General features: G+C 46.7%; 5 protein-coding genes, 1 long non-coding RNA gene and 2 pseudogenes across 7 annotated transcripts; 6 read left to right on the forward strand and 2 right to left on the reverse strand.

Moving 5' to 3' along the window:
• Window positions 1–13772: 13772 nt before the first annotated feature.
• On the forward strand, window positions 13773–15463 carry LOC120674937 (protein FAR1-RELATED SEQUENCE 5-like). Its single transcript, XM_039956034.1, has 4 exons — window positions 13773–13909; window positions 14016–14401; window positions 14533–14996; window positions 15161–15463. The coding sequence occupies exons 1-4, from the start codon at window positions 13773–13775 to the stop codon at window positions 15461–15463; spliced, it is 1290 nt and encodes a 429-aa protein (XP_039811968.1).
• A 25923-nt stretch (window positions 15464–41386) lies between these two features.
• LOC120675436 lies at window positions 41387–44204 on the forward strand. The gene is made up of 2 exons (XR_005675341.1): window positions 41387–43270; window positions 43898–44204. It is a non-coding gene; the product is annotated as an uncharacterized LOC120675436 (long non-coding RNA).
• Window positions 44205–45920: 1716 nt separating this feature from the next.
• On the reverse strand, window positions 45921–49235 carry LOC120675380. 2 transcript variants are annotated; one of them, XR_005675306.1, is made up of 10 exons: window positions 48873–49235; window positions 48683–48750; window positions 48315–48462; window positions 48144–48224; window positions 47449–47535; window positions 47182–47267; window positions 46943–47063; window positions 46587–46683; window positions 46291–46342; window positions 45983–46214 (listed from the first exon to the last, which is right to left on the reverse strand). XR_005675306.1 is itself a non-coding variant. In XM_039956592.1 (9 exons), exons 1-8 carry the CDS (start codon window positions 49128–49130, stop codon window positions 46609–46611), a joined length of 924 nt encoding a protein of 307 aa, XP_039812526.1. In that variant the 5' UTR covers window positions 49131–49235; the 3' UTR covers window positions 45921–46214; window positions 46587–46608. The 2 variants fall into 2 exon arrangements, 1 of the variants encoding a protein (XP_039812526.1); XM_039956592.1 differs by lacking the exon at window positions 46291–46342 and having other exon boundaries at window positions 45921–46214.
• Window positions 49236–51172: 1937 nt separating this feature from the next.
• LOC120675378 (cytidine deaminase 1-like) lies at window positions 51173–52561 on the reverse strand. Its single transcript, XM_039956590.1, has one exon. The coding sequence runs from the start codon at window positions 52405–52407 to the stop codon at window positions 51466–51468; it is 942 nt and encodes a 313-aa protein (XP_039812524.1). The 5' UTR covers window positions 52408–52561; the 3' UTR covers window positions 51173–51465.
• A 6873-nt stretch (window positions 52562–59434) lies between these two features.
• LOC120675366 lies at window positions 59435–61292 on the forward strand (annotated as a pseudogene).
• A 3550-nt stretch (window positions 61293–64842) lies between these two features.
• Window positions 64843–68330, forward strand: LOC120675393 (B3 domain-containing protein LFL1-like). The gene is made up of 7 exons (XM_039956604.1): window positions 64843–64989; window positions 66473–66514; window positions 66624–66710; window positions 66826–66926; window positions 67416–67462; window positions 67717–67793; window positions 67886–68330. Exons 1-7 carry the CDS (start codon window positions 64843–64845, stop codon window positions 68261–68263), a joined length of 879 nt encoding a protein of 292 aa, XP_039812538.1. The 3' UTR covers window positions 68264–68330.
• A 5196-nt stretch (window positions 68331–73526) lies between these two features.
• On the forward strand, window positions 73527–96999 carry LOC120674938 (annotated as a pseudogene).
• Window positions 97000–98007: 1008 nt separating this feature from the next.
• Window positions 98008–103743, forward strand: LOC120675350 (KRR1 small subunit processome component-like). The gene is made up of 12 exons (XM_039956550.1): window positions 98008–98395; window positions 98526–98602; window positions 98703–98813; window positions 99077–99145; window positions 101792–101848; window positions 101948–101986; window positions 102085–102195; window positions 102293–102375; window positions 102460–102541; window positions 102864–103007; window positions 103091–103171; window positions 103271–103743. Exons 1-12 carry the CDS (start codon window positions 98182–98184, stop codon window positions 103385–103387), a joined length of 1185 nt encoding a protein of 394 aa, XP_039812484.1. The 5' UTR covers window positions 98008–98181; the 3' UTR covers window positions 103388–103743.
• The last annotated feature ends 7055 nt before the right edge of the window (window positions 103744–110798 follow it).

Consider the following 110798-nt stretch of genomic DNA (forward strand, 5'->3'; position numbering starts at 1 on the left):
GAGACTGGACAGTGATCACATGTGTCAACGGATCAACATGGAACCCACGCTGCAGCCACTTACATATGGAACCAAAACTCCTTTCCAGAGGTTTATCTATGCCGCTAGATGTGCGCTTAAAGGCAGAAAGATCTACTCCATTTGGCCCATACATAACATTGTATTCACCATAAAATACTTGAAACTGCATCTTGCTCGACATATCTGTATATCACATAATACTTATCGAGTTATACTCTTTACTTCACTACCTTATTCAATAATCCGTAAAAACTAAGTATGAAATTCAATTACAACGTATAAGTATTCATAACTACGTGATGACACTCAAATTCTATACTGCATAAATGGTTCTACTAATTTTCTAAACTAATTTACTACTACGTAACTACAAACTAAAGTATCATTGAACTCCTACTTAAATGGTTTTACTATAGCACTAATTAAATCAAATTATTCATATTAAAATACGTAGTACTTAAATATAACAATATTTAAACTAAATGTACTAACCTGCAGATCACAAGTGCTGAATCCGGCAGGGCTTCGCCGCTTTACTTCTCCTCACTCCTCTCTTTTTTTCTGGATTTTTGGTGGAATTTTCGGGCTCAAATGAGGAGGGAAAGGGAGGGCTTGAGCTTATATAGGGGGGCACCCCCGGTCGCCCGCGGGGGGGGGGGGGGGGAGGGCGACAGGCCCCCTGCCGCGCCCGTGGGCTGGGCCCAGCGGCGGTCGCCCGTGGGCTGGGCGACAGGCCCCTGTCGCCCCCCCAACGGGCTACATGTTTTTTTATATATTTCCAGGGACCTTATTGCGAATTTGAAAAAAAAAATTCACTTAAGGCCTGTCGCCCTATGGGGGGGGCGACCGGGGGGTATTTTTGAAATATTTCAAAACGGACATATATTTTTGAAATTTTAATTTTTAAAAAATATAAAAATGAAAAAATGTCTCGTTTGGAAGCGGGGCGCAGGGGACTAAGGCCCAGCCAGGCGATGGGCTGCATCCTCTAGGCTCTAGGGCTCTGGCGCAGTTTTAGGCTGCTCTCTCTCTCCATCCTGAGCCCGCACCACATACTCAAGACCTCAGGACCGTATGTCTTCTATATATATATATATATATATATATATATATATATATATATATATATATATATATATATGATACTAGTACTAAAAAAAGACTCGTTGGTTCGAAATTCAAATTCAAAATCACGAGTTACTATTAACTACACTATTCAAATCCAGTAGTTACTATTCAAATTCTTCTGACACTATTCAAATTCGTGGCACTATTAAAAATACAAGGTACTATTCAAATTCGGAATATGAATAGTGCATGAGCACTCACCAGAGAGTGGCTCAGGCACCCAAACTTCCTACTATTCAAGGCACTAACTATTGGATGAAAGCGACTTGCGTGGGTAGTGGATATGAGTGCGTGATTGTTATGCGGGTAATTAGCAGAGTAATATTTCACAGCTAATATTCAAGCACCGACTATTGAACGATAGCGACCTCTTGTGGATGGTGGACGGGTGTGTGGTTATTTGCGCGTGATTAGTGATTATGCAGAGTATGGGTATGCGTGCTTCTCAGGATCTTGGCAGGTTGGCGAAATCAAAAATTCAGCCGGTCGTGCAACTATGCTTGTGTAAATCCTACTCGGTACTCACCGCATGCATCGCTAGCTTGCTTCAGAACCAGGCCTACCCGGTCTTCTCCCGAACTAACCCCGGCCACGCGCACACAGGACTCGGGCTCTACCGTCTCCACAGGCAGTTCCACCCGAAGGGAACACTTCTCTGAGGACACAGTCTCTCTCAGACGCCTCTCTATGGCCTAAACGAGAGCAACTCAACGCAGAGGTTTCTCCTCTAGGGTCCCTACCGTAGAGACATCGCCCCATATGAACGAGCTCAAAGGAAAGCAGGGAAATTCACAGAAAAGCTTAATCCATTTCCACAGAGTAAATTTACATACGGCTTTCCCTTTCGGGAAGCCCCAAGCACTTACACAACCTTGGATTACCTTACTGGCGAAGGGCGATTACAACAGCTCCCTTATTTCTATATTACAATGGGAGTGAGATGGCTACTAATTAGGTGGAGTGGTGGTGGATGCGCTCTGAGTATTAGGCTCGGTGTCTTCTCTCCTCTTCTTGGTCCGGCTGGTGTCGAATGCGTGTGTCTGGCTTCTCCTTTTATAGACGGGAGGAGCCTTCAGCCTTAAGGAAGCTCCCGGACACCCATTGTTTTCAATTATCTTCCTTTACTGTTGCCTGGACAGCTGGACGATAACGCTGGCTTCAATAATTGTCTTGGCTACAGTAGAACTCACTGTTCAAATTACTATTTATTCCTTTTGCCTTGTCCACTTCCGCACAACTTTCTTCACGTGATATTCCCTGGATATATTCGGGGGTATATTCTTCCACGCCCGAATGATTGATGTCACAGACATCAAGCAAACACTCTGGCATGTTTATCCTACGGCGAAATTGTTGATAACACCTTATCAACATTCTAGAAGCATTAATATTAATTTTGCTGATATTCTTCTTGTAATATTTCTTCCTCTTCATTATCAACATCTTATGGCTGCCACATTTCATACCATGCCAACAATTCTCGATATTTTTTCTTAGTTCACATTATGTACCATAATTAGGCTTTATCAGTCTTCCCACTTCTCTTTGTTTGATACTATTTTTGCCATAATATTCTCGTAGGAATATTTTTATTATCTTATTTTGATACATCATATAATATTCAGGATCAAATTTTGTATTTCCTTCTATTTCTCTTGCTTCAGTAAATATCCTCCACTTGTCATGATTTGCATTATTGGCGAATAACTCTTCAAAATTCTGCCATATATCAAAAGACCAAGTAGTAGGAAATTTATATGATCCTTTTGTAATATAAATATCATGGCTTGTTGGTCTTATAGGTTGTGTAAATTTTGGTGGATTAGAGCAGGATCTAATTCTATATCTTCCTTGGACACAAGCTAATTTTTTAGCTGCTTCTTTAATAGCCATTCCAAGGTCTGATTGACATATTTCTCCAAGTGTTCCATATATATCATGAGCTAAACCATGGTCTATAATAGTTTGTAAAGAGATATCATTACCAGTATTTCTTTGTATACTTCTGAAGTATTTTAAATTTATATCAGCCTTGAATATTTTAAATTTATGACGAGGCTTGACAATTAATTTATCATCAATATGGAGTAAAGGAAAGATATTTGATTTGGCAATTATTCCTAGTTGCCTTTCTTTTCCTTGATATAATTTTATAAAATAATTTTGTATATCAAGAAAGGTTTTGTATTGTCTTTCAGCATATTTGCTCCATATTAGATCTATAATATCCTGCGTGAAACATGACAGGATTTGCTCAGTCTTAAAACTTATTCTAGGAACTAGAAACTCTTGTGGAGTTTTGCCTAAATATTTATTCTCCTTCTTATCTTTCTCTAAACTAACTTGTTCTACTAGTTTTATTTTATTTTCTACTTTCTCATTATTTTTCTGTTCTAGACATGCCTTACAGGCTTGCCTTAAACAGAGAGTACATGTTGCTCTTTCTTCTGGGTCTTGGTAATATATGTAATAAACACATTTTATACTAGACTCACCTTCTTTATAATTCCATTTATGTTTGCTAATTACTTGATCCATCATTTATATTTTTAGTCCAGCTAGCTCATCAATTAAATCTAATTCTTCCTCACTTGATTCATTTTCTTCATCATATTCTACTTCATCTGTCTCTATTATAGAATATATTGACTCATCGTCCATTATATCATCATCACAAACTAAGATATTCTCATTCACACTATCTATTATTAACACCTTTTCTTGTTCTTCTTGCTTACTAGAATACCTTTTTTATCTTTATTAGGGCAAGTTTTACTTAAATGATCTGGTGAGTTACATATAAAACACCTACATGTGCAATCATAATTCTTTCTAGGATTATATCTTCGTACATTTCTTTTATGAAGGAAAGGAGCTCTATTATCTGATCTCCTCAGAAAATATCTCTTCTTTGTTTTTACATTTCCCTTCTTGTAATTCTTTGGATATCTTTTATTTCTAGATCTCTCTTCTCCATATGTCAATGGTATTTGAACTATCTTGTTGCAAAAATTATAATCTGATTGTTTCATTGACCTTTGGGCTTGTATATTTGTGCATATCTTTCTAAGCTGCTTAAAAACAAATGTTATAGCTTGAGAAATATTATATTCTTTGCATTCCTTTTTATATTCTTGGAATATCATGGACCCTAAAGGGTTTGGCAACTTATTAAAGTATCTTTCGACGATTCCTTTATTATATCCTTGCTTAGCAGTTGTAGCATTATACAAATAGTGCTAAGGGAATTCTTTTATTCCTTTCCAGTTTGTTAAAGTTAGCTTTTCTATTTCTTTTAATCTTTCATTCTGCAAGGTAGTATATCCTAATTCAGGATCTTCTCCTATAACAATGCTTGAAATAATATTTGCAAAATTATATGGATTACTACCAGCTCTTTTTAACTCTTCATAGTAATTAGGAAAGGCTTCTATCCATTGTTCCCATAAAACCTTAGCTGATTCTCCTAAAAATGTTTCTAAATATGTAAGCATATCTTCTACTCTATTTCCAATATTATGCTGATTTTGGATGTATTTTTGCACTATCAATCTTTTCCATATATTGATTATATTCGGCCAATCTATAGGGTCATGTGCTGCTAAGTTTAATATAGCACCATCACTTTTATAATTTTGAAATTGAAATGTCTTTTCAAATTGTCTTCCTTTTGAACCCATATATTTATATTGTCCAGGTATATAGCTATATGCAGGTTCTTCTTTTTCTGGTGGCCAAGTTCCTGACATTCTAGAAGGTCTTTCTTTTTCTCCTTCAGTTTTTATTTTTGGACCTCGTCTTCTTTTAGATGAACTAGAGTCAAGGTCCTTTGCTTCTATAGCATTATCTTTGTCTTGTAAAGACATATGTATTTCTAAATCTTTGCTATATGACTCATTTATATCTTCATCCTTTTCCTCATTACTTTCTAATAAATACTTATTATTAATTTCCCACTGTTCCTCTTCACTAATAATATCCTCTTCTGTATTCTCTATCTTTACTTCATTTTCCTTTTGAAACTTTAATTCTTTATTATCTAAATTATCTTGTAGTTTCAGCTCATTTTTATTTTGTTTTATTGGTGAATAAGCCTTTCTACTATTTAATTCTCTTTCCTTTTTAATTTTGTTAAGCCTATAAATTTCTCGTCTAAAGTAAATTTCGTTTTCTCTTATAGCAGACCATTCACATAGCATAGAAGTATTATATTCATCAGGAATTTTACTTAGTTTAAACTCGTACTGCTTAATTTCATTTTCTAAAGCTTCCATTTTAAACTCAACTAAGATATTCTACTAATTCTTGTATTCTAAAATATATCACAAATTCCCCTGAAATTCAAATTTTAATAACCACGGCTCTGACACCAGTACACACAAAAAGACTCGGGGATTCAAAATTCAAATTCAAAATCACGAGTTACTATTCAAATTCTTCTGACACTATTCAAATTTGTGGCACTATTAAAAATACAAGGTACTATTCAAATTCGTGATATGAATAGTGCACGAGCACTCACCAGAGAGTGGCTCAGGCACCCAAACTTCCTACTATTCAAGGCACTAATTATTGGATGAAAGCGACTTGCGTGGGTAGTGGATATGAGTGCGTGATTGTTATACCCCCGAATATCTCCAGAGAATATCACGTGAAGAAAGTGGACAAGGCAAAAGGAATAAACAGTAATTTTAACAGTGAGTCCTACTGTAGGCAGGACAATTATTGAAGCCAGTACCGCCGTCCAGAATAGTGAGTTCCACCGCAGCCAGGACAATTATTGAAGGCAACACCACCGTCCAGCCGTCCAGGCAACAGTAAAGGAGAATAATTGAAGACGCCGGGTGTCCAGGCGCTTCCTTAAGCCAGAAGGTTTCTCCCGTCTATAAAAGGAGAAGCCAGACGCACGCATTCGACACTAGCCGGACCAAGAAGAGGAGAGAAGACACCGAGCCTAACACCCAGAGCGCATCCACCACCACTCCACCTAATTAGTAGCCATCTCACTCCCATTGTATTATAGAAATAAGGGAGCTGTTGTAATCGCCCTTCGCCTGTAAGGTAATCCAAGGTTTGTAAGTTCTTGGGGGTTCCCGAAAGGGAAAGCCGTATGTAAGTTTGCTCTGTGGAAATGGATTAAGCCTTCTTGTGAATTTCCCTACTTTCCTTTGAGCTCGTTCATACGGGGCAATGTCTCTACGCTAGGGACCCTAGAGGAGAAACCTCTGCGTTGAGTTGCTCTCGTTAAGGCCATAGAGAGGCATCTGAGAGAGACTGTGTCCTCAGAGAAGTGTTCCCTTCGGGTGGAACTGCCTGTGGAGACGGTAGAGCCTGAGTCCTGTGTGCGCGTGGCCGGGGTTAGTTCGGGAGAAGACCGGGTAGGCCTGGTTCTGAAGCAAGCTAGCGATGCATGCGGTGAGTACCGAGTAGGATTTACACAAGCATAGTTGCACGACCGGCTGAATTTTCGATTTCGCCAATCTGCCAAGATCCTGAGAAGCACGCATACCCATACTCTGCATAATCACTAATCACGCGCAAATAACCACACACCCGTCCACCATCCACAAGAGGTCGCTATCGTTCAATAGTCGGTGCTTGAATATTAGCTGTGAAATATTACTCTGCTAATTACCCGCATAACAATCACGCACTCATATCCACTACCCACGCAAGTCGCTTTCATCCAATAGTTAGTGCCCTGAATAGTAGGAAGTTTGGGTGCCTGAGCCACTCTCTGGTGAGTGCTCATGCACTATTCATATTACGAATTTGAATAGTAACTGCTGAATTTGAATAGTGTAGTGAATAGTAACTCGTGATTTTGAATTTGAATTTTGAATCCCCGATTCTTTTGGTGAGTACTGGTATCAGAGCCGTGGTTATTAAAATTTGATTTTAAGGGAATTCGTGATATATTTTAGAATACAAGAATTACTGGAATATCTCAATTGTGCTTAAAATGGAAGCTCTAGATGATGAAATTAAGCAGTACGAATTTAAACTAAGTAAAATTCCTGATAAATATAATACTTATATGTTTTGTGAATGGTCTGCTATTAGAGAAAAAGAAATTTATTTCATTAGAAAGATAGCCTATTTAAAAAAGATATCTAAAGAAAGAGAGCTAAATGATAAGAAATATAAAGCGTCAGTTGTGATAAAGAAGTGGGAAGATGAGTCAAACCCAAAAGATGTGCAGAATCATAAAGCCAAAAGGGATTCAGACACTCATTAAAGGTAATATTATGATAGATAATGTGTTAAAAGAGGTCAAACAACCAGAGTCTATGAATAAGCTTTTAGAAAGTTATGTAGACGAAGAAAATAATGCCCGACAATACAGAGACTTTATAGACTCTCTAGATCACGATAGTTTATATAATCTAGATAATGCTATGGATGCATTAGAGATAAACAGTGAGAGAATTAATACCTTAGAGGATGTGAAAACTAAATTAATGGATCAAGGAAATTGTGATCATGGTTGGATACAAAGAAGAGGTGACTATAATATTAAATGTGCTTTATGCATTTATTATCCTAGTCAAGAAAATAGATTTACTTGTAGTATATGCTTAAAGCAAGCATGTGCTTCATGCTTAAAGTCTGGAAATCAAAGATGGAGACAGGAAGTAGAATTAGAAGAAGAAGATAAATTATTAACAAGAAGAGTTAGAAATTTAGAAAATAGAATAAATAGTTTAGAAGTTGAACTAGAAGAGCTAAGAAGCAAGATAGAACTCAGTGAGGTACAAAAGGCTGAAGAAAAGGCTGGTAAGAATATTGAGTTAAAGGATCAGACGATAATAAGCAACAAGGATAATAGTGTAATACAGTCAAACAACAAAGATAATAGTGCCATACAGTTAAAGGATGCTATAATAAATTTTGGTAGCAAATATATAGTCAAATTGCCATTTAAAGAAATTGTAGGAATAAGAATTCCTGTGAAAGTAAAATTAACACCTACTATCACTTACAAAATATTAGCATTAGTTGATACTGGCTGTACCAAAAATATTATGCATGATAAATATTTTGCAAGATGTCCAGAAATAGTTCATACAATAGATCAAGAAAAGGCAGATATATCCACTGATATGTCTAGAATAAGGAAGCTTCATAATCAGTTAGCCTACAATATTGAGGTACAACTCAATAATACTAAATATATTATGGATGAGATTACAATAAGAGACCTATCTATGATACATGATGATATGATCTTAGGACTAAGGTTTTTACAATTCTCGTTACAAACAACTATCATACATGAGCAAGGAATTACATTTATTCCTTATCAAGATAATATTCCATACATAACAGAAGTGCGTAAAACTATAAGTTCCAATACCGGAAAGTCCAATTTAGAACTCCAAGGAGCTGATGATAATGACACTGTTGGTTATACAGACGAGGAGTTAGGAGAAAATATAGAAGAATTTCATATGTCAAATTCATGTATAGAATGTTTTAGTCTACAATCTTTTGCACCCAATTGGTATAGAGATATAAAATCTAAAAGAGATATAGATAAAATTGAGCAAAGATTAGAAGATATTCAAATAATTGGAGAAATACCAATGAAGTATTGGGATAAGAATGATATTGTGTGTAAAATTAATATAATAAATCCTAACTATATAATTAAGACAAGTCCTATCGAAACCACACCTAAAGACATAGAAGAGTTCAAGATGCATATAGAAGAATTATTAAAATTAGGTGGCATAAGAGAAAGTAGAAGTCCTCATAGGTCAGCTGCATTTATAGTAAGAAATCATGCAGAAATAGTTAGAGAAAAATCAAGAATGGTCATTAATTATAAAAGATTGAATGATAACACTATAGATGATGGTTATAACATCCCAAATAAGCAAGAATGGATCAATAGAATACAAGGAAGTAAATATTTCTCAAAGTTTGATTTAAAAGCTGGGTTTTGGCAAGTAAAGATGGCAAAAGAATCAATAGAGTGGACAGCTTTTACGTGTCCTCAAGGCCATTTTGAGTGGCTAGTAATGCCTTTAGGATTAAAGAATGCCCCTGCTTTATTTCAAAGAAAGATGCAGAATATTTTTAATGAAAACTAAGAATTTATATTGGTTTATATTGATGATTTGTTAATCTTTTTAAAATTCTATAAAGAACATATAGCTCATTTAGAAACCTTTTTTAGAAAGGTAGAGCAGCATGGATTAATACTTTCTAAAAAGAAAATGGAAATATGCAAAGAAAAGATAAATTTTTAGGTCATGAAATTGGGGAAGGAAAAATTTATTTACAAGATCATATTGCAAAGAAAATTTTACAGTTTCCTGATGTTATGAATGATAAGAAAACATTGCAGAAATTTTTAGGAATGGTAAATTATGCTAGAAATTATATTAAAAACTTAGCCAAGTTGGCTGGACCATTGTATGCAAAGTTAAGAAAAAATGGGCAGAAGCATTTTAATTCTGAATATATAAGATTAGTAAGAGTTATAAAAGAAAAGGTCAAAGAACTAAAACCTTTAGAATTACCTTTAGATGATTATTATTTTATTATAGAGACAGATGCATCTGAAATAGGACGGGGAGCTATTTTAAAACAAAAGCCGAACAAGTATTCTCCAAAAACAGAAGAAAAAATATGTAGGTACGCTTCAGGGAAATATAAGTTAAAGGCTATAAATAACACTGATAGAGAAATATTAGCCGTAATAAATGCAATAAATGCTTTTAGATTATATTTAGGATTCAAAGAGTTCACAGTAAGAACAGACTGTGAAGCTATATGTAAATATTATAATAAAGTCAATAGTAAGAAAAGTTCAACTAGGAGATGTGTTTTATTTGAAGATATCATTACAGGAAATGGTTATAAAGTAATCTTCGAGCAAATAAAAGGTAATGATAATACCTTGCCTGATATATTTTCACGGTCATCTATTTTGCAGGAATGAAGAGAGGAATAAGCCCCAGTGGCAATGAAAGCTTCAGCTTTGGAACTGAAAATAGATTAAGAATCTTTCCGCCAAATACATATAAATTTAAGCCTAAAGACCATATTGTCTTAGATGAAATACAAGAATGCATTTTAGATAATTTTTTGTTCCAATATAATAATAAGAGAGATGATAGAGGTTATATGCTTGCAATATTAAATAGTTTAGCTGAATATTTTCATATGATCAATGGGAAGATACAGCCAAAAGATCTATCGAGCAATATAGAAAAGAAACCCATATATGTCATATATAGGGGAAATACGCCTGGAATATATGTAACATTTGAAGAAGTTATAGCTCAGCAAATAGAAAGAGAAAAAGATGGAGGAATATCATGGAAAAAATATCTAGATATTGATCAAGCCCTATCATATGCAAGAAATATTTTGGGAATAAATTATTTCCTAGAGCCTGCAGCAAAAGAATATATTCAAAAATATAGAAAGGCAAATGATGTGAAGACAAATTTGCCTGGAATAAATATAAGAGAAGATGGACCTTCTAAAATACCTACATATAAAGATGCTGTAAAAAAAGAAGCATCAAATGAAGAATATGTTGATAAGAAGATCAAAGAAAGACTTGATTCAATAATTCCTCAGCTGAAAAAAGATATAAAAGAAGAAGTATGACAAGAAGTGAAGCATGAAATAAAGGAAAATTTTGATGCCATAAAGAAAGACTATGAAGAAAATATAAAGAAGGATTATGAATGAAAAATGAATATGCCATTATCTGATGATGATATGCTGGATATTCATGGTCATGGGCAAGAACAAGAATATTAAGAATTATATATTATGAAAATTAAATATGTGTGTGACAAGAGTGATAAGCATGCCAGAGTGTTTGCTTGATGTCTGCGACATCAATCATTCGGGCGTGGAAGACTATACCCGCGAATATATCCAGGGAATATCACGTGAAGAAAGTTGTGCGGAAGTGGACAAGGCAAAATGAATAAACAGTAATTTGAACAGTGAGTTCTACTATAGCCAGGACAATTATTGAAGCTAGCGTTATTGTCCAGCTATTCAGGCAGCAGTAAAGGAAGATAATTGAAGACGACGGGTGTCCGGGAGCTTCCTTAAGCCTGAAGGCTCCTCCCGTCTATAAAAGGAGAAGCCAGACGCACGCATTCGACACCAGCCGGACCAAGAAGAGGAGAGAAGACACCGAGCCTAATACTCAGAGCGCATCCACCACCACTCTACCTAATTAGTAGCCATCTCACTCCCATTGTAATATAGAAATAAGGGAGCTGTTGTAATCGCCCTTCGCCTGTAAGGTAATCCAAGGTTGTGTAAGTGCTTGGGGTTTCCCGAAAGGGAAAGCCGTATGTAAGTTTGCTCCGTGGAAATGGATTAAGCTTTCCTGTGAATTTCCCTGCTTTCCTTTGAGCTCGTTCATATGGGGTAATGTCTTTACGCTAGGGACCCTAGAGGAGAAACCTTTGCGTTGAGTTGCTCTCGTTTAGCCCATGGAGAGGCGTCTGAGAGAGCCTGTGTCCGCAGAGAAGTATTCCCTTCGGGTGGAACTGCCTGGGGAGACGGTAGAGCCTGAGTCCTGTGTGCGCGTGGTCGGGGTTAGTTCGGGAGATGACCGGGTAGGCCTGGTTCTGAAGCAAGCTAGCAATGCATGCGGCGAGTACCAAGTAGGATTTACATAAGCATAAGACACTCCATCGGCTGAATTTTTGGTTTCGCCAACCTGCCAAAGATCCTGAGAATCGCACGCACACCATAACCTACCTGCATATTAGATACTAATCGAGCACATATCCACATACGTCGCTATCATCCTATAGCCAGTAGCCTTGAATTTTTACTCATAATATTCGCTAATCACCCGCATAATAATCATGCACTCGTTCACCATCCACGAAGGTCGCTATCGTTGAATAGTATCGCACACCCATACTGCATCAACTCATCATAATCAAGTACTATATAATTTGCATAATCACAAGAAGTGCTCTACATAGTGCATCGAATAGTAACTGAATTTGGGTGCCTGAGCCAATCAGTTGAAGTGCTCGAGCGCTATTCATATTCTGAATTTGAATAGTACCTGATATTTTAAATAGTGCCACGAATTTGAATAGTAGCTGTTGAATTTGAATAGTGCAATGAATAGTAACTCGTGATTTTGAATTTGCGAGTTTGAAAATTCGTTTTCTTGCGCGGATTTCCCTATACAATAATTTACCTATACTGGTATATATATACACACACACGGCGAGGCTAAAATGCACCTTGTTGAGCTACAGCAAATGCACAGACCCCCTCCCGGCCTGCCCCCCCCCCCCCCCGCCCCAGCGCGCCTCCGCGCGCGCGCCCCGGTCCGACACGGCCCACCCGCCCGCACGTGGGCCAAACCCGAGCCCCCCACCCCGCTCCCCAGCATATGGGTCCGTCTGGCGTGGCCCACCATGATTGATCGACAAATTGCAATATTTTGTGTTACCAGTTCCACTGATTACAGTTATCCAATTGCAACCTTGAGCATTGACTTCGAAAAAGAGGCGTCCGGACAAAATAAATGAGGGGGGGTGAGTTTTTTGAATAGATCGAGGAATATCCAAATCGCCCAGGTGGGGGGACCGCCGCCGCTGCCGCCACCGCCACCTCCAACAAGGGCGGCTCCCGATCTGGTTGTGCGGGAGAGGGTGAGGATCCACGTAGGGGCATGGCGCCGCCATCGCTGATCCAGCCTCCATCGGCGGCCCCAGCGCCCCACCGCGATTCCCAGGCACTTTTTGCACTTGGGGATTATACGGCGGCGTTCAGAACTCGATGCTCCTCGGATGGGGAAGCAAATGCGCCGTTGTCAATGGTGTCGTTGTCCACTGTTGCCGCCCCAACGACAACCCCTGCTGCTGCACAAGCTCCTGCGCAAAACTCTAAAGCTGAATCTTCTAATCCGCTTCATCATATGACGACGCTGACGCCACCCGCCGCCCTGCCTCCAGGATTGCTGCAGACTCCGGACACTACGCAGGTTGTCTACCCGGTAAGCACTCTGTAAATAAAAAAAAGCTATGCTGGCCCGTGCAAAGTTGAGACAAAAAAAGGTGTGATTCGAGTTGCAAGTTTAGATACTGGGTAATTGCAACTTAGGTTCTATGGATTGCGAACTCAATTTTTGTCTGTAAAAAAAATGTGATTCGAGTTGCATAATGTGATTTAGTTTTGTCTGGTATTGTGATACTAGGTAATTGCAACTTAGATTGACATGGATTGCAAACTCAATTTTGTGCCCCCCGCAGGATCCAAATATAGCCCCTGTGTTTGTGCCAATAGTGAGGCAGGTGTTCTCTACAAAAGACGATGCTTACATGTTTTATAGGGACTATGCGAGGCTAGCTGGGTTCAGTCTAAGGACAGCGAGGACAAATAAAGAGACCAATCATTGGGTGTGTTCCAGGGAAGGGTGGCATGAAGGCAAGAGGGGGGAGGAGCCCAACAAAACTGAAAAGGGATCGAAAAGATGAGGATGCCCTGCATATGTCAAGGTGAAGCATGACAAGAAGCGGGGGATGTGGTACTTTGATCATGTACAGCAAGCCCACAACCACAAACTGGAACCGTCCCCTAGGATGACCAGATACATGCATGCGCACAAGAACATGGAAGAAGGCATGTGTGACATATTCAATATAATGACAAGAAATGGTGTTCCGAATCAAGCAGCATTAAATGTGATGGCGGATCTGTATGATGGTAGGCATATGTGGGGTTTTACAGAGAAGGTCATAAAAAACATGTAGGTGGTACTGGTTTTTTTCCCACCATATCTGAATTGCAAACATTCCCGTGCTGGATTTTTTTTTACATTACTGAGGCTTTTTTTTTGAAAAAAATGCTTGCAGGAAGGCGGAGAAGGTTAGAGAAGAAAGAGACGATGATCTTAACAAGCTTCTCCAATTTTTTAGGGAGTGTAAGGAGAACAATGAGCACTTCTACTGGGATGTGGATGTAGATCCAAAAACTGGGGTGGTGAGGAACATATTCTGGAGTCATGCAAGTCAAAGAGCTGAGTACAGAGACTTTGGAGATGTCATTACATTTGACACAACTCACAAAACAAACAGTAGGCACATGCCACTAGCCATGTTTGTTGGGGCCAACAATAACTTGAAGAATGTGACATTCGGGCAAGCGCTGATTGGTGATGAGTCAACTGGATTATTCAGGTGGTTGTTTGAGACCTTCAAGAGCTGCATGGGTGGTCGGCAGCCCCATGTAATCCTAACAGGTGTGCCATATTTCTTATCCAATACAATGATTGCAAACTTCATTCTATCTGGTTGCAATATTAGTTCCTTCTGGATTGCAAACTGCATGTGTCTAACACTGTCTCTCCCCTGGTTTACTATGTACTGCCAGATGAAGATCCAGCTATGAGGCAAGCGATAAAAGTGGTGTTTGACAAGACACATCACAGAAACTGTAGCTGGCACATCCTAAGGCCATGGGAGTTTGAGTTGGACCAGCTCTACACCCAACACAAGGATATGAAACTGAAAGAAAAATTGGAATCTTTGATAAATTATCCACTTGGGCCAACGCAATTCGAAGTCGAATGGAATAGGCTAGTTGATGAATGTGGCATTGCTGAACACCCTGCAATAAAAGCTCTGTGGGAAAAAAGGGAGAGGTGGATTTCAGCTTACTTCAAGGGGATGTACTGTGGCAGAATGACATCAACACAAATATCAGAAAGCCAGAACAGGGTGCTCAAAGATGGCTATGTTAATAAAAGTACAAGCCTGCACATATTTGCTAAAAGGATGCTAGACTCACTTCAGCACGCAGACCACATGGATGCCGGGGAGACACACTACGCCCAGGTGAGTGCAAAAAAAAAAGAAACTAAGATTAGCTTAAAAATATGATAATTGCAAATATTACTACTTCACAGTTGGTGCTCTGTCCATATACTGACTGCAAAATAAAAACATGGGTGGTGCAGGCTGAAGTGGTGCGAGCATGAAAAACAAAGTTTGATGAGCAGCTGAGCAGGGTGTACACGAGGGCCGTGTACCAAGAGTACAAGAAGCAGTACAATAACAGCACAGCGTTTGTGATTGAACCCGATCCAGATCCAACGGTGAAAAATAGATGGTTGGTGAAGCATGGAAATGTTGAGGGCAGCTTCTGCTGGGCCCAACATGCATTCAGGGTGGTTGCGGATAAAGATGCTGGTGAATATAGCTGCGAGTGCAAACAATGGGAACATACAGGTATGGTGGTGCTGCTGCTCCTGCTGCTGCTGCTATTGATATTGCTCAATAATACAACTCTGATTGATGGATAAAAGAATGCATAAACTCTGGTAGATCAAATAAAAAATTGCAAAAAACTCTGGTAGTCCACAAAATTGCAACCCTAGTAGTCCATTGCAACCTCCAGTAGTCCACAATTGCAAACTATGGGTAGTCTACAATTGCAATCCTTAGTAGTCTACAATTGCAACCCTTAGTAGTCCACAATTACAAACTATGGTAATCCACAATTGCAAACTTAGTAGTCCGCAATTACAAACTCTGGTAGACTACAGTTGCAAAAAAACTGATTGACTTCACTATCAATTGCAGATCTGTTCTGCATGCACATAATTAGAGCTTTCATACACCTTCAAGTGAGGAGAATCCCGGAGAGATACATATTGAAGAAATATACTCATGATGCAAAAGAAGAAGTTACATGGGATAGAAACGACAGTGTGCGAATCGGTGCGCAAGCAAGCAAAAAGCAGTGCAGGATGTCGAAGCTGCTGCCTAAGTTGATGAGGCTTGGAAGAGCTGGAAATAAATCAGACCATGCCTTTGAGGAAGCAAATAGGCAGCTGGACAGGATTACTCCAGGCATTGAATTGTTCCCGAGAAGTGTCGGGTACCACGATTAGGGACACCCTAATCGGGGTACTACGACCGCTTTAAAAACGCAAACACCTGTTAAGGCAGCTGGGCCCACGAAGGCCCATGGCCTCCTTCCAGCCTGGAAGAAAGCAAAGGACTCAAAGAAGCCCAGCGTGCGGCCCATTCGCATCCCCCTCGAACCCGCGGAACGATCTCCGCCTCGCTCGAGGGTCCCTCTCGGGCCCGCTGAACAATCTTCGCCTCGCTCGAGGGTGGTGGATCTACCCTCGAGCGGGTGACTCATCTCCGCCTCCCTCGAGGGCTCCCCTCGGGACCCTCGACCGCGCAACATATCTCCGCCTCGCTCGAGGGTAGCGATCCTACCCTCGAGGGAGTAACTCATTTCTGCTTCGCTCGAGGCCACACCTCGTCACAAAGGACAAACGGACCCGCCGCCCAACCGCTCGCCGTACGAAGGCATTAAAAGCCAGCCACTCCACCACGGCACCCAGGACAGGCGGCGTTAGGCCGCCATTCCCACAGTGGATGTGACCGGGGTCCCATCCGCTGACTCCGGTCACCGCTCCGCCATCCCGGATGCTGTAGCAGCACTTTGGGACCTGCGACGCGGGACAAGACAGGCTCGGCACTGCTCCCGTTACTTTTCTGCCTACACCGACCATCCGGACCTGCCTCCCACTGGGGAAGGGGTTCGGCAACGTCACGTGTCCTTCCGAGAGGGGCGCTCAGAACACACGGACAGAGTCCCAGACCTCCCCCCTTTAGGAGTCCGGGACCTCCACGTGTCCCCCGGACCTTCTAGTGTGCACGCCCGCACTCCGACCAGGGGTCCGGGGCCGTCGCGCGCCACCACAACCGCCAGTGCATGCAGGACCCTAGTTCGCAGGGCCCACTGAACGCCACCGCACCGTATATAGAGGACCATGCACCAGCAACGACCACGCCGACTGCAAGGGCTAGCACGGCGACCGGCACAATCTTCACAGGACCAAGGACGATATCCAGGACGACTGCAACGCCCGCTGCCTTCCCACAGTGTACTTCCCACAGTGTACTTCCTACAGTGTACTTCCATGCCCTACCACTCATGTACGCCGCCCCTCCTTGTGACTATAAAAGGAGGAGGCGGGCTCCCTTTAGGCTCTCTGGTCTCTCTGGCTTCTCTCTTCCAAGAGGACATTCAGGGACTACTGAGCACTCATCTCAACCGACTCCACTTCTAGCAAAGACTTGGGAGCCTTCCTCCCTCTCTCGCCTCGCTTGTATCCCCTACAACAAGCACTACGGGTGTAAGATAATACAGTGCCCTCGCACACTCCCTTTGCTGGACGTACGGCCCCGCGGGCGGAACCAGGATAAACCGTGCGTTACTGTGTTGCCTCTTGCATCATCATCTGGGACGAGGAAACACGCAACATTTACTGGTTGGGATCCGGGCCCTCGGGTCGGGACACCGACAGTTGATGCGCCATGTAGGGGACCTGCGTGACATTTTCTTTTTTTTTCCATTTGATCTCCAGGGATGGCGAGCAGATCCAACCCATACCCTATGGGTGTTTCGGATCCGCTCCTGGCGGGACATAGGATCCGGTTCGGGAGTCTCGAGTTTAGAGCAACCGGCAACGGTTACCTCATGCAGCTCCTCTCACCCGGACGCAACCCCGTCACCCTGACTTCACCAGCCCGGCGCAACAGGCGCTCGGGCCTATGTTCGCGACAGGCACGGGCGGAGCGGCGTCGCGCGGCACGCCACAACTCCCCCACGTGGGTCGAGGCTGGCATGTCGCGACTCAGCATCATGACTAGCGGGGCCACCGCTTCGTCATCACGTGCCTCGGCGTCATCTGCGCCGGCATCGTCACCAGCTGCAGCACTAGTGCCTCCCAGGAGGGGCTCGACTTCGGCGTCGCCCTTCCCCTTCAGGATGCGCAACATTGCCACCCACGCCTCGTCAACCAGCGCTAACTTCATCGAGCATGAGGATCTGCCGGGTCATCATCTTCTGTCGATCCGCAACCTCATCGCATCGTCTCCTGACGAATCCTACCCCGAGACGGCGAGCTCGATCGCCGACGACGTCAACTTCTTCATGAACAACTTCATGGCCGAGGAGGCCGAGGACTACTCCGGGGTTCGCGACCCCGACGCACTTCGCTCGTTCCAACTGGCGACGGCTTACTGCCTCACCTACTCCGAAGACTCCAGTGAGGAGGATTTCGATCCTTCCCGAGAGTGCTTCATGGCGGACCTTGCGGATGAGCAAAATGACAACGCCCCGAGCAACGGCGGGGACGGCGGGGCGGATGCGCAGGCAAACCAACTGGTGGTCCCGCCTGCAGCCCCTTCCTCATCAAGCTCGGCGGCGCGACAAGCTCAGCTGGCGCAACTCAATGAGCTTCAAGCCAAGCTCGACGAGCAGCGTCAACAAACCCAGGAGCTGCGCGCCGCACTCGAGCAGCAGCGTACCGTGCATGGTACACACGCCCAGGCGGCGGGACGTGTTGCCCGGGAGCGCATCCTAGCCGACGACAACGTCGACAAATCTCCGGAACTAAAGACGGCCGGCGAAAAACTCGTCGCTGTGGCCTATCTACTCCAAGCCATGCCCGAGCCATCGACGCCTTCAGGTCGCAACCTGCGCCACGAGGCACAGGAGCTCATCGAGCAAGCTGCCGTGCAACAGGCCGAGAGTTCTGCGTCTCGTATGCGCTCGAAAGCCTCGGAGCAGCCTGGTGGGACAGCGCACTAGGACCGCGAGGTATCTGTGCACACACCACCAGCAGGGAAGGGCAAGACAGCCGTAGCGCCCGGCGCGAAGGCACCCTCGATGCACGAGCGCATCGGGAGAGTTCCCGTAAGGGAGCGAATCCGTGACATGCGTGGCCATGCCGGCGACGGCGACGCCCGCTGCATCATCGACGGCAGGAGGTACACCCCTCGACGGGGTGGACGCTTCGACCCCGAGCACGACAGGGGTGAGTCCCCGGAGCCCCCGGGCACCCGGGTGTTTAGCCGGGAGATCCGAACTGCATCTTTTCCCCCGCGCTTTCGACAACCCAACACCCTCGTCAAATACTCGGGCGAGACTGATCCTGTAGTCTGGCTCAACGACTACCGCCTAGTGTGCCAGCTAGGCGGTGCCACGGAGGACACGGTCATCATCTGCAACCTTCCTCTTCATCTTGCTGACGCCACACGAACGTGGCTCGACCACCTGCCTGCGGATCAGATCCACAACTGGGCCGACTTGGTCCATATCTTCGTGGGCAATTTCCAGGGCACGTACGTGCGCCCTGGGAACTCCTGGGACCTCAAAGGGTGTCGCCAGAAGCCCCGCGAGTCCCTGCGTGACTACGTGCGATGCTTCTCCAAGCAATGCACCGAGCTCCCCAGCGTCACCCATGTCGAAGTCATCAACGCTTTCCTCGAGGGTATGACGTGCAGGAACCTGGTGCATGAGCTCGCGAGAAGCCGACCCGTCAACACCAATGAGTTGTTCGACGCTGCCACCAACTACGCCGCTGGTGAGGAGGCCGTTGGTGCCATCTTCGATGACAAATCGAGCAAGCGCAAGGACGATGTGCCCGCGGATGGCAGCAACGTCAAGCCCAACGCCCCCGCCAAGAAACTGAAGCGGGGGAGGAAGGGAAAGAAGCCGGTCCCACCGATCCAGCGCAGGTCGGGACAGGCAGAGGACTCCGAGGAGGCCTTCGCTGCCGCCCCAGACCGCAAAGGACCTCGAGGCCCCCTCGAGGTGGTGGTGGCCAATTCGACGACATGCTTAAGAAGCCGTGCCCTTACCACAAGGGCCCGGTCAATCATACTCTCGAGCAGTGCAAAATGCTCAAGAAATACTACAACCGTGTCGCGCATCGCGATGAAGACAAGAAGAAGGATGCTGACGACAAAGGTGGAGATGACGAGTTCTCCCCAGTGGAGAACGCCTTCTTCATCTTTGGAGGAGCAACAATGAACATGACTTCTCGGCAGCGCAAGCGTGAGCGCCGGGAAGTTTTCTCCGTTACCAAAGCCACGCCATCCTACCTCGATTGGTCGAAGGATACCATCACCTTTGGCCGCGAGGACCACCCCGACTACGTCCCACATCCGGGACGGTATCCGATCGTTGTCGACCCCATCATCGGCAACACCCGCTTCTCCAAGGTACTCATGGACGGAGGCAGCAGCCTCAACATCATGTACGCCTACACCTTGGAGCTCATGGGGATCGGACTGGACAAGCTCCGCCCCAGCAAGTCGCCATTCCATGGCGTTGTGCCGGGGAGGCGAGTCCAACCCCTCGGCCAGATCGACCTGCCTGTCTGCTTTGGCACGACGGCTAACTTCCGCAAGGAGGTGCTCACTTTTGAGGTGGTGGGGTTTCGAGGATCCTATCATGCCATCCTTGGTCGTCCTTGCTATGCCAAGTTCATGGCCGTCCCCAACTACACCTACCTCAAGCTCAAGATGCCGGGTCCAAAGGGCGTCATCACCATCGGCTCTTCGTTCGAGCACGCCTACGAGTGCGACGTTGAGTGCGTTGAGCGTGCGGAAGCTCAAGCGGAGGACGAGGCCCTCGCAGCCACCCTCAACAAAATGGTAAGCGAGGCCTTGGACTCCACGCACCGACACGCCGGGAGCTTCGAACCCGCCGAGGGTATCAAGAAGGTGCCCCTCAATCCGAGCCACTCCGACGACAAGGCGTTGCAGATCAGCGCCACCCTCGACGGCAAATAGGAAGTGGTGCTCGTTGATTTCCTCCGCGCCAACACAAACATCTTTGCGTGGAGCCCCTCGGACATGCCTGGCATACCGAGGGAGGTCGCCGAGCACTCCCTTGATGTCCGACCCAACTCCAAGCCGGTGAGGCAGCGCCTATGACGCTTCGACGAGCTCAAGCGCCGGGCGATCGGCGAGGAGTTGCGGAAACTTCTGGCGGCCGGATTCATCAAAGAGGTATTCCATCCCGAGTGGCTAGCTAATCCAGTATTAGTGAAGAAAAAGAGTGGAAACTGGAGGATGTGTGTAGATTACACTAGTTTAAATAAGACATGTCCGAAGGTTCCCTTTCCTTTGCCACGAATTGATCAGATTGTAGATTCTACTGCGGGGTGTGAGCTTTTATCCTTTCTTGATGCTTACTCCGGTTACCACCAAATCAAGATGAAAGAGTCTGACCAGCTCGCGACTTCTTTTATCACACCTTTCGGCATGTACTGCTACGTTACGATGCCCTTCGGCCTCAGAAATGCTGGAGCTACCTATCAACGGTGCATGCTCCACGTTTTCGGAGACCATCTCAGGCGCAGCGTAGAGGCATATGTCGACGATATCGTTGTAAAATCCAGGAAGGCGGATGACCTGGTTGCCAATCTCAGGATCGCATTCGATTGACTACGGGCCAAAGGGGTGAAACTCAACCCCGAGAAGTGCGTGTTCGGGGTGCCTCGAGGCATGCTCTTGGGCTTCATTGTCTCCCAGCGGGGCATCGAACCCAACCCTGAAAAAGTCTCGGCCATCACTCGGATGGGACCGATCCGAGACCTAAAGGGGGTACAGAGGATCATGGGGTGCCTAGCGTCCCTTAGCCGGTTCATCTCGCGTCTCGGCGAGAAAGGCTAACCCCTGTATCGACTCTTGAGGAAAACCGAACGCTTCACATGGACCCCCGAAGCTCAAGAAGCCCTCGAAAGGCTGAAGGTGTCACTCACTCGCACCCCCATTCTCACGCCACCCACGGACGGCGAGCCCCTCTATCTGTACGTAGCTGCAACGACCCAAGTGGTCAGCGCGGTGATCGTGGTTAAAAGACAAGAGGAGGGCCATGCTCTGCCCGTCCAACGGCCGGTGTACTACATCAGCGAGGTGTTGTCTGAAACTAAGACACGCTATCCGCAGATTCAGAAGCTGCTCTACGCAGTGGTTTTGGCTCGGCGCAAGCTGCGCCACTACATCGAGGCCCACTCCGTCACCGTGGTCTCGTCTTTCCCTTTGGGAGAGATAGCCCGCAACCGGGAAGCCGAGGGTAGAATTGCCAAATGGTCTGTGGAGCTGATGGGAGAGACACTCACCTACGCCCCCCGCAAAGCGATCAAGTCCCAAATCTTTTCCGACTTCGTGGCTGAATGGACGGACATTCAGCTACCTTTGCCACAAATCCAGAGCGAATGCTGGACTATGTACTTCGACGGGTCGGTGATGAAAACCGGCGCCGGTGCTGGCCTCCTCTTCATCTCACCCCTCGGAGAACACATGCAGTACGTGATACGCTTGCATTTCCCTGCTTTGAACAACATGGCGGAGTACGAGGCCCTCCTCGGTGGCCTCCGCATCGCCATCGAACTCAGCGTCAAGCGCCTCGACGTACGCGGGGACTCTCAACTCGTCGTCGATCAAGTAAAGAAGGAGTCTAGCTGTCACGACCCGAAGATGGAGGCGTACTGCAATGTAGTGCGCCGCCTCGAAGACAAGTTCGACGGCCTAGAGCTCAATCATGTCCCGCGCAAGTACAACGACGACGCCGACGAATTAGCCAAGATCGCGTCGGGGCGGACAAACCGTCCCCCCCCCCCCGAACATCTTCGCTCGCGACATCACCAATCCCTCCGCCGAATTCAAGGATCCGGCGGAGCCGGGGCCCTCGTCCACCGGGTCCCCCGGCGGACGGGGTCGAGCCCATGAACATTGACTTCGAGACCACCTCCGTGGACGAGGCCGAAGCAATGGAAGTCGACGAGGCCCCCACTTCGCGAGACTAGCACATCCAGTACCTTGACTGGATGATTCGAGGGGCCCTGCCCTCGAACCGCGCTCAGGCGCGGCGCCTCGCTAGGCGGGCCAAGTCCTTCATCCTAATCGACGACGTGCTATACAAGCGTAGTCCCTCGGGCGTTATGCAGCGATGCATCCCCGTCCCTGAGGGCAAGGAGCTGATCCGCGACATCCATGCCGGCATCTGCGGCCATCACGCCGCGCCGCGCACCCTCGTGGGTAACGCGTTTCGGCAAGGTTTTTACTGGCCCACCGCGGTCGCCGACACCACCGACGTTGTGTGGACCTGCGAGGGTTGCCAGTTCTATGCGCGAAAAACACACCTCCCGGCCCATGCTCTGCAGACCATCCCCATCACATGGCCGTTTGCCGTGTGGGGACTAGACCTCGTCGGTCCGTTGAAGAAGGCGCCCGGGGGCTTCACCCACTTGCTGGTGGCGGTCGACAAATTCTCCAAGTGGATCGAGGCTCGACCCATCGGCAAGATCAAGTCCGAGCAAGCAGTTCTATTTTTCACCGACATCGTCTTCAGGTTCGGGGTCCTGAACTCGATCATCACCAACAACGGCACCCAGTTCACAGGCAAGAAGTTCTTGGCGTTCTGTGATAGTTTCCACATACGTGTGGATTGGTCAGCTGTGCCACACCCACAGACGAACGGGCAAGTGGAGCGTGCCAATAGCATGATCCTCCAAGGACTGAAGCCGAGAATCTTCAACAAGCTGAACAAGTTTGGCCGGAGATGGATCACGGAGCTACCCTCGGTCATTTGGAGCCTGAGGACGACCCCAAGCAGAGCCATGGGATTTTCCCCGTTCTTCCTCGTCTATGGCGCCGAGGCCATTCTCCCCACTGACTTGGAGTACGGGTTGCCAAGGCTCAAGGCATACAAGGAGCAAAAAAACCAGCGAGATCGCGAAGACTCGCTGGATCAAGTGGAAGAGGCTCGAGACATGGCACTCCTACACTCTGCGCACTACCAGCAATCCTTGTGAAGGTATCAAGCGCAGAGGGTCCGGCGCCGAGACCTCAATGAAGGAGACTTGGTGCTGAGGCTTCGACAGGACAACAGGGGCCGCCACAAGCTCTCACCACCATGGGAAGGACCGTACATAATCGCCGAGGTGCTCAAACCCGGCACGTACAAGCTGGCAAACGAAAAAGGCAAAGTCCTCACCAATGCTTGGAACATACAACAGCTGCGTCGCTTCTATCCTTAAAATTTCAAGCTATTTGTACATCGTTTGTACTCACATTTTTAATTTCCCGAAATAATAAAGAAGTACGATTTACTTGTTTATTTTTGGGAACCATCCGGGACCTCGAAGGCTAGGATGCGCACTAACACTGAGGTATGCTCGGCTTTACCCTTGGCAAAGCCGAGCCTCCCTCGGGGGCTACAACGGGGAAACCCCCGAACGTCCCCAAAAAGTCGCCAATGTTTTTCGAAATATTTCCGTCTCGACCCTAAGCTTCTCGTATCCTTGGAAAAAGCGGACGCGAGGTGTAAGCAACTACGGTACGGGGTCGGCCGAGTCGTGGGGCCGCCTACGCCTCCGGGATACGGCACCCCCCTCACCACCCTATGCCTACGTTGCTTATGAACGCGAACTTCCTCGCAGATGTTTATCTAAGTCGCATACGAAGAACACGTAAATAAAGTAAAGAAACATAGGCTCGAACGCACAAGGCCTCGATGGGCCACACATTCAAATTACGAAAATAAATCTCTTATATTCATAGGATGCGATTACAAAGCGCGACTATGATATATTCACTAATCTATTACATGGGCTTCGAGGCCCCGTTTTCCTACAGGCTACCATCCCCCCTTGCGGGCCCTCAAGGGCGTCGAATTCGGCGATGGGAGGGATGTCTGCTTCGAGCTTCTCGGCGAGGACAGAGGCGAACTCCTCCGCGGCTGCGTCGGCTTCATCCATGATGGCCGACGCAGCATCCGCATCAGCATCATCGGGAACGACGTACCCCGACGACACCCTCTGGAGATCCATGAGGTAATGTGTCAAGGCCACGGCGAGAGCCCGCAGGACACCGAGGCGGAAGGTGCTCTTGGCGTGTTCGGCAATCCGACCGCCTAGCGCGCGCAGGCGGCTGATCACCGAACTGCCCGAGACGGCACCCTCCCCCTCGAGCTCTTGACACACGCTCACGGCGGTTTGCTCCAGCTCAGCAAACTCCATCTGCGCCGCCGTGAGCGCGGTGTGGACCGCTTCCTTCGCCGCGGTCTCATCCCCCACCTTCTGCCTCAGCTCTGAGCCAAGGAAATCAACGTCAGCTACGAAAAGAAACAAATCGACGAAAACTCGAAGGTACTCACCCGTGATGTTCCTCAGCACCTCCTCCCTCTGGGCTCGAGCGGCCTCTTCGAGCGAGGACAAGGAGGCTTCCTTCTCCTTAAGGGTAGCCCCCATGTTCTGGAGGGCCACCTCCTTCTCCTCGAGGACCTCGCCCTGTTCCCGGAGGGTCCCGGTGAGCGCAACCACGGCCACCTCCTTGTGGAGGAGCTCGGCCTTCTGCTACTCGAGCGATGTCCCGAGATGTTGCAGCTCGGCACTCTGCGCCTCGGCCTCCCGAGCCTTCTCCTCGAGTGTTGCCCGGAGGCGCTGCAGCTCGGCAGTCTGCGTCTCGGCCTCCCGAGCCTTCTGCTCTGCCGCGGCCCTCTGGACGTCCCGCTCACCGGTAACCCGCGCCAGCTCCTCCTCTAGCACCTACGGACGCGCTCCCAGATCCGCCATTTTCGTGTTGGCTTCGATGTTCTTGAGCACCAGCTCGGCGTTGTGCTGCCCAAGCTGGCTCATCTGGGAGTACAGCCGGGTCATCTCGGCGCCCTTTTCGCGCGAGATTTCCCTCAGCTGCTGCAAAGGGGAGGGCGTGGGTAAAGACACGTTAAAGTTAAACCGAATCCGAGCAATTTTCGGGGGGAAGTATTTACCTGGCCGGCCTCCACGGCGTCGGCGTCCTGAGCGGCTGCTTCGGCACCGCTCTGGCCAGCGTCGCCCTCCTCCTGAGCCCGAGCTTGCTGCGCCGCCTGGGCCCCTCAAGCTATGGCCTCCCGTAGCTTCGCGGCCGCCCCCTCGAGATCCACAGCAGGCAGGGGCTGCGGCGCTGTGTGCGGCGTGCTGCGCGCCCCGGTCTTGAGGGCCTTAGCCAGGGCGAGCTGCACCGCATCCTTGGGGACGGCCCCGGGGCTAGAAATCAAGGAACACAAGTTGAGGACAACAGGATCGAGAAATCCACCAAACACGCAACAAAAACGAAACCCAAGTTCACTTACCCGGATCGAGCGCTCATGCTCCGCTTCCTCGTGGCGCTTCTTCGAGCCCTAGGCACCGTGCTGCCCCTCGAAGACTGCCCCGAGGGTGCCCCCCTCGTGTCGGCCTGGTGACTCGAGGCTGGCAGCGCGGACGACTCCGCGCCCGCCGCAGCCTCGTCGCCACGGATCGACACCTGGGGCGCGGGCGTCTCCTCACCGGCTGCCGGAGGCGACGACTCCCGCTCAGCCCCCTCGAGGGATGGGTGCGCCGAGGCCACGACCCTTGTCTCTTCCGGCGCCGCCGGCTCCCCCTCGTCATCGTCCCACAGGTAGAACGGCGGGGGGCTCGCGCCCGCACCTTCCCCATCACCCCTCGGAGCGTGGTCCTCGGCATCCGAGGCCTCCTCCTCCTCCTCGTCCGAGGATTTAGGAGTGGCAGGCCGCGGCTTCCCCTCCGCACGAGCAAGCTTGCGCGCTTTGTCGTGCTCCGCCTTCCTCTTCCTCTTCCTCTCGACCTTTGCCTCCGCCGCGTCCTTTCGCCTTTTCATCTTCTCCGCGTGGAGGTAGTTGATCAGGCGTTGTTCCGGGACCGGGGGCTTCGAGATGCCGCTCCTCAACCCCTGCAAAGCACGCCCGAGATGGAGTCAGGAAAAGAGGGCTACACAACGCACGCCGGATTCAAAGTCAAAACTTACCAGAAAAATGTACCCCGGCTCGGGGCGCATCTTGATCCTCCAAAGATCCTCGGGATTTTAGGGGAACTCCGCCACCGCATACTTTGCCCTCCGGGCGGCGGTGGTGCGGGAGAGCAGCTTGTTCGACATCCTCGAGCCTTCCACCTGGCTCCTGGGGATAAGCTGGAAGATCGGCAGGGCCCTTTCCACGAGGGGAATCACCCACTGCCGATGGAAGTTCGCGATGACGGCTGCCGCCGTCAACCCCTTCTTCGCCAGATGTGCCAGCGCGTCGGTGAGGCCCTCGAGCTTGGCTTGTTGCGCTAGGGGCGACACCCCCCAGTCCCACTTTGGCGGTCGCTCCCGGAGAAATCTATTAGTGAACACTGAGAGTGCGCCCCTGTAGTTCCGAAGGTAGAACCACCCTCGACTCCACCCGGCATTGTTCGTCGTCATCTTGCTCGAGATGTAAAAATTCCTCCGGGTCGGGCGGACGTGGAGCGTCAGGCCACCGGTGCGCGCAAACCGCCTCGGTTGGCCCCGCGCGTTCTCGACGAAGAGTTCGCCACGGAACAGATGGATCCAGAGGTCCTAGTGGGCTTCGATGCTGAGGTACCCCTCGCAGACAGCGACGAAGACCGCCGCCTGCGAGATAGAGTTGGGGCTGAAGTTGTGCAGCTCCACTCCATTGTACTCACACAAAGCCCTCATAAACCTGCTGACGGGGACGCCGAAACCTCGCTCGTGAAGACGCACAAAGCTCACAACGTAGCCTTGCGGGGGCTTTGGCTCGGTCTCGGCCGGATGCGGGGAAATCCATGCCGGCGCCCCCGAGTCGGTGTTCCACGGCAGCAGCCGATCGGCGACCAGCTGCTCCAGAACTGCCACGGTGGCGGAGGACTTGCCCCCACGGCAAAGGCTCCTGGATGTCCGACATCTCTACGAGTCGAGGGGGGATGTGGGAGTGAAGGCTCCAAAATGGCTAAGGTGCTCTCTCCCTCTCTCTCTTTCTCCTTCTTCTTCCTCCTGTTCGCTCTTGGCTACTGGTTCAGGATGCAACGGAGGTGGAGAAGGAGAAGTGGGATGAAGGCAAATGGCCAGGTGAGCCCAAACAACCCCCCTTCTCTTCGTTTTTATTCACCACGACGGGCGGACTTTTCGCCATGACCCAAATCCACTGCATTGAATGCGGTAGAGTTCGCTGTCGCTGACGGCTGGGCCCCACGACCGCGGAGTCTCCCACGCGCGCACGCAGCAATAACTGTGGCACGGTAACCGGCGGGCGCGGCGCGACTGTCGCACCATCCCATCCGTCAGCCGCCGCCCACGCCGCTTCGTCTGCCCGAGGCTGTCGCCTGAAAAGGCATGCCCACACCGCACCGCACGAATCCGGCCACGTCGCCCACCACCAGCGGAAGACCTGCGCACGTGACTCGCGACCTTGCGTCGTTTTCGGATCAAGACGGAATATTCCTTCGGGGGTCTCTTTACCCTCGAAGAAATCGCATTCCGAGGCCTTACTGATCAGGGGTTCGAAGCCTGGCCCTTCAGGGGGTTCGACAGGCGCCCCAGATCACCAGAGTCAGGGATTGCAGGGATGTGTCGTACAAGCTACCCTCGAACGCGGAGTTCGAGACATCCTACGCAGTGTTCAAGGCCAGTCGAGGGTGCCTAGAAGGGGGACCCCATCGAGGGAGAGCATCGATCCCTCGAACCCTACCGAATGGGTCCGAGCCCCGCCTAGCGAACCCTCGCGAGCGCTTTATGACACGTGTCCATGGACCACGAGCCGACCCCTATCGAACGGGGCACGGACGTCCGCTTGAACAACCCGCTAATTGCTCACTGAAGCAGCCATAGCTCACGGCCCGGGCATGGGTAGCATGGTGCGCTTCACCCCTCCTCCCTGCGGAAGGGCGACGAGGGTTGTAATCGAAGTCGAGGTTTCCCCTAAACGCCTTCACACGGGCCTAGGCTCAGGGGCTCCTTGCACACCACGGTTCCGATCGCACCCTCGAATAAGTCGACGACTCCCGACTACGAAGCTCCACGTGTGTAACCAAATCCTCCGCTATTTACGTGCGCTCTCCCGACGGTTATGCTAAACGCCGGGTCGTCGTTCCAGCACTGAGAATGCCGAGGCCGGCTGAAAGAGTGCCGATGCCGGCTGAAAAAGACGCTGGACGACCACCCCAGTAAGGCTACCTAGTGGGACAACGTTTATAGCCCTTGGACGAGCACAAACTCTCCTCCAAGGCCTCGGGGGCTACACCCGCGGGTGCGCTGACGCGCCCCCGCGGAGGAGACTTCACACATATTCGAGGCCTGTAACCCTCTGTATGCTCCTATACCCTCGATCACACTCCCCGTAAAAAAGAAAGGGGGATTTTTTTGCTCAATGCAAATAAAGATTACAAAGGGTCACCGGCGCGTGGCCGTCGAAAGATACAAACACGTTGCCACCTATGTGGCAATTTTCCCTATCTTGGGGAGGAGCGAGCAACGAAGAAAGGCAACGAGCCCCTGGTTGACACAACAGCGAGGCTGCTAGGGATGCGAGGAGCAGCCCCCAGGCCGCACGGGTCCAGTGGGAGGCTCTCCTCGCAAGCCTTCTCCTAGCATCTCTTCCACCAAAGACCACGCGGGGGGGGGGGGTCGAACTGGCGGACAGCGCCCTCCGCACCGTCTCCCCAAGAGCAACATTGTCGCCGGGGGGGGGGACGATGCGAAAAACAGCCGACAGACCTAGCGCCAGCGCCATGGTCAGGCGTCTCCATCCCCCTTCAGGCTAGGGGACATCGCAGGAGCAGGACCCTACGTTCCCAATGCTCTTCTGCTGATCCCACTTAAGCTGAGGGATGGAGCGCACGCCCACTCCGGTCTTCCCCCACCGCTCGCAAGCATTCTTCTAGCGCCAAAAGCCTAAAAAAGCCAGGCCACCCCATCTGGGGGCCGGTCACAAAAAGGCAAAGGAAACATTACAAGAGTTGGGCAATGCTGGAAGAAAGAGCTGGGAGGTTGGAGAGGAAAGGGAACCCCACGACCCCTATTTATAGCTGCGCCGGGCACAAAGCTTGAAGCTTGTTGAAGAGCGGATGCTTGTAACGCCCGTGATGATGCGGCACTCCATGAGCAAAGGATGCCCTCGGTCACCGCGCCGAGATGCGACTGAATGAAATAAAGCGAAGCTGAGCCCCTGGACGCTAGATGGCACAGCGTCAGCTCAGGCCGACCGCCCTCGAACGGCGCGCCGCAAGGCAACCAGGGAAGGCAGGGCCAAGGCCCTGAGTGCGAGACAGTGCGACAAAAGCGCCAGCTGCCGAGCAGCGGGCACCATCGTCACCCTGCCCCCTCCCCCCCTCAGCGCGCGGACACGTCTTGTCCTTTAAACAAACAAACAAAGAGGCGCGCACCTAAAAGTACTCTCCCCGCGGGCGTACTACCCCGACCGGCGCGTTGTCACATCCGCCAGGCTGACGATCAGGCGCGTCTGGCAGGTGCGCGGCATTGACTAATCACATCAAAGGGGAAAATTGCTGAATCACCCTTTGGCCGAATCCCCTGACTCGACCAAAGCCTCGGGGGCTACTGTCGGGTACCACGATTAGGGACACCCTAATCGGGGTACTAAGACCGCTTTAAAAACACAAACACCTGTTAAGGCAGCTGGGCCCATGAAGGCCCACGGCCTCCTTCCAGCCTGGAAGAAAGCAAAGGACTCAAAGAAGCCCAGCGTGCGGCTCATTCGCATCCCCCTCGAACCCGCGGAACGATCTCCACCTCGCTCGAGGGTCCCTCTCGGGCCCGCTAGACAATCTCCGCCTCACTCGAGGGTGGTGGATCTACCCTCAAGCGGGTGACTCATGTCCGCCTCCCTCGAGGGCTCCCCTCGGGACCCTCGATCATGCAACATATCTCCGCCTCGCTCGAGGGTAGCGAACCTACCCTTGAGGGAGTAACTCATTTCCGCTTCTCTCGAGGCCACCCCTCGGCACAAAGGACGAACGGCCCCGCCGCCCAACCGCTCGCCGTACGAAGGCATTAAAAGCCAGCCACTCCGCCACGGCACCCAAGACAGGCGGCGTCAGGCCGCCAGTCCCACAGTGGATGTGACCGGGGTCCCATCCGCTGACTCTGGTCACCACTCCGCCATCCCGGATGCTGTAGCAGCACTTTGGGACCTGCGACGCGGGACAAGACATGCTCGGCACTGCTCCCGTTACTTTTCTGCCTACACCGACCATCCGGACCCGCCTCCCACTGGGGAAGGGGTCCGGCGACGTCACGTGTCCTTCCGAGAGGGGCGCTCAGCACACACGGACGGAGTCCCGGACCTCCCCCCTTTAGGAGTCCGGGACCTCCACGTGTCCCCCGGACCTTCTAGTGTGCACGCCCGTACTCCGACCAGGGGGTCCGGGGCCATCGCGCGCCACCACTACCGCTGGTGCATGTAGGACCCTAGTCCGCAGGGCCCACTGAATGCCACCGCGCCATATATAGAGGACCATGCACCAGCAACGACCACGCCGACTGCAGGGGCTGGCACGGCGACCGGCACAATCTTCACAGGACCGAGGACGATATCCAGGACGACTGCAACGCCCGCCGCCTTCCCACAGTGTACTTCCTACAGTATCCGACCACTGTACCCCCGTGATTCAGGGGGAAATGACGACTTCCACGCCCCTACCACTCATGTACGCCGCCCCTCCTTGTGACTATAAAAGGAGGAGGCGGGCTCCCTTTAGGCTCTCTGGTCTCTCTGGCTTCTCTCTTCCAAGAGGACGTTCAGGGACTACTGAGCACTCATCTCAACCGACTCCACTTCTAGCAGAGACTTGGGAGCCTTCCTCCCTCTCTCGCCTCGCTTGTATCCCCTACAACAAGCACTCCGGGTGCAAGATGATACAGTGCCCTCGCACACTCCCTTTGCTGGACGTACGGCCCGCGGGCGGAACCAGGATAAACCGTGCGTTACTGTGTTGCCTCTTGCATCATCATCTGGGACGAGGAAACACGCAGCATTTACTGGTTGGGATACGGGCCCCCAGGTCGGGACACCGACAAGAAGTGCAGACGATGAATCATCAGGTCCTGCCCCACCAGCTAGTGGATCGATTGAGCAATCTGGTAGTGCTGGCACTAATTTAGCACCATCTTCAACTCCGATGCATGCTGGGATGGTGCTAATTGAGCCGCCAATGTCACGCACAAAGGGCCGGGGGCCTGGGAAACAAAAGAAAAATGATGTTCAGGCTCCGCTTAATGGCACCTCGCTGAGCACATACAAAAGGGTGAACTATGGTGACAGACAATGCAGCATATGTGGAATACGAGGTACACATTACAGCACAACATGCCCGATGAACCATGATCAAAGCAAATCAGCAGAGATGCATGCAGCTAGGAAAAATACCAAAAAGAATGATGGGCCTCCAAGGAAAAGAGGCCGGCCAAAGATCGTAAAGGATCTGTATGATGAAAGTGATCTGAGTCAGGATGAACTGAGTGAAGATGAGCTGCCCGTGATGCTGGCTCGCAGCGCTGCAACTAATGGGCGTGTGGGACAAGTAGGCACAGAAAACAGTGGCCGTCGGCGGAGAGCTAAGTGTGTAAAATACCAGGAGTAAAGTGATTGCATTGGGCAAAAAACACAAAAGTAGTGATTTATTCAGTCCTTGTGTGTGTTATCTTGGACTGTAAAAAAAATATGTTGCAACTATGATCAATAAAAACATTGTTATGTTTCTTAATTACAACTGTCACGCACTGCTAGATAGTTTGTGGTGTGCAGTATTGTTCTGTGCAGTATGAGATGAGCAACTATGATCAAATAAAAAATGGTGCCTTAAAACATGTTTTAACCAAATTGCAAACAATGTGTACACCGGATTGCAACCATGTATGTATACCGGTTGCAACTTTGACGACAAACCAATATAAAAATGGGCGCAAACATTATAGCTGCTTTGATTACATCTAAAGTGTACTTATAGCTACTCATAGAATTGCGAAGCATGTGTGTACACCGATTTCAAAAAAATATGTATAAAATGCAGATTGCAACATCAGTTCGGGGTGATTGCAAAATATGTATAGATGCCGGTTGCAAAAAAATCAGTGATGACGACCAGATCACAGATATTGCGAAGAAAAGATGAATAATATGAGCATAAACTAGAAAGTGGATGAATATCTTGTTAGATATATTTACATATCACGATTTGCGACACTGCTGTGTAACAGTTGCATAGTCGGGGGTGTGCACAGTTGCTACTACATAACAAACAGATACTTTGGTCCAGTTGCGTGAAAAAAGAAAAAAAGGATAGAGAGTATCTACAGCGAGAGGTTTTTTGTACAGCTGATACTACGTCATGGCACGCAACACAATTCCAGAGAAAGACAAAGAAAGAGAGGAGTCATCAATGGGGCCCGCTCCAGTCAATCTTCCTCCCGCCAAGTCTGTAGACATTCAGTTCATTGGGCAGGTCGGCTTGGTTCAGGGGATGGAAAATGATGTAGTGCATCAGCTCAACCCTGTATATCATCCCCTTGAACTACAAACACAAAAAAAAATACAAAAAAGAAAATGAGAAACACACACATGGCTAGAGGCCGAAAAAAAAGACAGAAAGAAAGGGCTCACCGGATTGATTGCAATGTTGAGGCGCTCGCCGTCCCAATATTCCATGTATTTCCAAAGGAAGAACATGCAATCGCAGGGGCCAGCTTGGTTGGGCGGATCGATCATCGGCCTGCTCCAGTGCTCAAAACAAGGGAATTTGTTATTGGTGACCCTCTAGAATGCAGCACTTATGATTGGTATCTTATTGTAGACCGGACGGTGGCGAGTTTCAAGAGAGGTGTTGCCCCAAATGTAATCAATTGAGTCCAGAATATTAATACAATTGTGTATGAGATTGATGCAGTACACAAAGTAGTATTTCCCTGAGCATGCAGGCATGAATACCTGTATGAAAAAAAAGAGACTAAGCCCCCAATTGCAAATAACTTACAGAACAGTTGCAAAAGCATAGTGAAAAAGCAACAGCAAAAAAGTGGTGGCTCACAAATCACTTGCAATGTGGGGGGCTGATGTGAATTTGAAAAATAGTTGACCAATTGCAAAGTAAGCTGGCAGCAGTTGCAAGTGAATAGTTGGCCAAGTGCAAGTAAACTGACGGCAGTTGCAAGTAATAGTTAACCAATTGCAAAGTAAACTGACAGTAGTTGCAAGTGGATATTTAAACAAATGCAAAAGTAAACTAACCAGCTTTCTCTTCAATATGTCCTCATAATGCTCAATTTCTGATTCCAGGCACTGCCACAATGTCTTGAAGTCGTCGGTCTCGGTTACTTTATCGTCCATGTAGATGCTCTGAACGGACATTGCTTGACACTAGGATATATAATTTGAATCACAATGGGAAGAGAGAGAAAAAAGACAAGTGAGATAAAAAAAAGAGGTTAAAACAGTAGGTGAAAAAATGTTGTATAATCAGGGGGCTGGGTGTGGGACTCACAAAGAACCCGGTTGTCAAAAACACCTTGTATCCCATCGAGTCTTCCTTGTGGACAATGTCATCGAGGCGAAGGCAATGCACAGTAAAGTCAAGTACGGAAGAGTCTTCATCTTTGTCATCAGCAAAACTGGTCAGTAGATCATTCCCATCAAAAGAGCAAAAAATGCTGAAGTCAATCAAAACTTTCCTGAAAAACACAAAAGCAAAAAAAAATGTATTAGCAACTGTATGTGCAGGATTGTACTGCTGCTTGCAGGCAAAAAAAAGAAAAAAATGCCACTTGATTTGTGTTTATGTTTACTCCTTCAACGCTGGATCAGCAGCAATCTTGTTCCGCAATGCAAGTGCCTTAGTCAATGGAACATTCGGGCGACATCCTGGCAGTTTGAAGGGCGATATGTATTTCTTTGGCCTCTTCTTCAACCTCTGGTCAATTTGCTTGTAGATCATCCTCTGTAACTGGTTGAAATCCTGTGAACTTTGTTCCATTTGCTCTTGAGACAGCCGAACAGGTGGAGTCTGGGAGTTAATTTCGTCAATTGGATCCTCTGGGAACCCTAGAGCACCTGTGGCACTGGGGCCTGCCTCTGCATCAACTACACTGCTCTTCAACCTTTGAATTTCTTCATCAGCGTGCTGGCGCAACAAGATCAACTTTTCTCGTTTTCATCGCGTAAAGCTTGGTTATCTTTTGCTAGCTGGGCCTTCGCCCTCTTGTTCTTTATAGCCTCTTTTGCTCTTTGTTGTTTCAGCTTCCTGGTTTCCTCCATCTTGTTCTTTTCAGCCTCAGTCTCAGCGATCTTTTTTGCTGCATCATCACCTTCCTTGTTTTGAGCTTCGCTAGTGGAGCACACGCTTATTCTGTTGTATGCTATTGGACCGGTGTGAATGTTTCCTGCAAACTGAATGCCATATATTGAAGAAAAAAAGGAAGGATTAGCTGCATCAAAAATTACAAAAATGAAACTTGTCAGTTGCAGACAACAAAAAAAAAGAATAGTGTGTGATGGGGGGGGGCAAAAGTAACTTACGTCTGAAGTGCCACCACTTGCAGATCTCTGGGCTTTGGATGCATCTTGGGGGGTGCGTTTATCTGCCATCTTGTTATGGGATGACTCCTCCTCATTCTCATTTGTTTTCACCTGTAGACACACAGATTGCAACACTGTAAGTCACAAAAATGCAAACACGTCCACTGCGAATTGCTACAAATGTGAAAAGGGGCCCAAGTTGTGTTACTTCAGATGTGGCCCCAAGTACAGAACTCTGGGGTTGGGTGCATGCTGGGGGGCATTTGAGTCTGCACCCTTGTTATGGAGTGCCTCCTCTTCAGTGTCATCTCTTTTCTCCTATACACGTATAGATAAATTGCAAACACTATAAGTCATGAATTGCAAAAAAAATCCATCATGTGTGAATTGCTGGAAAAGGGTGTGTGAAAAAAACACGATGCTATGCTGTAAAAAACATGGAAACATGCACATTTCATCCTATTTTGAAAGAAAAAAATGTCTAATGTGAAAAAAATAAAAAACATAATACTTACAGCATGGTCCCTCTCCTCGTCGTTGCCATCTTTGTGGATGCGTGTATCGCTGAAACCATCTCCATCTGGCACTTGTGTTCCATCACTGAATTCGTGATTTTGATTTTGCAAACACAAATTGCAACTCATTATGTATAGGAATTGCAAATGTATGGTAGACAGATTGCAAAATAAGCTGTCAGAGTATTACATTTGATTTTGGACTATCATCAAGGAAGTGAGTCCTCAATTGTGGGGGGTTCTGGGGGGAGGGGTGCGTTGAAGAAAAAAGTCACAAAAAATAGTGCGTGGGAAGAAAAAAAAAGAAATAACTGTTGCATTAATGCGTACTAGGGCATCCGGGGCAATAAGCAGTGAGCTGTAAAACATGTCACATGTATTATCCATATCATACATAATGTCTCTGTCTTCGGCATCATCATTTCCGTGGCTGGGCGCTGGAGAGCTGTGATAAGAATCCTCTGACGGTGATTCCAGAACTTCATCTTCTGGATCTTCACGTTCCAGCAGGATCTCGTCCAGGGGGCGATCACGTCCATCGCTAGTTTTTGAATCATCATCGTCTGCTGCGCTGTCATCATCTGATTGTGCCCCCTGCTTCTGGCTCTTCGCTCCTTGGTCTAGCCCCCTCCTAGCCTTATTGAAAGAAGCCTTATCGGCATGGGCATCAACAAGTAGCTTCTGCATGGAGGTGAAGCACTCGTGGTGGGCTTTTGCCATGAGCTCATTTGCCCTTGATGTATACTCGACAGCCTTCTGCATGAAATCCTGGACCTGCCTGGTGCTGTCATCAAATGCCTTCAAGATCCTAAGCGCATCTGACTTCCTGTTTCTTCCAACTACATCAATAATGCTTTGGCCGAAAGAACTGCTGAAACTAGGGTACCGGTACATGGGTGGAGGCTCCGCGTTGGCAGCGGCATGACCGCCAAGGGCATCAGAGGTGCCAGCCCCCCTGCTGGGAGCAACTGGTGCTGGCCGGGAAGAAGCTGCCAATGTCGCAACAGAGGGACACTGTAGCATGTGTCAGGCAAGCTCCTCAGCTGCCAAAAATTTTTTTTGTAAAAAATAATATAAAAGTTAACCAACTGGTGAATGGATGGGTAACAAATTACAATGATGTATGTAAACAAATAACAACTTTGCCTTCAATGCAGTTGCTAAAAAGAAAGCTGAAAAAAGAAAAAAAAGAAAAGGGATGTGTGCCAAGAGGGTGTGAGTCCGTACCATAAGTTTACCAAACTCAACAGTCTCACTAGAAACATCTCGCCTGCGATCCATGTTCGCTATAGAATCAATGATACTCGTGTCGAGGAAGACACATCGAGGCAGCGAGGATGGGTTTGTATTTAATCCATCCTGCAGGTTGTCAACATATAGCATCTGCAAAAAAAAATAGAAACAAAAAAGTTAGAAAAAAAAGTACTGGCTATCATTGAAGAAAAGCATGAGGAAAAAATGTGTGCAAGTTGCAAACTAAAAAGGTGACAGCAGTTGCAATATGATAGCTGCTCTAGTTGCAAACACATGCATTATGGGAAGTTAAAATGAAGCACAAAACATGATAGCTACTCTGGTTGCAACATGATAGCTACTCGGTTTGCAACATGATAGCTACTCTAATTGCAAACACAGACATTATAGAAGGCTAAATGGGCACAAAACATTATAGCTACTCTAGTTGCAACATCATATCTACTGTGGTTGCAACATGATAGATACTCTGATTTCAACATTATAAGTAAATGGACACAGTTACACAAAAAACAGAAAAAAAAAGAGAGAAGAAAAAGTATGGGGGAAACACTAACCATTAGGAAGATTCCATAGCTACTTATCGGTGTCATAATACCTTTCTCCGGGAAATCCTTTCTATACAAACGAGCAGCTTTCTGAAGATGATCAACTACTGCTTTGCACTAGTTCCTATTGCCAATGTTCTCCAAATCTCCGGTGTACTTTACATCCTCCAGCCAGATGTAGGCGTCAGTGTTGGAGAATAGCAGCGACTGGAATGCGCACATGAAAAACGCTCTAAGCCCCAAACTTACTCTGAGCGTATTTTTGTTCAAACCATCCAAAATGTCTCTAGCACTGAACCCCGCCTTGGGTTATACGCATTACCACAAATTTGCAATCCCAACTCCCTCCGAATAATACGAGCTTCATCGTTCGTCATATGGGGTGGGTCACTTCCAGCATTGGGGATCTGGAACACACACCATACACTGTGCTCGGTGATTGCAATCTCTTTTCCACCACCAATCTCTTATTTCATTGTTTCTGGGTTCAGCTTCCGCATAAGCCAGCTAAGCAAATGCCTATCAAGTTCATGAGGCTTGAACTGCAGCAGACCCCCGAATTTTTTTGCCACAACTTGACCTTTCAAAGTATCGCTGAGAGCTGCGACAATTTCTTTGAATTTCATGAGGGAGCATCGAATGGAAACAGGCCTCCTCTTCGTCACGTCTTGCCCACCAACAACACCGCGAGGGGCTGCAGCGGCGTCAGCGGGGGCGTGACAGCGAGCCTGTTTGCGACGCCTCTTCCTATTATTGCCCTCTGCTGCAATGCCAGCCTGGACAGGAGAGGATGGCACATAATCCGAGTCGTGTCCATCACTCTCATCACTGTCTCCGTTGGGTGGAGCAGGAATGTTCAGCCTTAATACTTTCTTCCTATTCTTGAACTTCATTCTATCATTGCTCTTATCTGTACCACGATCTTCACCATGATTACCGCTGCGCTGATGATCCGAATCTGCGTCCATTTGTAAACACTGCAACAGAAAAACACAAAAAAAAGCCATGAGAAATCTTTGGATAGACAAATTGCAACCAGTGCTTAGGTATAAAATGCAGCACATCGTTAGCTAAAAATATAGCACATGCTGATTTCTGAATTCTGATGACACAAAAGCCAATCAAAGATATTATTCTTGCACAAAAAAAGATATCCCAAAAATAAACGAACACAGACATGTTTGCTGTTCTCTAGACTGGTTAACTAGGCCAAAAATGCAAGTCAAACTGGAAATATTCTACACTTTTTAATACTCTGCTCACAGTGTTGCAACCATTTAATCTCCTATAGATATATAACCAGACATAGGACAGCACAAACTAACCAAGACGAAAAGAAAAGCACAAACATTCATAGGCCAGACAAAAATTGCAACCAGCACTTAACTTTAATTGCAACAAAAAGTTGGCTAAAAAAAGAGATGCAAAACTAGTTGATAACACAAAAGCCTTCAGAGAAACAAATTGCAACCATTGCTAACTGCAAAATGCAACACATCATGGACTAAAATTGTAAAAAAGTTTAAAAACAATAGCTGATAATTATTATTGCATGGATGGCATTCCCACCCTCAATGTATCATACTGCATTGTAAAAAAATCTGAAAAAAAGTGCATCAAGGGGTAAACCCGTCTGCCTAGTTGCAGAGTTGCAACCCCACTCCCCCCCCCCCCCCCCGCGCCCCGTTGGCCAAATTGTATCGTTAGCTAACAAATTGCAAAGGTGGGCGTAGAGCAATTGCAAAAATGTACGACCCCCATCGTATAATCCATCAATAAACCGCAACACAAAAAACTCCCCATGCGCGCGGCATCACTGGGGCCCATCCCCCCTCCCCTCCCTCCCCCTATAAATTACGCGAGATTTGTGTGATTTTTGGGTGTGGAATGTGCAATGAAAATGTGGGGGCGCAGCAAATGCGGAGGAGGAGGGGGGAGATATAGAGGGGTAGGATGGTGTTCAAATCACTTACCACGCCGGAAATGGAGGGCGCAGCACACGAAATCCTGTGTCTCGATGCAGTACGCATGATTGTGAGCCCAAATGTGGTTGAGGGTCGAGGTGAGGGGGGCATTGGAGCAGTGGAAGGCGAATTAATTTTAAGCGCATGTGTGGTGGAGGATCGGGGTGAGGGGGGATGGGAGCGCAAGAATTACCACGCCGGCGAATCCTCGGCAAGCGCGGACCGGCGAATGAAGCAAAATGCGGTGAGGGGCAACGCGCGGAATCCCCCCCCCCCCCCCTCGCTGCAATGCTTCCTCCACCCCCTGCTTGCTCCGCTCCTGCTTGCTCCGCCCCACGGAATCAGTAGCGCGGGGAAGCACTCGGCAGTGCTTCGACGCCGGCGGACAAAATGGCGCGGCGATGCGTAGGCACTGCGGAATCAACGAGGGGCGAGGCGGCGGTGCGGCGGAGCGGAGGAAGCAAAAAGAAACGGTGCTTTCGAAAAATATGGAAATGTGGGGTGCAGTTAATTGGGGAGGGGGGGAGGGGGTGGGGGTGCGGTTAATCGGACCAGGTGGGCGTGCGGGGTGGTTCCGGCTCGGACCAGATGGGCGCGCGGGGGTGGTTCTCGCTCAGACCAGGCGTGCCAATTGGCCTGGATGCATTTTATGTGTAGAATACACCCAAGTGTAATATAAATATATAATATATATATAATAACTCTATTTAGCACCCTAGGTACGGAATAAGCTATTCCATACCCGAGCCACCCTCTACCTCCACCGACCTGGCGTCCCTCGGGCCCGACTACTCCTGGGATTGGATTTGGAAAAAATCCAAGATCCAATTGGATTTTACACTTGGATTCAACAGGATTTGGATATAGTTGGATATGGACATCCATATATTCTAGATCCAATATCGTTGGATTCAATTGGACTAAAAAAAAAGTAGGATAATCCAATGTCAATTGGACTTGTCTGTAGACATGCACGATAGCTAGCAACCACCAAGCTTGGCGGTGGGATTGTGTGCAGCGGCCATGGGCATCCCGTCTCCACCTCAATATTGAGCATCCCTGGATGATGGCGTACAGCGGGACAGGTCCTTGCTTGAGGTTGGATGCGCTGGCGCACAGCACCGCCTGCAGCTCCCGCCATGCCCCGGCGTCGGCGAGCCGGCTTCACCCGCTAGAGGTTCCGCATGGGGCCCACACCTCGGCCTCGGCCTCCTCGCTGGACTGCTCCGGCAGCGTGATGCACAGGTCGAACATGCCGGCTGCGGCGCTGCTCACCGCGGGCGCCAGCAGTCGGGACGCCAGGAGCGCCGCCGCCACCGTCGCTAACCTCCAGCTGGTGGTGGTCAACTTCTGTTTCTGGGGCCGCTGCACTATGTTGCTCAACGGCGGCTTGGGGCCAGGGGATACATTCCCGGCCCGTCGGCCGTGGTTCTAGGGTGGTCATAGAGCGATGCCAGCGAGCGAGGCTAGCTTGAGAGCAGGATGCACGAGACGGCGGGAGTGCATGGAGCTTGCCACTGCTGAAGAGGAGGCGGACTACGTGATCTGCTTGAATGTTGGATTATATTGGATGGATTTGGATTTATGGGGAGTTGGATTGGACTGGATTTAGATTTCAGACTAATTGCTAGGATTGGACTGGATGGGAGCATGCTTTTAGTCCAACTTTAATTGGATACTTTTGAATTGGATTTGGATGTCTATCCAATCCCAGGTCTAGGCCCGACCCACCCCGCGCTCGTTTCATTTTTTTTCTTTGGTCGCCGCCCACGATCTCCCATTAATCCTTCTGTCTGTTTCGCGTTCAGCTTCTCCCGTCACCGTCCCCGTCCTGCGACCCGCTGTTGCCGCCGCCCGCCCGTCCTGCGACCCGCCGCCGCCGCCCGCTAGTCAGATCCGATGACAGGTGCCGCCCGCAGCCAGGCCAACACTGCGCATCCTCGCATTCAAGGTGACCTAGCTTCAGATCGGGATGTGGGTGGTGGTTCCTTCGATTTGGTCACCAGGATGGAGTGCTCCTTCTTTCGACCCGCTACCTCCTGCGGGATGGGGCAAGGACGCAACGACGACGGCGACCTGCAGGAGCTCAACTTCCTCACCGTCTCCTCAAGCTTGCATTTCTTCAGAGGTTTTATCCCCTGTGTGCAAAGTGCCCTCTCATCGCCTCCACCCTATTCCCATGGTTTTGCTTTATTTCACACGTATGTGATGATTATTTGTGTCGTTAGTAGCTGTTAGTAATCCCCGTGAGCCAAAGGGGACATGCATATCTTCTTGATTCGTCATCTACCTTGTGGCGACGAGTTGCCATTTTGGATCTGGCCAAATCTCCTTTGGTTGCCCATTCAATCAAGGCTCCGTAGCTTCTTCTCCACATAGTGAACTTTGTGAATTTTGGATTCCTCATATAATTTTGTTGTTAAATGTTGATGTGCCCAATCTGAACTGCTGATCATTTGAGTTTCTTCATGAGATATCCTGCTGCCGACGCACGTCCCTTACCAACGAGCTAGGGGCAATGAGCGTCCCCAGCCTTAACTGCCTCCAATCTGAATACAGCCTGTAGAACACCCTCCGTCGAGCAGCTGATCGCCAACACCATCCTTTCAACCCCCGATCATTTTGTTTTTACTCTTGCATGAGATGTGTTCAGCGAACTGCTCTGTGGTGGGAATTATTTTTTAAATTTAATACTACTTCAAGTTATGCAGTAAAGGTGGATTAGATTGTTGATCTCATGGCTTTGGTAACTGAACTAGACTTTGTTTAGCTTTCTGAAATCCTGCTGTCAGTTTCTCTCTTCTTAATTTACATACATTGAACTTTAGGCTTAGGTACTTTTCTCTGCAGATTTGTGCACCTGATGATAGTGCTAGATTAGCCATATGTTTTGATGGATTAATATCACGGCTTGTTCGGCTGGAGGTAATTAGTGGAATGGAATGGAAGTTTAAATGTGAGAGCATAAAAAAATCATGTTTGTTTGGTGGGAATACAAGTTTTAGCGGGATGGGGAATGGAAGCTTAAAAATCCCTTTCACATCGTGTGCCAAACACGTTGTTAGTGCACAAATTGATCAAAAAGCTTCAGTTTTCAGTTATTTGGAGATACAACAATTATCTTGCCATGTTCGTTCTAGTTCCGTTAAATAATTTGTGTCCTTTGCTTTCCAATTTTAGACTAGACTCTTCAGTTGACATGCTAGAAAAGAAAATTAAAACTGGTATTATAGGTGGTCTGATATATTGCACGAATAGTCCGCACCAATTTTGTTTCTGCTGCATAGTTCTAGGAAGTTAGCTTGGCAATGACATGTGAATTAATTATTCCTTGGGATTAATATTTTTCTTACTTATTACTAGTAGTTCACAGTGTTGATTCCATGGTTTGCCATCTGAACTACTAAGTGAGATGCAGCTTGGTGAGCCTTATCCATGTTTTGTATCTGCCTATATAAGATTTGAGTGCATTAGTAAACTATATAAGCAGTAATTTAATATGTGAGGCATATCCACATTTCGTTTCTTTCCAAAATACCATAAATGGTTTCCCTGTTGTCAGTTTATCTCCCTCACTTGTGGGTAGTCTGAGGACACAAGGAGCATATTCTGTTGCACCTCCTGTTCACAACTTCAGATGCTCATGGTGCACGCCCCTTCAGCAGCTCAGTTTCAAGCATGAGAGGTGAGCTCTCACCTCTCAGTTGTTGATGATTGGTCGCTTTATGAATACTTGATCTTTCCTGAGACATAGGCATGCTTAACCTGTTTAATTGATTTACACTTTCAGTAGTTTCATATTAAAAAATTCTTTATCAGTAGAAAGATTGCATAGTAGCTGGATTTGTTGGCCTCTTGTGTGGTTCATGAAGGAGTTTTTCAGGTTAGGTTTGTCACTATATTCTAGTCAACCTACTTCATAATTCATTCTTTGTATGTCTTATATGGAGAAGAATGTGCATAATTGAAGCACTTCCTTTGTGCTGTTCATAGCCTTTTACTTAGTGTAGTCAGTCCTTTCCTTTGCCATTAAATTAAGAAATTTCTGGTACATGTAAATTCTTTTTTACATTTGCTAGCTACCTAGCTCTGCTCTTAGAACCTGGTCCCAGACTAGTCCAGTTATCGCTCAAGTTCTAATACTTCAACATGACTATGCATTTTGAAAATTCTGAAGTACATCAAAATTGATATCAATTCTTATCAGGTTTCAACACAGTTATCCTAAAATCAGCTCCACATTTCTACTATTTGGATTTTTTTTTCTCTTTCTGAGCTATCCATTATACTAATTATATAAGATTGTGTTCAGGGATCTTATTTACAAGTGGGTGTTCTGATCAAGCTGTGCTGAAGATCTTTCGCCTCAGAATAAACTATGGCGGCAGATGATGCCAGATGATCATAACTGCACATGCCACATGCAAAAGACCCTCGGATGCAGTTATGCATATATGGGGATTCAAGATTTTGTACTGAACTTTTACAGTAAAAAATTTCAAGTGCAACTGTCCAGTATTGGACTATAGAAGTAGTTTAATGTTCATAATGTGTAAAAACATTACTTAAAAACCTACTCGGATGACTTGTCAATGTTGTGCAAATGTTAAGCTGTTTCAGAGCACGTGTGTAAAACCTCAATATTCAATATTTGTAGTTTGGTGACTCTGTTTTTGTTAAACTTTGCTATATGCCTAGTTGTATGCCTAATTGGCTACTGGTGTATTGAACTATTGATGGCCACGGTTGAGAAACAATACAAGTGACACGCCGTCAGTTTTATCAGCCACGTCAGGCCCGTCATACGTGCTGGCAAAAAACAAAACTGCATGCCTACCCAGCTTATGTTCGCACTTTGGAAAAAAAAAAACGGACACCACGCTCCCACCTACACGGTGAAACTGGACAGGCAGAGCGGGCGAAGAAAAACTTAATGGAAACCATGACAGCCACTATGCGGTGAAACCGGATAGGCACAGCGAAGAATAAAAACGGAGCCGGATGGGAGGTGAGCGGACGCGCGAGCGCAGCGTGGGAGGTGGGCTCGGGTATGGAATAACTATTCCATACCCACCCAGGGTACTGAATAGCGGTGTCCTATATATATATATCGGAAGATTATACATCTCTGTGTTGCTAATAAATCTCAAAATAGCAGGCAGTCCAAGGTTGGTACATTAATCCAGTGGAAATTGTGATACTAATGGAAGTTTTTTGGAACATAAATCACAGTCAAATTCAACTAATCTCAGAAAATCAAACAAAAATTGGTGCGCAAACTGGACCTTCATTCACTACAAATTAACACCCTCAACTCCTAATAGAATTGGAGCAAAGTGGAGCTTCTTTTAAAAAGTGAGGGTAAAATCGTACAAGACAAAAAGAAGAGGTAAAATCCATTGGCACTCAAAACAGCAGAAAGAACACCAGAGCTCCTAATGTTTATTGACTATCACTAACGATGTGATGTGGCCATCACAAGTTACTAGTATATTCCCTCCGATCCAAAATCTAGGACATTTTAGCTATTCTATATTCATAGAATATAATAATAACATATATTTATGTGCACAGCAAAATTAATAATTTTAGAAAAGTTAAAACGACCAACAATTTAAAATAGAAGCTGTACATCGCGGTTAGAATCATACTAGCATCCAGTTAGGAGCAAAATCGGATGCCCAAACCTTTGACCTGAACACCGAGCACGGTGTCGCGTTCGAGGGCTCTGCTCTGCCGCCGCCCGTCGCCACCTTGCACCACATCCATGTCGGTTCGGCGCCGGAGACATCGCGCTCCGCGAACAACTTCACAACGACCTCGAGTTCCACCGTGCCCGACGCACGCCGCTCTGCCGCCATGCGGTCGCGGACCGGCATGGGCAGCCCGACGCCGTCCGCCCACGCCACGACCGGCACGTCCCGGCTGCCCCCGGCGCCGACGCAGAAGGTCCGCGTCCGGCCCCACGCGAGGGTGAACCCGGCGTAACGCACCGCCGCCTCGCCGTGCCGGTAGCATGCGGCGAACCTGCCGCGCTTGTTGCTGGCGTGCAGGGTTATGTTGAAGACGGTGGTGAGGGGCGCCGCCGGGGCCGCCGTGTCCAGGCCCTGGATGCCGGTGAGCTGCGCGGAGAACTTGGGAGGCAGGCTCGCCCAGAGGTAGAATACAAGCGGCGACAGAGCCACAGCGAGCAGCGCGTACAGGATCGTCCGTATTTCACTCGGGGCGATCTTCATGTTGTGCGAAAGTAAGTTCTTGATGGCGGCGACCTCTGTGCCACAGCTGATACGTACTTCGACGAGAACCTAGATACGTTCTCCTTGGTAACCGACCTCTCCGGAAGTATACAGATCAGGGCTCGGCTTTATTTTTGACTCTGCATCTGTATTTGCACATGTTTAATTAATATATTTCTCTGATTCGGCCCCGTACCTGGATTAGTATATTCTTCCGTTTGGGACTCCCATGAACCTGCCATGGGAGACATTGTACAGATTACACACCGTGTTGTTTTTAGTCGATGCATCGGTCTATTAGAGTTTCTCCGGCAGATCCCTAACTTCCAATAATGTGTCCGCATTGACAGAGTCCTAATGTCATGATGCCTTTTAAGTTTGGGTACCTGTCACCTGAAATTAGATTCTGTTAAGCATGCACCTCAACTATCCCCAAAGTTAATTATTATCAGCATATTAACATCTTTACCTCTAACTTGGCATGTTACCATGATTTACATCTAATTGAGCAAACCCTTTTTCTGAAAAGTGTTCAGAACATTTGCCCTGTCAACTACTGTACTTTTTATTTCCAATCAAGATGGTACGTATAAAAATAGCAGTTAAATTTTCAAAAATATAGAACGACTGATAGGATTATATACAGTATCCACAGAAGTTCTTGAACAAATTGGTATGACATATTTTAGGATCCACCGGGTATAAGAATCATCATACTTTCCTGATAAACTTCAAGAATCAACAGAGATGAAAGTAGTTACAAACCTTGCAAAATACATTATTTGGTTTACGCTGTTTTCTTTCTGGAGTATACAACGTACATTGGGTCAGTTCGTCCTGGATTAGGAGATATATCAACTGCCTGCAGGAATTAAAAAAAGAGAATATGTGTTTCATGGGATTGATTTGAGCACGTTAATAATAGTATATATTTCGATTCCATCGTGTTGCACGTCTAGAAGTCCATTAAATTCTCGATAGCTAGGGACATGTTCATGCAAAGGAGAAAAATAAATAAAAGCGTCATTTCTGGAAGCTGCTAATTCTTCTTTACAAATTTTGGGAACGCCGCCAAATATATATATATTCACTAGAGGACAACTGCACAACAAATTACATACCTGAGGAGGTTCAAAGCCTCCAGCATAATGGAAGTAAGCACCCACTATCCAAGCATGATCAGCATCACCAGTTGATGTCCATATAGATATAGCTTTTGTCCAAAAGCACCGATTTGAAAAGCTATATCCAAAGTTAGAACTAGAATTTAGGGTCATGACCACTCAAAAGATGGTAAATGCTACAATTATCCGGAAGTAGTTCTCATAAATGGCATGTGTCATTCTGGACAGCATGTTACCTCATTATGGCTAGGCCGGCTGGCTTGAGTATTCGCCGCATCTCCTTGAAAACATCTATGGGTTTTGTCAAGTAGTCTACACTAACCTACTAGCAAAGAAGCGCTACTATCAGATAGAGTAAACAATCTTAGGCCTTCAATTCACAATATTAATACTTATATATATATATATATATATATATATATATATATATATATATATATATATATATATATATATATATAATTGCTTCTTTTAACAAGACTATGATATAGAGGACACAGTACCACATTGGTGATGACATCGAAAGTGTTATCTTCAAAAGGAAGCTTTGGGTTCACATTGAGGTCTTGCACAACATACTCGGTCAATACCTATTGCCATGATTAAACAACAAAAAAAAACTATGTCAAAATAGCAAAGTAACAAAAGGAATAACCACTTGCTGACACATATTACTACAAAAGGTGCATGCCGCATATCTATAATCATTTAACCTGATCCCAATGTAACGATTCTGAGTTCCAACTAAACTCCAATATTACTGCATCTAAGATACGTTTTTATGGTGTGTAAAATAAAACCATAGATTCTAGAACTCATATTTAACTTAAACATGTGTAAGCCGAAACTATCATCGAAGAAATAGTAATTTTGCGTTCAAACTGTACTTCATAGAGCTCTATTTTCACATGTAGAGACTGATCTGTCAACAGCTCTTTCTTCTCCTTTCTAGGAGCAACTAAGGACTGACTTGCAGAACTAGAGTGCTACCACCTCTTCTCGAGCAACACAAGTAAATTGGGAAACTTAATTGAATAAAATGAGTGTGACACATTGAACTAATGTGCTAAAAAAACTGGGAAACTTAAGTGAATAAAATCGAGTGTGACATATTGAACTATAATATAGGAAGCTATGCATATGAAGCACTACAAACATTAAATTTACTAAATGTAAGAATTTAGTCAAAGCATAATACCGAGTTCCTTTTCAGTTCATCTTCATTCATACCCATCCCCACAATCTTCTCCTGTTTGTAACTGGGAGGATAATGGCTCACCTTCATAATGTGGACAATGTAAGAGATTTCATAGTGTAAGAGATTGGAAGTGGTGACTTACAAATTTTTTTAAAGAAAAAGAAATCCTACCCAGCTGCTGCACATGTCCAGAATGGCCACCCCAGGAGTATTACTTTGAGGAAGAACTTCAGAGTAGTACTCTGTGAGAGCTCGGATTGCTTCATCATCAATGTGAGTGACAAAACGGGGAACTGAGTAGAACAGAGTATCTGATGATCTGCCCAGGTAATCAAAATGTATCATTCAATTCACTAATAATTAAATGCATTTTCAGGTTTTTAAGCTAAAAGCATGCAGTGCTGAATTATCCAACAGGTTAGTGTCAGATATAGTGACTACTAAAATAGCAACAACAAGGCCTGCTGCCAGCGGGCTAACCGAATCCAGGAAAAGTCTGCGCATGAACTAACAGAATGCTCTAAAGGGCTGAAGCTTACTCGTCGAAGCGGCTGAAGTCCTCAGGCTTGAAAGGGAACTCATCGGGCCACTCCACATTCTTCAAAATCTTCAGTAGATTCCCATGAATCAGGTTCGAGAACCAAAATTAGCATAGCATTATAGCAATATTTTCGAAAAGGAAAAGGAGGAAAACGAAACAGAGCAAGGGACACCAGCGCCTAAAATAACCTGCTCGACTGGGGAAACCCCTTGCCTCGGCCGCGCTCCGGCAACGAAAGAGCGGGACGAGGTGCCGCCGGAGGCCACGCGGGCGACCTGGTCGATGACGGTGGCGCCAAGGCCGAGGAAGACGCGCCGTGGCCGCGCGGCCTGCGGTGGCACGGGGGCGCGGCGAGCGCAGGGGGCGGCGGCGCAGGCGCGGAGCCTTCTAGGCTGCGGCCTTCTCAGGGCGAGGAGAAGACGGGGCCGTGGCGCGAGGGTGGCCATGGATGGACTCCTGTCGAGACGAACGGCGGCCGTGGCGCGGTGGGTAGGTGCGCCAGGAGCGTAGCGCGACGCGAGGCCGTCGAGAGCGTCATGTCCGCGCGCCCCAGGCGGCCAGGGCCCAGGCCACGGGGCGTCGTGGCGCCACGCGCGTCGCAGGAACGCAGACACATCTCGGATGATTTGCCCGGATTGGGGTCGGGTTGGTCGTTCGGTGTCCGTCGCTCGCTGTCATGCGGGTCCACGAATTCAGTGACGGCACGAGAAAATCGTCCTCCGCTTGTACTTCCGTCGGGTCCGTAAGATGAATTTCAAATGCCAAAACGGCTGCCGATGTTCTTCCCGCTCCTCCTAATCTTCTGCGTAAACTCCGTTTAGCTTAGATGGTGTCACTCTTTTTAAAAGGAAGATTAAATGTATATATTCAGAAATTTGGCTGGGGCTGTGGAATCTGCTCATGCTACCTAGCACTAGCAGGCTAGCACAAACTTGATTAACCATCAACATTGGGATTGCAGTCAGTTCGAACTGTATAATCGTGAATCATCCAGTCTGGACATATCGAACGAAAGAGTAAGCTACTGTGCTCCCTAAGTGAAATTAGGTATTTTGTTTCATCTACTCCCTCCAGCTAAAAATTTACTATGATGGTTTCTAAAAAAGAATGTACTTAATTGATCATATTATCTGAAGTTCCATATTGAAAATATAGCATTTAAAATAAAGATAACCTAACATTATAAAAGTACTTTTCAGTATAAATCTTGCAAAGTACCTCTTATATAGTTAATCTGCACAAATCTTTTGCACGGAGAGGGAAAAATACTTGCAACCTTTACACATGTGTCATCTTCTTTTAGGAAATTTAAATCTACAAATTAGACCCTTAAACTTGGTAAATGTGTCATCATGTCCAACATGGCCAAAATACCCCTATGTTTTTTTATTTTTCAATGAGAATCTCCATGCTGGCCCGTGACATGAGCGGATGATGTGTCATGGCAGCGGACTTTGGGCAAATTAGACCTAGATGATACATTTAAAGAACCCCAATTTGCACCTTCAACAATTATTAGACTTGGATGACGCTCCATGACAAGTTTAAAACCATTCATGCATTTTACTCTATATTTTAAGCTAATGTGCGCTTGATTGCGCGTCTGGCAGTCAAAACACACATTAACAAAGCCCATTTGAGTTGGTTGTAGAGTCTGATCAGGCAGCATAACCAGCAAAGTTCAGAAAGCAATCAGTACCAACCAGCAACAGCAACCATGCACAGGCTCACGGTCAACATTTTACTGCTGCAATTTTCTAAGATGGGTCAATGTGGCTAACTTGTTTTACTCCCTCATACTTTGCGGGTAGACTAACTTGTTACTCCCTTCGCCCTAGTCCCTCATGGGGCATATCGTTTTCTATGTCCATTTGTTGTTTTTCCTCATGATACTTTCTTTATTCTAACTAGAACAATAAGAAGATGACAGTTTGATTGTAGCTTGCCGCTCAAAAAAAAAAGGATTTCTCTGGAAATTAATGAAATAACTGCAAGTGCGGAGTATATTATTAACAAGACCACAATCGCACTGTTCCGTTGGGTTTTTTTTCCCGTTGTTTGTAGCACCTACTAGCTGAGAAAGGGACTTTAGCCATCGCATTTTTTTAGTGGACTTTAGCCATCGCTTTTATCTAATCAAGAACAGGTTAATGCCCACCATTGTTTCATTCCGTGGCCAAGTAACTACGCCCATTCGGCCCCACCAAGAGAAGTTCATAAAAGCGATCGGTCATGTGTTTGAGGCTTGCAAGGAAGAGGAACCCCCCGTGCATGATTGGATGACCAATGCCGTGACCATACAGGTCCCATACTCGCCCATGATACGTGCTGCTGCAGCAGCTACATTAGTGTACTGATTACCGATTTCTCAGTCATAAGCCACTATCTGGAGTGCAAAATCATGCAAAGTTCAAACACGTAACAGTAGGACTTACACAAGGGAGAACGTGAAGCAAAAGGGATGCATAGCTTGCAAGGCAAGTATAGATTTGCATCATGTAAATACATATATTATTTATTTAATACAACTATTTCATCTTCCATTTCATTGTTTATTTTTTTTCAATAACACACATGACAACAGAAGAAAACTAATCACTCTGAGCAAGTAGGCCCCAGCTCCCAGGCTGGCTTGCTACTGCTAGTCAATAGCCCAGCGCCATGTGGAAGTAACAGCTCACCCAACTGCACAGGATTTGTTTTCTCAGTTTATTCTTAAATCATTTTTTTATGAACATTATCTCGATCCCATCTACCGCCACAAGGTCCCGACGGGGCTCCTCACGCATCGGACGGCCTGTAGTTGTACACGTGGAGGCTAGCATGTGGGGCCACGGAGCCCAGGAAGATCCTGGCCGTCGTCTCCTGCGCCACCGCGGCCCGCTCCTTCTCCACGAGGGCCGCCGCCACCACGTCCCCGGCGGGGCCTCCTCCGGCTGCCACCATCGCAATGATGGCCGCCTGGATGGGGCCCAGCGTCGGGTTGTAGGCCGCGGACTCCAGGCAGCCGCCGGCGTAGATCCTGCCGTCGCCGTCCGCCACCGCGAACCCCGACGGGCACTCGCTGTACGGCGCGTGCGACGCCCGCGCGGCCGCCTCCGCGGCCTCCCTCAGGCGCGCCTCCAGGTCGCCGGCGGCGAAGCCATTGGCGACCGCGGGGACGGGGTCGCCCAGGGGGTTGTCGTGCGGCTCGAGGACGAGGGGCACGTCCTCGGGGAGGAGGTCGTGGGGCCCGAAGGGGCGGAGGAGGAGGGACGCCACCGTGCGCCACTCGGGCGCGCAGCCTTCCTCGGCGTCGGTGGTCACGAGGATCTGGATGCCGGAGGCGCCGCGGATCTCCTGCAGGAACTGGCGGCAGTGGCCGCAGGGCATGTGGGAGACGGCGACGGCGCGCAGCGCGGACTCCCCCGCGGCGGCCGCGTTGGCGACGAGGAACTGCTCCGCGTGGACGGAGTGGCACAGCGGGAGGCCGCGGAACTCGAGGTTGACCCCGACGTAGACGCGGCCGCTGGCGCCCAGCCCCACGGCGCCGACGGGGAACCGCGAGATCGGGACGACCGCCCGCTTCATCGCGGACGGCACCAGCAGCGGCAGCAGGTCCTGCACGGTGGCCACGCCGGCCGCCGCCGCGGCGCGCTCGGCCTCCTCGGCGCTCATGACGAACCCCGTCAGCTCCGGCGCCGCCGCGGCCTCCGGCCTCGTCGCCACCTGCTCCTCCCCCATTGCTCAGATCCGACTCTAACTAGGCTATCAGTAAACGATTCGCTACCTCCTAATCGCGTTTAGCCTCCTAATGAGGAACTGCTTGGACGTTTCCTCGAAGTGTGGAGGAGAGGAGAGGAGAGAAGGGGGAGCTTTACTGGCTCTGGGGCGAGGCTATTTATAAAGGACGCAGCAAGTGTCCCGTTTATTTCTTTTTCGACTCTTTTTTTCTTCTTCTCTCTTCTGCGCTCTGCTTTGGAAACGAGAGCGATGGACACTGACAAATGGCCACCGCAAGGTTGCGTTCGACGTGTCACAGTGCAATCTGATAACTCTGCCACGTTGGTAGCCGAGATGATATGGTTGCGAGATGACGATAAACAGGTGCTTGAGATGAGTTGGGGGAAAATCACCACATGCCACCAAAATTCAATTGGTTTATAAACCCGTCCAGCAATCCAAGTTTGATTGATCTGAACCCATCCATTCCTGACAGCAGCGGAATACAACTACAGCTACTCTCTCGGACCTCTCGGTAGTGCATACAAAAATGTTTCCAATTATTGGTCAGTTTTGACCGATGACATTATGTTTATCATATGATAATACGATACGATCCAAACGGCGATCCATCTCGCTACCGCCCACACAGCCTGCGCCCCACGAGAAACGCACGGCTCTACTTGGCGACGTCGCCTTCGCGGCCCTTTCCCTTTGTGAACGAACGAGTGCGCTGCTATTGGGCGCGCGGGCGACGTCGATGGAGCGGGGTTTTGGCACGTACCGGCTGCCGGTCTCAATTATGCACTTTGTTAATGGTGTCTCGTGTTTTCCCGGTGCGCCGCCGTCTGGGTCGGCCTGCGCGCCTCGTGTGATTCACGTTCCGGTGACTACATAAATTATTGCTCGTTTGCCGCGACGATAACGCAGGCCATCGTGCAGACTTGCGAGGCCACCGTCCGTCGCGTCCAGACCCCGATCAGATCCGATCGCGGTGCCGTCTCGCCGTCGCGTGCGAGATCCGGCCGGCCAGTTCCTCGGCGGCGAAAACGATGCCGCCGAGGCGGACGAGTCGGTTGCCGCCCGCGCTGCTCCGTCCGGCTCACTGCTAGCTAGTACGACCGGAACGATTAATGGTGGGAGCGTTGTCCGGCTGGCCGACACGCTACGCCGCTAGTGGATCGGGGCTTGTGGTCAGACGGTGTGCTCCGAGTTAGGCCGTGGGCGTTGAACTCGAGAGCTCCTCATCTTCGTGGCGATCGTGCCTTCGCCGGGAGCAGGACGTATTCCGCTCGGCGCCGCTTTCCAGCAAAGGCGACGGCGACAGGGACCCCTCAGGCGCCTCTGCTCCTCGGCACATAGTATTAGAGAAGAGAAAAGGCCAGTGAGGCGTGCAACGGACTCGCACTGAGCTGACGGGGGAGAAAAGGCCCCGCCCGGAGCAAGCAAGCGTGCACGTAGCGGGGCGTGGATTTGCGGCACGGGTTGCTTAGCCCGGCGCGCAAAGGGAGCGCACCGAAGCAGTGGCCGGCGGCGACCCGGTGCTTGGAGACGGCTGGTGCGTGCTGCCACTGTGGTTTAAGTGGCCAGTACGGCAGCAGAGCAATGCATCTGGGCTCGGGAGTTTCTGATCATCATGACAATGCCAGAACGAGCCTGGATTTAGGCCGTGTTTAGTTCCCGTGAGATGTAAACACAAAAAAAAATTTGCGACGGAATCTTGCTAATTTGAAGTATTAAATGAAGTTTATTTATAAAATTTTTTGCACAGATGTGTTGTAAATCGCGAGACGAATCTAATGATGCTAATTAATCTATGATTAATCAATAATTAGCGGATGGTTACTGTAGCATCACTGTTACAAAATATGGATTAAGTAGACTCATTAGATTCGTCTCGCGATTTACAGTCCATCTATGCAAAAAGTTTTGTAAATATACATTATTTAGTATTTCAAATTAGTAAGATTCCTTCGCAAAATTTTGTGTTTTTGCATTTTTGCGTTTACGGGGTGGAAACTAAACAGGGCCTTAGATGGGTTGGTGGGTGCACAGCTGACAGCTGTACTGGCTGCTTTTGTTTTGGACTTTGGATTGGAGTTGAACTTGGCTGCTTCCGACCTTCCATAGGTGTGAGCTGTGACCTGTCTGGGGATCACAAGAGCGAGAGCTGACGCTCCTTTTTTCAGAGTAGCTACTCCTGTAGCTGTCTTCTACTTCCTCAGTCGCAAAATAAATGTGAGTACACAAACTAATACTAGTTGTAAAATTACAAAAAATACTTTGTCTTTTATGATGAGTGAATACGGTATTAGTTGTCTTTTACGAGAATTTTTTTGAAATTGTCTTGTCATTTGTGGTAGGTGGGTCAAAATTAGCAATTTTATGGAATAAATTTTAAACTTTATGGTTGCAATTATTTTGGGACGGAGAGAGTACTCCGTAGAGTTTTTTTTTCCCTCCAATGGTATGATCTTTTTTTTAGGCACCAATGGTATGATGTTGGGACAGTATTGTTGTGATAGACTGAGGTCGACTTCGGGACAACTGAATACTCTATTAAAAAAAGATTGAATCCAATAAACACCGATCTTGGTACAATTTTTAGATAGTATGATGATAGATTGAGATCGACTTGGGGCCAACTGAATAATGGTTTTGATATGAAGTATTTCTTTAATAGCCAATACAAAATAAATAAAAAGCCCTTTCTCTTGAAAAAGATTAAGAATTGTTCGTGATAGCTATCAAAAGTTGTTGGGGTCAAGTTCAATCAATCATTTCTAAGAAAATGGCCACTGAACTGGTGGGGAGAAGGAGGAGATAAATAAAGCTAGAGTGGAAAGTGTGTGGAAGAGCAACGTGGGGTTTAACATATAATCCCAAACAAGTTTGATCAGCGGACAAGTCATTTCAGAAGGCGATACCCAAATCCGACCTTCAGCTCCATAGCTGTCAATGACAGCGCTAATTTCATTTTAGTTTCCTCCATGGGTCGGTTGTCACGCAGTGATGCAGCAATTCCCAGCAAGAATCCTCGCCCGTGCTACGTCACGATTAGCAGCAGCTTACCATGAGTTGGACGTCAGTTAAACTGGCCAGAAACCACCTTTGACCTTCTACTTGGAGTAATAGTATGGTAGCGAAGGTGTGGTGTGGTTTCACTCACCAAGTTTCAAATAAGAGCACCCACAAAATGGTCTGCAGACATACAATAGGAGACTGGACACACATGTATCGTGGTGTTCGTGCATATGAATATCCTTGTTGTTGAAGAGAAATATCAAATTGGTTACGCGGATAGAGCAAAATATCCTCTTTCACTAGAGGAAAATTCTTGAGCCTAATTTCTGCGGAGCATTTGGTGTCCCATCCGTCATCCGAAGGTTGGTCTGTCTGTGCAGAAAGGCATGTGCTCCTTGTATCAGAATCACAACTTGATGGCCACACGATTCCTTCGCTAGCTTTTCTTAACGCTTTTCCCTCCCGCGGACATCGGATCCTGCCTGATTCCTGAGTGACCTGAGGCCCTGAGCCAAGACCCAAGAGGCCAGAGTAGCGAGTGGTAATCAGGGTTTTAAAATCCGACCGGACCGGCCTAACCGCCGTCCTCCGGTACCGGTTTACCGGACCGATTAGGCCGGTAACCGGTGGAAACCGGTTGAATTCAAATCTAAATTCAAATAAATTCAAAAACTCCCATGCAACCGGTTCCGACCGGTTTACCGGCCGGTTTTACCGGTTTACCGGTCGGTTTGACCGGTTTGAAATTCAAAAGCTCCCGTGCAACCGGTTTACCGGCCGGTTTGACCGGTTTACCGGCCGGTTTGACCGGTTTGATCGGTGGGCCTTCATGGGCCGTCCCATTTTTTTCCTTTTTCTTTTTTGATTTAACTTTAAATTCCCACAAACTATACTAAATGAATGAATTTTTGAGAAAATTTGACACCATTAGATTCATCACACCTTGAAGTATTTTTAGGAATTTTTGGGAATTTTTTATTTTTTGAATTCAAATTTAAAATTTGAATTTTGGACGGTTGGGTACCGGCCGAAACCGGAACCGGACCGGACCGGTTTGACTGGTAACCGGTCAAACCGGACCGGTTCCCACCGGTTAGGTTAACCTTGGTGGCAATAGGTACTCGAAATCCGAAATTCGATGGATTTTTACTTTATTAAGGTACGGTTTAGATTAATTTTTAGATCCGTGGGTTTATTAATGGGCACAAAATCTTACCCGTTGGGTTTATGGACACGGGTTTATTCCTACAATACTTGAACCCGTGAACCTATGGGTTTTTTAAACCCGATCCAACATATAGCAATTGTCATTTTATTTAGTGAGTTTATAACAAATTCAACATTTGTTTCCTTCAATTCTTATTTTGGTGAATTTTAAATGGTGGGTATGGGTATTGTCACTTTGCAGTTGTCGTGTTTGGATATGCATATGATGGATTTGTGACTTTGCATGGTGTTATAATTATTTAAATATAGAGCTTGTTATTTATATTTTTATTTTCTTTTGTAATTTTTAGTGAACATAGATTTCTTACTCATAATACACTACAATGATATTTACTATATTAAATTTATTGATCATAATAAAAAAATATAATAAAGTGTAGACCCACGGGTGACTCGTGGGTACCCGTTAACTCGATGAGTTTGGATTTGGGCGAAATTCTAAACCCGTCATGGGTTTGGATTTTTTAATGAGTTTAAATATTTTTCATGGATTTGGATTTGGGATGGTATATGGATTTAGATCCGTTGCCATCGCTAGTGGACTAGTCCTGGAGACGTGCTTTGCGTCATGCATCGAGCATGCAGAGAGAGAAGACGAGATCGCACAAAATATTCATGCTTATCTCCGCTGAGGGAGAAGAGCCGTTCCCCTCGCTGCGCTGGATAAGTTCTTGCTCTCAACTTGATTCTATCCTCTTTCCCTCTCTCTTTCCCTGCTTGATCTTGGATTTCATGCTAAAGATTCGCCGATCGACCGGACCACGCCGCGTTCCGGCCTGCCGCACCCTCGCCGTGTTTGCCGTGTTGCCGTGTCTCGCATAAACTCGGCAGGACCGCCCGCGGCCGCGCGAGTTGCCGGCTGCGATTCGACTCGAGACAGCGCGCAGCGCGGACGTCACGCGCGCGGAGGAACGGGGACGCGGTGGATTTGCGAATGCTTGACGCCGCCACGCGACGCGGTTACCGTCAGCATAGGGGTAGATACCCATCCGATCCCGCCGGCTAGCTTGCCACCGCCGCCCACCGCCCGTCCTGCCCCGCTCGGCCGGGGGTGCTGTCGCACCCCTCGCCCACCGCCGCCGGACGAACCGCCGCCGCCGCCGCCGCCAAGCCGCCGCCGCCGCCGAATCCTCTAACACCGGTGGACCTCGGCACCCCCGGAAAACCCGAATCCCTAAGGCCCGCCGCCGCCGGCCACCACGCCGGCCGCCGGCGACCACGCCGGCGACCGCCCCCACCCACCAACCACCCCGGACGGCGCCGAGGACGTCGAGGACGCCGGGTGGGTACCTGCCCCTATGCTGACGACAACATTTGCGCGCCGCCCCGCCGGGGTGACGGCCGACGCTGCGCCTCTCGCGCGACGGCATCTCGTATCAAACACTGATCCATCAGAAAAAAAGAAATCTTTGAAGTCCCGTATCGACCAGCTGCTGCTGCTGCACGTATCTTATCCGTTGGCCGCCGGCAAATCATGTTCTGATGCGGCTCCTCTCGGGCCAAGAAGATCGAACCCGCCGTTCGCCTCGCACGGTAGGAGGCTCCGCCGCCAGGACCACGCCGACCACCGGCCGGGTGCCGGAGTATCTGGAATTGTGGCGCAGCACGCCTGCAGATCGGATCCCCGTCACTTCGATCGCGCGCCGCTTTCTATCCGGACGAACAAGAGCATTGAGCACAAGCACATGATCGGTTCTCACTGGTTCTGGGTTCGCGATTGCTAGCCCTCTGCCGGAACTTTTTTTTTAGACCAACTGCGGTGGACTAAAGGAATTGAGCAATTTACATAGCTGGGTTTCGGTGGGACTTATCTAAAAGAACCCAACTGCACTTTTTTAGAAAAAAAAAATCGCATTTTTCCTACTCGGCTATATTAGAGTCATGATATTTTCCCCTGCCAACTGCTCAAGATGCTTGGCATCTTACACATTGGTATCTTTAAATTGATTTTAGTCGAACTGCTCGCTGATTGGCAGCAAATACACAGGTCCGATGGTATCACATTTCTTGCCTCTTGTTCGAGTACCATTTCTTTATGCCATTCTCGAAGCAGAATAAAAATGAGTCAGCAGCCATTAGATGTATAGTGCCGTGGAAGTGGTAACTTTTTCGGTATACCACTAGTCCTGCATCCTCCAAAAAAATAACTCCCCTAACCTTGGCCATCCCGGCACTGGCAGCCCTCCCGGACACAAAAGAAAAACTCCCCGGCGCCATGTGAACATACACAAGGCCAACTGAATGAAATCAAGATTTCAGTGAACTGACACATAGAAATCTGCTTAATTTTCGATTGGTTTTCTGGAGTTTACGTGGTTGCTAGTACAACACAGACATAATATTTTCACCAAAAAAACAGACATAATCTTCAAGAAAACACACCGCACAGGTTTTTTTTTTAGAATCACACAGTATAACAAAGACGCCCACAACACGCACGCACACTCACACCCTATGAATACACGTACGCAAACACTACCCCTATGAGCACCTACGAAGGACTGAGCATCGGCAGATCTGAAGATTCACGAAGTCACCACTGGCGCACCGGTAAATTCTAAGAAAATCCCAAAAAAACACACCGGACAGGTGGTTTCCTATTCTCAATCAGGTTCTGGGCTGTACAAACAACGTGGAAGAGATGCTCGAAGCGCAATAGCCAAGGTGAGCATTCCCCCGGGCCTCGGCAAACGGCCCATTAAGATACTTCCCGCGTCATTTTAAAATCCTCTCACTTGGCATACCCCCAACGACCTGAGAAATATACCATCGTCACTCGTCATCAGTACAAGAAGAGATGTTAGGACCTCTCGCGGGGGGAGCGATCTGCTTGCTTGCCCTCTCGATCGTCCTGTGCACCGGCGATCTCCGTTCCAACGCCACCAGGTCCGCCGCCGTGCTCTCGCTTGACGACTACGAGGAGGACAACGGCGCCGACTCGTCCTCCTTCTCCTTCACCTTCCCGGAGACGCGGCCGCGCGGGCTGGTGTTCGGGTTCTACGACGCGACGTGCCCCGACGCTGAGGAGATCGTGTCGTCCACGGTGCGCAGGCTTTACCACGATGTAACGAGCATGTCACCATTTATGCCATTTCGAGTAATTTTGGTGATCGAATGACAACATAATCAATGAGACTAATATAATTGTTAAGATGACCATTATCAGGCTTTTAGGTTCAAGTGATGACAAAGACAAAAAAAAAGATAGCCAAAGTTAGGCCCGAAGGGCCGCCCATACGGAGGTTCCGCTACCCGGTTAGCGGACGGGGGTCGAGGGGGAGCCGTCCCTCGCGAGTCTCAGGGCAGCGCCCTGAAAGCTCTTCGGTCAGTAGCACCGGAAGAACCGACGCATGAGCATCGGTGCATCCGATGGTTGTCGGAAGAACCGACGCCATGGTATTTTGGTGCAGAAGGAAATCGAAACCAAGTCAGTTTATAGGCACCGGATGAACCATGGTTCAAAAAGGGAGCATCGGTGCATTGGGCGTACTGTGTTCCAGAGACGATGCAAGTCGCGCAAGAGCCAAGTCTTCAGCATCGTTTGAACCGCCGCGCTCGTCCGCCTCTTCTTTCACGACTGCGCAGGCTTTACCACGAGGACTCCAACGTCGCCGCCGCGCTCGTCCGCTTCTTCTTTCACGACTGCTTCATCCACGTACGTCCGAACAAACCCCGGTGCCCTGTGCCCGGCTTCCTCGTCGTGTTGCCGTTTCTGTTACCCGCGACGCTCACGCACGCACACGCCAAGATGCCGTCTCCTCCTGGACGGTGCGTGCAGGGCTGCGACGCCTCGGTGCTCCTGGACCGCGTCGGCGGCTGCAGGTCGGAGCGGGACGCCAGCCCGAACCTGTCGCTGCGAGGTTTCGGCGCCGTCGAGGCGATCAAGCAGAGGGTGGAGGCGGCGTGCCCCGGGACAGTCTCCTTCCCGGACATCCTGGCCCTCGCCGCGCGGGACAGCCTCGTCCTGGTGGGCGGGCCTGCCTACCCGGTGCTCACCGGCCGCCGCGACAGCGCCGAGAGCTTCTACTACGAAGCGGCGGCCGGGAACATCCCGGCCCCGAACGCCACCTACGCCATGACGCTCGACGCGTTCGCGCACCGCGGCTTCACCGAGCGCGAGACCGTCGCGCTCTTAGGTCTATCTGCAGTCTGCACGGCACCATGTCTGCCAATTTGAGCTCCCTGATCTGAAGTAGTCTCTTGCGCTGACGCGCGCCTTTTGCCCTCGCAGGAGCTCACAGCATCGGGAAGGTGCGGTGCAGGTTCTTCACGGACAGGATCTAAAACTTCGCAGGGACCGGCGCGCCGGACGACTCCATCGACCCGGACATGGTCGGCGAGATGAGGGCGGTGTGCGGCCGCGACGGCGGCGCACCGATGGAGATGGGGTACTACCGGCAGGGTCGGGAGGTGGGCTTCGGCGCCCACTACTACGCGGAGCTGCTGGAGGGGCGAGGCATCCTGCGCGCGGACCAGCAGCTCACGGCCGGGAGCACCGTGCGTTGGGTGCGTGTGTACGCGTCCGGGGCGCGCGGCGAGGACGTGATCGCGAGGACTTCGCGCACGCCATGGTCAAGCTGTCGGCGATCGCGCCGCTGACCGGGTCGGACGGGCAGGTGCGGATCCGTTGCTCGAAGCCTGTCGAGGACAGTTGAACAGCTTGCCACGTGTGCTGGTAATCTTTTTCCGAAGGAAAATGTATTGATCTTAGCGTATTACACCGGCTCTTTTACAAATAGGATAAAAAAAATTAAAAAAAATCCAAAACTCCTGTTCATCTTCCTCGAAGCCTTCAGAGATCCGTTCGTCACCGCCGCCGAAGCCGCTTCCCAATCGTCGTCGGGCACCAGAGCCAATCTCCACAAGGTGGAGGCCGCAGAGGAGGGCTTACTTCTAGGCGAATCAGCCGAGTACACTGCCTCCCAGGCGCATCGGCCAACTCCTGTACCCACGACGCATCCTTCGATTCTACCGCCGGCAATCCGAGCAAAGCTCAGATTTTCACCAAAGATCATCTTTCTCGAGATTAACAGGGTCAACAACATCATCACCTGAAGAAGACGACGATGCGCCGGCCCTCGACTCTTGTACAGGTCTCCACAGCCTCTCCGTTGACGTCGGAGTAGATCGCCATCGGAGAACGGAAGAGGCTGGGAGAAATTATTCCGCTACGCCGCCGTCGCTTCCGCATCGCCGGCGTCGCCAGGAAAAGTAAGCCGCAGAGGAGCCACACTCCTCCGACAAAACCTAACTTCACCGCCGAACATCGACGACGAGCAAATTCTAGACCTAGGTGGACTCAATTAAGACCTTATAAAAACAAACGATCTGTTAAAGAGACGGACCCCCGCTCCTCGTCACCACCGGCAGCGAGGCCGGAGGCGAGAGAACGGGGGACGCAAACGGTGGCGGCGGCGGGGTCGCCCCTCCGCTTCTTTCTTTCGCGAGAGAAAAGAATAAAGTTGGATATCGTTTACCAGGCGGAGTGGTTGTGGCACTAGCCAACTGCTCTTCTTTAATCGCTGGCAATCATTGAACAGTATCATCGTGACTGGTGTGTTCCGACAGAAATAAAAAAAATCATTTCTACCCCCCCTCCCCCCCCAAAAAACAGAATATTTTCATTTCAGAAAAATGTTATTGCCGTTTAAAAAACGTGAAACTTCTGAACTTCTATGTACAGAGCAAGAGCAAGTCTGACTTTTTTCTGAGGGAACAGAGCAGGTCTGATTTTTTTTCTCTCTCTCTCTTTTTGAGGGAACAGAGCAAGTCTGATTTTTCTTTTTTTGAGGGAACAAGTCTGTTGGGCTGACGAGAGGGCCATTTGTTGCATGTGGCCTGTGACCCAGTTAAGGCGTGGGTTGGGCCGAGCTTTATCTTTTACCTGCACACCTGCACATAGGAAACCGGCAAACCTATAAATGTTCCAGAAGTTAGTTTGCAACGAAACTTGCATTTAGGCTCAGTGGGAGTGTCATCGACACAGTTACCAAGATTGGAAACTTAAAAACTGTGCCAGTGGAGTGTCATGGTGATGACACTCCTCTCACATTTCATGACACTCCTCTTTTCTTTCTTCTCATACTATTAGTATATATTAGTAAATTTAATGTCCATGACACTTCTATGACACTCCCACTAAAATTGACCTTATATAATTCGTGCAGAACGTAATTTCCTGCTGACGGGAGGGACTGAGGGAGGAGTGGACTGCTTGCATTGAACAGTGAGGCGACATGCGGTCGCGGCAGGGTTGGTCAAGCTGGTGGGCCAGAGTTTAAATTTTAAAATGCATTTTCTCTTAACCCATGAGTCTTTCTTCGATTCCATTTGAACCTGTTTAGAATTAATACAATAAAGTGAAATCTCATATGTAAATTTTTTATTATTTTTTAAAAATTCAACATTTGAAATATATACGTTCAGCATTTTTTTATATACATCTTCAACATTTCAACCTAAAAAATTGAACTAGTTTTTTTTGCAAAAAATGTTATTGAACTAATTTATTGGAATTTTTGAACTAAATCTGGATAAAGCTTGAATCTTGTATATTAAAATATTTAGTGTATTAATATAATATTCTGAATATAGTAGATCGCAAGATATTTACAAAAAATAAGAAATTATTGGTATGGATTAAAATAAAAATAAAAAAAGACAGCATACACATACTTCGCTACGTTGTGCTGTCCGTGCATGGGCTGCTGCGCCCTCCTCGGTCCTTCTCCGCTGAGTTGTCAGTTTTCACAGACTGACGTGAGCCGTGTGACATGCATGCTGCTTAACCATTTTCCGTGAGACATGTAGGGATGCCCATACGAAACACTGCAGTTCGCTTATTACCAACATCCGAGACAGGTGATTGCTCCCACCGAATGCCTTCGTTTCACATGACAAAACAATGGGACATTCTCCCTCCGTCCTGAAATATAAGTCATTCTGGTATTTTACTAGATTCATTAAACATTCTCTGAATTTAGACAAATTGTATGTCCAGATTCATTGAACATTCTATGAATCTGGACATAGTAAAATACTTCGAGGATATCTTACATTTAAGAACGGAGGAAGTACATACATGTATATGTTTCCTCCAGAAGTCCAGAGAGATACGTCTAACGGAGCACAATTGCATCTCGCTCCGTAGCCCCCGAGAATCCACTCTCCAGAATACTTTCCGTACGTGGAAACAAGGATGCACACGTACGCTTTGCGCTGACGAAACAATGGATGGCTCGGCTTTTGCGGTTCGGCAGTCCATGATGTGTTGATGACTTTGGTGTAGAAGAGGAAACGGACAAGCGTATTGCAGCAGCATGACTTGGCTATTCGAGTCATCTTTTTTTCCTCTCTCTCTCTCTCTCTACAAAATAGCCCTCATGTATTCATTGCGAGCGCTGTGCACACGGCAGCACTACTCTTGTCAAGTATCTTGTGCTCGAGCGCAATGCTGTGCCACTGCCAGTGCTAGAGAGACAGTACTGAGACACAATTTACTTTCTTCATCCCCTCTCGAATCCGAGCGGACGCTCCTGGACACTCCAGTTCCTTGTACAACTCGCAAGTCCCAAGTTAGCAGGGCTGCAGGAAGAGAGCTGCTATTTTTGGCGAGCACACCCCATGTTTCAAGCTTCACCGCAGCCTCACCAGCCAGTGAACGCCCAGAACGCGCGCGGCGCCGGGCAGCGCGCCAGTGAGCCGAAGCAGCCGAACCCCGGCCAAGGCCACTGGCCGCCCAACGCGAAGGCAGCAGAGCGGCGACGCATCACGCATGCATCAGCGCCCCGGTCAGCCCCGGAAAACCAGGGTGCGGGCAGCGAGTCCCCCGGGTTGAGTTCAAAACAGCCGGGCCGTTTGTCCCGGCGCCCGCAGGGAATCCCGATGCGCGGAGCGGGAGGGTGGAACGCATGGCATGCCAGCCCGCGCCTCCCACCCCGCGCTTGCCACCTCGCGCCCGCGCGGTTGGCCGCGCCTGCGCGCCCGCGGCCTCGCCCCGCGACGGGGAGTTGGCCTCCCCCACCCCCTGCGCCCATTTTCAGAGCCCGCCCGCCACTTGTCACCGCGTGCCCCCGCCTCCGCGTCTCCGCCGCCCGCCCCATCCGGCTATAAAAGCCCCGCCCGCCCCAACCCTAGGCGCCGCCGCCGCCGCCGCCTCCTCCTTCCAGCGTAGCCTTCTTCTCCGTCTCCGCCCGTCCCACCGGTATGGCCGGAATCAGCAAACGCCGCACCTCCCCGGCCTCCACCTCCTCCTCCTCCGGTGACGGCATACCGCGGCGGATCACCCGGAAGCCGAGGTCCGTACGCCGCGGGCCCCGCGGCCCCGCCCGGAGGCCACCGGCGCCTCGACCAGTGAGTGCCTCGGAATTCACGGTCTCCTCCTACTGTGCGGGTATATATGCGTCGGGCGCGAGGAGATGGTGGTGGGCCGGCGTGGTGCGGAGGTGCGGTGGGCTGGAGGCCCAGAGGGGAGGAAACTTGCGATCCCCCCTGTCCTCCCCATTGTGGCCGGAATTTAGAATATTTGTGGGCGATCTGGGGTCTGATCCGTACGATATTTCTGATTTGATTAGTAAATCGTTGTCCTCTAGCAGTTGCTTGCAGGCTTGGTCCGAATTCCACGATCAATTTGGGCGATCTACTGTACGGATGCGTGCTTTGCATTGGTTACCATGGCGTATTATGTGTGATCAATTGGCGATGTACGTTGCAAATGTTGGGTTAATGGATGGTAGGTTGAGGAATGTGGATTGTGGAGAGGCATAATGCTGTTGCTTATCTGTCGATTTTGTGGTAGTGATGCCTCATTACAGTGTAGTTTCAGCGGTAGTAATGCCTAATTACCCATGTTTTTGGGGTCAATTTGGAATAGTGCAATTTTGGCATTGTGAAGTTTGATCGCTTACTGCTGTCACACGTGGCACAAGGCTAGAAGATGCCATGTACATCTCATATTGCCTTTTCAGGGGTTCGGAGCATTTTGACAAGTGCAAAGTTTGGTAGATTGCCAGTGTACATGTGTGTGTTATAATTAGGAGTGCGGCCCAAATAAAATTGGTCGGAACTGGCTGTGTATAGTGTGCATCATCCTTGGTTGCCACTGAGTCACTGACACTAGCCAGAAGCTAGTAGTTATTGTAGTGTTTGTACTATACATCTTTTTTTGTAGGGATACATAAATCCTGTTTGAATCATGCAAGTGACTGATATATGTCATGGACCAGTATTCTTATTGGCAGCACTGGCCCACTATATGGAGTATAAATAATGAAACAGTGTCTCATTGTTGGGCTCTGGCGTTCTTGACCCGCAGTGGTCAAGGAGCCTTTTATTTAATTAACCAAAAGAGAATAGATCTCTTGATCTAAAGTGCTAGTTTTTTCCCCCATATTTGATATAAACATTTAGATAGTGTGAAATCTCCTCTTTAATGTGGAAACTGGAGTTTTCTGCTGTGTTCCTGAAAAGGATTACGAAGATGAGGGAACTATGTGCAAATTAGCAGAAAATTTTGTTTTTGGTTGTACGGTTTCTATTACTGGTGATGAATTGCATAAGCACGAGTCTGTTATGCATGAACAGTAGTAGAATAATATAGGTATAGTATAATACTTGTCTACAATTTGGTCGTTTGGAAATGTCATTATTCTGATTATCTGCATTGGAAGGTAGAGTAGTGAACCAGTTTTCTAACGCATAGTAGCTCTTCTGCTATTCCTTTTGTATAAACTGTTGATTTTTTGGCCTCAAGCCCTTTTCCCAGATTATATCAAGTCCATGAAAGTATATGTATGCCATATGATTGGTCTCTGAATCCATCTATCATTTGATGCAGGTACATGCTCTGGACTTGAATACGGCTGCTCTTGATCCAGATGTAAGGTTTATACAAACAATTTAGAGTAATTATTCCTTTTTGCAAAGAAAGAGTTAACAGGTTACAGTTCACTCTTCTGGGTTAATAGATTCTATAATGTTTTGTGTAGCATTATGCTACAGGATTGAGAGTTCTTCTGCAGAAGGAGCTCCGAAATAGCGATGTAAACCAACTTGGAAGAATTGTTCTCCCAAAGGTCAGTTATCAATGCAATTAATTTTCTCTTCAGAATTATTTCTCTTTTCCACTTATTCAATACACACATTTCTCTCTAACTATTGATACTGGTTGCTGATGAATGAATTCCACAGAAGGAGGCAGAGTCTTACCTTCCCATTCTGTTATCAAAGGACGGAAAAAGTTTATGTATGTATGATTTGCTAAATGCACGACTGTGGACCTTCAAGTACAGGTGGGATCTTGTGAATTATTTGGATCTAATGCTTGTTACACTGAGTAAACTGAACCCTGCACTTTGCTAAGCTTAATTTAGAAGAATAAAATATTATGCTGCGGAGCAGCTTAAGAACAATTTGTGGATTTAAAATTAATGAGATGCAACACATTAATTCTTTCCATCCTTTGTTCCCATTGTGAATTTGTGATCCTAGCCTGAGTTGAATACTACCAAAATTGTAAGTTTATCTGAAAGAAGCAAACTGCAGATAAGATTGTGGCCATCTTATGATATTGTGCTTGTATCTTTTTTTTTTTGAGGGGTAATCTACATCCAATGAATCCCATTTTGGAATGTTACATTTGGCGAGTGATGTTGAGCTTTTTATTTAATGTGGATTCTTCCTGTGAATATGAAGAAATGTGGTTTCATTCTGCTGTTATTTTTATTAAGGTTTTGCTAATCCACTAGCTAGAGTGATAGATTCCATCATCTCTTATGCAGATATTGGCCCAACAATAAAAGCAGGATGTATGTACTTGAAAATACTGGTGAGTACGTACTTTCCTTTTACCCTTGTCCTATATTATACCCCCTCTCCACTTCTGTGAGGCGTATTTTGATTTGAAAAATCAAACTTCAAAAGTTCTATCAAACAATTAGTCGAACTATATGAAGTTAAAATATTATTTTGAAAACTCATTTTTTTCATACAAACAACAATAGATGGCGGTGGTAATGGACTACTGGGGTATTATTTTAGGTCAATGCTCTTACACTTTCTAGACATCTTTAAACATTCCAGGAGACTATATAAAAGCTCATGAGCTTCAGCAAGGAGACTTCATTGTGATATACAAAGATGACGGGAACGACCGCTTTGTACTCACTTTTCCTCATGAGCATTTAACTAACTTGCTCCGCCATCCATATATATACAGTTGCTTACAGTGTGCTGTATGTATTTCATGAAGGTCATAGGAGCAAAGAAGGCGGGATATGAACAGACTGCCACTGTTCCGCAAATCCATGAGCACATGCACATCACTGCCGCCACATTGCCAGCTCCACAAGTGTTCCATGACTATGCAGCCCCCGTTGCACCAGAAGCTGACATGCTCGCACTTGTGCCCCAAGCCGACGAGATATTCGACGGGATACTCAACTCCCTGCCAGAGATACCAGTAGCCAACGTGAGGTACTCCGACTTCTTCGACCCGTTTGGTGACTCTATGGACATGGCAAATCCCCTGGGCTCCAACCACTCCGTCAACCTGGCTACGCATTTCCACGACGAGAAGGCTGGGAGCTCTTCGTTTCCCTACTACCCAAAGTCTGGGCCTCTGATGTGAGATCCATGCAGAAAGAACTGCTGGATCGGATCAGGCAACACCCTGCGTGAAGTTCAGGAAAAAAATTTCCTCGCTGACGCCATTGCTGTACATCCCAATAATTGGTGTCCTCATTTTGTATGTTGTTTTGTAGTATATGATGATTGACCAGCGGCTGCTGTGTTTATGTGTAAAAGAGTAACTCTGCAAGAACTGAACACCGCATCAGATGCAAACGCTAGGCTCTGATGTTTCTCCTGCACCTCGTGAATGTGCAGGTACATAATCGAAAGTCAGCCTGTGCATTTACCTTGGCCAAGAACCTGGTGCTGCTGGTTTGAGTAACCTCCCATTCTCACGTGGTTCTTGGGCACAGGCTCCTCATCGGAGCGTTATAGATGCCAACCCTTTTTCTGTTTAGTTTCAGCCACTTGCTTGTCCCCACAAGACGTCCGGAACTGGTTCTTGCATGTAACACCCCTAAAACTAATCTGAGCATAATCATGTCATCATATGAATCATCATTTAAATTTGAAACTGCAATTAAGTCGATTTCCGAAATGTCCGGATTTTAATCCGGAATATCCGGGTTAGGGCATACCCGGAGTATCCGAACTGAAACCCGGAGTATCCGGGATTACTGTAGCGGGCACGTGTCACCCTCACATCATTTGTTTGCAACCTCACCTCCCCGGCCCCACGTGTCATCCCCAGCCTCTCCCATGCACCAGCACACCTCCCCACCCTCTTCCTACTCACTCTCACTCTCTCCAACCCTCTCCCTCTCCTCTTGGCCATGGGAGAGCTCCCCCTCCCCTTTCACCATTGAAGCCACCCCCTACCTCGCCGGAGCTTCGCCGGAGGATCGCCGGAGCATGACGCCGGCGAGCTGCACCATCTCCATCTCATCTCCTTGGAGCTTCTCCAACAAGCTTCTTCCTCATCTCCATCCCCTTCTTCAAGCTCCAAGCAAGAGGACGAGCTCGAGCTTCACCAAGCCCTCCCCACCATCTTCAAGGACCTACTGGTGTTGCACTTGTCGCCGGTAAGCTCATCCCCATCCCCGATCCATGCCCATTGCCCTAGGTTGGAGCCATTAGAGCCTCTCTCACCATTGATGACCTAGAGCTCTCAAACCCCAATGCATGTTGGTTTTAGCTACCAAAATAGACTCCCCACGTTCCTACGAATCTTTAGAAATAAACCTCACCCCAAACCGAGGTCAGAATCGCCGGGAACGGACATTTCAATGTTCATACGTCGAGCTGCCGGATAGTCCGGAGTTACTGTAGAAAAGTTCGGGGCCCAGACTATTCGGGGCTGAAACGCGGACTATCCGGGGTTGCTTGTCCGGAGTGTCCGGGAACCCCTATAAAATGGTCCTTTGATAGTTATTTAATCCCATTGCTTTTAGTTATACTTGATCCTCATATGTAGTATATATTTAGCCTCTTTTATCATGGTTTGCACTAATTAATCATACTTTCTCATATCATATCCATCTCATTGCAATCATTCATAGCATGTATATTTATTTAGCATCATTGCATCCGTGTAGAGACCGAGACGCCGGATCAAGAGGCGGGTGAGCACGAGCCGGAGCTCGTGGGTGATGACGCTTCCTTTGAAACTCAAGGCAGGCACCTAAGCATTCTCTTACCCCATATTTTGGATCAATGAAGTATATATATGTGTCTTGATTGTGCATGAGTTACTATCTGTGTATATATATCAATGCTTGCTTAGAACCTACTTGATGCATTACCAACCTTGCCTAGGATAACCCCTCCTAGTTAAGTATGCTTGTTAGGCATCACGAATTATATGCTTAGTGAAAGTGCATCTCGGCCCCTAGTGTGTTTTGGTGGATTGATTGACACCATGATTAAAGGACTAACTATCTTGTTGAGTATATGAGCAGGAATTGATTATCATAATTGTAATCTATGTGATGAAATGAATCAAGATTCAAAGACATATGCTCATATGACAAGATGAATGACATGTTCTAGTATGAGAATATTAACAAGCAACAGCTACCATGGAAATTGGGATATGTATCAACGATAAAGAATTTATTCGTATATCCAAATGAAACTTGTTGATGTAAGTGGAATTCAAAATGACAAGCCAAGGTATTGTGAATGAGATAAAGGTGTATGCTTAGGCATAGTCTTACAATTGGAGAAACTTGTCATAAGGAATGTATGAGATAGTTGATGATCAAGCAAGCATGAAAGAAATGATGTTCAATGTAATGACAAAATCAATGTGAGTTCAAGAGGGCTCTTGAGGATAAATGGATGGGATCGAAAGGCGTGTTTCTAGAGGCTATGTAAGCAAAGACTTGGCATGAGCAAAGAAACCGATAATGATCAAGTCCAAGAATTCTAAGAGACATGGAGAATTTCATATTGACAAGTGTCATTCATTAGAGAAGAAAAATTGCTTGTGAATCAAAATGGATTTCATTGTGAGTTAAATGTGATACAAGCCTATGTGAAGCTATATATGATGTAAGGATGAAGAGTTGGAATTCGAGAATGGGTTTCTAGAAACTAAGCTTGGAGAAGGACAATTGTGGTTGTGCCGAGGAACCAATGCTAGGGTGATGAAACATTCTTTGGGTTCAACTTGAAGAATCTTGGTCATGTATGGTGTTCATGTTAGCAAGTATCAATCTTTCTAGAATCTTATTGTGAAGACGGTGACTTGAACTAGAAGTGGATTTCATTCAAGGATAAAGGTTCAAGGCCACTAGCTCAAGGAAGATGTGCTCAAAGTAAAGAAGCCAAGTTGGATGCACACCTCAGATTGTGATTGATCAACACACGGCATAGGATGAAAAAGAGAAGCTCAAGAAGTTGAAATGTAGTTTATCTTTGATCTTGAGTTTAGGTATGTCGTACTATCAAGAGGGATGCATCACAATGATCTTTGGTTTAGTCTCAGTACTCAAGTAACCCATGTGAGTTGAGAGAGACACAAAAGCCTCACGTACACATTTTAACATTGCTGCCAGGGCAAATCCGGAAGTTCCGGATTTGGCACACGTGGCACTAACGGCTAGTTGGTTTGAAAACCCGGAGGTTCCGAGTTGTAGAATCCGGAAGTTCCGGGTTCTAACTGTCACATAACGGCTAGTTTTGTTGGGACCGGCTATTTATACCCCCTTAGCCCCCTCCTTGGTGGGCTGCTGTTTCAGACTTTATTCTGTTCATTGCTAGTCATCCCAAGAATCTTGGTAGCCATAGTTGAGATCTCCCCAACCTCTCTTTGTGAGATTGTGTGATTAGTGTATATCCTTGAGTTGGGTTGAGAAAGTGAATGCTTGAGAGCACTAGAGAGCACAGCAAACCTTGAGCACTTGAGCTTAGCCGAGATTTGTGTGATTCGCTTTTATTACTCTTGGAGGTGAAGCCCCCTAAACGGCTAGGCGTCGCCGGTTAGCTCCCAAGGATTGTGGTGAGCAGCGACAAGTTTGTTACAGCACCGATCTTGTGCCACGAGGGCGCATGGTCATATAGTGGAAGGAGGAAATAGCTTGACCTTGGGGTCGATATAATCTTCCTCAACGGAGACTAGGATTCACACGTGGGTGCACGGGGTGAATCTGAACTTCGGTAAAACAAATCCTTGTGTTCATTGCATTTATATTTTTTTTGTGGATTTGAAGAGCTCTCCATTAGACACTTGTGTCTTGGAGATATTGTTGTTTCGTATGTGCAGGATCTGCGTGAACCTGCTCAAGGAACTTCTCTGAGCAGACTCTACAATTGGGGTTTGAATTTACATTCATTTATTAGAACTACTCTTATTGTGTTCACTCTGTTCTGAGTGAACTCGGAAATTCCAGATTGACAAACCCGGAAGTTCCGAGTTCACATATTGTCTAGCCCAAATCCGGAAGTTCCAGATTTGAAACCCGGAAGTTCCGGATTTGGCAGATAGTGAATTTAATCCGCTGCATTTGAGTGAAAATTTATAGGTGCGCCTATTCACCCCCCTCTAGGCGACATCACGGTCCTTTCACTTAGCCTTGCATAGTTACGGTAGAAGACGAGAGGTGGAAAGGGCACCACCACTCGCGAGTTATAGGATGTTTGATTAATTCTACATTCCTAGTTATTGATGAATAAAATATGAGCAACTATGAATGATGATTCGGACTTGAGCAAGAATGGTAGGGCCATGATGGAAAGGAGTCCAAATAGTTAGTCTTGCTTGAGTTGGTTAAGGACCGTCTCTTTGGTCGCCGGTCTCTTGATCATTTTTCCGTACAAACCACTTGCTTAATAATGGGACGGTAAGCCAATTAGCATGAGTCACACCTTGCCTTGATCGGATTCGGTGCGAGTCGTGATGGAGTGTGATCGGCGGTTCCGGTGCACTTGTCCTTCCCGACCGTTCGCTCATAGCCGATTGTGTTTATGTGAAAGGTTGGGGGCATGAATTAACACCTATCCTTGGTCGTGGGTATGGTCGTTGGTGTAACACCCCTGTGCTAATCGTGATGCTAATTATGTGCTTAACCCGCGAATTATGGACTTAAGCTCATCATTAGCGTTAATAGAGTTCGCGTGGTAAACATCAATTTAGCTGTGTTCGAGCTTGTTTTTCTCAATGATCCGAGCTTCAAATCAACTTTCACCCAAAAGCAAAGTTGTAGATCTTCTCTTCCTCTACAACTTTTATTTTGGCCAAATTTCATATTCCCATACGAAATTTGGAGTTTTGGATGGTCAAAGTTGGGTAAAAATTCATAGAAACTCCACTGTGCTTCCTCTGTTCCTTCACTGTGCGCTCACCGCGCCCATACCGGCGTTTGGCCGCCGACGAGCCCCTCCACGCGTCGCGTCGACGAACCTCACCCGTCGTGCTCACACGTCCGTCCTTATCCACATGGAGTCATGTCCGTTTTCGCCATCCCCTTCCTTCCACGCGCTCATGCCGAGCCAAGCTCGAGCTCAGTGCCACCGCCGGCGTCCTCGCTGGCCATCCTCACCACCCCCGCTCGATTCTCCGCGCCCCAAGCCGCACAACGTCGCCCTCCACCTCCTCCGCCCCATCCCGTGCCCGTTCGTGCAGTTTCCCCGGGCCGAATCGGCCCTGCGCCACCGGCCGCCATTGCCGTCTCCGTCAAAGCTTCGCCCTCGCCGTCGACGACCCCCTTCCGGCCCTCCTCCGCTCAAATCAAGCCTTTGGTGAGCTTACCCGCGCCGCTCTCATACTTCCCGACCCCGTCCCCCTCCTCCTCCTGCGCGGGCGCCGCCGGAACGCGGCCATGCCGCCGCCGGCCGGCTCGCCTATCGCCACCGCCATCGCGGGCCGCGCTCAAGCGGCCCTGCGCCGCGCCACCACGCGTGTCGGGTCCGCCCGCCCCCACTGGCCGTCGCGCCGCCCCGCTCCGCTGCCACCTAGCCCAACGGCCGCCAGGTTGCTGCACCACCGCCGTGGCCGCCATGGGCGCTGCTGCACCGCCCTGAGCTGCCCCGCATGCCCCTACGCCTCCCCGCGGGCGCCCCCGCTCCGCTGGTCCGCTCTGACCGCGGTCCAGCCAGGCCGCGCCCTGACTGGCCGCCGCCGGCGGGAGGGAGCCGCGCGGCCGCCGAGCCTAGCCACGGCCATGGCCTTGGCGCGCGTGCGAGGCAGAGCAGGGGAGCCCCCCTCTCTCTCTCTTTATTTCGCTGACGGGTGGGGCCCACTGCTCCAATTAGTGGTAGTGTTGTTTTTCTTTTTGTTTGTTTGAGTGGAAGTTTGGTAATTTGTAGAAAAATACAGAAAAATCATAAAAATACAAACTAAATTTTGTTAGTTTTCTTAAATCAAGATCTTCAGAGGAAAAATACTCATGCTTGGGAAATATCACTTTTGCCCCTGCTAAAATTTCAAGTTGTGTTTAAGATATTTTAATTAATACCAGTTGATCTATTGCTCTAAAAATTTTAAAATTTGCGCAGTGGCTTACTCCTTGCATGTGTAATCCACTGTAGAAATTTCATGTACTGGTGTTGTTGTAAGGATCACCGGGGTGTCCGACTCTAGAGGGAGAGGGGGTGAATAGGGTCGCTAATCGCTTTTTGTCCTAGGGCTCAAACTACTTGCATAAGATAAACCTAACACGTCCTACACATGCTAGTTATGACTAAGGTTTATCTATGCTACTCTCAACTTACCACTAAAAACTTGCAACCTATAGCCAATCCTAATCAAACTAACTAGGAAAGTAAAGGCATGCAAGATAGAGTAAATGCGGAAGCGTAATATGATAAGTAAAGAGGTAAGTGCAAGAGGGATGCAAACTCCCGAGTAGACACGGTCATGTAACGTGGTTCGGCACAAACGCCTACGTCCACGGGACACCGAGGCTCTTCCGATCACGTCTTGCACTACGCCACCAAGGCGATGCCGGCAAGCAAAGGCAAGTGCCCACAAGACACTAAGTCTCGTGCACCGCCACCGTCTCTCTCGGTCACCCGGCCGAAATCCACTACGGAACTTCTCCACCAAGGAGGGGGCCTCCTTCTCCCCCGCACAAAGTGTCGTTGCCACTCCACACCAAGACGGAGGGTCACACGATGGATCACAAGTTGCTTGCCACAGCAAGGCTTCTCTCAAGGGAGCTCTCGCAAGAACTAATCCCTATTACAAGCACTAAGCACTCTCACAAGTGTGCTTAAGCCTATATGATGTACAATGAAGCTCTAGGATGGTTGGAGATGATCTTTTACTCTTGTATGCTTGTATGGTCTCCAGCACTCTCAAATGAGCCGTGGGGTGGCATATATATAGCCTACACACCCCAAACTAGCCGTTGGAAAAAGGCTGACAAAAACTGCTATCATCGGTTAAACCGATGCTCCCATTTTTGTCATCATCGGTTTAACCGGTGAGTGCATTTTCCAACTATCTGTTATACTTCAACGGCTACTTCAATCGACCGACGTAATCAACATGTGAATGTAATATAAACATCGGTTTAACCGGTGAGTGTAGTTGCTGAAAAACTAACTCTCTGGACAACTGCACCGACGTTCACCAATATCTAATCGTCGGTTTAACCGGTGTATAGAATTTCCTCTGTCTTCATTTGTCAATGCACCGACGTATGCAATTTCTTTAGCATCGGTTAATCCGGTGTAAAACCCTAGCCCGCAGACCTTCTCTGTGATTGCACCGGTGAGTTCATTTTGCCCTACGTCGGTTTAACCAATGATAGCGGAACCCCCGTAGGGGCGGCCCTTCGGGCCTTGCTACGCCTCTCTTCTCTTTGTCATCACTTGAACCTAAAAGCCTGAGAATAGTCATCTTAACAATCACATTAGTCCAAGTGTTATGTGTGTCATCAATCGCCAAAACATTATATTGAAATATGGCATGAGAGGCCATTTTCGCTACAATCTCCCCCTTTTTGGTGATTGATGACAACACAACCAAAGCAAGGAAGATGAATTGCAAGGATATGACTTGGTCTTCTTCTTCCCTTGTCCAATCTTTCTTGATCAATTGATACCAAATGTAGGGTTAATTGCAATGTGCATCATCTTGATATCAAAGGATTGAGTGTATTACCAAATGAACTAAGGGGGTGTGACTACAACAAATAGCACTTGTAAAGCATGTTAGTCAAAAAAACACAAGCTATAGAGTTAGCTCCCCCTAAATGTGTGCATTAGTGTTTGAATCACTTTAAACAAATGTATGCATTTGTAATTCACATAATGGGGATCAATCTCTACAACTTGAAAACATGACACAAAATGAATACCAAAAAAAAAATTGGATTGATACCGATTGTAGACTTTGGTATCTTCTTTCTAAAATATGTGTCATGGAGAAGCAACGGTTTTTCACCCATGTAGGTTGCACTAGATAAGAAGTTAGTACCAAAACAACCTACCATATGATATTTCTTGCTCATTACCTCATATGTAGGGGCGGGGAATTTGGGTCACTAATCTTTAATCCACAACTTGGCTTTAATTCAAAAACTTTGCATGATGCATCCCTACTCATGCATCCAAACCTTGTCAAGCCTCCAAATTCCCCGTGACTTGGATGCTTACCACCATCCAATGATGGCTTGGCCTCCCCCTAAAACCATGATTCCCTCTTTGATTCTCCCTCATGACTTGGTTCACTTAGGTATTTCTCCCCCTTTGGGATATGCTTCCTCTCCTTGAGAAAATACCTTGCTTTGATCCACATTTCTCCCTCTTTGGAATCAAATCACTTAAAAGGTCTTGCTCCTAAAGAGGTCTTGCAAAACAATATAGCTCAAAAGAAGATTAGTGGCCTAGGGAGTTAGTTTCATGACTCATGATCCAATTGTATGATATCAATGAAGATACCAATTGAGAATTTACTATGGTGGATCACAAAATCACGAAACTAGCATGACATGAGCTAAGCTTTCCACAAGTATGTGCACAAAATGATAATATGAAAATCAAGTGCACAACTAGATGTTATAACTAGGAAGCTTAGTTCATATCATGCATGGAAGTAGCTCTAAAAAGGATAAGAAATTGACAATTATACCAATTTGAATGAGTTTAGAACCTAGCATACCTCCGGGGGAACAACTTAGTTTACCATGCATGTACCAATTGAAAGTGACTTGCAACCAATTTGAAAGTCTTTGAAAGAAGAGTACTTGGTACACCAAGGTTACGCAAATGTATGAGCACATAGCCTTATGAACTTAGATATGAGCATTTTAAGTTCAATAAAGCATGGCTCAAAATGCATGAAAGTACAAATTATCTAATCACTCTTATAGAGTTATTTGTTCACATTGATCGTGAATAACATTCTCTTAGAGTGTTAACTCCACGTGAGACTACAAAAGATAAACTAGCAAACACATTAGTCTCAAAATCACAAGCTATAAAGTGAACTCCCCCTAAATGTGTGCATTTAGTGTTTGAATCACCAAGCAAATGTATGCATATTGATTTTGACACAATTAGGAAGTTTACCCTATAGCTTGTGTTCATGGTACATATATGAAATACATACCTCATGAAGTCCGTGTACCATTAAAGGTAACCTTGTGTAGCTTTCTACACACTTATCAAACCATGTAGGTTGCTCATGGGTTAGAGTCATGGCACAAGCAACCCATCATATATGACACTAGGAGATGCAAAACAAGCAAACATTCTAGCAAAAGCAATGGAGCTACATGATGCTTGAATTGAAATCTAGCTACCATTACCTTATGAGGGACTTGGGTAACAAATGTCCAAGTTGTGAGCTTAGCTTGTTTTGGCTTGAACCTTCACTTTAACTTGTAAGCTAAGCATCCAAATCCCCCGTTGCACTTGTTTGGTGCTTAAGTCTTAGGAACCCAAACCTTTTGAGAGCCATCCATGGTATGAATAATATCCTTGGGCACCCAAATAGGTCGGTTCCATCCATATGTTCTCCACCCCTTGACATGAGCCACCACCTTGCCATTCTTCTTCTTTTCAAGTATGTAGTGGTTGCTCTTTTGCTTGTTCTTGTGGGTGGGCTTGGTGTACATGTAGGACGCCTTCAAGTATGGAGATGTGTTTTTCTTGATCTCCTTAGCCTTCTTGTTCTTGTTCAAGTTCTTGGGCTTGCTATTTTCTTTGCCCTCTTTCTCCTTGCATTGGTAGGACTTGTGGCCTTCTTTGTGACACTTGAAGCAAGTCACGGTTTCTCCCTTCTCAAGCTTCTTCACGCACGCGGAGGTGTTATCTTGAGAAGGTTGGACTTGCTCTTGAGTGTACTTTCCTTTGAGCCGCCTCAAGTCCGTCATTAGCATTTCTACCTCTTGTTTAAGCTCATCATTTTCCTTAGCAATGAGATCATCACATGTTTCTACAATCACATTCTCATTGCAAGGGGTTAGATCACAAGAGGTAGACGCATCTACCTTGTCAAAAGAGATAGCACAAGGAATATTGCAAGGAAATGATTTATCCGATGATGATTAACTTTTAGACTCAAGACTCTCATATTTCATTTTAAGTTCTTTATGCTCATTGTCTAACAAATTGAATTTGTTTAGCCAGTTCTCATATCTTGAGACAAATGAAGCATGAAGTTTTTCTTTACTCTTGAGAGCTTTGATTTCTTCATTTTGTTTAGTGAGATATTCTTGTTGATTATGGAGGAGTGTCATCATCTCACAAATTTCATTGGTTTCAACATCGGATTCATCATTGGAGGAGTCATCACTTACATCGTTATTACCTAGTGCCATAAGACACATGGGAGGTGGTGATAATCTCCGAGGACGATGGGTGGTGGAGCTCTTGGAATTTTTCTTGTGACTTGAGCTTTCACCACTTTTCTTGGGCTTGTGGATGGCGGAGAGAGCTTGGGCTCTTGACTCGTTCTTTTTCTTCGCCATCTTCTCCATCCCAACCGCACTTCCTCTAATGAGTGTTTTGTACCCAAGCTCATAGAGCTTATGTACATGCTCGGCAATCTTGCAGTGATGGTATAGCACGATCCTTGGATATTCTTCATCACTTGAACTTGATTCATCATCACTATCTTCCTCATCCTCTTCTTCTTGTTCACTTGAGCTTGATGAGTCTTGTCGCCTTGGTTGGTGCTTGCATGAGTGCTTGGCGGCGAGACTCTTTTTGCTTGAAGAGGAGGTGGACTCTTGCTCTTTCTTCTTTGTCATCCGCATACTATATTCATGGGCAATGATTTGATTGATGACTTGGTTGGGTGTAAGCTTGACCAAGTCTTCCTTTTGCAAGAGTGTGTTGATGATGTCATAATCGGGCTTGCGAAGGCTTCAGAGAATCTTGCGATTGATTTCTTCATCTTTCACTTGATTGAGACCTAAGGCATTAATTTCATTGACAAGAGTATTTAATCGTGAGTACATATCATGAGCATTTTCATTTGGAAGTTGCTTAAAGCTACTAAGCTCATCGCCGAGAATATGATATTTTTGATTGGCAACATCCTTTGTGCCCTCATGATTCTCGACAATTTGCTTCCATAGCTTATGAGCATTTTCATTAGCAAAAACACGATTAAACACACTATCACATAGAGAAGACAATAGAATTGATTTTGCAATGGCATCATATTGTCTCTCGGCCTTATTCTCATTTTTCATGCCTACTTCGGTGACACGCCAAACATCAAGCCCACGGGCTTGGAGATGTGCTTGCATAAGCACTTTCCATCATGGAAAACCCGTGCCATCGAAAAACGGAGCCCTATCGGTACTCATCCCTTCCCCGGACATAATACTCACTCGACGGTGAAGTCGACGGGTCTCTTACGAGCTTTCTCACAAATTTACCAATAGAATTGGCTAATCCTCGTAAGAGGTGTGAGACCAAGCTCTGATACCAATTGTAAGGATCACCGGGGTGTCCGACCCTAGAGGGGGAGGGGGTGAATAGGGTCGCTAATCGCTTTTTGTCCTAGGGCTCAAACTACTTGCATAAGATAAACCTAACACGTCCTACACATGCTAGTTATGACTAAGGTTTATCTATGCTACTTTCTACTTACCACTAAAAACTTGCAACATATAGCCAATCCTAATCAAACTAACTAGGAAAGTAAAGACATGCAAGATAGAGTAAATGCAGAAGCGTAATACGATAAGTAAAGAGGTAAGTGCAAGAGGGATGCAAACTCCCGAGTAGATACGGTCATGTAACGTGGTTCGGCACAAACGCCTACGTCCACGGGACACCGAGGCTCTTCCGATCACGTCTTGCACTACGCCACCAAGGCGATGCCGGCAAGCAAAGGCAAGTGCCCACAAGACACTAAGTCTCGTGCACCGCCACCGTCTCTCTCAGTCACCCGGCCGAAATCCACTACGGAGCTTCTCCACCAAGGAGGGGGCCTCCTTTTCCCCCGCACAAAGTGTCGTTGCCACTCCACACCAAGACGGAGGGTCACACGACGGATCACAAGTTGCTTGCCACAGCAAGGCTTCTCTCAAGGGAGCTCTCGCAAGAACTAATCCCTATTACAAGCACTAAGCACTCTCACAAGTGTGCTTAAGCCTATGTGATGTACAATGAAGCTCTAGGATGGTTGGAGATGATCTTTTACTCTTGTATGCTTGTATGGTCTCCAGCACTCTCAAATGAGCCGTGGGGTGGCATATATATAGCCTACACACCCCAAACTAGCCGTTGGAAAAAGGCTGACAAAAACTGCTATCATCGGTTAAACCGATGCTCCCATTTTTGTCATCATCGGTTTAACCGGTGAGTGCATTTTCCAACTATCTGTTATACTTCAACGGCTACTTCAATCGACTGACGTAATCAACCGGTGAATGTAATATAAACGTCGGTTTAACCGGTGAGTGTAGTTGCTGAAAAACTAACTCTCTGGACAACTGCACCGACGTTCACCAATATCTAATCGTCGGTTTAACCGGTGTATAGAATTTCCTTTGTCTTCATCTGTCAATGCACCGACGTATGCAATTTCTTTAGCGTCGGTTAATCCGGTGTAAAACCCTAGCCCGCAGACCTTCTCTGTGATTGCACCGGTGAGTTCATTTTGCCCTACGTTGGTTTAACCAATGATAGCGGAACCGCCGTAGGGGCGGCCCTTCGGGCCTTGCTACGCCGCTCTTCTCTTTGTCATCACTTGAACCTAAAAGCCTGAGAATAGTCATCTTAACAATCACATTAGTCCAAGTGTTGTGTGTGTCATCAATCGCCAAAACATTATATTGAAATATGGCATGAGAGGCCATTTTCGCTACAGTTGTACACTTTTGTGTAAATCTATTTAAGTTTTGTTTACCTTGCTAGAGTTAAATAAATATTTTCAGTCATCAATAAATGTTGGAGAATTTATGTGGCATGCTTTATCAAAATCATGTTATGCTGATAAATTCTTGTGGCTTGATCATATCTGCAAGTTAGGTGCTTGCTTTTTAATTTGTTCCTAGCTAGGCTCTTTTCTTTTATAATTGTTGTAATTAATTCTTTCATGCATGTGTTCTTGTAACAAAACAAGCCCCTGGTTAATTTGATCCATGTTGTTCTAGGGTTGTAATTAATACTTCGAAGCAAGTTTAGTAACTTTTGCTTGATAGGAAACACTTCAGGCTAAAATACTTTTGGACCAGGAATTCATCTCAGCACTGAACCATCCCTTTTGAACCATAGTTAGGACTGTTGTTATCCGTTTTATCCATGCATTCTTGTATGTTTACTGCATTGCCTTGCATCATTTCATGAGTCTCATGCATGGCATATTTTAATCGTATAGACGTGGAAACTGAAGTCGCATATGAGCTGATTGCCGAGCCGGTCCAGGAGCCTTCCGCAGAAGAACCGCAACTAGGAGAAGTCGTTGATCAAGCTCCCAAAGAAGCCACTAACCCTGCTGACCTGCAAGGCAAGCCCCGGAGCATATCCCTTATTTTAATTACTCCATGTTATATTTAAAGTATTGTGCATTTACGTTCAAGGAATTGATTGGAACCATAGATGCATAATCTTGAATACCCAGTGTCTTTACTAGTGCAGTTATCGCTAGCACCGCTATGCTTAAGTAAACTCGGTAGAAGGCGGGTGATTTCCTGTCACCCGCGAGATATAGGGTTGTTACTTCAGGCAGTGTTATGAGAAATAATGCATGAGAAGGGAATTGGAGACCGGGCGGAGGGAAAGTGGGACATGATTATGGATTAAAAGAGAGTTGAGTCTCCGCCTGTGTCGATTGAGGACCGTTCCGTTGTTGGCCCTTTGACTGAGGATTGAACAGTACTAACCACGTGCCGGAAGTAGGAGTTAGTCGAAACCGGTAAGCTAATTACCTAAATTGCGTCGGAATCTGAGTCTCGACCTGCGGTGCTGGGTAGGGTTGACGGATGGTGAAGTGGCCCACGGGTTCACCGGGTGTTCGCACGTGCGGGGCTCATCATCCGGGTGTTTGCGGGCTTGATTCAGACTTCGGGGTAATTATGGGAACAGTTGCGTGATGTGACTCGACGGGGTCGCTCTGGGCGTGTGAGTTAGGTCCACCTTGCAAGATTAAATTGGATCGATTCGCCGTGACTCGCGGATATGAGAGCCTTGGTCAATGCGTCGCATCGTAGTAAGGATTGAAAGAACAGAAAGATGAAAGGTGGATGTATGGTTATGTTCTGGAAAAGATAATATGAACAACCATGTGTGTATTAGCTGTTCAGGCAAATCTAGTGTTACTTATCAAACTAATTGGAGCTAAAATATTGACAGTAAGGATCCAGTACTAGTGGCTTTTCAGCAAAAGAACTCCAGAGCCAAAAGCCGTGCATATTTAGGAGTCGGCTAAGTATATACCAATAGTCGGGTAAGCCTTGCTGAGTATTAGAGTACTCAGGGTTTGGTTGTAACCTTTCTGAGCAGGCTGTATGCCAGAAGACTTCGAGGAAATCGGTGCGTCCTGGATTGGTCAGCCTCTTCCTCCAGGTTGGACGGTCGAGTGGGTTCCGCCTTCTCCGTGAAGTGCAGGCAGGTGAGCCTCACATCAGTGGGCAAGATGTGAAGCTCTTCTTTGTGATCGACGTTATCTACCATACTGTATTTTGAAGTTTGTTTCAAACTGATCATATTTTCCGCTGCGTTTGAACTCTGTATACGAAATGTAACCCTGGCTTGTAAAACTTTATTGTAAATTAATTTGGAGACCTTTTGTTTAATTCTGGTTGTAAGTTAAGTTTGAAAACTTTTGTTGCTTGTAATCACCTGTGCTCGTCTTTTGGCGAGAGTTCCCGTGTAATCGATCCTGGTTATAGCATGCAGTCTGGGTGTACTGGTGAAGTGCAGTATCAGAGGATTAAGTTAAATGGTTATTTAGTGCACTTGATCGGTATTATTTGGACTGTTTTGTGACAGTTGGTCTTGCCCTCGTGTGGGAAAAGTTGTACACCCCTGCAGGGTCTTTAATCTATTGCAATAGCCGCGCTCTCGGACAGTGAGCATGCTTTTTGAGGTTCACCCCCATTGTAGAGTTTCGTGATGGAGTTCATGGAAGATTGATCTCAAGTTATATATGATCACTTTACTTATGCAATTGTATTGACGAATGACATAGAGATTATAGATGCTTTGTCTTTTGCTTATTATAACTTGATCAAAGTTCAATGCTTTTATGCAAAAATTGTAACTCTTGACCTATTCTTGCTACTAACCAAATGCATTCTCCTTGAGGTTGGGCTATATACCCATGTCGGATAAGTCCTACGAGTACCCTTTGTACTCATGGTGCTATCGTTAAAGTTGTTGCAGGTGATACGCAGCCGAAGGCTGTGTTTGGCTATTTCTACCCCGCGGACGGAGGTGCGGGTGATGAGTAGATGGCCGGTGGCTACGAGAAGGGCACTATCGGCATATAGTGTTACCTTCTATTTTGCGTATGCATGGAGTGCGTGTAGTAGAACATTTCCGCCGCAAACTCTGAAAACTTAATGAAATGTACTTTGAACCTCTTTGTAATATAGACTTGTGTGTGGATATGCTTATGTAATGGTATTATTGTTGTGCTAGTGGAGTGTGTTTAAATTCTGGGCGGTGCTCATGACACATTCCAAGAACTACCTGGATTAGTTCTTTCTAGTTGGGATTAACTTGGGCCAGGGGCGAAGCCACGTTCATGGTGCCTGGTGAACTGGCACCAGGGTAAAAACGATTTTTCCACTGTTACCACTAGATTTTTCTAATGCTTAGAATATAATGCTAAGCAGTGCACCAGGGTTGTTTGAGCTCTAGCTTCGCCCTTGACTTGGGCTGGTTCCTCACGTTGCACCGGCTAGCCAGGTTTCTTTGAAATGCGCCAGGTCAGGTTTCTTCGAAAGCTAAACCCCGCTATGCTGCGCCAGGTCAGGTTTCTTTGAAAGCTTAACGGAAACAGATCGAACCATGGATTGTTCTGTTCGGATGCATGGCTAGTCCTGCTGCTAGCTGCCCTGCCACTGAAGTAGCATGAGGGATAGCCACCGCGCACGAAAGCACAGGCGCGTGCACCCCACGCATGAGACCCTGAGCAGACTAGCCGTCGTCCCAGCTTGCTGGCATCTCATCGAAGGAGGCTCAGATGCTGCAGTTCGATTGGCGTGTCCTAGTCATCACCCAAGAAGGGAAACGCTGTAACCGATCGCCTCTGTGCATGTTTGGTCCGTAACCTCGGCTTATAAGCAGCTTGAAGTGGCAAAATCTGTTGCTCGATCTGAGGTCACGGCGAACATGTGCGTGCAGAACGAATGTGGAGTTCGTGGACTGTGTGTGGCCACGTCAGAACGACACGGATAGATAACCACTTGAGGTCTTGAGCAAGCACGCCTGACCTGAGGCAAGCTCGCCACCATGAACGTCCCAGGACGCAGGAGCTCGGGGACAGAGTAGAAGTACTTGTTTGTACGCAACCAATGCGCTAACCACTTTGCCCCCAGTTGATGACAGGCCAGGAGGGGAGGAGCAGCGCTGATGTTGGGCCCCTCTGAGTCGTGCGTTTTGGTTGGGTACTTAGTTAAGGGTGTGTGTCGTTGTTTTCTGTCTATGGCTCACCTGGGTGAAACAATGGCTCTCTTCACTCAAATTTCTCAGCCATCTATTATCTTATTATTTGGCCAACAAACGGAGTCTCCACATTTGCTCTCAAGACCTAGAAATTCCCACGTTAATCGGAGAAAAATAGAAAAATAAAAATTACCCACCACTGCCATTACGATAAAAGTAGACTAAAATACCCCTATGCCTAATTAAAAATCACTCACCAATGTCATTATGAAAAATTAAATATAAAATATCAATTAGCTATATATCAGTTACAAACATATACTATTAATAAAAACTAAAGCTAACAATAATCAATCAAAATAAAATAAAAATAAGAATAATTATTTGCATAATATTATTAAAGCTCAACAAATCAAATTATTATTACAGAAGATCATATTTGAATTATTTTAACCAATAATAAGACATAATTTACGATAATGAACAGGTGATGAATGGTAAAAAAATAGTATAATCTTTAAGTAAGGATACAACGACATGCGATTTTTTGAATTTTCAATACTAGCCGCGCAAATGCGCGGGCTGTACGCCTAGTTAGACCTAAATGGAGGTTTCAGATTCATCCACCTTCTCTTCACCTTATCACTTCCACCTTCTTCTTCCCCTGGCTCCTTGCGTCGGCCCGCCCCTTGCTCGCCGCTATCGCCCAGCCCCGCTGCCACCCCTCCGGCGCGAGCGGGCTAGGGTTCCTACTGCCGCCACTTCCCGCCGCCGTCGCCCCCGCCCAACCATCGTCCTCCACCACCGGGGCTGGCCTGCCGCCGCAAGGCCCTCCATTTAATTAAGACCGGCGGTGAGCAGCATCCCCCCTAGCAACCCCAAACTCTAATCCTAACCCGAACCCTAGCCTCGCCAGGGTTGGAGAAGAAGGTGTAGATGAGGAAGAAGAAAATTCGAGTGAGGAGAGCCTCCAAATCACTGGGGTGAGTTTAGTTTTCCCTTTTATGTTTCCTGATGATGTGTGTCTTAGGGTCTATTTGGGAGCACTTCACTCCACTTTTTAGTTCTACTCCATAAAGAAATGTCCAAACAGATCTAGATGCTCCACTCCACTCTATAAAAAACTAGCTCCATTCCGCCATTGAGGTGCTTCACCGATTCTTGGAGCTCGAGAGAAGTTGGTGGAGTTAAAAAAATTACCCACCATGTCACCAATTATAAAAGAAAACATTTTGTTGCTTCTTCCCCGCCGCGGTCAACTCCTCGGGGTTCCCCATGGCCACGCCGCCCCCAGCCGGACTCGCGCTGAGCCGCCGCCAACCTCGGGTCGCGCGCCACCGCCATCGTCGGGATTGCGCCACTGCCCGTCACGAGATCTTGCTGCCTCCCCGCCGCTCATGGCCCCACCACTCCCTTAGTCGGGATCCCGTCGCCGCCATCGCCACCCAGAGTCGCGCCGCCGCCATCCTCGGGTCGCGCTGCCCATCGGCCTCGCCCCCCGTCTTCCTCCTTGTGAGCCAATACGGCGCGGCGGTATGGGTGGAGGAGAAAGAAGACTTCCTCCCTTGCCACTCTATGACAGTATGGGCCCCAAGGGTTGGTGGCAGTGCAGTGGAGCCAAATAGGATGGGGAAAAAATGATGGAGTGGAGCTAGAAGGTTGAGTGGATTTTCTGGAGTGGAAGACTTTTTTTAGGTGGAGTGCTGTTAGGCCCTTAACTGAATTTAGGGTCTATTTGGATGCATTAAAATAGGAATGCTAAAGTTTAGCTCTAGATGTGCTAATAGGACTAAACTTAGGCTAATGAGAGTTAATCTCGAGATAATGGACTCTAACAATCAATTACTATCAATTAGAGTAGCAATTAGCTCATGTTTATTTCTCCTATTTGGCATGCAAATAAGTGGGCTAAAGTTTAGCATCTTAATTTGATCCAAAGATCCCCGTTAGCCCTAATATTGTTTGGTCTGATTGTGCTAGTGGCCTGACCGACTGAGGCATAGGGCCCTTGATGTTGAATTCTAAAAAGAATTTCCTGCCCATTTAGCAGTTCCTCAATAACCAATTCCAACACCAACACTACCCTATAACCATTTCAGCCTATAAGGAAGCACTCCAGCAGCTCAAAGCTGCTAATACAATCTATTCTAAACTCCATTTCAACATCGTAATAATTCAAACTTTTGCAATTCAACCGCGCACAAATCAACAGCATTTCAAATACATAATTCAAATTCCAAGCACAACATGCTCCAAATGCACTAAATAATCCTAAACATGAAGAAACATTGCGAAATCAAATTACCTATACAATGAAGATTGGGAAAAATTTATCATATCAGATTAGTGCCAACATCTTTTGAGCGTAATAGGATAGAATCGCTGTTGTTCGATCAAGAAGAAAAGGAGTTTAAAATACGGTTAGCAACAGCGTCAGGAGTCAGGACCTCGTCATCGTTACATGACATAAAACCAGTCCAACAGCTGGACACAAAAGAAGCTATGCATGATTATTTTCCAACATCAGGTTTGGTTAGTTTGTCGCCTCATTGCGTGTGGTGCCTAATCTTTCCGTCATTTTTTTTTGTGTTCATCCACCGTGACAGGCTGACCGGGCAAACATCACACACATTGCGTGAGTTGTGTACTTGTGTTTGTGCCTCTATATATAACAAGGCCGTGACGCCCCCTCACCACACGTCCACACGATCCTGAATCCCGACTCCCGAGAACCCCCCCTGTTCGACGCGCCGGCCCCACCCGCTCCAGCACGGCCACGTCCCCACCTCAAAACCGGACCACGCCCTGCCCGTGTACACCTGTCCCCTTCCCTTCTCCCGCCACGGCTCGCCGTCGTGATGGCGACGCCGCGCCTACTGGATAACGTGAAGCTGACGGCGGGCCCCGCCCCGGCTCCGGGAGCCGCGGCAAGCGGAGGAGCGCGTACCTCGTGGAGTACGCGCCGGCGTGGGGCTCCGCCGCGACGCGCGGCCGCCGCGCGGCGATGGAGGACGCGAGGGCCGCCGTGCCGCGCTTCGCCGAGGTGCCGGTGCGGATGCTCGCCGGCGCGCGGGAGCTGGACGCGCACGGGATCGGCGCCGGCGCCGGTGCTGCCCTTGCACCTGTTCGGCGTGTACGACGGGCACGGCGGCTCCGAGGTCGGTCGGTCGGGCGTCGCCATGCATTCTTAACTCGAGCGGAGGCAACGGCAACCTTTTTTTTTTTTCTCCCACTCTATTCATCACCTCACCGGCCGTCATGCTCCGGCGTTGTTCGTGCATGTGGCGAACTACTGCCGGGACAGGATGCACGTCGTGTTGAAGGAGGCGCTGGGCCGAGCCGCGTGGGCCGCCGGGCTAGAGGAATCGGGGGACCTGCTGGACATCGCGGAGCTCTGGGAGAAGGTTTTCAGCGGTTGCTTCCAGAGGGTAGACGACGAGGTGTCGGGGCAGGCCAGCAGGTTCTCCAGCGGCGTCGGTAGCGAGGCCCAGTGCAAGCCTGTTGCCGCCGGCGACGTCGGCTCCACCGCCGCCGTGGCGGTCGTCTGCTCCTCTCATATCATCGTCGCCAACTGCGGAGACTCGCGCGTGGTGCTCAGCCGCGGGAAGGAGCCCGTGGCTCTGTCCGACGATCACAAAGTACAGTCGACACCCAGTGTGTTCAGTCAGGCCGCGTTCAGTAATGGCGAACCCTGTCTTACATGCTTTGATTTTTTTTTTTGGAAATAAGGAGCTTACAAGCTTTGTTGGTTCGTTCAGCCCGACAGGGAAGATGAGCGCGCAAGGATTGAGGCTGCAGGAGGGAGGGTCATCGACTGGAATGGTCATCGAGTCTCCGGTGTACTTGCAATGTCACGGTCAGTCAGCGCGCAAGGTGAGTCAGTAAAAACCACTTTCCGTCGTCTTCTTTATATAATAACCTGTACTGCTATTGACATGTGCACATATATTTGAATTAAACCTCTGTCACATTTCGTGATCATGGTTCTTTTCCTTTTCCTGTTGCAACTAGTGTTATACTATTAGGATCGACTAGAACATAGACAAGTGAGGATCTCTTTCTCTTTTCTTGATCTGAGTACGAGAAGTTTCTAGATCTACATAAGTACACAGAGAGATAGAGGACCTTCAGTGCCTACAGAGGAGCTTGAGCTGGCCATCTCGGGTTCGTTGATAGAGATCCGCTCAAAGGCGGTGACGAGTGACGCAGCGAGGTCGATGCCGGCGCGACGGCGTCGAGGACGGTGGCAGCGACGGCGGGACGGAGCTGGCGGCGGCGATGGTGGAACTTCCCGCTGATCTAGCGCCCCCTAGTAGATCGGCTTAGGGTTTCTGTGGGTGAGGGTGTAGGCGGCGTGGTGAACCTTGTACCGAGTGCCCCGGCCCCTCACCCCCTTTTATTTTGCGCTGTACAGCGGGGCCCACCAACCATTAAGGGTTGGGCGCCCCCGATCAGGGCGCGGATTAAGGGCCTAATAGGCCGTTGGGCCTATTAGGAAGGAGATCAATCCAACATTCTCCCCCTTGATCTCACTTTTTACTTTAATTTTATACTTTAACTTGAAACTTTTTCCTTTAGTTGTTCCATCACAAATTAATGAATAGAGCATGCTTTATCGTCACGGTCCAAGACCGATAGACTCAACAGCTATCACACACATCACTGTTTTGAAACAAATTCTTTATCTTTTGGGCCCTTTTATTCTCCAGAAATCACAGGCTTTCCCTTAAACCCATGCCGGCTATGTGTTCCATGAACACATTGGGTGGTAAGCCTTTAGTGAGCGGATCCGCAAGCATTTTCTTTGTGCTTATATGCTCGAGTGTAATAGAGTGATTCTGGATTTTCTCCTTCACAACATAAAACTTTATGTCAATGTGTTTGGCAGCACCACTTGACTTATTGTTATGAGCATAAAACACTACTGGTTCATTGTCGCAGTACATTCTGAGTGGTCTTTGAATGCTGTCTACCACTCTTAAACCGGGTATAAATTTCTTTAACCATTCAACTTGCCCCGAAGCCTCATAACATGCCACAAATTCAGCGTACATCGTTGATGATGCAGTGACGCTTTGTTTGGAGCTTTTCCACGATATAGCTCCCCCTACGAGTGTGAACACATAACCGGACGTGGACTTTCGGTCATCGATGTCCTCCGCAAAATCCGCATCTGAGTACCCTTCTATCTCTAGGGAATCGGATTTTCTGTATGTTAGCATGAGGCCTTTTGTGCCTTGCACATAACGTAAAACTTTCTTTACCATGATCCAGTGTGCCTGTCCTGGATTACTTTGATATCTGCCAAGTATCCCGGTAACAAATTGTAAGTCAGGGCGTGTACAAACTTGAGCATATTGTAGGCTTCCGACAGCTGAAGCATATGGAACCACTTTCATTTGATCGATCTCATACTGGTTCCTGGGACATTGAAATTTCCCAAATCTATCGCCCTTGACTATTGGAGCAGGTGAAGGCTTGCACATATGCATACTGTACTTCTTTAGAACCTTTTCTAAGTATGCCTTTTGTGATAGTCCTAATACCCCCTTTGTTCTATCTCGGTGAATTTCAATTCCCAAAACAAATGAAGCTTCACCGAGATCTTTCATATCAAAGTTTGAAGACAAGAATTTCTTTGTCTCCAGTAGCAGACCAACATCGCTACTAGCAAGTAGAATGTCATTCACATACAGGATTAGAAAAATAAATTTTCCACTTCTGAACTTTGCATAAATGCAATTGTCCTCCTCATTTTCTTTAAACCAGAATTTCCTTATGGTTTCATCAAATTTTAAATACCACTGTCTAGAGGCTTGCTTTAATCCATAAATGGATTTCTTTAAGCGACATCCCATATGTTCTTTTCATTTCACAACAAAACCTTTCGGTTGTGCCATGTAAACATTTTCATACAGTTCCCCGTTAAGGAATGCCGTCTTTACATCCATCTGATGTAACTCTAAGTCATAATGTGCCACCAATGCCATTATAATCCTGAAGGAATCTTTACACGAAACCGGAGAAAAGGTTTCGTTATAGTCTATCCCTTCCCTTTGCGTAAACCTTTTTGCCACAAGTCGTGCTTTGAACCTTTCTACACTCCCTTTGGAGTCATGTTTTATCTTGTAGACCCATTTACAGCCTACTGTTTTGGCTCCTTTAGGAATTTCCTCTAAGTCCCAAACACCATTGGAACTCATTGATTTCATCTCATCCTTCATAGCTTCCAGCCATTTAGATGAGTGAACACTTCTCATGGCTTCTTCATATGAAGTGGGATCACCCTCCATATAAACCTCTTCTGTATTATAAACTTCATAGTCGCTAGAAATGGCCGACCTTCTTTCTCTTTGTGACCTTCTAAGGGCTACTGCTTGTGGCACATTCTGTGCCTCAACTTCTGGCACATTTTTCATAGGGGGCTGTAGCTCCTCATCCTCATGTCCAACCGCGGGTTCAGGCGGTTCCTGGATGACAAGCTCCAAACCTTCGCTCACTGTAGGTATGGGTGGAGTTGCGACAGATGTTGACACCGTAATATTTGGAATAGTTGGCGCAGCAACAACCGAAGAAGGTACTGGCATCACTATTTCAGGAACTTTTGGTGCAGCATCAACAGGTAGTGAGAAAAATGGCTCTTGAATCATAGGAGTAGGCACATACACCCGCTTTTTCTCAAGGTCAATTTCTCTAGGTACCATTCTCCCCTTGATCATTTCATTTTCTAGAAAGACAACATGTCTCGTTTCTACAAACTTTGTATGTCTGTCTGGACAGTAGAAAAGAAAACCTTTCGACTTTTCAGGATAACCGATAAAATGGCAGCTTACAGTTTTGGGATCCAATTTTCCAATACTTTGATTAAACACTTTAGCCTCAGCTGGGCTCCCCCAGACCCGAAGGTGAGTCAGTGAGGGTTGTCTTCCTGTCCATAGCTCATACAGTGTTTTGGGCACCGATTTGCTTGGCACTCTGTTGAGAATATAGATGGCGGTTTTTAACGCCTCCATCCACAGACTCAATGGCAGTGTGGAATAACTCATCATACTACGCACCATATCCATCAGTGTACGGTTGCGCCTTTCAGCTACTCCATCTTGCTGAGGCTCCCCTGGTGTGGAATATTGGGCAACTATTCCATTTTCCTGTAAAAATCTTGTAAAAGGTCCAGGAACTTGACCATTAGGGGTATGTCGACCGTAGTACTCCCTTCCACGGTCTGATCTTACTATTTTAATTCTTTTGTCAAGCTGATTTTCAACCTCAGCTTTGAATATTTTAAATTTATCGAATGTCTTAGATCTTTCTTTAATTGGATAAATGTAACCATAGCGGGAGTAATCGTCTGTGAATGTTATGAACGAATCATAGCCATCTACACTTTTCACAGGAAACGGGCCACATATATCAGTGTGGATTATTTCTAATGTTCCTGCACTTCGTTTGGCACCCTTTTTAATTTGATTTACAAATTTTCCTTTAATGCATTCAACGTATTGTTCAAGATCAGAGAACTCTAGCTGAGGAAGAATTTCACTCTTCACTAATCTTTCAATTCTCCCCCTCGAAATATGGCCTAAACGACAGTGCCATAATTTCGATGAAGTATTTTGAGTTCTCTTTCTTTTCTTTGTTTCTTTCTCTGACAAGGATTCATTTACATTCACATCACATACAGAATGCACTTTATCACGCATAGATAATAAATAAAGATCATTGTAAAGGAAAGCATCACCAATACAATTATTATCAAACCATAGTTCACATTTGCCATTCGCAAAATGACAACCAAAACCATATGTGTCTAAGCGTGATACACTGATCAAGTTTCTTTGAAGCGAAAGAACAAATAAAACATCTTTTAATACAAGCATGAAACCATTAACTATCTCGAGGGAGACATCGCTAACAGCTTCCACATCTGCTTGTACTCCGTTCGCGACTTTAATGTGTCTTTCGCTTCTTAGCGTAGTCCTTGTCGAACGGAATCCCTGTAAAGAATTTGCAACATGCACAGTTGCACTAGAATCAATCCACCAAGTAGATTTAGAAAACTGTATATACAGGGATTCATTAACAAATGAAATTACATTCTCACCATTCTTTGTCATTATCATCTTTAAGTAGCCAGGACAATCTGCTTTACGATGCCCCTTGTCATGGCAGTGGAAGCACTCATCTTGAGCTGGAGGGCGTTGTTGCTGATACTTCTGTAGCATTGGGGCTTTTGTCTTTGGACCTCGGGGAAGAAGCAGCATGGAAGGGCCTTTTCTTGTTATTATGCACAAAATTGATAGACCCACCATTCTGTTTCTTGAGTCTATCTTCCTCTTGCGCACACATGCCAATTGCCTTTTCCATATACCATTTCTCTGGCTGTGAGTTATAGTTTACAACGAACGCTGCAAACTCTTTTGGCAGAGAGGCGAACACCAGGTGCACCATAAACTCTTCCTTGAGATCCAAGTTCATTGTTTTGAGATTGGAGTTCAAGGAGCACATCCCCATGATATGATCTCTTATAGTACCGTTATTGCCATAGTACCTCTTTGTTACCAACTGCTCTATGATCTATGTGGCATAAGTCTTTGAAGAACCAGTAAACTGGTTCTTGATCTTTTCAAGGTACTCTGCAGCTGAATCACACTCTCCAATTGAACCCAAAATGTTAGGATCAATTGTGTTCTTTATCACTGTCACACATTTCTTGTTGGCATTATTCCACTTTATCTTTTGGAGATCATAAGCCATCTTCAAAGGAGCATAGTCCCTTTCCTTTTCCTACCACTCAGCATTAGTGTCAGATTCCCCTCTCACTGGAGCCGGTGGCTCAGTGGGCTTTGGAGTGGTGATTATCTCATCCACCTCTTCACAGACGAAAGCAAGATCAACCTTCTTGATCCATTCGCCATAGTTGTCTCCTTTTAGAGTTGGGATGTGATTGATGAATCCCATCAAGTTCTTCCCCGCTGAAAATTTCAAAAAATAGTGAGAACATAATAACAACAATTGCATGTAATAATTCCAACGTTGGTCAAAATAGAACATACAACTGTTTATGCAATTAAATCTATATCACCGTTGGGCAGAAATAGAAATAAATGCACAAGAACTATACCAAAAATTATAATACTGCTATTAACAACATTGGTCAGAAAATAACAATATCATAATTCACTTCTCAAGAAAACTCTTTAAACATGCTCTTAAATTTAATTCTCGTTGGTTCGAATTAAATTAAAGAGCAATAAATTCAATCTTTGCAGCGGAAACATGTAAAACACATTTATTCAGAAACAATATGACTGTACAACTTTACTTTTCTCTAAACAAATTATCTCGTTGGTTCAAATTTGAATAGAGATCAAAACTATTCACAAAATAATAAGAAAATGCTTCTGAATAAAGATGAAATTCGTAAGGTAATCGTGACTGTGCTCGCGGCCCAAACGGCCTTTCGGCCCGGATCTGGGCGATCCGCGCCCGTCTAGGCCCGCGGCCCAACAGCCGACGGACGGGCTGCCAATTCAGCCCGCCGCGGCGCACGCCCTTCGCCCTCTTGGGCCGAAAGCCGGCCCAATCCGCACTGGGGCGATCTCAGCCGTCCACGCCGATCGGACGGCTGGACGGTGTTCTCGGAGGAGCAAAACCGGCTGGCGGCCGGTTCCCCAACCAAACCCTAATCAGTTTTCTCTCCTCCCCCGTTTATTTTGCGCACGGCCGGCGGCTCTCTGGGCGGAGGAGGAAATGACCGGCGCCGCCGTCACCCCCTTCGCCGGCGCGCGCGCTCTCCCGTGCGGGAGCGCGCCGCCGTCGAGCGGGTTGGCGGTGGAGCCCTTTCCGGAGCACCCGCACGCGCGGAGTCCGGCTCTGTGCCGCTCGCCGACGAGCGGCGGAGCGGGTCCATCCCATGCGCCGGCGTACAGGCGTCGCGGGTGCCCTTGATGTGCTGGCGACTAGAGCCTAGGTAAGCCTCGCCATCTCTGTTCTTTGACTAGGGTTAGGGTTTATCACTTTTTCGATCCATGACCGATTTGCCATTTCTGTTCTTGGTTTCTTTCGATTCGTCTTTGAATCATGCTTTCCCCTACTGGATCTATGCGCTAGCAAGGCAACTGATACCATTGTTATACTATTAGGATCGACTAGAACATAGATCAGTGAGGATTATTTCTAATGTTCCTGCACTTCGTTTGGCACCTTTTTTAATTTGCTTTACAAATTTTCTTTTAATGCATTCAACGCATTGTTCAAGATCAGAGAACTCTAGCTGAGGAAGAATTTCACTCTTCACTAATCCTAATAGTATAACAACTAGGTCATAGCTTTTTTTTTCTTGGAAAAATCCAATTTTCACCATCGAACTATCGCAACATAGGCCATCAAACTGTCAAAACCGGTCAAATTTGACCCTTAGGGTGGTTTTAAAGGTGGTTTTGTATTTTCTAAAAAAATTAAATAAATCTAATTAGATTTAAAAAAAATCAAAACTAATTCACTTTAAATCAGAAAAATATGAAACTAGTGCCAAAATTTTTCTATAAATGTAACCTATATATTATTGCTCTATTTGAATCTTAGTTATTAAAAATAATAGGCATAACTGTAAGTAGCCAAATATTATGAACATAAAAAAATTAGATCCGAATAGCTCACAAGTGATGTGACAATAGATAGGTTACATTTTTAGAAAACTTTTGATACCCATTTCATAATTTTTTGACTTAAAATGAATTACTTATAAATTTTTTAGTGTAAAACTGAATATTTTTAATTCTCACAAAATGGAAAACCACCTTCAAAACCATCATAAGGCCCAAATTTGACCGGTTTTGGTAGTTGGATGGCCTATGTTGTCCGGTTTCGTAGTTGAAAGTTGAAAATCGGACTTTTGCGATAGTTGGAGGGTGTAAACCGAACTTTTCCTTTTTTTCTCTCTCTCTTTAAACTATTTGTTGTGTATACCAGTTCACTTGAGTTGTGCGGAGAATAATTACGTGACATGGCTATTTGGCAATATGCACTTGTCATTCCTAATCAAGTCTTGGATGCTAATCTTAGCCATTTTTTCACTTAATCTGCTTTCCTCCGTCATGTTCTGCAGGTTCCCATCCTACTCTCCTAGAGATACGGATACGGATACGAGGCTTCTAGTGAACTTACTTTTTCTTGGGTTTGCTTTGGTAAATTGCTTTCGACAAAAAAAAAAGTGAAACTGAAAGCAATGCAGTTAATATTAGGGTGGAGCTTCACCTAAAAAATATTAGGGGTTGAGCGAATCAAAATGAAAATAAAAAAGTTAAATAAAAGATTTTATCCCCATCGAATTTTTAATCCTACATTAGTATCGAGTATTGACATGGCTTATACTGGTTTTTAGTTGTATTTGTTGACACATCTGGCTCCAATGGAACATTTCCACTACTATAATTTTGGCAGTTTTTTTTTTTCTTCAGTTCAACCATGGAAATTTTGTTATTGTCCTCTTTAGTTCAGCAAATTTTCTCTGGGCACTGGATAACATTATTTGTCTACCATCCATTACTAGTAACATCAACCGGATATTTTCGTCGCCTTGCAGGGGATGGATATGGAAAACCATTTCTCATTCCAACGCCAGAAGTCTAAGTTATCCCTCGGGCGAAAGACGATGACTGCCTCATTATAGCAAGCGATGGGCTGTGGGATGTCATCTCAAATGCGGAAGCATGCAGAGTTGCTCGCCTACAGATCCTTCGGTGGCACAGGAAAAAGAATGGTGTATGTTCTGACGAAGGCGGTGCGCCAACAATAAGCCATCCAGCTGCGCAAGCAGCTGCGGATTATCTTGTGAAGCTGGCTCTTATGAAAGGGAGCGCGGACAACATCACTGTCACTGTGATCGACCTGAAACTGCGGAAGAAGACCAAGGACAAGTCCATATGCTTCGTTTGATCAGCTGACCGTAATCTGACATTGGAGCCTCGGTTGCTAGTCTACAAGTGACAACTGTTGGAAGACAACTTTTCTGTTATTGGAGTGCCTCTGCTGCTTACTAGTCTACAATCATTACAAGACAACTTTCCTTTTATGGCTTTAAATAACTGTATCTACATATGTTTTCTTTTTCTAAAGGACGGCAAAAACGTTGCCGAATTGCCATAGTTTTATTAGAAGAAAAGATGAAACAGACCAGTTTTAAAGGGAAAACCACCAAAACCTTGCAACAATGAGGGATGGAAACTACTCAAACAAAACAAACCACAGACAACCAGCTCAATGGTTTGGTTAGTTGTCTATACGCTTTATACATGTAATTCCATTGGTTTGGCTATTCTTCTGTAGTTTCAGCCTTTCAGGCGGTTCAAATATTGTGATTCGCTTCATTATCTTAAAAAAATATTGTGATTCGCTTAAGGTTCAGAAACAGCCTTGTGAATGCAGTTGTTCACTCAAACTTGCATGTGTACGGTGCACCGGTAGAATTGTCTCCTAGTAATGTGTGCTCCACGACCATCAGGTCAACTTCGAGTCCGTTCGGGAGGGCTCCTGCTCCCAGCAAAAAGGATGGAGCCGGAGCTAGAACTAAGTGGAGCTGAGTTTTCTGGCTCCACCTACTCCACCTTCTTGCAGGCAAAAATTGATTTCACGGCTCTCACAATCTACGGGACGGGGTTGCTCCACTTCAGATCGTTTGGTAGAGCTCCAGCAGGAGCTGCCGAGGGAGCATAGCTGGAGCCTACCAAAAAGACCCTTTTTTTTTCTCTATTGACATGATGAAGGGCCATCAAAAGACCTTTGTCGGAAGTGTTGATTAGGAGAATATATCTAGTGCAAACCATAACTTCGTGAAAACCCATGCAAACTATGGCAAAAAAATCATCTAAATTCACCAAAAAAACACACATGTAGATGGTATGATGATACGCAACCTTGTAAAATATCTTGTCCAAACTCGACTTCATCTGTGAGATATAAAAATAATAAATTTCTAACAAATCATCTGGACAACTTCCTGGCTTGAAATTTGTTTTTTTTATATCTCACAGACGAAGTCGAGTTTGGACAAGATATTTTACAAAGTTGTGTATCATAATATCATCTAGATGTGTGATTTTTTTGTGAATTTAAATGACTTTTGTATCGTAGTTTGCACGGATTTTCACAAAGTTATAGTTTGCACTAGATACGTTTCCGTTGATTAGACCCTGAATTTAAGCATGGTTGTTATTAAAGTTAGAAGGCCGTGGTCTTCTCACAGTGATCATCGTAGCACCGCAAAAGCCCAAAAGCCCACGCGAACCCAAAACCCCCAAACCCTCTTCCCGCATTCCATTTCCATCCCCATCCTCTTCGTCCCCGCCGGCGGCAACCAAAGCAACCAACCCTAATCTGCACGGCGACCGACCACGCCGCATCCTACTGCTCCGTTCCTCGAGGCCCCACGGAACTCTAGCCCTCTTCAGTTCAGCCATGGCGTCGGAGGACGAAGCTAACGCCGCGGCGGCGGCGGCGGAGGCGCCGGAGGGGAAGAACTGGCGGCGGAAGGGGAAGCACGACAAGCCCAAGCCGTGGGACGAGGACCCAAACATCGACCACTGGAAGATCGAGAAGTTCGACCCGTCCTGGAACGAGGGAGGCATGCTCGAAGTCAGCTCCTTCTCTACCCTCTTCCCCCAGTACCGAGGCAAGCGCTCATCCTACTCTCGTCCTCCCTTCTGCGATTCCTTCGGAATGTGACGCGAATTCGTTCTTAGTCGGACACATTTTGAGTTAGTTGGAGGGGAATTGGTAAGGTGTTGCTTGTTTGGGTGCAGAGAAGTACCTGCAGGAGTCATGGCCGATCGTTAAGGGCGCATTGAAGGAGCACGGGATCTCGTGCGAGCTTAATTTGGTACCTGATTAGCGTATTTTCCGGTTGCTATTAGGTGGCGTGATCGTTATGTGGTATTCTATTGATTTGAGACCTCTTTTGGCTCATGCTGTGTGTGTAGGTGGAGGGATCCATGACTGTTTCGACCACCAGGAAGACCAGGGACCCCTACATTATTGTCAAGGCCAGAGAACTGATAAAGCTATTGTCCAGGAGTGTCCCTGCACCTCAGGTATGACTCCTTGTGCATCAGATGTCAGAATCTGCGCATCATGTGCAGAGCTTGTAGTTCAACTTTTGAAATCATACTTGCTTATCTTAGCAGGTTTTAGTTTAGTTTGCTATCTTTTTTGAGTATACTACTATAGTATGCCATCTATATGTTGCATGATCTACTCCTGCAGGCTGATTGGCTAATTTTTGAGAATTTCATTTGTTTGGGATAGCTGTATGGATTATGGAACTTATCTGATATTGCTCTTGCTATTTTTGCAGGCGATCAAAATTCTTGATGATGAGATGAACTGTGACATTATAAAGATTGGTGGCCTTGTAAGAAATAAGGTAAGCATCTTTTTCGTCATTCAACTTTAAGTCTATATGTCCCTAGATATTATCCTTAATTAACTCAGTGTCATGAGGTGCTTCTCTGTGTGCTATGAAATATGTACCCCCTGGAAGAACAATGTAAAGATCATTCTTATATAAAGTTAAATGATGTACTTATTTGACGAGAATACTAAATAACCTTTTTAAACTGTCATAACATGGTCAACTGCATTCTGTTGTTGCCAAATTACTTGATTCTCCATTGTCATTTGTTATTTTCGAGGTGGTGTTAACATTTGGTGTTCATTTTTTTTTGTTTTATCCATTTTTTAATGACACTACATAGTTGGTAATGTTTTTTTAGACGGACAGGCAAAAACGCCCTGCCCCATTTCCATTGAAATGAAGCAACATGAAACACGATTCAGTTCAGGTTTTCAACAGGGAAAGCAAAGGGGGGGGGGACCTGAAGCTTGCCTACAGCAAGTTCAGCCCCAACAGGCAGATATATCCCCAAAACAAACCAACACAGTTCAGATACAGGGGACCAGAGCAACATCCATGGAGGGTCAACAACCAGTAGCCTCAGTTCCCCAGCCAGCTCCAATCGAACTCCCCATGCTTGAGCTTCTTCACGAAGCCATTGTCACCGAAGGGGTCGCGATCAGAACCTCCAAGCAGTTGCACCAGCGGTCCACATCTTGCACCATGCTCTGCTTGAACATCGCCCTCCATAGCTGCATGCACCTCCAGATTCTTCGGAACACCTGTTTGATATCCATCCAAAGCTGTGAATGAAAAACCAAATCATTCCTTGTTAGGTAGATACACCATAAAACGCCTGCAGAGATGGTGTTAGCACGCTCAATTTTTATGCAATCTAGCCATCTACCCGCTACATCTGCATAACAAGACACAGAGAGGCCAAAAAAATCTGAAAACGTGTTCCACAGGATTTTCGCAACAGCACAGTCACAAAAAAATGGCAGATTGATTCTTCTAAGCAAAACATACACTCTTTAGGTTTTTCTATCCCTCTCTTCAAGAGGTTGTCTTTGGTCATTAGCTTATTGTGGGAAAGGAGCTAGAGAAAGATTTGGATCCTAGGAGGAACATTAACCTTCCACACACAGCTGGGATGTAAACTGGCTGCACCCCTCTAAAATTAATGACAGCATAGAGAGATTGAGCAGAATAAGTTCCATTGCTCTCATAAGCCCACACTAAGGCATCACACTCTTGGTCATAGACCACACTAGAAACTATCTCCTTCAACTCTTACCACCTCTCGAGCATCTTACTATCAAAATTCCTTTTGAAGGTCAGCTTTACCTCCTGTCCATCCCAAATTTTATCCAAGGTCACACCTATTTGATTATTAATGCAGTACAAGTCCCAGAACTGAACTGGCATAGGAGCATTACCAAACCAAGTATCTTCCCAAAACCTAATGTTTTTACCCCCCGCCCCCCCACCTTCCACCTATACCCAAACTTGAGGGCATTAGCTGCCCAGATTACACCTTTCCAAAATGTTGAAGGGGAAGGGCAACTGGGGAGGCAGAAAATGTTAGGCGCTCTTCTAACATATTTTTGTTTAACTATTTTTTGCCACAACTTATCCTCATTTTTTTTATGAATCTCTTGACCCATGACCCCAACAGGGCCAAGTTTAGGTCCCGAGGTCCCGCAAATCAGGGACCCCAAGACCAGCATGTTCTTTTCTCATACTAACAAGTTGCCAATTGGCAAGATGAATTTTTCCATGTCCCTCAAAGTAATTTCAAAGAAAGTTTGCCATGTGAGAGTTTATGAGTTGCAAGGCCCATTTTGGAAACTTAAAGGAGAGGAGGTAAATAGGAATGCTTGCCAAGCAAGTTTTGATTAGTATTAATCTACCAGCATAAGAGAGTAGTTCCCCTCCCCAGTCCCCACCCCACAATTCTTCTAAGAATTTTGTCAATTAGGGGTTGCAGGTCCTTTCTTCTAAGTTTCTGATGATGCAGAGGAATCCATAGATCTTTAATTGGGAAAGTCCCCTCAGGACACCTAAAAACTTCCGAAATCCTCTGTTTCTTATGCTCCTCAAGGTTCATAGGGATCAATTCACTTTTGTGGTAATTTGTGCACATCCCAGACATTTTTTCAAAATGTGTTAGAATCCATCTCATGTTATAAGCCATTTCTGTATCACTTGCTAGAAAGAGAACCGTATTATCTTTGCCAGATTCGGTAGAAAGCTAGTAAGATATTTACATAGTTGGTAATGTCTTGTATAAAAACAATGTTTGGTTGTTCACTCATTCTATAATGCTAATTTCTCATGTTTGCTAGGTTCATGCTTTCTACCTAATCTGTGAATTTTCTGTTCTGTTCATATAATCACAAATGGGGAAGCCTTTTTGTAATATAGTCATCTGCATAACACTTACTCTGTTGCTTACTTGTCTTAAAAGAATTTCTCAAATCTAACTATCTAAGCCTACAGATACTGATTTAGTAGCCTGTTTCATAAGTTTCTTCAGATGGCGTTCTGTTACTTAAGAATCACTGGAGTGACCTTATGATAATGTGCTAATATAATTAGAGATTTAGTGTGCTCGCTCACAATTTGTTGGTTCTATTGAACTTAATTCCAGTACACTTATAATGTTATCTACAGGAACGATTTGTTAAAAGGAGAGAACGCCTTTTAGGCCCTAATTTATCTACGCTTAAGGTAAAAAATGTTCTCATTCCCACGGGTGCCTCATTTAATGTCAAAATTAGAATAATCATAATTCCTTTTGTTGCTTACACATTGTTTTGTGATATACAGGCCATTGAGATTTTGACTGGCTGCTACATCTTAGTGCAGGTTTTTCGTATTTTCTTATCTTATGTCTACACTTTGAATTTCCTCCCTTTGATGCAATTTGTAAATGTTATTTCTTCTGTTGCCATTCCCAATGAAAGGGAAACACGGTTGCAGCCATGGGTTCCTATACGGGAAGGGGACTGAAACAAGTTAGAAGGATTGTAGAGGATTGCATGAAGAATATCAAGCATCCAGTGTACCACATCAAGGTGACTGGTTTCTCCCTTCTGAGATGTTATTATTATGTAGGGATGTTAACAAGAAAACGATTTATTGTTGCTTATTGGTTACTATTAAACTATACAGGAACTCCTAATCAAACGCGAGCTAGCCAAAAATCCTGCTCTAGCCACTGAAAACTGGGATAGGTTTCTACCGAAGTTCAAGAAGTAAGTAACATCATAATTCTGTTAGAGGTTCAATATCAAATATACTGTATGTATCTGATTCCCTGCCACCAATTTATTTTTTAGGAAGAATGTCAAACAGAAGAAACCTCAAACTAAGGAGAAGAAACCATACACACCCTTTCCGCCACCTCAACAGCCTAGCAAGGTAAGCAAGTGACTTTCTTTTGTGTCTTATTATTACTTAAGTCTGTACCTCTTTATATTCAACCTTCGTGACCAGTGGGCTAGTGATGATTAGGGTAAGGTGCCCTGTCCTAGAACTTACGCTTATGTCAACTGTCCATGCACACATAAAATTATATCATGCCATTTTCTTTATAAGTTAGTGCTATTCCTAGTATGCTACTTGGATTTGGAGTGCAACTTCCTTTTTCTGCTGTACTTTGTGGGCTTAGCAGTTCTAGTTGAAGGTGCTTCATTTTTTTTTATATATTCTCATTTCACACATTGTGCTCCTTGATTTGTAGATCGATGCTCAACTTGAAACTGGTGAGTATTTCATGAGTGAGAAAAAGAAATCAGCAAAGAAATGGCAAGAGAAGCTGGAGAAGCAATCAGGGAAAGCTGAAGAAAACAAAAGAAAGAGAGAGGCTGCATTTGTTCCCCCAAAGGTTAGAATATTTTCCCTCTTTAGGTATTGTTTTTATGATCCTCTTGCATTGATGATTAAAACATACCTTATAATTTGTTGCAGGAGAACACTGCAGGTCCATCTGAATCTGTCAAGACTGCCAATGACAATAGTGAGATAGCTGATATAGCCAAGTCATTAAAGGTACATAGCTGTAACTATTGACCGTTTTTGTTAAATTTTTCAGGAATATTGGGAAACTTTCAATTAATATATCATCCTGAATTTGTTCTCTATTTACAGGAAAAGGCAAAGGAATTCAGAAAGAACAAGACCCAAGAGAATGTCAGAGTTGAATCGTATCTTGCAAGTAATGAAGAATCACGCCCAAAAAAGAAGAAATCAACCAACTCCAAGTAATCATAATTCGTTTGCATCAGACAGTGAGAATCGAGAATGATTACACAAGCCATCCCTATAATTAGTTCATTCATGCCCGCATCACTTTAGAGTGCATGAGTTGCAATTGAAGATGATGGAACAAAAATTAAAACCTACTGAAGGTCTGTTCTTGATGCAATAGTTGCTCTGCATGGTTTGTTGGTCTGTCATCAGATCAGACCAAGGAACAGAACAGATTCGAGTCTTTCTGGCTCCTCGCATAAGTCATCGCTTGGTCCCATATACCCTTGAATGTTTTTGCGTGAACCTACTGCTTGGATGATTTGGTTGATTTGCGCAATGAGGAAATGGATGAATCTACCTTTTCTTCAGCATCGACAGCCCTGCATCTGTTTGACTAGCCCGTCGTGCGAGCATGCCTCTGCTCTAGATTTGAGTCTCGATGGTTTTTGGGAACATCTCAAACTGTATTACTGGAGTCCCTGCCGACCTGCCCGGGAGTCCAGCGGTATGCCTATTCTGTTGTGTTTGTGTGGCTGCACGCTGTGGTGCACCAGTGTTGGAAACTATGTTTCAGTGGCTGCACCGCAGTGGTACACGCCAATCTGTAAACTAGAAGGCATGGGATGTGAAAAAAGTGAAGTACCGATGTCTCTAGAAGTCGTTATCTACTTTTTATAATGCCACTGCACTGCAACTGCGTCTAGGTACGTCCAAGTTCTAACTGTCTAAGTACCGGAGCCACTACATTTTCCTTAATAGAACTTGCATAAAAAATTTTATTAGCATTTATCAAATACAATGTTGACTTGTGAGTCAAATCGCCCAAGAAAACCGAAATTCTTATTCGGCGCTGGTGCGCCGCTAGCGGAAGCGGCGAACGGGCATCCTCAACCCGTCGTCTTCAACCTCGCGTCGCGGCCGCAAGCTAGGGTTTGGGGGGAGGGGGGAAGGGGAGGGTGGGAGTGGGCGGAGCGGCCGCCGGCGAGGTTGCCGGCGGCCGGGTGGTGGCGGGAGGCGGCGGCCTTAGAGTCCGGGTTGTTGGGGGTAGGGGACGGCTCGCCGGCTCCCATGGCCGCCGGCCATAGAGGAAGGGGCCGGGGGTGGCGGCGGCCCGGTGGTGGAGGCGGGTTGTCCGGCGGAGGGCGCGGCGGCGCGGGAGCGCCGTCGGCCGGGCGGTGCCGGACAACCGGTGGGTGGTGGCCGGTGGCGGGGGCGACGGGACGGCGCGACAGCGGCGCGGTAGCGTGCTCGGTTAGTGCGGCGGCGGTGGAGGGCGGTGGCGGAGGCGGCGGTCAGCAGCATGGGCGTCGGGAGGAAGAAGGAGGAACGGGAGGAAGAAGAACAGTGCGTACCTGTTTGCTGGCGACCCACGCCCGTCGACCAGCGTCCCCCCAAGAAAACCGTTGCCCTTTAATCACCGAGTAAATAATTCACATCTTGCTACTATTCTACCAATTTCTCTTAGCTTGTCCTTTATCGTTACTGCATCCGTTTCTAAGTAACACGCAAAAATTTGATCTTCAAATCACGCTGAACACAATTGCAACACAAACGAGTAGAGTAAGGCAACACAGCGTGATTTTGGTGAAAGAAAGAGAAAAAGAGACGAAAGTGACTTGGGTCATTGGGTGTTCGTCCGCCGACCGCGCGCATGGAGGCAGTTTGTGCTCCACTATAGTTGGCCATGCAACCCGAGCCCGTTAGCCCGGCACGGGGCCCGGTTTTTTGGCCCGGCCCAAGCTCGGCCCGGCCCGGCCCAAGCTCGGCCCGGCCCGGCCCATTGACCTACGGGCCCGGGTAAGCACAGCCTGGGGGAGCAGGACAGGCTTGGGCCGCTCCCCAGGCCCGTGACACGGCACGGGCACGGCCCGTCCCAACGGTCGGCCCGGAGGCAGCCTGTTAACCCCTCCTCCCCAACGGTCGCCGGACTTTTGGCCCAACCCAGCACCGCCGTGCCCCCGCCCCATATAAAATCCAACTCAGCACCCCCCTCCAAACCCTAACCAGCCACTCGCTCTCGCCTCTCGCACCCGCCGCACTCGCTCTCGCTGTCGCTCTCGTCTCTAGATCCGTCGGCCACCGCTCTCCTCCGACCGTCCCCGGCTCCGGTGACCACGCCGCCGCTCCTCCACCTCGCCTCGAGCTAACTAACCCCTGTCTCCTCGGCTCCTCCCTCCCTCCTCTCCTTTCCTCTCCTCTGTCCTCTCAATCTCGCCGAACTATGTGAGTTCGTGTACTGTCCTCCTCCGCCGGTCGCCGTCGATTCTAATTTCTAATCGGTGCTTGTCTCGTCTCCTCTGGGTTTCCCTCGTCCTCTCCGGCACCGAGCTCCGGTGGTAGCACAGGTATGCCGGCGAACCCTAACTCTAACCCTAGATCTGCTAACCCTAACCCTAGATCTGCTCACCCTAATCCTAGATTTGCTCATCCTAACCCTAGATCTGTTCTTTACTGTCTCTCTAACTCTCCTTCTCTACCCTCTGCATAGGTCGGTGTTTGATGCTGCGTCTTCCTTCTCTGGCCTAGATATGGCTAGGTGTCACCAGCGTGCACCGTTGAGGAACAGTGCTGGAGGGCAGGGTCGGCCGTCCGGTCCGTCCGAGCTCGGGGTCGCCATGGCGGGGGCGGATGAGTACCCCCTCCACGGATCTGACTCCTAGGCGGAGGCGGACGAGCTGGAAATCGAGGATGACGTTGACGTCCGTGAGGATGCTGCGGCGTTGTTCGGTATCGATGTCGGTGACAACATCGTTTCGAACAACGTCGTCGATGTCGATGCCGGCGACGGTGGAGGAGGGGACGCGCCCGTGACAGGGTGCTGCTCCCTCGACACTCAAGGTACCACATCTTCTGGTAAGCGCAAATCTAGTGTTTGGGCTGATTTTAAGGAGGTCAAGGAAAATGATGTTAGAATTGCTGCTATCTGTAACATGTGTGGTAAGAGATTGTCTGCTAGATCTTCTGCTGGTACTGGTCATTTGATTAGGCACCAGTCATCTTGTAGGAAAAACATTGACCATGCTCAAAGGTTCCAGTCTAGGATTGATCTAAATCGTGATGGTTTCCATAACTGGGTCTATAATCCTGTTGTAGCTCGTATTGAGTTGTGCTGGTTGATTGCTAGGCTGGACCTTCCATTAGACATAGGTGAGATAGACCTGGGAGGATTACATTACTTGTGCTCATAACCCTCGGTTTGCTAAGGTTTATAGACAGAGCACCACTAGAGATCTTGGTAAATTATTTATTGATCGACGTGATGTGCTTATGAAATCTGTATTGACTGTTGCTTCTTCTGTTTCTTTAACTTCAGACATTTGGTCTGGTAATGCTAGGAGGACTATATTAGTGTGGTTGCTCATTATGTGAATGCTGATTGGGAGTTGCATAAAAGGGCTATTGGTTTTAGACTGGTTGAGGTTAAACATTCTGGTAAAACATTGCTAAAAGGTTATCTAGTGTGGTTGAGGAGTTTGGTTTGATTGATAAGGTTTTTGCTGTCACTCTAGACAATGCTTCTTCTAATGCTAAGGCTATGGAGACTTTGACACCTATGTTCTTTGGTTACTTGGGTTTTGATCCTGCACCTACACTTTTTGATCCTCATAAGCGTAAGTATTGTCTTGTGCATCAACGTTGTGCCTGTCATATCATTAATCTTATTGTCAAATCTGAACTGAAGAGGTTGAAACATGTTACTGAGGATTTTAGAACTGCAATTAATTTCTTGAATTCCTCTAATCAAAGAATTACAATGTTTAAAGAATATTGTAATGCTAAGGGTGTTAGACCTAGAAAGTTTGGCTTGGACATGAATGTTAGATGGAATTCCACTTATCTGATACTTAAACACTTGATTCCATACAAGGATTTCTTTTCTGTGTTTATTAATTATCATTATGGTTCAGAATTGTCGACTAGAAATCATTGGTATGCTGCTGAAAAGGTAATGGAATTCCCGCAACTCTTCTATAATTCAACTATTATTTTATCTGGTGTTTATTATCCCACAAGTCTACTTATTTTGCACCATATCTTAGAGATTGCTTCTCATTTGTATGCTGCTGAAAGAGATCATAACCTTAGAAATATTGTTGGTCCAATGAAGCTTAATTTTCTTAAATATTGGGAGGACATACCAGTGCTATATTTATATGCTTTTATTCTTGATCCTAGAGCTAAGATGAAAGGATTCTATAATGTGCTGCAATAACTTTATGAAAGTACTAGAGCCTCTTACAGTTTATACTATGCTAAAGTCAAATCTGAATTGTATAAACTATTTACAAAATACGAGACTAAGTTTGTTGCAGCAAGATCTCAAAGGGTTCCACATCCATCAGCTCATTCTGTAAGAAAAAGCAAGCATGGGCAAAGATCTTTGGAGAACAAGCTGGTTCAGGTGTTGTTGGTCCTCCCCCTATCTCTTCCTCTTCATCTGGTGGTGTTGTTAGTGAGTTCACAACTTACTGAGACAGTGATTGTGTCACTGCTTATGATGATGATTTTGACTTAATTCTCTGGTGGCGTGACCATAAGCTAACCTATCAAATCCTATCTATAATGGCTAGAGATATCATGTCAGTTCCTGTATCTACTGTCTCTTTCGAATCTTGTTTCAGTTTGACTGGCAGGATACTTGAAGAGCGGCGGCGGCCCTGTCACCAGAGAATGTGGAGATTCTCACTTGCATCAAGGACTGGGAGCTAAGAGCAAGAAGGGAACAACATGAAACTGAGGACACAAAGCTTGAGGAGTCATTCGAGAATTTGTACCTTGATGAAGAAGAAGCAACTATTGGTGGTGGAGATGCTGTGAGCTGAGAGACTTGAGGATTTGAGAGACTGAGAGTTAGCTTTTGGCTTTTACTGTGAGATGAGTGACCATTTAAACTCACATTTTGGGTGGCCATTTGAACTATACCACTGTGGATTGTAATGATTAACTAATTATGACTTTATGAGGTGGCTGCACTCTTTTTTTTCTTTCTAGGATTTCTCACAAGGGTGAGTTTTATCTAGAAAGGTTTTTAACGAGGCAACATTGCCCATCAACTCATTTTGATTATCATGTTCTTGCTATCTTCTTGTGTTGTGTTCTGTGTGATGAATTGTAATTGTGAAATGTGAATGTTGGTGAATGTGAAGAATTATGAATTGTTTGAGATATTTTGAGGGAGATGGGCCCGGGAAGTGTGCCATGCTACATGGACTGGCACGACACGAAAAACGGCCCATAGGGCCGTGCCTGGGACGAAGACTAGGCATGAAGCATGCAACGGCACGACCCGTGTGGGCCCGTCCACTACCGGGCCGTGCCGGATCTAGCCGGGCCGGGCTAGCCCGTTGGCCATCTATATGCTCCGCACACCGCTGCTGCTCCACCAAACAAGGAGCAGCAGATGAATCCCTACATCCATCGTCGCTGTAGTGAATTGGCTCAACAAGACAAGTTAGTGCAGCAATTAATAAATCATATCCATGAGGCCACACGAGATAGATAGCTGCGTGAGGAGACATGTGACGGTGTAAACGAAAATACTTTTATTGATGCAGTCAGTTTCAACGTACGTACCTACCCACTAGCTAAGCTATATTGTCAGACGTGTATTTCTTATTTCGTCCCCCCTCCCCTTTAAATTTAAATTAGCTTCTCTTCTTTTTTTATGTTTCTCTCCTTGTTTCCTTCTATTTTTTCCTTCTCCCATTGATGCAATTTTTGCTTGTGTTTTGTTTTTTCTTCCTTGTTTTATGGTAGCTTTTCATTTTTCTTTTTTTTCCTATTCTTTTTTCCCTAGCATGTTATATTTGACTATAACTTCTTCTAAGATTCTATACAATTTGTAATAGATATAATTTATTTCTTTATTTTCTATTTTTAATTTTTCATTTATATAGATTTTTTAATACAAAATTATATGTTTTGTGACTATAACATTCGATCTTTCCTTTCGGCTGTTTCTTTTTATTTTTTTACTCATTATTGTTTATATATCCTCTTACTTTGTTTATAATTTAGTTTCCTTTCTTCTCTTACTTCTTATGCTTAATTTATCCCTTTAGTTTTTCCATGCACCATAGTATTTGTTTGGTATTCACTTTTTATTTTTTGTAGATGTACAATTTTTATTTTCCGAGTCCTAATAGCATGTATTTGTTCTAGTAGTTCATATAATTTATTCATTTTGTTAAGTAAACTCCAGAAATAATTTATTCATGATATGTTAATATATTTCGTTCACTTTTGAGAATAACTTGTTCACGATGTTGATTCTTTTGTCCTTCATCCAGAATTAGTTTTTAAATATGTATCTATCAACTTATGCAAACTGGTTTGTTTGTAACATTTATTTATTTCACTAGATATAATAATTCATTTGCATATGCAATAATTATTTATGGTGTTTAATTTCTATAATTTGCTCTATTTATAGAACTTTTCGCGATGTTCAGTATTTTATTTATAATATAATATTATTTGTCTGTTACGTTGAGTCCTTTTGTTCGAAGAAAATAATAATTGATTTTCATAGCTCAATTGTTTGTCCATAGTGGAAAAAACATCCTAAAAATTATTAAAAATATTATTCAAAATGTAGTCACGTGTGATCTTGTTTTAAATGTCATATTGCAGGAAATATGATGGTGCAATTATAATATAATTTTGATGCAAGATTTAAGGTTTATAGATTTTTTTATTTGAAATGTTTTTTGCAATAATTAAGGAAGATGTCATGGCAGCCTTACACACAATTTGGGGAAGAAACTTCAGGAACCTGTGGCTGCTAAATTCAGCCTATATCACCTTGATCCCTAAGAAATCTGAGGCAGAACAAGTTCGCTTCTCTTTTCCCGGCTTATTTCGGCTTGTTTTGGCTTATTTCTTCTCACATGGTACTATTAAATCAGCCAAAATCAGCCGGCTTTTAAATCAGCCGAACAGCCCCTAAAGGACTTCCGGCCCATAAGTTTGGTGGCACAGTTTCGCTAAATTGGTAACTAAAATCCTTTGCTAATAGATTGTCCAGTCACTTGGATGCAATGGTCTCACCAAACCAAAGCGCCTTCATAAAAAAACAGTTAATCCAGGACAATTTCATGTTGGTTCAGCAAACTGTGAAGTTCTTACATAATCAAAAATAGCCTAGAATCCTCCGCAAATTGGACATCACCAAAGCATTTGACTCTGTCTCGTGGTCTTTTTTATTGGAGGTGCTTCGAAAGCTTGGCTTTAGGTCAAGGTGGTGTGATCTGATTTGTGGGCTCCTGGCCTCTTCATCTACTCAAGTCCTACTGAATGGCATTTCTAGGGAGTCCATACAACACAAGCGAGGGCTGCGACAAGGGGATCCTCTCTCTCCAATGCTATTTATTTTAGTTATGGATGTGCTGAATTGGATGGTAGCAGGAGCTTCAAAAGCTGGTTT

Source organism: Panicum virgatum, chromosome 5N (assembly GCF_016808335.1).
Source record: "Panicum virgatum strain AP13 chromosome 5N, P.virgatum_v5, whole genome shotgun sequence".
Taxonomy (NCBI): domain Eukaryota; kingdom Viridiplantae; phylum Streptophyta; class Magnoliopsida; order Poales; family Poaceae; genus Panicum; species Panicum virgatum.

Bases quoted from the DNA above. Each gene is read 5' to 3' on its own strand.
- LOC120674937 (XM_039956034.1), top strand. From the start codon at position 13,773: ATGGAAGAAGGCATGTGTGACATATTCAATATAATGACAAGAAATGGT. The intron at 13,910-14,015 runs GTAGGTGGTACT...AAATGCTTGCAG, and splicing joins GAGAAGGTCATAAAAAACAT to GAAGGCGGAGAAGGTTAGAG. The intron at 14,402-14,532 runs GTGTGCCATATT...ATGTACTGCCAG, and splicing joins GCCCCATGTAATCCTAACAG to ATGAAGATCCAGCTATGAGG.
- LOC120675380 (XM_039956592.1), bottom strand. From the start codon at position 49,130: ATGGCCACCCTCGCGCCACGGCCCCGTCTTCTCCTCGCCCTGAGAAGG. The intron at 48,751-48,872 runs GTTATTTTAGGC...AATCTACTGAAG, and splicing joins GGGTTTCCCCAGTCGAGCAG to ATTTTGAAGAATGTGGAGTG. The intron at 48,225-48,314 runs GTAGGATTTCTT...CACATTATGAAG, and splicing joins TGGACATGTGCAGCAGCTGG to GTGAGCCATTATCCTCCCAG.
- LOC120675378 (XM_039956590.1), bottom strand. From the start codon at position 52,407: ATGGGGGAGGAGCAGGTGGCGACGAGGCCGGAGGCCGCGGCGGCGCCG.
- LOC120675393 (XM_039956604.1), top strand. From the start codon at position 64,843: ATGGCCGGAATCAGCAAACGCCGCACCTCCCCGGCCTCCACCTCCTCC. The intron at 67,463-67,716 runs GTGAGTACGTAC...TAAACATTCCAG, and splicing joins GTATGTACTTGAAAATACTG to GAGACTATATAAAAGCTCAT. The intron at 67,794-67,885 runs GTACTCACTTTT...TATTTCATGAAG, and splicing joins ATGACGGGAACGACCGCTTT to GTCATAGGAGCAAAGAAGGC.
- LOC120675350 (XM_039956550.1), top strand. From the start codon at position 98,182: ATGGCGTCGGAGGACGAAGCTAACGCCGCGGCGGCGGCGGCGGAGGCG. The intron at 101,849-101,947 runs GTAAAAAATGTT...TGTGATATACAG, and splicing joins CTAATTTATCTACGCTTAAG to GCCATTGAGATTTTGACTGG. The intron at 101,987-102,084 runs GTTTTTCGTATT...TCCCAATGAAAG, and splicing joins GCTGCTACATCTTAGTGCAG to GGAAACACGGTTGCAGCCAT.